This window comes from Microcebus murinus, chromosome 12 (assembly GCF_040939455.1).
Source record: "Microcebus murinus isolate Inina chromosome 12, M.murinus_Inina_mat1.0, whole genome shotgun sequence".
Taxonomy (NCBI): domain Eukaryota; kingdom Metazoa; phylum Chordata; class Mammalia; order Primates; family Cheirogaleidae; genus Microcebus; species Microcebus murinus.
Genome location: NC_134115.1, coordinates 41,804,963 through 41,926,858, shown reverse-complemented (window position 1 = coordinate 41,926,858; position 121,896 = coordinate 41,804,963). Strand labels below are relative to the sequence as shown.

The 121,896-nt window shown below is 35.4% G+C and overlaps 1 protein-coding gene across 1 annotated transcript; it reads left to right on the top strand.

Moving 5' to 3' along the window:
• Positions 1-530: 530 nt before the first annotated feature.
• On the top strand, positions 531-70,677 carry ZDHHC21 (zDHHC palmitoyltransferase 21). Its single transcript, XM_012769643.3, has 9 exons — positions 531-744; positions 8,338-8,478; positions 14,287-14,485; positions 15,764-15,862; positions 22,510-22,621; positions 26,032-26,170; positions 45,918-46,034; positions 61,979-62,022; positions 62,568-70,677. The coding sequence occupies exons 3-9, from the start codon at positions 14,332-14,334 to the stop codon at positions 62,698-62,700; spliced, it is 798 nt and encodes a 265-aa protein (XP_012625097.1). The 5' UTR covers positions 531-744; positions 8,338-8,478; positions 14,287-14,331; the 3' UTR covers positions 62,701-70,677.
• Positions 70,678-121,896: the final 51,219 nt, after the last annotated feature.

The following is a 121,896-nucleotide window of genomic DNA, read 5'->3' as shown; positions in this document are numbered from 1 at the left end:
GGGTATCCATCCCATTAGAGGGTCTGAAGTGGATGAGAGCATGCACTAGAGTGCAGTGTGTTTCAATGTTTAAGGTGCACCTGCAGGAATCACCTGGAGATCCTGTTAAACTGCAGAAACTGATTCAACAGGCCTGAGAGTGTGCATTTCTAACAAGTTCCCAGAGGATGCTGTTGCCGCAGACCGCACTTTGAAGCAAGGTACCATGGGACACCCAGACCGCCTCAGTGGGGAGAGAGGCCTGCTGGCGATACACCTAGCAGGAAGGAGGATGCATGCAATCTTTAAGGATAAGGCCCCTCTCCTTCCGCTCCGGAGAGGGGCGTGGAGAGAGAGCAGGGGCAACGAGAAGGGGGGCCGGGCAGAGCTGGGAAGGGGTGGTAGGGCAGGGCGGAGGCGCCGAGGTGCGCCAGGTGCGAGCGTTCTGGCGACCGTTGTCCCACCGGGCGCGCGGCTTGGGGGCCGCGGCGCGATTTCTGGTCTTTCGGCCCTAGGCGGCTCCCATCGCGGCTTCTGGGCGCGAGGCAGAGACGGCGACGGCGGCTGCCGATCCCTCCCCGCGCGGGCACGCGGGCTTGCGGACACCCACTCGGCCGGTCCAGGCGCTCAGGCTCCCGGAAGCGGAAAGGGAGCGCGGCCGGGCCTGGGCGGCGGCGGCGGCACCGAAGGAGGAGGAGGAGGAGGGGACGGAGCCGCTGGCGGCCGCGAGAGCAGCCACCGTGAGAGGCGAGCCCGCCGGCGCCGGTGAGTGTGTGCGCGCGCGGGGGCGAGCCGCCCGCCCGCCGGCCCCCGCCGGCCCCCCAGCCCCGCCTCGCCGGCTCCACCCGCGGCTCCTCGGGCCCGGCTGCTCTCACCTGTCCCGGCGCCCCCCGGGCCCCCCTTCCCTCCCCGCACCTGCCCCGCCGCGGCTGCACCCCGGCGCTGCTCAGCGCCCCCGCCCCGGCCTGGCCTCTCTCAGAGCATCTCCTGCCGGAGCTGAGCCACCTGCCACGTGCCCCTCCCGCGAGGGGTGGTGGGTGGGGTGCTGCTGTAGTCGAGATGATTTGGGGTAGTTAAAAAAACCCAAAAAACAAAAAAGAAAATCTGTGCCTCGAGTTTCTCCCTCTCCGCACCCCAGCCCGGAGACCTGCGCCCGGCTGCAGTGTTTCTCTGCGCTCTCCTTGCAGAGCCTCTCATTCATTCCCACCCCTCTGGTGTGAGGCGGCAGAGGACTAGCAGGAGGAGAAAGAGTTTGCTCCTGTATTGACCTTCTCTCTTCCCCTCCCCCAGATCCCAGGGTGGTTTGAGAAAATGGCTTATGGATGGCAGCAGTTTGCACTTGTTATCATTCACTGTAATAGGTCATAGGATTTTACCTGTAGCGACCATTTAATTAAGTTACGGTGTTTCTCAAGCCATATTTGGGTCACATTTTAAAATCCCTTCTGAGTCAGTAGAGGATGCCTGTATCTCCAGGGTTAAGAGGACCTGACCAATTATTACTTGAAAGTATTTCAATACAGCAGTCCATAACAGTACACAGGGGAAAAAAAAAAAAAAAAGATCAAGGTCATGGTGGGTGGGTCATAAATTATAGTGTAAAGTTACAGTCTAAAATGAAGAGGACTAAGGATAATTAAGTGCAAGTTAAAAAGATGTGTCAAATGGGTCTTTGGCCTACTGTGCTAATATGTGCACTTTAAAATATTCACTGCCTTTCTTGTGGTAAAAATAAGACTAATAATGATAGTTACCATTTGATTACTGTCTAGGATGCGCCATTCCTGGATTAAAAGGCTTTTGGTGTAATATCTCATTAAATTCTTCCAACTCTTTAAATTTTACTTATTTTTAAAGATAAAATTCAGAGAGATATTCTATTTTACCTTAGTTGTGTGCTTAGAAGTGAAAAGTTTTTGAAGAAGAGTTGGAGTGAGAAATCAATTGGAAAGAAAGAACCAAATGAGATTTGGTGTTGCGGAAAGGAAGACTAGATTCTAGTCCCGTTTGTGTCACTATTCAGCAGTAGGGTCATAGGTAGGTCAGTGGCCTATGTTGTTTTGTCATCTATACCACTATAGAGTCTGACTAAATTCTTTAAGGTATATTTTAGCTTTTCCATGCTTACTTGGCAAAAGCTATACTTGTAAGTAATTTAAGACCCCTTAACATATACATTTAGAACATTTATGTCATAAAGTATTAGTAAAATTGTATCAAAATGTAAGTAAAAATTTTATAATTGTATAACTGTTTTGGGGTAGTACTATTCTAGAATTCATTATTTTGGATTTAAACAATGGAATTATATTAGGTCTTGAGATTTCTGTTAAACCTAACATACCTGAGAAGCTGTAGTTGGAATAAATGAAATAGAGTGTATTTTAAAGAAAATGATGAGAACTGTGTCACATTACCTATCTCTGGGGTGCTTTGTTTAATAAAAGAAATGTAAGCATTTAGAAATGCACACACATAATCATTAGCTTAGGTAGGTTCTAAAACAAGAACTAATAATTAGTGAATCATAATTTTTTTTACTTGTTTGCCCACTGCCTCATTTCTTTAATTCATGGTGTCTGATTCAGAACCTATGGAAAAGCACATGAATAAAATAATGCCTTGGCCTACTGAAGAAACTGACTGAGAAGTTTAATAATGTCTCCTTGGAACTTTTTTCTGGAATTGTAATTCAGTGTGAGTCAATGAAAACTTTTTCAACATAGGAGGTTACATGGTGGCAGTATCAATACTATTATACTAGGCATAACAGGGAAGGCAGGGGAAAAGCAATTTTTATTGCCAAGAGGTCATTCCCTAAAATCAGTTTTATATCATATCTTTATATTAAGGAATGTATATATTTCATATCATTTTAGTAAAACATCAGGGCTCAGATTCAACTTTTCAAATGCACTGGATATAAAAGGCAATTTAGCATCTAGTAAAATAATCAGTGCATAAATATCTTTTATTAAAGGTGAAAATGTCTGACGTATTTTGAATCAATAAAAAATATAGGTGAAAGACAAGAATAAATAGAAAAATTCTTTTTGATTGTTATGACAGTGATTTGTTGGTTAAGAATCCCTGATAAATTGTTTAAAAAGTACATTTTCATAGACACGTGAAGCAGCACTGTGCTCATTGATTGCTACCTGACCAAAAACACCTTAGTGGGATGGTAGTTTATTTACTTTAGGTCTACTCTGGGCAAAAACGTGACATTTTCAAAGTTTATCTTCTGCGTTTCAGGCCTCCTTTTCCCCTGTGCTATTTCTCTCAGGGTAGATTAACCTTCTTCCCCATTTCAGAGACTGAGTAGGTGTCTACTCTCTTCACCTGTCTGTCGTCCCTCTCACAAAAGGGCAGGCTAGGTAAAAATTAGCATTTTACCATTCACTGATTAATTTTATTTTACTTCTAACTTAAAAAAAATTTGTGTGATTACAACACACAAATGTTGATTTTTATTTTAAGCCTTTTATTATCCATAATTATAGAATAAATAACTTTTTCATCTACTACAGGATTTAAGCTTCAGCAAGCAGTTGAGGAGAGATTTTTCTTATAGCCTTAGTATTCTTTAATCATGTCTTCTTGGGTGGGTGTGGAGGCATGCACCTGTACTCCCAGCTACTCAGGAGGCTGAGGCAGGAGGACTGCCTGAGTCTAGGAGTTTGAGCTTGCAGTGAGCTATGATGATGCCACTGTTCCCACTCTAGCCCTGAGTGACAGAGCGTGACCCTGTCTCAAAAAAAAAAAAAAAAATTCCTTCTGTGGGAAAGCCCAGTGTGAATATCTAATTTAGTATTCCTTATCCCATCCCTGATCTGTCTTTGTGCAGGGGTACTAGAAGGTAAGTAGCTGGCTTCCCTTCCCTCTTGGAAGAACATGCTTGATTCACATCCAGGAAAAGCCCAAGCCTCTTCATTTCTGGTTTTTACTACATCTGAAGGTTTTTACTCATGCTGTTTTTGGAGCAAAAGTTCTCTGTTGCTGCTTGTTCCTACCCTGCATTTAATCTTGCCTTTCCTCTTCCCCCTTTCCCACACTCCTACCTCCCTAATGAAAATTCCCACATAGGCATTTTGTACTGACTGAAACAATATTTCGTGGTCTTTAATTCATATTACTCATACCTTCCAAATTATTTCTACTTTTTGTTAGGAGATTCTGATGGTGTGTCACTGTAGTGTAGTATTGTTAATAGAGGTATTTATATTTGTTTTTCACTCATGAGGCAGATACACAGAGTTTATAATCAGGAGGAACAGCTTATGTTCAGTTTTGCCCAGAATGTAGTGATTTAAAGACTTGTTTTGTGGAGTGGGTTCTTGAGACCATCGATGGTTCAAGTATGTTATGCTTTGATACTTTGCCCACCCACATTTTCACAGCGTCTTCCTGGAGGACTCAGCAATTGATTCAGAATTCCCTGCTCTAACTATATAGACTTCATAGCTTCTGAAATCAAGTACTGTTTTTTCCACACTTCATTCCTTAGCTGCCTAGTCCTTCTGAAAGAGATTTAGTTTAGGGGCTTTAGTTCAGTCACTCTATTTTAGATCAAATCTCTATTTTTTTGTTTTCTGCTTTAAGAGATCTCAGGCCAACATGTGGAAATACAACTTCCTTAAATGCGTATAATACTATGATACTAGGTAAAAGGCTGTCAGAGGTTTTTCTCTGACAAGTAGTTCACGGACTTTAATGCTAGAGAAAGTAGAAAGAGAAAGTATCGTTAAATTGTTTCACTACTTTTAATGATGGGAACCCAGAAACACTGTTTCATTCTGGAGTTTGCTAAAGGAGAAGTAAAACTTATCTTTAAGTTTCCTTTCCTCTCCTCCACTACTCTGTAAAGTTACCATTTTGGAGGAACTGCTTCTTTGCCAGGCAAATTCTCATTAAAGCGTGACAGCAACCTTGTAAACTGTCATTTTATTCCCATTTTACAAGTGGTCAAACTGAAGCTGAAAAAAACCTAAAACTTGAGAAGTAAATAGGAGTCTGTGTTGACCGAGTGGGGTGGCTCATGCCCGTAATCCTAGCACTCTGAGAGGCCAAGGTTTGAGGATCATTTGAGCTCAAGAGTTTGAGACCAGTCTGAGCAAGAGTGAGACCCCGTCTCTACTAAAAATAGAAAATATTAGCTGGGCATGGTGTTATGCATCTGTAGTTCCAGTTACTTGGGAGGCTGAGGCAGGAGGATCGCTTGAGCCCAGGAGTTTGAGGGTGCAGCGAGCTATGATGATGCCACTGCACTCTAGCCTGGGTGACAGAGTGAGATTTTGTCTCAGAAAAAAAAAAGTCTTCATTTAAACATGGGCATGTATTTTTAACATCTGTACAAGATTAATTTTCTACTCTGTTGATAATAAACAAAATATCTATGTGACATTTAAAAAGTTGAATTACTTCACTAATTGTTAGAGTCAACTGGTGCCTGATATTTTAGATAGAATTATTTAACTGCCACACTTGACCAGTTTTCAGAATAGAATAAAATCAGAAGTCAGATAGCTTTATAAATTTCTTTAAAGGTATTATAGCCATAGCTCTGTGTTTTTTAAATTCATTTTTAGTTGTAATTAATACATTTTAAATTTCATATATTCATCTTATATATTAACCATTTTCTCTTGGCACTGTGGGAAAACTATTTCTGGTGCATTTGAAAGCTTTCACTATAAATTGTTGATTATACTCTTTGAGACATAGCAATATTAGAAATATTGAATGACATTTTATAGTTCCTAAACTTTGGAATATTTTTTGTTATTCCATTTATTTATTTATGGAATTTCAGGTCTAGCATTACTTTTATGCCATATCATGAGATTTGATTTTGCAGTGGTGGTGGTAGTGTTGATCTAGCACTGGAATGTTAATCTCATTTCAGATGCTGTGTCTGCAGTGTAGCTCTAATAACTGTAAATGTAAAGTAGATTTTTCTTTATTTTAACCCAGTGAATGACTGGGATCTGACTCACAGATGATCAGCATGTGCTGTTACCTAATAATGTTACTGACAGAAAGAAACTACTGCTTTGCTGAAACATTGGAAAGCCATCCTAGAATCTTAGCCTTAGCAGCATTATTGGCTTTGACCATGTTTCAAAACATTTTGTTGTACCACATTTAATTCTGTTTGAATTTTTTTCTGGAAGAACAATTCATTCATTTGCCATTGGGGTGGCAGCTCCTTAACTTTGTCATTCCATATTTTATGTATAAGAAGCAAAGTTGTAGCCAAGGAGACCACTTTAAATTAGTTTAAAAAGTTAAGAGTAGGAACGGATTACATTTGACAATCTATTAATAGCAATGATGAACCATAGAAAAATTGACCCTGGGAGAAGATGTAGGGTTTTTTTCCCATTCCCCTAAATATATAAGAGGAATGGAAATTTAATGATAATGGTTTTGATGTCTTTTTCACATCCTCATGTGTAATAGTTTGGTGTTGCTGTGGTAAGCAGCATGCTAGTAACCTTGTACTTTTCCTGCCTTGGAGAATGGTACCACTCTTCACAGTCTTTAAGCCAGAAACTTGGGAGCAATCCTAGAATTTGTTCTTTTCTCCAATTGATCACTAAGTCTTATCAGTTTTACTCGTTAAGTTCTTCTAGATCTGCCTTTTTTCAGCATGCCTCCTGTCTTAAGTATCACTTAAAACACACAAACACACACACACATACACACATACATATACACTTGCAATTCCCCATGTAAGTTACCATTTTGGGTGTGCTTACCCCAAATGCCCTCATTATTTCTCAACTGGGTAACAGCCAACCGGGTTGCCTATAGGCAGTCTCAGTGCTGTATCCATCTACTCAAATCCAACCTTCATATTGTTGCTATTCTTCCCAAAATGCAAATTGGATGATGGCATTTTACTGCCTAAAATTCTTAATGGTTTTCCACAGCATTCAGGGTGAAGTTCAAACTCATTGACATTGTTTAATAGTGTTTTCAATCTGAGGGTGGCTGTCTATCTGTGAGTCATGAAATCAGTTTAGTAGGCTGTGACCAGCATTATATATTTTTGTTAAGGTAAAATAAGCTAAATGTGGTAGTATGACATGTCTGTAGCCCCAGCTATTTGGGAGGCTGGGGATGAGGATCACTGGAGCCCAGGAGTGCAAGGCTGCAGTGTGCTGTGATCATGCCCGTGAATAGCCACTGCATTCAGCCTGGGCAACATAGTGAGACTCTATCTCTTAAAAAAAAAGTAAAATAAAATAGCAGTGTACCGTAATAAGGGTGAATATCATTTCATTAAACTTTTGTAGTTATTCATACATTTCTGTATGTACAGTAATGTTATATAATTAATTTCTTAGAATTATATGTGGTTAAAAGGTTGGACATCTTACCCTATTCTTCCATATGCAATGATCCTAGTTATTAATATTTTGGTTTACTTAGATTTTCTCTGCCTACTTTTATACCTTTACTTATTCTGCTCCTTTGGTCAGAAGAGCCTCCATTCTTCATCTAGCTAACTCACACGCTTCACTGTTTCCAGGAATCTTTTCCTGATGACAACTTACTATAAAATACATTTTACAGTGCAACTTGTGAACCAATACCTTTACTGTTAACATATGAAATGCATTCTTGCCCCCTTCCTGTGTATCTTAACTTGTCTTATATAGTATTGATCTTGTCTGTTTACTAGTCTGTCTCCATTGAGGATAGAATCTGTCTCTTTTTATATTTCTTCCTTGCATTCCCTCATCCCCTGCTCTCCCCACTCACCGTATCACCCAGGCTGGAGTAGAATGGCATGATCATAGTTCAGCCTTGAACTCCTAGGCTCAAGCGATCCTCCTGTCTTAGCCTCCCAAGTTAGCTGAGACTATGGGTGCACAGTACCGTGCTGGCTAATTTTTTAATTTTTTGGGTAGAGATGGGGTCACCATGTTGCCCAGGCTGGTCTGGAACTCCTGGGGTCAAGCAGTCCTCCTGTAATGGTTTTATTCTTAAAGCTTTTCAAACTAAAACTTGTATTTTAAACTCTTTATTCTCTGTTTATCAATTGTGATTAGATACTTCTAGCAGAATCTATTGTTATTTTGTGATTTGTGGTCAAGGAAGTCTGATGAAGCCCAAATGCCATTTATTTGATTTTATGGAAATTAAGTGGTTTCAAAAGAGAACTTTTATGTATAATGGTGATGAAATTCTGGGGAGATGGGTGGGATATGAAAGCACAGAATCAGATGTCAAAATATTTTTCCTATTTCTAAATTTAAAATGTTTGTAACTGGCATTTTCAGTTAGAATATTTAGCTGCTTACAATTTTTATCTTTGTGAGAGATTATTATTTGTTAAACCATTAATAGGTTCTCATGAAGAACTGGTATTAAAGAGAGATCCATTTAATGGGATGTAATTTAAAAAATAAAAAAAAGAATGAACCAAGAGAAAACCTGTAAATGCAAGTATCAGAAAAATTACAACACATCTCAGTGAATTTGCCAGTGGTAAGTTTGCATTTGATTTTACATGATAATATGTTTTTGAATTATGTGGTGTAATGTCCTTGGAGTCTTATGTTTAGATGCACTTCATTATTCATTAGCAAATGTAGTTGCTTTGTGTTTATTTAAAAGTTGTCATATTAAATTTTAACTAAGCATGTTTTCTTAAATAAGACTTTTTCCATAGAGAAAAATAATCTGTGAATAATACAAGTTTCAGAAACATCTTTCTGAATTACAAATCTTACATGGCTATGCAGCTGATCCTTTTATACTGCATTTTAAAAATACTAATTTTAAAAACATTTAATACAAGGATAATATGTCATGATAAAGACAGGCTTAAATTAAACATTTTGTTTGTAAGGTTGGTGTCCCTTAGGCTATCTCTATTTTTTAGTTGGTTGAAAAGAATCTAGAAGTACATGTTTGTCGATAAACTTAGAACACATAAATATATACATAAATGTGAAAGCCTTTTTTCCATGACTCTTTCCTCCCTCAGCTCATTGATAATCACTGTTAAAACCTCAGTTGGTATGTTTTCTTCCAGACGTTTTTTCTATACGTATGCAGAAATTACTTTTACACATATACATATATTTTCGAACAAAAAATGCTATACAAACTATTCTATAACTTGCTTCCCCCAACATTTAATTTTGAAAAATTTCAAACAGAAGTATTGAAAGAATTTTGTAGTGTAACATATGAATACCCATCACTTAGATTCTGTACCAGTATTTTACTGAACTTCATCACATACTCATCTATCCTGCTGTCCACTTATCAGTAAGTACTCTTTGCTATTTGTCTTTTGGATACATTTTAAAGTAGATTGCAGATATCAGTACACTTCTCCCATACATACGTCAGTGTGTGTGTGTGTGTGTGTGTGTGTGTGTGTGTATATATATACATACATGGATATATACACACATATATGTGTGTATGTATATATATATACATACACACATACATATATATATATATACACACATACACACACATCATAAACTAGAGTTTAATATTGGTTTACAGTGTTTTTTAAGGTAAATTTACATACCATGAAATGCACTTAAGTGTACATGTTAGTGTAATCCTAAAGGTACATTTGCTGGCTTTTGACAAATTCATATCCTTGTGTAACTCAAACTTCATATCAAGAGATCTTTATTAGCACCACAGAAAGTTCTCTCATGTCTCTTTCTAGTCTATCTTTATCCTCCCTCCCTCCAGAAAAAACACTATTAAAGTCTACCCTAAACTCCCATAGATTTAGCCAATGTAACTTGCTTTATTCATTCAACAATATGTTATGAATAGTCATATGCAGATCTAGATATGCCTCCCTTTTTCCTTGTTTTTTTTTTAATTGTAGTAGCTTGGAAATATTTTACACTATAGATATAATTTATTTGATCATTCTCATCGATCCACATGGACATTTAGGTTGTGCCACATTTTTGTGATTACAAAAAGCGCTGTATCCTTGTACCTCCTTGTACATCCTTGTATGCACTTTCATGTACTTGTACAGTCTCATGAGTACTTTTGTAGGTATTACTAAAAATAAAACTGCTGGGTAAAAGGGTTTTACATTTTGATACATACTGCCAAATTGCCCTCCCAAGATGATTATATCAGTTTACACACGCACTGGTAATGTATGAGAGTCATATTTTCTATGCCTTCTCAATATTGGGTAGCATCTGTTGTTCTTAAAGTTTTTCAATACAATGGATGAAAAATATACAAGTTATTATAGATTTTCCTAATCAGTAATGATTAGCCATTGGGTTTTTTCCCTTTTGTGAATTGCCTCTTTATATATTTACATTGTATAACTCTTACCAATCATGTGTTGTGATATATTTTCCAGGGATGCTTTGTCTTTTAACTTTGTTTTTGGTGTGCTTTGGGCTTTAGAAATGTTGTTTTTTATGTGGTCAGACATGGCTTATGGATCTTGGTTGTGAAGGCTTTCCTCATTCCAAGATTATAAAACCACTTGCTATTTTCTTCTAATAGTTTTCCTTTTAATAATATTTAGAAGAAAAAGAGAAATCACTGTGAAACTGAGATGCCAGGAAAATTTCCATATGGAGAGTGAGATTCAAATTGGCAATGAAGTGTGATAAATAGAGTAAGCAGTGTGGTAGGGACATTTCAGATGGGAGGAATGTGTGATGGAATATATTTTTTCATGTTCATGGAACAGTAATGAGACCACTTTGCCTAGGTGGAGAATCAGATAAAACTGCAAGTGTAGAGATAACTGTTTAGCTAGATTTCTTGTTAACTATTTTAGCTTAATCTTTATGATTTCCTAAAACTGCATGCTGATGTTACAGTTTTTTTGTCATATGGTAGCTTTCGGTTATTTTCTTTTTATAGTGACTTGAGTATTCTTCTTGAGGAAAATACGTGGTGCAATACAGTTGCCTGAAAAGGCAAAAAAACAAAAAAAATGGAAAGGTGGTATTCCATCGGAATAACTTGAACACTGTAAATATTTACTCTGTCAGGTTTATTAGAGTTGAATTATAACTTCTTTATAAAAGTTTGTGCTGTAGTAATTTACATCATTATGAAGTTAGTCACTGCACTCAAGTACCAGACAGCAATCTTAAAAAATGTTGCAGTACCAGTATAGCCACCTAGTTACACCAAAGTTTGAGTTATGAGCTCACCATTTAATATACAAATTAATATGTTGGAATCTCTAACTTTTTATAAATGCTAGACCGAGTAACAGCATTGTGTTTAGGTCGGTTGTTGCTCAGGATGTGTAATAGTTTCTCTTCTGCCCTAAGCCACGCCTGCTAGATATTAACTGAGTGGAGTGATCTTGCAACTCTACCAGTTACGCATTTGTAGTTGTAATCTTATTTGGAGCTCTTGAAAGACCACTGTTTTCTTCTCTGCAACCCAATTTTAAGGATTACATGGCATTAATTTTTACTAATCAGGTATTTCAAAAATATTCAATATCTTATTATTTTATTTTTCTATCCTATGCTCACTTTTCCTTGGGGATGCTTGTTCTTTTAGAGCTTGTAATCTATGTATGTTTACATCCAGGAGAAATGGACACATTTTAAATTATACTTTTCACTATGTAATATTTTCTGTTGTGAGAGATCTCTTCTAGTGATAAAGAAAAACTGGTTATTCTCTGGGAGGGGAGAATAAATATAAAATGCAAAAATGAATGAGTATTTGATAATTTTGCCACTTATTTTCTTGCTTGTTTGTTTTTCTCTTTCTAATGTTAATAAATTTAGAAATAAGTAATGAAATTACTCTGTCCTATTTAATTATTGGAATTCATATTCTGTTTTTTAGTCCTAAATAGAACTGAAACATTAAAAGAAAGGTACATGAAATTAATAATATTGAACATGTTGAGAGACAGAGCCTTCTGTCATTTCTTTTAGCACTTGATTGTTGGCAAGACTGTAAAAAATTAACATTCTTTTAAATGTTTCTTTTTTTAGCTATGTAGATGGCTTTCCATTTGTATTTAAGTTCTAATTTTTAAAATAATGATACCTCACAAATTAGATAGCTTGCTTTATCCTCTCTGACTTTCCTCACTTTAATGGTACTGATTAGTTTTTTAATTTTCTAATTAAAAGATAAGGAAGTTCAACTTTTACTTTTTGGGGCCTTTTTCTATTTTAGAGTTTGTATGTAAGAGCTAATTTGAACCATGTGTGATTTAAACTGTTGGGTGGGATTGTACTTGAGTTCTTTTTTTCCGCTGCCCCAATATTTGCGGGATCTAGAGGTGAGAGGATGGAGGTATTCGTTTAAAATTAAGTATTCCTTATTCTCTTTTTCTTTGTTTCAGTAATTTTATAGCTCTGAAGAACATTGACAAGATCCTCAGGGTACCATGATAAATTATTCTTAGAATGAAGTAGTCTGGAATATAAACTGAAAATATGGGGGTCATCCTTGACTCTTTCCTCTGTAATCCTTAATATCTAATCAATCAGAAAGACTCACTGGTTTAATTCTATTTCTTCAATTGGTCCTTTCTTCAAAATTAATTTTGGCTTGTGTCTTCTCTTCCCTAACTGATTTCTGTGTTTAATTTTATCCTCCACAACAGAGCATCAATAATTTATGTATTTAAAGTATAAATTTAATCATGTTAATCTCCTGCTTCAATAGCTTTCCAGTGCTTAAGAATGAAGTCTTAGCATTCTAACATGGCATCTTTATGGTGTTCATCATATAGTCCCATATTTCTCATTACTCACTCTCCATGGAAAGCTTTATGATTTGTGATGGCAATTTGTAATACTTCCCACAATTTTTACTCTTACATACCTCCTGCTCTTTCTTCTGTTTGCAGTATTGTTGTCAGTTTTCTTTGCTTGGATAACTTTTATCCATCTTTTAAGACTGAACTCAATTTTCATCTCTTACAGGAAGTCTTATTTGAACCCTAATCTAACTAGTCTGCATCTTATGTGCCCCTGCTAATATCTTGTCCACAAATCTGGAACTTATTATATTAAACCTTAAACCTTTTTATGATTCTTTATCCCATTAGACTGTTAGTTCTTTAACTAAGGACCATGTCTTATTCATTGTTGTCTCCATAGTGTCTAGCAAGTGACTGGTGTATAGTGGAGGCTCAGTGAATATTTGTTGAACTAAGGTCAACTCATTGCTGTAATGTTAAAGGCTTAGTGAAGTTCCATGGACCAGTGGTTCTTAGATGCCAGTTAGCTGTATCAGATACCTGGAGAGCATTTTAAAACATTTTATTGGTTTTTGAGCTTTATGAAGCTGAATAATGGTTCAGTAGATCTGGAATGGAGTCTGGGGATATGTCTTTTTAAAAAGCTCCCCAGGTGATTCTGGTTTTCTTACAGATTTGAGAACCATTGTCCTAGTTTATTATTATATTATACCATTATATTTTATGTAAAAGGTGCCCTCTAGACTTTATACAGTAATTTCTCATTTAAGCTTTATAAGTTATATTACTAAACTATGGATATATTTTGTCACTTTTTGGTATTGTAAGTATAGAAATAACTCTTTCAAGTATCTCATTGGGAGATCTGTTGCCAGATTACAAACACTCAACTGAGAAAAAGCCTCATTTAAACAGGAGTCTTCTTGAATTGGTAGCAATGAGATTGGTTGGGCATCATTCTATGAATTTTAATATTTTTAGCAATTTGTAATTACTTTTCTCTTTATTGTAATTTTTCAAAATGATTTTAAAAATTTTATCATGGTTTAAAATTAAAGTGCACAAATCTTAAGTGTATGGCTCAGTGAATGTTTATATATGTATATACACATAAAGTACCACCTTGGTCAAGAACATTTCTAGCCCCTCAAAGATTCTCTCATGTCCCTTTCCAGTTAATACATACCTCTCCCACCAGAAGATAACCACTGTTTTGACTTACGTGATCATAAGATTAAAGTCTTAAGATTAAAGCTACTACAATTTTTATACATATTTTAGTGGACATATGTACTCATTTCTTTTGGGCTTATACATGGAATTGCTGGGTTAAGGACAAACTTGTGTTTTAACTTCAGTAGATAATGCCAGTTTATATTCTTGACAGCAATTCATAATTAAAAAGTGAAATTAAATTATTTGAAACTTATGATGAAGTTTGAAAGTTCTCCAAAGTATTTATTGTTTTTAAAAAATCAAATATACAAAGAAAACCCAACAAATGTCATTTTATAGTTGCCAGAAATGCAGTTTTGCTTTGATCAAATAATTTTTTCTGTGTGAGTAATTTTTTCTTTTTCACTTGTCCTTAGGATCATCTTTGCTTGTGGGTTGGCAGGCAGTTCTAGGACTGCAGAATGGGTCTCCGGATTCACTTTGTTGTTGACCCACATGGTTGGTGCTGCATGGGTTTGATTGTCTTTGTCTGGTTATACAATATTGTTATAATTCCCAAAATTGTCCTCTTTCCTCACTATGAAGAAGGACACATTCCAGGCATATTAATAATAAGTAAGTTTCTAGATCCCTATTTTCTTGTATAATTAAAGATTTTTCCCATTGTGAATGTTTTTGGAATATAATGCCACTATGATAACCTTCCTTTTAACATATTTGATATTTTAGTAGTGCTATTAATATTCATTTATTTGAAAATTATGGAAGTTTTAAAAAAGAGGAGTGGTGTTTATATATATGCAGAGTTAGCTAAAAGTGATATGTCTATATTTATCTAATTGTACAAAACGTAAAGACCAGTTTGTTTTAAAAAAAGACACATGGTGATAACTTGTGTGTTTGTGTGTTTTTTAATGTTTCTCTTGTGTACTTAATAATAAATGTGGAAGTTTTTAGAATGGAATGATACTGAAAAATGAGAATTTCAAAATTATTGATTATGAATTTTTATGATAACACTTTGAACTTCTGGATAATTTGTGCTATTGTCAATTGGTGATGGCTTCCTTATAATTAAAATTCTTAGTGGACATGATATATTTTACATGTGCATGGCATTTAGGGTTTTCATGTATCTTACCTCATTTTGACCTCACAAGAGCTATAGGAAATATTAATATAATCTCTGTTATGTAAATGATAAAACTGACCAGTACCATGCAGTCAGACCTGGATTGAGCACTCAGACTGTTTCCTTTTACATTTGCAGTGTGTTGTTTTTTATTCCCCCAACAAAATGCTTATATTCTTATTAACTAAGTAAAAAATGTAGAATTATGGTGACTAAATTTGTTTCCCTTACAATTTTTTTCTGGCTATTAATTTTAAAATTCAAAAGTTTCCAATTCTGTGTTGTTAAATTAAGTATCTTAAGATCCATCAAAAGGGGCAATTGAATATCACTAATTCAGAGTAATTTTGAAGATAGCCAGTTAATGGAAAAGTTTAATTGTAGAAAAAAGTTTAAAATGGTATTTTGATCCTTTCAAATATAGTATATGTAATAATTGAAAGGGAGCTTATTTATTTATACCATAATAATGGTATAAATGGGGAATCACTGTTAGTAAACAGTCTGATTTATAATAAGTTTATCAGTTACTTTCATGCAAAATAATGTTTTAAATTAGTGTGTTTAAGATAGTCCTCTTGGCAATATTATTTGGTGAGTAAAATGAATTAGTGATTTAATTTTTCCATCTTATCTTTTGAAAATTATTCATCCTGATGATGTTGATTAAAATGTACATTTTAAACTTTAAATATGCTTATTGATAAACTGTTTTGAAGGATAAATGACTAATTTATTTATTTAATTTATTTATTTTAAAGTATTCTATGGCATTGCCATATTTTGTCTGGTTGCCTTAGTGAGGGCCTCAATAACTGATCCAGGAAGACTCCCTGAGAACCCTAAGATCCCACATGGAGGTATGGTACTCTTCTGATTTATCAGTTTTGTTGGTGCCAAAGTTGTTATCTTTATTAACATATTTTATTGCTGTAAATATATATTAATAGTTATATATGTCATCTAACACTACTTTTAAATCTTTGCTCTTGTGTTTCTTCTCTAGACTTCTCTATTTAAAATTGCAACCTCCCCTGACTTCCTGGCTCTCCTTTTCAGTTTACTTATTTGTTTGTCTCCATCCTCCCATTCTAGATTTATTGCATAAAAGATCTGTGAAGGTGTAGATTTTTTGTTTTGTTCATTTGTTCACTGCTGTATCCCTAGTGTCCAGAAGAATCTCTGTCACTTAGATGCACAGTAAATATTTGTGGAATGATATACAATATCTGAGAAATTATATTTTTACTTAACAAAGGAATTTTCTTAATGTTGCCACTTATCTCATTATATTGTAAATATAACATTGCTTGGAGTAAATATTTGTAATATTATGGATATTATTGCCTATATTTTTCCAACTTGTAACAATTCAATGAAAAATTTGAAAACCTTTTACTCTAGTGTCAGTTGAAGGTGATTTTTCACCCCCGTACTGCATAATAACCATTTAAACCATAAAAATGAATTGAAAATATGTTGCTTAGTTATTACATATTAGATCTAGTACAACCTCATGTGTTATTTTTCCTCTTTGAGTCTTACTTTTTGACTATTTGCCATATAAGCTTTAAGAACTCTGCATTTTCTTCTAGTAAGAAATTTGTATGCCTGTGAAGTACATTTTATTAATAGAACTACAATACTTTTGATAATAATTTAGTGGCTTCCAAACTTGCTACACATTAGAATCACCTGGGGAGTTTTCAAAAATCTCAATGTGCAGGTCCAAGGCACATCCCAAATTAATTAAATCAGAATGCCTGGGGGGTAGGAGCCAGGTATCAGTATTTTTGAAAGAACCCAGGTGATTCCATTGTGTAGCAAAGTTTGGGAACCAATGCAGTAATACCATATGAAATTAGATTAAGTGACAAGTCACTTATAGAACCTTTCTTAAATCCTGATTGTTGTGTTTCAAGACCCATCATTTAAGAGTCTTATTTGGCCCTGCAAATTTAGAGATTAAATGGTACTATTAAACTGATGTTTATGTAGCTATAGAAGTTTTTGAACACCTTATCGAATATTTGTTTTTTATTAACTAATAGAAACAGTAGCATTGTCACTTAGCAGTTTGTGTGTGCGTGCGTGCGTGTGTGTGTGTGTGTGTCTGTCTGTCTCTCTGTCTTGAGGCAGGGATAGAGTTGGAAAGGTTGGCACTCTGTGGTTTGTACAGAATCCCTCTTCTTCCCAATTGTCCTAGCCAAAAGCTCTCTAAAATATTGCATGCATGTATTATCTACTTGAACTATAAAATCCAGTGGCTTCAGAAAATCAAATCAAAGAAGCAGGTTTTTTTCTAACTCAGGACCCATTTCTGTTTAACTCTTTAATTTGCAGTGGTCAAGCACTCAAATGCCTGCATGCTGCAGACACTGCAAATCAGTGAGAGGGGCCAGGTTGGATTCTACTCAGTTGCAGTGAAGTTGTCATACCATTAGATTGTTAGATCTTAAACATTTTAAAGAGAAAACAGGGAATCCCAAAGTTTATGAGGGAGGAAGTTTATGATTTAAAAAAAAGTTGGCAACTAATTTAAAATATTAAAAACATTGTGAGTACCAAAGAAATTAAATCTCCAGGCCAAATTGAGTCCACAGAGTATTACTTTTAGTTTGTAAACTGTAGTGATGAGTACACCATGGCATCTTGCTGACTGGATGTCTGTATACTATCTTATCTCAGTTGATATGTGGCCTACTTTTTTTCACTGATTCCAAGAAACTTCCCTTTTGCCCAGTCGAAAAAAATACACTTATTTATCATATTTTAGTGTTTCTCCAAAGTCTTTTGGTATTTCATATCGTATGACCCTCATGTTTATTTTATGAGGTAGGTAGGCTGGGTTGTCAGGCACGTAGATTGTCCTTCCTGGATCTTACAGCTGGTTATTGTAGAGGTGGTGTGAGACCTAGAAAACCCAGATTCTTGTCTCCCTTGTCTCCCTCATCTTTTTACTGTGGATCTATACACAGATTATTATTATTATTATTGAGACTGAGTCTCGCTTTGTTGCCCAGGCTAGAGTGAGTGCCATGGCGTCAGCCTAGCTCACAGCAACGTCAAACTCCTGGGCTCAAGCAATCCTGCTGCCTCAGCCTCCCAAGTAGCTGGGACTACAGACACACGCCACCATGCCCGGCTAATTTTTTCTATATATATTAGTTGGCCAATTAATTTCTTTCTGTTTATAGTAGAGACGGGGGTCTTGCTCTTGCTCAGGCTGGTTTCGAACTCCTCACCTCGAACAACCCGCCTGCCTCAGCCTTCCAGAGTGCTAGGATTACAGACATGAGCCATTGTGCCCGGCCTTATATACAGATTATTAATTTCAGCTCTTTGTTCATCTTTTTTATGATTCTGGGGAAAATTTAAGCCTTCATGTATGTTTTGGTGTTGATTCTTTTGTAAATATGATTTTAACTTAGTAAAAAAAAATTTTAACAGTGAAAAATAATATAGCATAACTAAAGAATCAAAACTATAGAACAATACCATGTATTCAGAAATGTTTGAAGGTTGAACAGTTTCATATATTTGAATTCTTCAGAAAAGGAAACTTAAAGTCCTGTTATGTTTATGATTTTAACCATTTTTATTGAATTACTCTGAAATATTTTACATGCCTTTGTTTTTGTTTAACAGAATGACTTTAGTAGGTATGTTTCCCAACTAAATATGAGGCAATTTGAATATAAGAGAATATTCCATTTTACCATAAGAAGACCCCCAGAATTTAATTTTATAAACTTTTGGGCATGTAAATGAAATAGTCAAATGAAATCATTATTTGTTTATATTATTTGAATTATTCACATGCATATTTGAAATAACAAATACAAAATAATGCCTTAGTTAGAAATATTACTCTTTAATCAATTTTTACATTTTGTGAAATGATTTTATTCAAGCTCTTTTTAAAAAAACTGCTTTATTGAGTATAATTTATATGCCATATAATTTACCCATTTAAAGTACATAATTCAGTGGCTTTTACTATATTCACAGAGTTGTACAGCCATCACCACAATCAACTTCAGAACATTTTTTAATCAAGTTCCTGATCTGCATGTTTGGCATCAGGTTTTTTTGTCATTTCTAGAGCCGTTTTTTGACACAGTGTTAACAGAGCAAAGTCTTCCTTCTAATTCTTTAAAAAAATATAGCATGTTTTGATACTATCCTCAAAATTTTACCCTGAGCTATAATGATGTATGAGCTGTTAATGATCAGGGTAATTTATTCACTTATAGTTTTGCTTTTTCTTACCTTTTATATAGTTTTTCTAAGGGTGATCTGTAAAAGAGACATTGACATTTATATCCTACATTGGTAACTGATTAGGTCAGGGACCTCTATTAGGACCCAAACCTTGTATTGATTTTAGTAGTTTTGAGTAATAGTTTTCTCCCCAAAACATTACTTTGTGAATTAAAATATGTTAATTCAGAAAGGACCTCTGAAAATGTTAGTCTTTTAAAAGACTTAATAGAGGGTGATTCTTTCCTTTTTGAGGGTTATACAAAACCAACCCAAGCATTGCTTTATATACATTTAGACATTTACAGCATTAATAAAGATTCAAATTAAACAATGTGATACTATTTACTCACATTAAGGAGCCTGAATTGTTTATGGATTTGTCTTTTTATTTTGTTTTATGATTTGATTTTTCTATCCCTTAAAAATGTATGTGTTAGGCCTACCGCAGTGGCTCACGCCTGTAATCCTAGCACTCTGGGAGGCTGAGGCGGGAGGGTTGTTTGAGCTCAGGAGTTTGAGACCAGCCTGAGCAAGAGTGAGACCCTGTCACTACCAAAAATGGGAAAAATTAGCTGGGCATGGTGGTGCATGCCTGTAGTCCGTAATCGCAGCCACTCAGGAGGCTGAGGCAGGAAGATCGCTTGAGCCCAGGAGTTTGAGGTTGCTGTGAGCTAGGCTGACGCCACAGCACTCTAGCCTGGGCAACAGAGTGGGAATCTGTCTCAAAAAAAAAAAGTATGTGTTAGCTTTTAATTTTTCTATAGCTGTCATGCATTATCAGTTGAATTCTCTTTCCCATAGGCTTTTATTTTATTAGATGGCTAGTACAAAACTAGGTAGGTAATCATCAAACAACAGAATGTATCAGCCACCAAGATGCTATTTGGGTAAGAGTAAATCCTGAAGAAGAAAAGGGAAAAGACTAAAAAATACTTTATAGATATGTAGGATATGTAAAGAGGGATAGATTTTTCCTTGCTATCAAAAACAAAAACACATTGTAGATGATTAATTAAATTTATAGAATTTTACAATAGTGATTTTTTTCTTTGTGCCCTCAACACATAGGGACAGGTGTACTTGTACATGTATGTGAAACTGAGTTTTTTTTAGATATTTCTCATTTTTGATACTTATGTAGTATCTTCAGTTTAGCTAAAGGACTGGTTTAAGCTCTTTCTTTAAACAAATTTATGGTCCAGACCACAGACTGGCAAGCTCTTCTTTGCTGTAAAGGCCTGACAGTAAATATTTTCAGCTTTATGGGCCATACAGTCTCTGTTACAACTCCTCAACTCTACCATTGTAGCACAACAGCAGCCACAGACAATATGTAAATGAGTGGGCATAACAAATAGAACTTTGTTTATGGATACTGAAATCTGAATTTCATATGATCTTTGCATGTCACAAATTATTATTTTTTTCAATCACTTAAAATTGTAAAAATTATTCTTAGCTTACAGATCATACAGAAACAGGTGGTGGACTGGATTTGCCTGCAGACTATAGTTTGCCAATCTGTGGTCTAGACTACAGAATTATAGGCTTTCTCTGATTATAGCCAAATGCTGTCTTCTTTTCTGAGCATTCTTTTCTGAGCATTTTAGGTATGAAATGAATTTATTCTCTAGTATATAATGAATACGCTGTATATTTATATTTTAAGGGACTAATTTACAAACATAAAGTTTTTATATTGCCTTTGAGCAAAAATTGGCTCATTGTAGAGTCTTCTCCCTGTCTGTGTTCATGGAGATGTATTAATTCAAAGTTTTAATATTGGGATTTTGGGGAACATTGATATAAGTGGAAAAAAATGATATGCTTGTGACATCATAATATGCTACATGTTTTCATTTCAATTACAGTTAAATAACACTAGTTTAATTATATCTAAATTAAGCTAATATTGTTGCTTTCTTAGGAGTTTTCATTGAAATAAGAACTATAAGAAATAAAGAGGATTTTCTTTTAAAATGAGATTTCAAGTATAAAAGATAATTTCTCAACTTCCATATTATTAGAACAAACGATTAGTTTGATATAGGTTTCTTCAGAGAAATATAGAGCAGAATGCTTTTTTAACACTTTACTATATAAAATTCCAGTATGTTGATGTTACTCCTGGCAATTAAACTAAAATAATAGAATTTAAATAGGACATTTTTAGAAAATCGAGCACTACCTACCATTATCTTCTTTACGTTTATTTAGAATATTTCATTGATTTTATTTTAAACTTTTCCTAGTTCAGCAGTTAATGTTTATTAATGACATTATTATTAGTTCAGTTTATTAATGACCACCTTCTGTGTGCTACCATCCCATTCTGAATGTAGGAGTTAGATTAATCTTACTATGCCCATACTTTTAATGAGGTTAAGGGGTAGTTTAAACATAAGTGATAAAAATTTAAGAATTTTGTAAAAGTAAAATTCAATATCAACAAATATTAAAAAGATATATTTTGTATAATAAGGCAATTGTTTTATCTTGGAAGATAATGCATAGTTTTTCTGGATCTGGTTAGAGCAATTTATATAAAAAATACCTTTTCTCTTACACAACTTCATGTTATCAGCATGGAACTTAATTGTGTGCTTTTTTACTACAGTCTAGAGGGAATTGCTTCTGGTGGTAGTTTATAATTTTGTAAAGAACTCCTTTATTTCCAGTAAAGTTCTTATCACTTTCTTCACTACTGAAACTATTCTGATAACTCTTAAGCCCACGTACCACCCTTCTTCAACCTGCTTCTATACATGTTGCAAATGAATCTATTGATATTTTAAAAATTAAATGGTTTAGGAAAACCAGGATTCAGCATTATTTCTTCTTTAGAGCCTTTAGAAAATAAAATTTCTAGAAATTAATTGGTTTACATAAAATTATATTTTAATAAAATAATTTGGTTGGACTTTAGGGTTTTGTCATTAGATTTTACTTATATTCTAGAAATATATCCAAAACCCAAATACATTTTTTTTACCTCTTACTTTCACTATAAAAATAGTGTTTTATTTTTATAGTGTTTAAAATTACAAAAACACAAAATAAGACATACATAAAATAGAATAGCAACATTTATGCCAAACATGTTTACACAGGCTTAGAAGACAAAAAATCTCTTAAGAGATATATACTGAAGACTTCCTATAAAAATCCTCTAAACATTTGTTGCTACATTTTAGTGTTACTCTTTTGCCTTTATTAAATGGATTTTAATTTCCTTCTCTAGAAAGGGAGTTTTGGGAATTATGTAACAAGTGTAATTTGATGAGACCAAAGCGTTCCCATCACTGCAGCCGCTGTGGCCACTGTGTGAGGAGAATGGATCACCACTGTCCATGGTAAGAAACGAAAAAAAGAATTCACTTTTAGGAAATAAATAAATAAATAAATAAATAAAGTAGTAAAAGTGAATCTTAGGACTTAGCTGTAGACAAAAGTTATATTAAAGTTATACCGTTTAAAAAAATCTTAATAGGGATATCTTTATTTGATCATATAGTTCTATCAACTCCCAAAGTCTTTTTTCCACAGAATCCTATCTTTTGTAACAAAGAGAGATTTGAGCAGAAAACTTAACAATTAACATGCAACCAAATACACAAAAGACTAAGGTGTTTGTTTTAAATGAGGCCATGTATGTAAAGCATTTAGTACATTATCTGACAAGTAGGAAGAACTTAAATAGTACCTATTGCTAGTCATGATAAACCATATACATCCAAGTGTTTCTATCCCCTATTTGTTTAATTAATAACACATTTCAGATACCCTGAAAAGCCCCATGTTATCCCTTAAGCCTTTTAAAGTATTATGTATTAGATGTATGTATTAGCATTATACACATATTGGATGTGTATAAATGATAATTTGCTGATTCTGCTGAACTTTCAACATTTTTGGTCAATAGGGGGCTCTCTTGTAATATTAAAGAAAATGTTCAGTTGAGAAATAGAATTTTTGAAAACAAATGCTGTGAGAATTCTTTATTGTAATTCATTTCAAAGCTGTCACAAAAATCTGTGAAGAAGATATTGTATTTAATTCAGTTTTCTTAGCATTGGATCTCTGTATAAATATTTAAACTGGTATAGTATAGCACTTTATAAACAGATCTATGTACATATATGGAGTATTTGTACACACATGTATGCATATATGCAAAGTTAACTGCATAATAGGCTTTTTAACACATTGACTGCCACAATAGAAAAAAAGTTTTTTTCCCTTGGGGCCACCAGTGTTTTATTACAAAAATAGAATAAAAACTTTGAAAACAAAATGATTCTTTCCAATTTAATGAATTTTTTAAATTTTCTCTGCATGACTTATATGCAGTTAAATCAATTAAATTGTCAATATTAATTGTAACAATAAGGATGTCAACAAGTAAGATTTTCACAAACCAATTGCAGGGTTTTGCCCAGGGGGCCAGCTATCACGTAACAGGTATGCTACAGCATGGCAGTGTGAGTTCCCTGCGTACCACACGGCTCCTAAGGTAAAGAGAACATGTCAGTTACATATGTCTCATGAGGCCCCAGGCTCAAAATTCATGTGAGTTAAATACAACTCTCATGGCAGTTAATGCTTTAGATTTATAACTGCATTTATCTAAAGTTGACTCAAGAGTAGAATTTAGCTTTGTCTTCTAATGCTAATCAATTTAGAGTTTCCCTTATTTTTGACAACTTATTTTGATAGACAGCTAATTATTAAACTTTTAGTAGAAATTTGGTTTTGACTATAAACTGATGATTTAAATATAAGGTAATTTCCTGAGATTAGGAAAAAATAAGAGCACCTTAGATAAAAGCACTTTGTTACTATATAAAAATTTTAAAAACTGTCTAAGACTGTCAACAAGATAGCATAGTATATGACATAGAGTTGGTGTTCAAAAAATGTGCCTTGCATTTAAACAGATTAATTCCCAAGTAATTTTCTAAAGCTCAGTGATCTATTTGCCATCACAATAGTAATACAGTTTAAAAAGCTAGATAAAACATGTATTCAGATGAGTGGTAATCACACTGAAAAACTTAATTTTAAGCACTTCTTATAGTAGTGTTTCTGATTTAAAATATAAATGTTCATGGTATAGTTAGATATTTATGCCTCCTTTCAATAGTTTAAAATTATAAAAAGTCAACTAGGAAATGTTTTTGTAGAAATTAGTGATATTTGTTTATTTTTAAGGGATACAGACTAACTTGTTGGTGACCAAAGAAAGTGCTATTTAACCTAAATTCTAACATGGGAGCGATTTATCTGTTTCTAGGCTTTCACAATTTTAGTCAACTTTTCAGAATATTGGTAGGAGGGAAGGGAAAGTGGGAAAGATTGGATTATCATCAGAAAGGAGAGTAGACAAGGGACCTAAATAGATTTAGAAATTTTCATGAATGAATTTCCTAATAGAGCACTTCTGAGATGTTCAGAGAGTAAGGGAGATGTACAGTGTAAATTGTAAGCAAGGAGAATTTTTGATGTTTCGAGGAACTGCATTATCTTAACTGCCTAACAGCTTTAGATTTAGAGATTAATTCTCAGATTGCCTCCAGTTTTCTATTTTTCTTGCTCTGATCATTCTTTCTAAGTAGTTTAAATGTTACAAAAAGTACTCTTACAGATAGATTGAGTACCTTTGTGCTTTTTAAAGCTCTCGGGTTAAGAAGAATGCTGTGATCAGAGAATTGTTCCTCAAACTTTTGGGGGACAGGAAGGATGGGACAAGGATAAGCCATCTTTCATGCTACAGCTGTTAAAGAACATTTTTGAGTGCATATGTAAGCACACTTCTCTTATAGGCCTGCTTGCAGATAACAAAACACAGTAAAATTTTCTTGTTTACAAAGCACGTGCTCTTAAGTATAAGAAATGCCTCCACAAAGTTTTTCATTTAAGTTCTACGTTTCACTTTGATGACACACCTTAAAAAGAACAATTTTTAAGTTAGAACTGGAACGTGTTATATCTTTTTGTGTGTGTGTGACGGTATAATGCTGTTTTGAAATGAAAATATTTGTGCGAGGTAATTTGTAGTTTTGAGCTAGGATTTTCTGCTGGAATTTAAAATACTATGAAAATTTGGATACAACAAATTAGAACAATAAAATATTCTGCTTATATTAGCCTTAAAAATTTTTGGATTATAGCATTAATGCTTTTCCCTGGAGTTTACTGTTGTATTGGTGAAAGTATGGCTCTAAATGCTTTTGAATACATTTTTATTTTCAGGAATCAGGGATTTTTGTAATAAAAAAAATTGCAAAGGCTTAGCAGTTATGTTAGAGTGACAAGTTTAAGCTATTTTACTTTAGAGCATTCAAATTGGTCACCCTAGCTCGGATGCTGTAATGGAAGAGTAATATACAGGAAAAGAGGATTCTTGCTCTCTTGGACCCATCTTTGCTGTGTGTTCTCTGGCTAGTGGCTTACCTCCTTTGTTTCTATTTCCATATCAATGAGACAAGGAGACTACCATCTGCTCTTCCTGCCTAACTGAGTTGAGGTTGAGTTGAAGGGGGATCATATACATGGACTTCCTTTGTAAAGTCATGCTTTACAAATGTAAGATGGTACATTTATATCTTTGCACAGTTTTCTTTTAGGTTTGAGTGGCTTTAGCATATTTCCATGAAGTTAAGCATATGTGAAGTTATTTGTATTTATTTTTTGTCTTATGGATCCTGAAATGAACATCTTATTAACATTTAAAATATTATTTCTTTTTCATTTTTTTCTTCAGGATTAACAATTGTGTTGGTGAAGATAATCATTGGCTTTTTCTGCAGTTGTGTTTCTACACTGAACTTCTTACTTCCTACGCACTGATGTTTTCTTTCTGCCACTATTATTATTTTCTTCCACTAAAAAAGCGTAATTTGGTAAGAAATGTTTATATGCACTAATGTTAGAGCAGCTGTAGCAATAGTTATTAACATGTGATTCTTTTAAGTGCAGAAGATTAAAAACAAAATCAACAGAAATATACCCCCAAATTGGTGAATTTTAAAATATTGGAATTGAGAAAATAGACCCTAGTCTGACATTCCCTTTTAACCAAATCCATTTGTGATTATTTATTAGTGGATTTCTTTAGAAATCAACATGTTCAATCTTTCAATATATGTGTCTTGGTTTAAAAATATCTGAAATAAGGAAAACAAAGGTAAAATGTTAACTTCTTATTTTTCTGGGATAAAAACATATAATTAGTTTAATTTTTAAAGGCTGTCAAAGGAACAGTTATGTTCTTGAGAAAGAGCACTTTTTCCCTTTTGGCTTTTAAAAATAATGATAAGATGAATTTTCAGGGTGCTTTAAAAAGTTATCCTTACATATATGCTATTTGAGGCAGTGTTTTTCCATTTTGTAGAAGAACTGCAGTAGATTTGTTAAGACTTGCCCCAAACGGTGATGGTGGGGGTGATAATAATAGCATCAAATAGAATTTTTGATTCCTTGACTATATGTCAACGCTGTGCTATGGGCATCTCATTTTCAGTCTCACTTTAATGCCCACAGCAACCTCGTGAGGCAGGTATGATTCTCCCCTCCACCTCATTTTTATAAATGGGAAAACGGAGACTAATAGAAGTTAAGTAAAGTACTGAAGGCACAAAGCTAGGAAGTGATTATTCAACTGGTTTTAATTGTAGAGCTGGGATTTCAAGCTGATTCTGTATGTGTTTTGATAATTATTTTTTCCACTCTATTTGGAATTGGATTGTGTCTTCTAAAATACTGTGTGTGTGTGTATGTGTGTGTGTGAGAGAGAGAGAGAGCGAGAGAGCAAGAGGGAGCGAGTGAGTGTGTGAGCGAGAGAGAGAGAGAGAGAGAGAGAGAGAGAGAGAGAGAGAGAGAGAGAGAGAGAGAGCGAGCGAGCAAGCGAGCGAGAGAGCAAGAGGGAGCGAGCGAGTGCATGAGAGAGAGAGAGAGAGAGAGAGAGCGCGCGCGAGCGAGAGAGCAAGAGGGAGCGAGCGAGTGCATGAGAGAGAGAGAGAGAGAGAGAGAGAGAGAATGTGCAAGTATCCATGCGAGGATGCAAGGTAGGGGGTGGGGGAGGGAGAAAGAATAATACTCTTGATGTGGAAGAGAATTTTTCTTTCCTATTGATACCAGTTTATACTGTTTAAATATTTTATGTTTTAAAAAATAAATTCAGTGGTGGTACATACAGCTAAATTTTGGGATGAGAGAGAGTGAAAAAAGTCTTTAAGTTCTATCTATGTATTTAGATATTTTTAGTATACATGATCATTTTGATTAATTGAAAGAGGATATTTGCTGTTGCTTTGCTAAATATATTAGTGGGACCTTGTAGTGATTATGTTTACTGAGCAAGTAAAATTAGATACTAATAACTGAAAAAAGTTCCAAAGGGAGAATTTTATTAATAAATATAGGTATTTAACATTTTCATGCTGAAAATATAGTACATGCTAGTACTATAGTTTTAGAAATATTTTATCTTATTTATAGATTTCATTGGTATTATAGTTAGAACATGTAAAAGATTATACATATTTCCCAGAGTAACCTGTTTCAAATAATTGAGCCTAGTAAGAAAAGCATGAAAATAAAATTGCTTGGTAGGACTAAGGTCATATTTTTTAAAAAAGTGAGAGAGAAAGAAAATTTAGTGATCTTAATGAAAAACTAACAGAGGCTGTCTAAGGGAATGCATTGTAGTATAGTGCAAGGATTGGCAAACTATGGGCCTTGGGTTAAATTTAGCCCTCTACCTGTTTTTGTTAATAAAGTTTTACTGGAAAACAGCTGCTCTCATTTGTTTCTGTATTTTCTATGGCTGCTTTTGTGCTACAACAGCAGAGTTGAGTAGTTGTGACAGAGACTATATATGGTTTGCAAAGACTAAAATATTAACCGTCTTGCTCTTTACATTAAGTTGCCAACGTCTGGTAGTGGAAAGATCTTGGCTTTGTAAACAGACACACCTAGGAGCAAAGCCCAGCTTTTCTTATTACATGTATAACCTTTGGCACATTGTTTAATCTCTCTCAGTTGTAATTTCTTCTCCTAAAATGTGATTAGAATGAGATCAAATGAGATAATATACGTAAAAGTATCTGGTATATGGTAGACATTAAACTTGTCTTTGATTTTAGTGAAAGCTCTCAGAAGAAGGGAGCAATTTTCTTTGGCCTATTAATTTTTATGAAAAATTTACAGACCATTTTAGAGTAACTGTAATACTTAACTGAAGGATTAAGACATTTGAAATTACAAACTGATTTGCCTCTCCAAATGAATGGAGATATTAATGACAGAGAAAGAATCACTTTTTTTATGGAGAAGCTGATTATAGGTTATTTTGAATATATATACTCTCTAAATATACTATTGTGTGTGTGTATGTACATATATATAGTATACTGAATGTTGAAAGAAGATGAGCAGCATAGAAAAAGTTTATTAAGTGGTTAAAAATTAGACTAGGAAGAAAATATGCTAAAAGTGAGTACAAGTTGGATTTTGAAAAGTCAAACGAGTTTCTGTAGAGCAATCAGTTGTAGAAGTAATGCAGGTGATTTTCTTGTAATCTTCATAGTATGTTAGTCAATAATATTACCAAATGAAAAATAATTAGTTCACATTTATTATAATAAAGCTACTTTAGTAAATTATAACAGTTCTAGGAATCTGACAGTTATTTATGTCTAGTAGTGCTGAACAGTAATTGTTCTTTTAGCCTGTTAAACCTTATAGTATCTTTGTTGTATTAAGTGGGGTGCTTTTATAATTACCATCATATTAGGGGTGATGAATGGGGAATTCAAAGAGATTGTGTTGTGATATTTCCAAAATCATTTTGCATCCTATTGAGGAATCCAGTATATTTAATCTTGTTTAAAATATATTCTCTGAATGAATGAAGTGATTTATATACATTATCAAGTCAGGTATATGGAGAAGAGGGCTTTACCATAATGTTTCCCAATATAAGAAAAGACAATTTCGTTATGCAAATTTAAATACATAAAAACAAGTTTATTAGTGTTTTTCTTAAGTTTACTGGAATAAAGCTAAATCTAGAACTAGAACATAACTAAAATTGTAGAAAGTATTTTATAATTTATATAGCCCCAGGTATTACAGGGATCTGAAGCAAATGAATGTTCAGCTCTCAATATACATTAAAATGAATTCTAGTCATTTTATTGATTTAGATATTGAGAATTTGCAGCTGTATTACTGAGTGCATACAAACTTAGAATAGTTATATCTTTATGGTAGATTGATATTTGTAATATTATCAAATACACCTCTTTATTCATAATAGTGATTTTTGCCTTACAATAGTTTTTTTCCCCCCATTATTAGTTTAGCTGTATTAGCTGTCTTTTGGTTAGTGTTTTCATGGTATATCGTTTTCTATTGTTTTCCTTTCAACCTTTCTTGATTCTGATATCTGAACGTGTCTTGTAGACAGCAGATGTTGTATTGTTTTTTCCCCAACGAATCTAATAGTCTTTGTTTTTTAATTTGAAATATTTAGTCTTTTTTATTTAGTATAACTGGCCTTTTTTTTTTTTTTTTTGAGACAGAGTCTCACTTTGTTGCCCAGGCTAGAGTGAGTGCCGTGGCATCAGCCTATCTCACAGCAACCTCAGACTCCTGAGCTCAAGCAATCCTGCTGCCTCAGCCTTCCAAGTAACTGGGACTACAGGCATGCACCACCATGCTCGGCTAATTTTTTCTATATATATTAGTTGGCCAATTAATTTCTTTCTATTTATAGTAGAGACGGGGTCTTGCTCTTACTCAGGCTGGTTTCGAACTCCTGACCTTGAGCAATCTGCCCGCCTAGGCCTCCCAAACTGGTATTAATTCTCTTGTCTTTTTACTTATTTTCTATTTAACCATTCTGTTCTTTGCTCCCATTTTTCACTTTTTGTTGCCTGTTTTGGAATTTTCAATTTAAAAAGATTCCAGTTTTTCCCTTCTTATGGCTTTTTCTTTTACTCTTCTTTTATAGCTTTCCCAGAAATGAAAATATTCTCAATTGTTTTTCTAGTCTAATATAAGTTAGTACTTTGATCATTGTCCATGTAGTGAATTCAGTGGCCTTAAAATACGCCCCACCATCATCATGTTTGGTATTGTGGGGTATAAAATAGATGCAGAACTAAATCACATGACAAGAAGACATTATTGTTGCTTGTGCATTATTTGTTGTAATATTATATATGTTATTTGTTGTATATATGGTCAATATTCATTTTAAGTTATCCATATATAATTGCTTTTCCCAGTCCTTTATGTCTTCATAAATTTTTAAGCCTTCCCTGGGCTTACTTTTTTCTGCCTTTTAGTACAAGTCTGTTGAACAAATTCTCCAATTTTGATTCACCTGAAAATGTTTTTTATTAATATTTCCTGATTTTTGAAGGATTTCTTGCATAGCACAGAATTATAGGTTGGCAGTTACTCTTTCAGTTTAGAAAAGATGTTATTCCATTGTCTTATGGTTACCATCATTTCTGTTATAAAGTCAGTTGTAGGTCTTATTGTTACACCATTGAAATGTGTGGTTTTCTCTGGTTGCATTTACAGTTTTTTGTTTATTTGTTCATTTTTTTGGTCTTTGTATTTTAGCAGTTATTCTGTGATGTGATTTGGTGGCATTTTCTTTGATGGAGAATTTCTGTAACATCTTGAATCTGTGACCTAATGCCATTCTTAAATTATGGAAATTTCTTGGCCTGTGTCACTTCAAATATTACTTCTGCCCAACTTTTTATCTTGCAGTTCTGAGATTCTAATTATGTGTACATGAGATCTCATTGCACTGCATATGTTTTGCGTTCTTTTCTTCATTTTCTTTTTTTCCTTTTTTTCTTTTTTCCCCTCTATGCGTCAGTCTGGATATTTTCTATTGACATATCTTCTTGTTGACTAATCAGCTCCTGTGCTTGAATCTACTGTTAAACTCTTTTATTGAATTCTTAATTCAGTTATTTTATTTTTCACTTTTAGAATTTCCATTTGATTTTTTGTTTTCATAGTTCACTTCTCTGATGAAATTCTCCATTTTGTTATCTATTTTCATGAACATTTTAGTCTAAGTTACGTTAATGTCTACATCTGATAACTTCAATTTTGAGATCTCATTGTGGGTCTTTTTCTGTTCATTTTTTTCTCTCTCTCAGTTTCTAAATATTTTACTCTGTCTTCTGACATGCCTGATAAATTTTTATTGCATACTGGCCATTTTATATGACAAATTATAGAAAATCTGGTTGATATGTTTGTTTTCTCTCCATGTGTGATTTACTCTTATTTTTTTTGAGGGGGGCAATACATGAGAAGGCTCATCTTGATTCAACCAAGGGTTTGTATAACAAGTATTTCTAATGCTAAATGACAGAAGATTGGTCTTAATATAGGAGTTCTTTTGGACAATTTATCACATTTATAGATATTTTGTAAGGATTTATGGTTCCCAGATTTGTCTTGGTGAAGGACAAGTTTCAGTTTGCCTTTTCTCCTACAGTGTGGTCCTTCAAGGGTCTCAACTGAAAAACTGAGGTGTTAAATGTGGATTGTACCCTCCAGTTACTGTTTCCCTGCCCCTGTGAGATTGCAGGATGCTGTGAGCATCCAGTTCTACTTGGCCTTTCATCCAGTACTGCTTATGAATTGGCAAGTACCTTAAGGTAAAAAGCAATGCAGAATGTAGGGCTCACCTTAATGCGTTTCTGCTCTCTGAGATCTTGGCTTTTTAAGTTCTGGATAGTTTGGCTCCTTTCCAGTATTTTCAAATAGCTGTTTACTTATTAATTAATTGGATTTTATCTGGCTTTTGATAGTGTTCTTGGTGAGAGGGTTGATCTCATACAAACTATTCCCTCATAAGTGTCAATGGCAATAGCATTTTGTTTAAAAATTTCTTCCCAGGTGGTTCTAGTCATTGCTGCCTAATTGCATAATTCCGGAAGGCAAGACTCACATCATAGTCTATGCAGATGGCATTCTGTGGAGTTGTGCAGTACAAAGCTTCTGTGGCCATCAGGTTTGAGAACTGCTGTGATATAGGGAATGAGGCTTATGGTGGACTTTATAGGTTAGGTAGAGATTAACCAAATGAAGACATGAAGGAAGTCATTGCTGGGTAAGAAAACAATGAAAGACTTGAGGCACTAATTGAAATAATTGGTTTTAAGGTCAAATCTATTATAAAATTCCAACTGTAGAGCAGATATTTCTAAGAATAAGTAGTAAAACATTGTTCTTACTATAGCAGTTCTTTTGAAGGTGGCATTTGTTGTGTTTTTCTATATAAAGATAGAAAAATTTAGCAATAATTTCAGTACAAAAGTCACCATTATTAGCATGGACATTTAAAAAATGTTTTACATGTTTTACAGTGGAATATTCTTCAAACAATCCTGCCTCAATCAATGTTTTTTTTAAATAAGTCCTTCCGTGAGTTTCTTTCATTTTTCTCTAAAACATAAAAAAGTATATCCAACTCTAGATTATGTGTATGAAGTTGGCTAGATGGTATCAGAAACCTCGTTCATTAACTTTATTATCCTTTCTATTATTTAGGATATGGGATAAGATCCCCAAAAGTCCCTAAGTATCTTTGGGGATAATATTAATGTTTACTGTGCATCGTTCTTGTGGAAATAATGACGCAGTTAAAGAATGACATGGTCTTTTGACCTTGTGTTCTGTCAGCCACACTGAAGTAAAAGCTTTTTAGTCTGCATTTTCTTTATACCCTTTCAGGTAGATAGATGGCAGCATAGTATCTTTTCTAGCCCATCTTTAAATTCCAGAGCTGAGTGCTCATTCTCTGGGTCTGAAAAGAAAGTGTTAACCTTCTTGTTTTTCTTTTTTTGACTTTTAAAATGAAAGTGTTTATTCATTAAACAAAAGAAAAAAACAGGCTGCCCTTTGACCATTGCTGTAATGGCACTTAACTTAAATTCAGTAGAAAACCAGTATGTTATGGTTATGCTTATGGGAAAGAGAGAGTTGAGAGAAAGCAGGTTGTTCCCAAATTCTGGGAAATGAACAGATTGGGAGCCTGATTTTCTTCCATTTCACTTTTCTCCTTCCCTTCTGCTTTCAGGAGAATTTTTTTCTGGGTTGGATTATTTTAATTTCTTTGCAATTGCCCCATTGTTTTAATGCCTTTTGATTTCTTCTTAATCTTTACTTTTAAAATATCCATTTATCATGGATGTTCAAAGATTTATATTTTTACTATGTGAAGTTTTGAGGAAATATTTGACTATATCCTTTTTTGAGGGAAGGAAGAACTATGAAGAGTAAGAGATAAGGAATTTATAGTTTATCATGAATCAGTGCCCAAATTTAGGATTTATTTTTTAAGCTGTAGATATTGATTTATATTCTAAGTCTTATACTAAAAAAGGTCTACCAACCTAAAAGGGATTAGTATTTACTATCTTATTTGAAAATAGTAACTTAAAAATCCCCAAATTCTCAATTAGTGTAAAAGAAAATGTATATCTAGAAAAATTACAGAAACTTGAGTGATAGGTTTCTTTCTAATTAAATGGGGATAAATTAAATGTTTTTTATTATAATCATGAAATAATGATTATAAACTTTGAGATATTTGGAGAAATTTTCCAAATGTTAGACATTAAATTAGCATGACCATCATTTGCATTTATCATGATGGTATATTACACTAAAATTTAAAATTTACTTAAAATTTCCTCTGGAAATTGATATCTTACTTTAAGTAGTTATTGGGATGAAAATCATTATAGTGATTTAAAAACTTGTAGATTGGAGAATGATTTGACATTTTAAATGAATGAAAATAGATGGCTATTAAAGAAAATGAGCTTTCATCTTTGACCAAGGTCCATATTTGACTATTTCACATAGTTATTTTATATGTTTATAAGCAAATGCCTTATCATGTTGGTATATTATTAAATTATAATAATATATTTCATTTTATTGCATACTGGTTGTTTCCCAGAACCAGTGCTAGAAAATTATAGCTTTTTAATTAAATACAAAGGATGGTATCACTATATTTAAAGAGTATGCCTTCTTAAATTTATTATATGTTGATCCATGAATATTTTATACTCATATATTTTCATGATTTTTATATTATTCTGGATTTGTATATTATTTGAATTAGTGGAAAATGTGTATTCATTGGAAATATTCCTGAGAGGATAAATAGTATAATTTCTATTGCATAGATATGGTGACTGAGATTCAGAGAGGTTCAATAACTTGTCCACTCACAGAATAACCACTTGGCAGAGGTGTGATTTGGGACCATTTCTGTCTGTTGCTAAGTCATGTTATTGCTATTACTATATTGTATTCAAGACTACTTTTTGCATTTTTCGCTCAAACTTTTTTTAGCAATATTATTCTAGCATTGTTTTGTTTTTATTTTAAATACAGATTTAAAAAAATACTAAAGCATCATAAAATCTGATTTTCAGATAAAGCTCAGTGAGCCTCCTGATTGGTAGATTCATACTTTGCTATTTTCAGTTTTCATTAACACAACCCATTTTTAGTAGTTAGTCTAATATAAAGAATGTCAAATATATCTAACATATGTACTATAGTAGGTTAAAAATACTTTAAAAATATATGTGCCTGCTGGAAATCAGATACTGTAGGCAATGCTTACTGTTTCTCTACATGAGAAAATACAGGGTTTTTAAAAAAAATAAATAATTGTGGCTATCAGTGTCAGAGATCATGCAGCTAATTATTGTGGCATACCACTTTAGTTCTAAAGTTACACCTTTTAATTGGTTTCTAGACGAGGTAGATTTAGATAATTTCTAATTATTTTATACTTATTTTTATGTGAAGGGCAAAAACTAACATACTAACTGCATTTAAGGCTATGAGAGAAGAGTATAACATACGGGGAAGAGAGGGGAGAGAATTTCAATAAAGGATATGCTGCCAATATTCAGAAGAGGAAAATAAATAATGTTTAGCAGCCCAGCCAACTCTTCTCTAGGAAGATACATTATTATTATTCCAATTGGCTGATATCTAATAGTGTTGCTAGGGATTTGATGTCAGAACTGTGCCACAGAATTATTCGCTTAGCCTTTTGGCTAACAAAGAATAGAAATAGCTAGAAGCTTTGGTTATAGATAGCTTTGAATATTGGTAAATCTCTTCATAATTTATTTTAATCTCTTCATATAATCAGTTTTAAACTAGCCTGGATACTTCTGCTATTTAAAAATATTTGAGGCTTTACTTAATAACCATTGTTTTATTTATATTTAGAAGGTCATTTATTTATTGTGTTCACTGAAGAATGGATAAAATTGCTGAAATACATAGCTATTTGGATTTGGGGAAGGAGTAGTCAAGAATAGCCAAGAGTATTATGGAATTTAGATTGATATGAGATGAACATTATTTTTAATTCTAGTATGAACTATGAATTCTAGTATGTGAACATGTATCCTGGAATGGTAGTAGAGATATCATTCTTTAGTAACATTTTTCTTTTTGCTTGAAAGGAATAATGTCAGATAGATAGTTTATATTTGTAAAGAAATAAGAATAGCCTATTATTCTACCAATTGTCTATTTGTCAATATATCACTATGCTTTTAGTGACAGATGGAACATAGAAAACTTATAATAAATCTTGACCTTGCCCTGAAATACCAGGTTTTCTGAATATGTGTTCTTAAATGTGTTTATATAGTCAAATAGTTTTAAATATTATAGGATTTAGCATGGAAGATTTAGCAGTTTTTATTTCTTTATAAGGTTGTTTCAGTCACTGTAAATTTAAATGGTTAAAGCCTGGTAGCAATTTTATTGTCTCACTCTTACTTTTAGCAAACATTGTTGCCACTACATTAAAGGGTAAATGTAGCAAGAAAATATGTTTCTTGTTTTCTTATTGAATTGATTTAACTTTTCTAGCATTTTTAGTGCTAAAATATGGTAAGGCAGACAAAATAATTTTTATGAAATATTTTACTCTCAGCTATGAACCTGGCAGTTAGGTGCTAGTGAAATTTGCTGTATAAGACAAATTGCATACATATTTATACTAAAATTGAATGCATAATTCTGAATACTCAATGATAGCCATTACAGAGATATAAATAGTGATTTTTTCCCCTTTAGATATTAATTTCTATTAGAATGTAATAAGACTGAAATAGTGCATTTTAGCTGAGGGTTGTAGGGGGGTAATATACTAATAAATCTATAATTTCTTAGTCTGTATTTTAGAATATAGTAAACTTGAGCTAAGGCCCATTCTAAAAAGTGCTGATAATCATACAGATATAATAGGATTTCATTTTAGGATTAAATTTAAATTATTTATTTTAATGCAAGAGTAATTGCCATATGAGCCTACCCTCAGTACGTAAAGTTGGTTCTGTAGTCATTTTGAAAATTCAAATTGGTATACTTTAGACATTTCAGATGTGATCTAAGCTATTTCCATTCTTGAGCAACAAAGAAAAGCCAAATCCTTTACCACCTCTGGGGACATTTGGTAATAATGTCTGGAGACATTTTTGTTTGTCACGACTGGGGGAGTACTACTGGCATCTAGTGGGCAGAGGCCAGGGATGCTGCTAAATACCCTACAAGGCATAAGACAGTCCCCTACAACAAAGTATTATCTAGCCTAAAGTCTCAGTGCTGAAGTTGAGAAACTCTTCAAGTAAGAAGATCACAAATATATCACATATTGTTATTTTTCAGACTAGTCTTATAAAAATACAAAAAACTACTTATAAATAATATGCTTTATAATGATTGATAAAAAAACTATTATTTTATATGTAATATTTTATTTGTAAAACAGTTGTTAATTTTAAAAAATTGTGAAGACCATTTATTCAGTCATTCAGTAAATATTATTCAGTGCCTAATTGTGCACTGGCTCCTCAGCTAGGCTCTGAGGATGCAGCAGTGAACAAAACAAAGTTCCTGCATTCAAGGAGCTTACATTCTAATTGGAGGAGACAAGCAATAAATAAATAGATGGTAAACAAGATAAGTATTATGAAGAATAATATATAGCAGGATACAGGGATGGAGAGTGATAATTGAAAATATAGTCAGGGAAGATCTTTCTCCTAGTGACACTTGAGCAGAGACCTGGAAGTCAAGCAAGTGACTGTTATGGAAAGGAAGAGCATTCTAGGAGAGGAAAGAACCAGTGCCAAGACACTGAGGTGGGAGCATGCTTGAAATTTTCAAGGAATAGTAAGGGAAGACCACTTGTCTTGAATGGAGTGAGTTGGGCAGTTACAGGAGATGTTTGAGAGCATTAAGGGATGTGATTGGAGATGAAGACTTTGTTTTGTCAAGATGTTTAGTGGTTGGGACTTTGGAATCTGTTGGAGGGTTTTTAGGCATTATACAATCTCATTTATATTTTAGAAAGAAAACTGTAATTTCTTTGAAGAATAAACTGAGGACGGAGATGGCAGCAGGAAGATCAGTTACTAGGCTATTAAAATATAGTCCAAGCATGAGATGATTATGGTAGTAGTGGAAATGTTGAGAAGTGGTTCATCATAGTTTGAGAGCTAACTGGATTTGGTGATGATTCGGATGTGGGAGATGAAATAGAAATTGAAAAGTCAAGGATAATTCCCAGGTTTCATGGCCTGAACAACTAGAATAATGGAAATACTACTTACTGAGACAGGGTAGTCTGAGAGAAGAGCAGGTTTTAGGAAGAAGTTAAACATTTTGGTTTTACACAGCAATTTGACATCACATCAGGAAGAGATGTTACTTAACTAAGCAGTTAGATGTAGGAATCTGGATTTCAGTGGAATTATATGAGCTAGATATATAAATTTGGGAGTTTTCAACAAAAGAATAGTATTTAAAGACATGGAAACTGATTGCAGATTTCCTAGAGAGTAAGTGTGAATAGAGAAGAAAAGAGGTATGAAGACCAAAATATATGCACTGTTAAATTTTAGAAGTCAGAAAGATGAGGAGGAACAAGAAAGGTGATGAAGGAGCAGCCAGTGAAGTAAAAGGAAAGCAGTGGTGAGAGAGAAGGTCAAGAAAGTTGATGGTTTGAAGGAGAAGTTATAACAATGGACCATGGAATATAACCAAGTAGGGAGTTGAATGTGTAAGGGAAGTCAATGACATGGTAGTTGAGTCAACAAATTGGAGGTCCCATTTAGGGTGAGAATTTGTTAGCAGTGATGGTCTACAAGGGAGTTAGCTCAGAAGGTAGGAGGTGGTATTCAGAAGGTGACATGCTTGAACTTGCAGTTATGTTGTGGGTACAGTTATTAGAAATGATAAGGTATAGGATATAATCTTAGAACTTAAATTGAGATTAGGATAGGAGGTAAGATTATAAGAAGAAATGAGCTCAAGGAATTCACAGACTAGGTATTGGAAAAGTTGTTTGATACATCATAAGTAACCAAATCTGACTCTTGGCTTATTTTCATTTAGCTTATATCAAGAGGTGGTGCCCCCATTACTGCCTAGTTTTTTTTTTGTTGTTTTTTTTTTGAGACAGAGTCTCGCTTGTTGCCCAGGCTAGAGTGAGTGCCGTGGCGTCAGCCTAGCTCACAGCAACCTCAAACTCCTGGGCTCAATCAATCCTGCTGCCTCAGCCTCCCGAGTAGCTGGGACTACAGGCATGCGCCACCATGCCCGGCTAATTTTATATATATATTAGTTGGCCAATTAATTTCTTTCTATTTATAGTAGAGACGGGGTCTCGCTCTTGGTCAGGCTGGTTTCGAACTCCTGACCTCGAGCAATCCGCCCGCCTCAGCCTCCCAGAGTGCTAGGATTACAGGCGTGAGCCACCGCGCCCGGCTTACTGCCTAGTTTTGTATCTTTTTTTTTTTTTTCTTTCAAAATTTAAATGGTATAAAAGATTACCAGATAGGAATATAGGAATATAATCTCAGGTAAGTGGCCATCTCCTCTGCTGGTTTGTGTGTGAGGACATAACTATGTTTTTGTACATTTTGCTTATGTGTTTCTTTTTCTGTGTTTATTTCTGACAGTCTTTATAGATATTAATATTCTCTGTATCTTCACAAGTTGGGGGGGGGGAAGAGACTCTGTTCTTTTGTCTAACTTTCTTCTTCATTTTCATTCATTCATTCAATAAATACTGAGCACCTGTGGTGAGCAAGAACCCATACTAGGCTCCAGGGATGACTCACTGAATAAGACAGGCAAAAGTCCCCATCTTCAAGAAACTTACAGAGACAAACAATAACTAAAGAAATAAATATATACCAGATGGAGATAAGTACTATGGAAAAATAAAATAGGACAAGGAGATAGGGAATACTGGGATTTTCTGTACTTAGGTCAAGAAAAAAAATCTCTAAAAAGGTGACATTTAAGCAGAAATTTGAAGAAAGTGAGGGAGGAAGCATATGGATAGGAGGGGAAAGAGTTCTCAGAGATGAACAAATGCAGCAGCCCTGATGTGGTGAGTTTGCTAGATATACTTGAGAAATAGCAATGAAGCCAATGTGGTTGGATCAAAGTAAGTCAGGAAGAAAGGAATAAATGTGGTCAGAGAGATGATCTGATTCTTATTTTTGCTTTTCCCCTCTCTTTTCTGTATCATATTTGATATATTTTTCTCTATCCTTTCATAGGCCATCTATTATATGACAATTTTATTTTGTGTTTTATGTGTATTTTAGAAGAGTTCAGTTTTATTCTAAAATTATAAGGGTTTTTTATATTCTATACTTCCCTAATACAACTTTTTATACACTTTATATTATAAAATGTAACACATACAAATGAGTGTATAAAAATAAAAACAATTCAGTGAATTATCCAACTGCCTCTTTTGAGCAACATTTGTGAGATTTATTTATCCTTTTAGACATATTAGATATAGTTAATTTTCATTATTGTGAATATTACTATACATATTCATAGTATTCATTTAATATAAAACAGTTTATCCATTCTGTTGATGGACATTTACATTGTTTCTAGTTTTTAGTGGTTACAAATAATGTTACCATAAGCAACTTTGTTCGTGTCTCTTGCTGTACGTGTGTATGTGCTTCATTTGGATGTATAGCTAGAAGTGCTGGTGATCAAAGGTTGTATGTATGTTGCTTTAGATACTGTTAAACTTTTCCAAAATGGTTGCACCAATTTAAAGTCCTCTACCAGTACAGTATATACTTAGGTTGCTTCACAGCCACACTAATACTTGTTTAAGTATTTTAATGTTAGCCATTTTGGTGCATGTGAACAGTACTTCACTGTGTTTTAATTTGCATTTTTCTGATGACTAATGGTGTTGAACTGCTTTTTATATATTTACTGGCCACATGAATAAACTGGTGGTGTCCCCGTTGAAGCATTTTGCCCATATGACTTTTTCTTGGTGCCTGTAGGATATTTCAGATTAGAGCCCTTTTTTGATTATATGTGTTGTAAATGTCTTTCACTCTGTGGTTTACCTTTTGACTCTCTTAATGGTATTTTATGATAAACAGAAGTTTTTAATTTTAATGCACTCCACTTATCAATTTTTTCTTTTTGAGTAGTGTTTTTGAATTCAATTATGATTGCCATTTTAGGCATTTTTCTCCTTTCACTGTGCCCCCCACTCCAAGGTTAAATACTAAGGAATAAGATTTTGTCAGATAAGATTGATTTGTATAGGGCCACAAACAATTGTAATAGCTATAATTTTTTTTTTCCTTCTAAGAATCAATTTTCTCCCTCAGGGGCAAAACTGGCCCTGTTGAGAATGTATGCAGTAGAACAGACCCTCCTACCTTGTTCTTTTCATATAAGAGTGTTATGCTATTTTTTTGTTTTTTCCTATGACATATGGAAACAGCTTATCACTTTCTACAAAACAAAACAAAATAAAAAACTCCCACCAGTAGAGTATGTACTCTATTGGTAGAAGGTCTTTTATTAGGATTGTATCAATTCCATAGGTCAGTTTGGATAGTTGGCATCTTTGTTTTATTGAGTTTCCTGATCTTCAAACATAGTATAGCTTCAAGAGGAAAATTGCTTTAAGAAGAAATTAGTAACATGAGTAGTCCTATAATCATTAGTGAGTAGTTACAACTTTCCTGCAAAGAATATTCACAGATTTATTAGTGTGTTCTAGCTCTGTCAGACACAAAATGAAACAATAATTTCAGCTTTACACAAAACCTTTCAAAGAATAGAAAAAAGAGGGAACTCTCCTATATACATTTTATGTGTATAGCATATCTTAGATACATAAACTATCAAGGATAATGAAAAAAGAAATTATGGACTAGTTTGATCATGAACATAGATGAAATACTCCTCAACAAAATATCAGCAAACTGAATCTGGTTAAATATAACCAGCCTGACCAAGTTGAGTTTATTCTAGGAATGAAGATTGTTTTTGCATTAAAAAATTAGTCAATATGTTTGATCACATTAACAGATTAGAAAAAAAAATCAAATGAGCATCTCAATTTATGAAGACAAAGATAAAATTCAGCATTCATTCATGTTATAAACTCTTAACAAACTAGAACTAGAGGAGAACTTTCTTAATCAGACAAACGTGCCTCCCCAAATAAAAAAAACCAGAAAACCAACTAGCTATATAGCATGCTAAGATGAAATGTTGACTTCTTTCTCTCTAAGTTGGGGGACAGTGCACACATCAATGCCCATTGTCACCATTGTTATTAAACATAGTGCTAGAAGTTTTAGCCAATGCAGTAAGCTAAGAGAAAGAAAAGGTACAACTGCTGAAAGAAAGAAAACTATCATTACTCATAGGTGATATAATTGTGTAAATAATTTATTCATAGATGCTTTTGGATTTTTAAGAAAGTTTAAAAGCATGACTATAAAACAATATTTTAAAATCAATTCTATTTTTATATAATAAACCTTTAGACAATGAAATTAATAGCACATGCCATTTATAATAGAATCAAAACCCAATAAATGTCTGAATGAAATCTGACCAAAAAAAGTATGATTTCTATGGGAAAACTTACAAAACTTAATGAAGAGAATATGTTACGTGGAAATGTATACCTCAGTGTGTGTTGTAACTTGAAAATATAACTTTAAAATTTTTATGGAAATACAAATTATCTAGAATAAAAAAGACATTCTTGCAAAAGAACAAGATGGGATAACTTAGCCTACCAGGTATTGATACTTATTACAAAACCACAGTAACTAAGATGTGTGTCGCTGGTGCAGAGATAAACAGATATCCCAAGGGAACAGAATAGAGAGCCAAATCTGATTCATGCCTGTATGGATACTTGAGCTCTACCCACTGAGGAAAGGACAGCTTTTCAAATAAATCATTCTGGGATGGTTGAATATCCATATTGTAAAAATAAATTCTGATCCCTGTCTTTCACTGTGTACAAAAAAATAAACATCAAATCTAGGTGGATTAGTGACCTAAATGTGAAAGGCAAAACATATAAAACTTTTAGAGGCTTTAGAAGATAATACAGGAGAATGTCATTATTACTTTAGGGTTAGGAAAGATTTCCCAAACAGGATATGAAAAGCACTAAAGGAAATGATTGATAAACTGGGCTACATTAAAATTAAGAACTTAAGTTTATCAAAAGATGGCATAAGTAGAGTGAACAGGTAGTCTCAGAGGGGGAGAATATATTTGCAATATGCAGCCAAAACATAGTAGTATCCAAAATGTATGAAGAATGAATTAATAACTTTTACCTTAAGGATAGAAGCGAGGGAGAGATTGTGATGGTGAAGGAATACACAGGAGGCTGTGCTTGGTTTCAAATGTTCTAATTCTTGAGAAGGTAGTGTTACTTTTCTTTAAACTGAACATTTGTTATGCACTTATCTGAATATAAGTATATTTCTTAACAAAAAGTGGGAAGAAATGAAAACAATAAAGAAATATGGTTGTTGATTATATTAGTTTGCTAGGGCTGCCATAACAAAATACTGGTGGCTTAAACAACAGAAATTCATTTTCTTATAGTTCTAAGGCTAGAAGTCCAAGAGCAGGATGTCAACAGTCTTGGTTTCTCCTGAGGCCTCTCTCTTTGGCTTGCAGACAGCCACCTTCTCACTGTCTGCTCATGGTCTTTCCTCTGTGGGAGCATCCCTGGTGTCTCTTTGTGTGTCTGAATTTCCTCCCTTTATAAGGACACCAAACAGATCAGATTATTGCCCACTTTAAGACCCTCATTTAAACTTAATCACTACTTTAAAGGTCCTCTGTCCAAATACAATCACATTCCGAGGTATGGGAGTTAGGACTTCAATATGTGAACTTTGGCAGGATGGGGGGACACAATTCAGCCCATATACTGATTATGTAGTAAAGATCTGGAATAGCAAATGGGTTCTTGTGATTTGGATAAAATTTCCTAAGCCAATTTTTGGATTCAAAAAGTGCTAAATCTAAAAAAAAAATCTAAGACAGAAGTAAAGATGTACTCTAGAGAACAGTGTTAAGTGACTCAAAATATGGATTTAGTGCTGATGATGTTAATTATGCATGTGTGAACTTGGAATACAGTTGTTTTTTGAAAATGTAAAAGTGATAAAAAGCAATTTCTAGATTAAAGTTTTTTACTACTGTATTTTACATAAATACTTTAACTATAAATGTATAACCCAATGAATAAATGTAATATTATAAGTAGATCTTTTAGTCTCATTTCCATCCCTGACATTTATAAATTGTAGTTGGCCAAAAAGTTTTAACAAATCGTTTCACTGGGAGAAGAGAGGATGGATTTTAGTTGGTCATAGATGGTAATTTTAGTACAGTAAGCTCTGCTATAATGCAATATGTGCATTCCTAAAAATCACTTCATGGTGTAAAACCATGGAATAAAAGTACAGAGCTTATGGGCAAATGGGGGCACAGCATTCAAAAACTTTATTAGTGACACTTAAAAGGGTAGGAACCTATTAAAAACAGTAGCACATTTTTATACACGTTAAATGGTTAAGAAACACATAAACACTACAATAGACATGGCACGTCACCTTGAAAGAGACCTGAAAGTTTTCTTGTGGAAGAGAGTATCAGAAGAGTTGCAGAATGTGAGTTACTTTGAAGTGATGGAAGGAGGGTCTCTGAAATTGGAGGGAACATTGTAATACCAGATGTAGATGGGTGTGGCTCATAACACATATTATAAACTGAGGTGACCAGTAGATGTTTGAGGGGTGTGTGTTTTGTGTATTCCTACATGTCTTAGTTCAGCTGGGTGCAATTTTCTGTGTTCATCAAGGATTTTTCACAGACAGAATCATGCATAAGAAACACAAAAGTAGTGCTATGCTGAAATTGTTGCTTAATAATATATCAATTATGTTGGAACAAATTTGTGTTTTCAAACAGCATTATAGCAGAACTTAATTTTTTATATCATTCACAGACCTACTTTTTGATTTTTATATGTTTTGTAAGGATGCTGAATTAATTATCATAGGGCCTCCCTGTTTTTGGTATTCCTATCAGGATACTTTTAATCCTTAATGTGAATCAGCATAAAAGAAAGCATGTGGGTGGTTGTGTTTTGGAGGTCCTTTCCATTTGCTTGTTGCTTTTATCCACTGTGGCTGGTTTATTCCAAAGCTTAGCAACAATAGATTTCCAGTAGAAGTCATAGTTCTTTGACTCTCTCCCTCCTCTGATCTATTTGGTAACAGTATGGGTGAATGAAATGCTTCTTGTCTTCTTGTCCTTCTACCGCGGTATCTTAGTTCACTTTCAGGACCCTCATTTTCAATCTCTGAGCCAGAAAGTCAGTTTTCACTCATAGCATTTCTATTTCTTCCTCCTGTCTCTGTGTTTCTTTATGCTTATTATAGTACTCTGTGCATACCTCCCTGTTATAGCATATTAGCACATTGTTTTGGAGTTTTGCAAAGTTGGGCTCTCTCTATAATTTGCACACTTCTTGGGGGCATGGACCATATCTTTATCATTTTTACCTTTCTATTATGTAGTACAGTGCTTGGCAGTGGTGGTTGGGTGATTGGATGGATGAATGAATGAAAAGAGCTGTCCTTAGGATCCTATTATATATGTTTTCACCTCATTTTGACTAAGTTACATGATTTCTAGGTATTTTGATCTCTTGAACTTTAATAATATAAGTCATGCTTGTGCATTCAAACATTTTAGTAGTACAATAATAAAATTTCTTTGATAGATCAAAGATTGTACACTGTAAGTGTTTTGTTTTGTCTTGGGTTTTTTGTTTAGTTTTCTTATTTTGTTTTATTTTGTTTTGCCCAACAAAGGTTCAAAAACAAACAAGGTTAACTTGCAACCTTGGCATTGAGATTTTTTTGATACAGAGAGTAGTAAAATCATATATTTTAGCTTGCTATTATAAATTAAAAACAGTAATTTTTAAAATTTTCAAATATTTATATATTGATTAAATAAAAATAAGCTTAAAACAGGGGAGAGTAATTCTTTTAAGATAATGAGGAAGATGTGTGATAGCTCAATTCTTTATTATTTTTTTCTGTCTTCTTTTACCTTGAGCCAGAAGTAACATCAATTCTTGATTATTATTGCAACTATAAGCAACTCTTGAAATAGTTTCTAAGACTTTCTTTTTCTTTTTCTTTATAGGACCTCTTTCTTGTTAGACATGAATTGGCCATAATGAGACTAGCTGCCTTTATGGGCATTACTATGTTAGTTGGAATAACTGGACTCTTTTATACTCAACTGATTGGCATCATCACAGTAAGTATATTTTTAATGTAAAGTAACATTTATGAATATATTACCTAATTATGAACTTCATTCTAAAAAGTTACAGAAAGCTTAGAACTTGAAGGAGAAAATTACTCATTTTTAATATTTTTTTTACTTTCATGTGCCTTTGAAATTTTAAAGTAGTTATAATCAGGTACAGAGTATTCATATAATCTTGTGTCCTGCTTTTAAACGTTAACAGTATTTTTTTAGTGCTAAAGACATGTTGATAGCTTTTAATACTTGCATGTTCTCTATTTAGTGAGTATACCATACTTTAATTAATCATTTTCTAATTGATTGACATCTAATGTATTATTGTTTCTTTTTATATTACAAACAACATAACTGTAAACATCTCCTTTTCCTCTTTAAATTATTAATTTAGGGGAAATTCCCAGAAATAGAGTTGCTGGTAGAGCATTTTATTAGTAATTAAATCTTACTTTTGTTTGAATGTATTTATTGATGTGTAAACTAACTTAACAAGTGATTGCCATTGTTTATCTAGGATGCCTGAAAGTCTGATGACAGCTTCTCATTTTATAGTGTTGGATATGTAAAAATCTTGAAATAATGTCAAATCTATTTTTTACATTTTTACATAAGAATATATTTATAGTATTTACCTATTTATTTCCCTTTTTTATCATTACCTACATAGGAATAAGTAGTTTTTTCAGACCATCTAATTGAAACAATTGCATTAAACACATAAAAGTATCATATTAAGTAATAGTACCCTCATAGGTGCCTCTATTTCATGAGTTTCTCATAGGTTAGTTGGAGGCTAGAGAAGTAATTAGATATAAGATTGAAATATACATTACAGTACCAGTCTTTCTTCATAATTAGCCAAATTGAGTCCTTTTGTTATAACAGAAAAGATTTTAAAAATGAGAAAAATTATATTAAGTAAGGGTTAAAAATATAATACACTGCAAAAGATGTAGAGCAAATAGACTTTAGAGCAAATAGACTTCTCTTACATAAATTGGTATAACATTTTCAGGGAATAAATTGTCAATGTCTGTAAAAATTTAAAATGAAGAGCCCTTTTGACCAACCTCTACAAATTTATTTTGTAAGGCTATATATTTGCATGTGTGTAAACATGTATGTTAAAAAGTCTCCAGTATTTTATTATAAACAGACATTTCTCCGATATATTGCAGATTCTGTTCCAGACCACTACAATAAAGCAGCTATCACAACAAAGCAAGTCATGTGAATTTTTTGGTTTCCTAGTGCATATAAAAGTTATGGTTATACAAAAATTTAAAAAATATGCAGAAATATACTTAACTGAGAAAGTGAAACATCTCTACAAGGAGAACTACAAAATACTGATTAAATAAATTGTAGATGACACAAACAAATGGAAAACATCCCATGTTCATGAATTGGAAGAATCAATATTATTAAAATGACCATACTGTCCAAAGCAATATAGAGATTCAGTACAATTACTATCAATATACCAACATCACTTTTCAAAGAATAATCCTAAAATTCATATGGAACCAAAAAAGAGCCCAGATAGCCAAAGCAATCCTAAGCAAAACGAACAAATCTGGAGACTGCCTTTACATTACCTCTCTTCAAATTATACTACAAACCTATAGTAACAAAACAGCATAGTACTGGTATAAAAGTAGACATATAGATCAATGGAACAGAATAGAGAACCCAAAAATAAAGCCATATACCTACAACGAACCGATCTTCAACATAACAGACAAAAATGTACTCTAGGGAAAGGATATCCTATTAAATGGAGCTAGGAAAATTGGATAGCTGTATATAGAATAATGAAGCTGGATCCCTATCTCTCACCATATACAAATATTAACTCAGGATGGATTAAAAACTTACATGTAAGACCTGAAACCATAAAAATTCTAGAATAAAACCTAGGAAAAACTTTTCTGAACTTTGGCCTAGGCAAAGAATTTATGACTAAGACCCCAAAGCAAATACATCAAAAACAAACATAAATATATGGGACTTAATTAAAGTAAAAAATTTCTACACAGCAAAATAAATAATCAATAGAGTAAATAGACAACCTACAGAATGGGAGAAAATATTCACAAAGTATGCATCTGACAAAGGACTGATATCCAGAATCTACAAGGAACTCAAACAAATCAATGAGAAGAAAACAACCCCATTAAAAAGTGGACAAAGACATGAAGATTTTTCAAAAGAAGATATACAAATGCCCCAAAAACATATGAAAAATGTTCAACATCACTAATCGTGAGGTAAAAATGCAAATTAAAACCATGTAAGATATCACCTTACCCCTGTCAGAATGGCTGTTATTAAAAAGTCAAAAAACAATAGATGTTGGCACAGATGTGGTGAAAAGAGAACACTTGAACAATGTTGGTAGAAATGTAAAATAATACAACCTCTATGGAAAACAGCATGGGGATCCTCAAAGAACTAAAAGTAGACCTACCATTTAATCCATCCTTCCCACCACTGGTTATCTGCCCAAAGGAAAAGAAGTTGTTATGTTAGGAAAACACCTGCACTCACTTGTATGTTTATTCGCAGTACAATTCACAATTGCAAAGGTATGGAATCAGTGTAAGTGCCCATCAACCGATGAGTAGATAAAGAAAATGTGGTGTACGTATACCATAGAATACTACTCAGCTACAAAATAAGAATGAAATATTGTCTTTTGCAGCTACTTGGATGGAACTTGGATGGAAGTCATTATCCTAAGTGAAGTAACCCAGGAATGGAAAACCATTAAGTGAGAAAATAGCACATGTTCTTATTTAAAAGAAGGATCTAAGCTATGGCTACTTATGGTTATAAGAGAGGGGTATAAATGACATTGGAAACTCAGAACAGAGAAGGAGAAAGGGAGGAGAGTGAGGGATGAAAAAATTATATGTAGACTACAATGTATACTTTTCAGGTGGTGGGTATACTAAAAGGCCATTCACCACTATATAATACACATATATAACATAAACCACTTGTACCCTCTAAATCTATTGAAATTTTAAAAAAGGAAAAAAAGTTATGTTTATACTATACTGTAGTCCATTAAGTATTAAATAGCATTATGTCTAAAAAACATGTACATACTTTAACAGTATTTTATTGCTAAAAAAATGCTAACCATCAACAGCATGTGCTCACTTCATGTTTTTGTGCCATGTTTTCCTAATTCTCATAATATTTCAAACTTTTAAAATTATTATTACATCTGTGATGGTGATCTAGGATCCGTGATCTTTGATGTTCCCATTGTAATCATTTTGGGGTACCCTGAGCCATGTCTATTTAAAATGGTGGACTTACTCAGTAAATGGTGTGTGTTTTCTGACTGCTACTCCCCCATCTCTCTTCCTTTCCTCAGGCCTCTCTATTCTATGAAACACAACAATATTGAAATTAAGCCAATTATTATAATAACCCTACAGTGGCCTCTAAGTGTTCAAGTGAAATGAAAAGTCACACACCTCTCACTTTTAAATCAAAAGCCAGAAATGATCAAGCTAGTGAGAAAGGCTGTCAAAAGCTGAGATAAGCCAAAATCTAGGTCTCTTGCACCAAACATTTAGCCAAGTTGTATATACAAAGGGAAAGTTCTTGAAGGAAATTAAAAATGCTACTCTGTTGAACACATGAATGGTAAGACACTGAAGCAGTCTTAAGTGCTGATACGGAGAAAGTTACAGTGGTCTGGATAGAAGATCCTACCAGCCACAACATTGCCTTAAGCCAAAGCCTGATTCAGAGCAAGGCCCTAACTCTCAATTCTCTGAAGGCTAAGAGAGGTAAGGAAGCTGCAGAAGAAGAGTTTGAAACTAGCAGAGGTTGGTTCATGATGTTTAAGGTTAAAAGACATCTCCATAACCTGAAAGTGCAAAGTGAAGCTGCAAGCACTTCTGTAGAAGCTGCAAGTTATTCAGAAGATCTGGCTAAGATAACTGATGAAGCTGACTACACTAAACAACATGTAGACGAAACAGCTTTTTAGTGGAAGAAGATGCTATCTAAGATTTTCATGGCTATAGAGGAAAAGTCAATGCTTGGCTTCAGATCTTCAAAGGACAAACTGACTTTCTTGTTAGGGTCTAATGCAGCTGGTGAATAAGTTGAAGCTGTGCTTATTTGCCATTCTGAAAATCCCAGGCCCATTAAGAATTATGCTAAGTCTACTCTGACTGTAGCCTATAAATGGAACAGCAAAGCCTAGATGACAGCACATTGGTTTACAGAATTGTTTGCTGAATATTTTAAGCCCACTGTTGAGACCTACTGCTTAGAAAAAAAGATTCCTTTCAAAATATTATTGCTTTTAACAATGCACCTAGTTACTCAAGAGCTCTAATGGTGATCTACAAGGAGATTAATCTTGTTTTCAAGCCTGCTAACACAACATCCATTCTGCAGCCCATGGATAAAGGAGTCATTTTGATTTTCAAGTCTTATTATTTAAAAAATGCATTTTATAAGACTATAGCTGTCATAGTGATTCCTCTCACGGATTCTTTTTCTGTGTCTGTGGTTTGTTTATAGATCTTTGGAACACTGAGGTTGCCTAAGAATAAACTCAGACAATAGTCCACATAGGTTTTCACAAATATCTGTGTGTCACACAGAGCCTTCAGGAAATTCCCAGTAGAGGCCCTTGGCAAAAAAGCGTTTAGTGAAGTAATTCTAAAAGAAGTACTCTCTTAAAATATATTTATCATCCTATATTTGGCTAACATTTCAAATGCGTCAAAATCTAGGAACGACACCCAAGCCAGTTAATTGGCTAAGTAACTTGAAAACTGGAAAAAATCCACCATTCTAGATGCCATTAAGATTATTCGTGATTCATAGGAGGGGGTCAAAATAGCAACATTGACAGGAGTTTGGAAGAAGTTGAGACCAGTTCTCCTGATTGACTTTGAGGGCCTCAGGCTTCAGTGGAGGAAGTCACTGCAGATGTGGTGGAAATAGCAAGAGAACTAGAATTAAAAGAGTAGCCTGAAGATGTGACTGAATTGCTGCAGTCTTTGCAACAATTGAACAGATGAGGAGTTGCTTCTTATGGATGAGTAGAGAAAGTGTTTTTTGAGATGGAATCTGCTCCTGGTGAAGATGCTGTGAACATTGTTGAAATAATGATAGGGGATTCAAAATATTACATAAACTGAGTTGATAAAGCAGCAGCAGGGTTTGAGGGGACTGACTCTAATTTTGAAAGAAGTTCTTCTGTGGGCAAAATGCTATCAAATAGCATAGCATGCTACAGAGAACTCTTCCGTGAAAGGAAGAGTCAATCAATGAGGCAGCCTTCATTGTTGTCTTTAAGACATTGCCACAGCCCTCCCAGCCTTCAGCAGCCACCACCCTGATCAGTCTGCAACCATCAACATTGAGGCAAAACTCTCCACCTGCAAAAAGATTAAGCTCATTGAAGGTTCACATGATTGTTAGCATTTTTTTAGTGTTAAAGTACTGTTAAATTAAGGTATGTACATTGTTTTTTTTAAGACAATGCTATTTCATACTTCATAGACTATAGTATAAGAATAAGTTTTGTATGGACTGGGAAACCAAAAAATTTGTGTAACTCATTTTGTTGCAATACTTGCTTTATTGTAATGGTCTGGAACCAAACCTGCAATATCTCTGAGGTATGCCTGTAAGTTATGTATTGTTTCTGTTGGTTTTTAAAGGATGAATATGAGGTTCCATTCTGACTCTATTCTCTTCTACCAACATATTACTATAATATTCTCAAATTGCAGAGATTTTTTTTTTGCTGTAATATTGAATAATCTTATATTGTATTAGCATAGGGAGGTTAAGTTCTGATGTGATATTTCTAAAACTGAGTAGTAATCACATTTGTTAAACAATGCTCTCTCTAAAGGTTTCATTTCTTTCTGCATATGTATAGTACCCTCTCAGAACACTGTATTAGATAGGGCTGATGTCTATAGAAATTATATGTCTGTGAAATATTAAAAAAGAATGCAAGTATTAAGGGATGGAAAACAAAAGAGAGAACATATTCTATTTGTTAGTCCAATCTTTAGTCATTTTACTTAATCTTAGATATGAATTCTTCTTAAAATTATGTTAAATTTTAATTCTGTATACCTTGGATTTAATAACAAATCTCAAGCACTATTCTTTTGGATTAAAAAATAATAAAAAGGGTTTCCAGAATATTCCTCTTTACATTGATTTAAGGTTCTTTAACTCTTAATTATTTAAAGTTGTTATGCATTCAGTGTTTAACTTTAAATCTAATGAATTATTAGCATTTAAATAAAATAGTATTTAATATTTTAATTAAAGTTAAAATATAGATTATGCTTACTTTCTTTATAAAATGCATTTGCTGTTTTGTTCTATGATAAAATTAAGATTATCTTCAGAATATTTCACATCTGGACATGTTTTTGTCATAATCTGAATCCATGAATGTCTCTTTATGTTGTAAAAGAAAAGATGAATTTGTCGGGTGGCATGAGAAAGGAAACGAGAGAAAGAATCACAGTGAATTTAATTTTCCATTGAAGTCTTCCTTTTCCCCCACCCTTGTACCCTAAAGATCGTAGAACATTTTGGAAAACCACCAAAGGGGTGTTATATCATTATATAAACTACATAATCGCATAGTTTGGACCTAGACCTATTATACAACAAACAAGCAAAACAAATGCTACCTCTTTTTAGGTTTAGCTTGAGGTTTTGGAGATGCAGCATATCAATTTTTGGTAATTTTTTCCCTTTATTCATTCTTATAATAAAAAAATCATTTCCCCTATATGTAAGAGGAAAAATCACATCTTCCTATTGATAATAGAGGGTAACAGGATAATCATTGCAATGATAATCTGATGTCATTTTAGACCTAGCAAGAGTAGATTATCTGTGACCCAGATAAAATAATTAGAAATTACTTTAACTTAAAAATAGTGGATTTCTAATCTCATTTTCAAGGTTAAAAGATCTCAACAGGACCAGATGTTTCTGTTAAATAGACTCATCCAAAGCCCAGTTCTAAAAGATTACCTTTGATTATTTTTAGATTTAAACAGGATTTAAATACACCTGTTTGTGCATTTTTATTAAAATTAATATTGAAGTTAAAATGTTTTCACAACAATCTCTACTTTTAGGCATTCTTTTTTATTTAGGGGAACAGGTTATTCTAATTATTTTTTAGACTGTTTGACATTTTTTTCTTTTGCTGTTTCCAAATGAAATAGATAGTGATGTTGTTATTCATGTAATTGATGTTGTCAGAATTATTGAGCAGTAGTTCACACATAACCAAGAATAATGTCCACTCTGATGAGCACCAGTACTATGCTGGGCAACTGTATTAGTCATGTTTTCAGTCACTGGGCTTGGAGAGAGTTAATCAAGAAGTGCTGTAACAGCTGGTACAGCACATTCTGGTGAGGTTCTGACAGTGAGCTATTGTGTATCATGACACTGCTTTGACAGTTTATCTAAATTTTATATACAAGCATTTTTGTTTTCTGGGCACTGTGGAGTTTATTTAATAGGGTAAGCTTTTGATGGTGTCTCTGGAGCTTACTGCTTTTCTCAGTTGTGAGGTTGGGGGTAGAGTGAGGAAGATGCATTCAGTTATAATTTTGTAAAAGGCTTAAAATCTCAAAGAAAAAATTAGTGATTTTTGCCTTTGGTCTCATAGGTACTATTGTTGGATTCTATTTGAATTACTAAAAATAGCTTAAAACAAAGCCTTTCAAATTAAAAGGAGAAAATATGTTCTCCCATAAATACTGGGTCATGTTTAACTTGCAAAGTTAATGTTTACCTAAATAAATACAAAAAGAATCACAAATGCAGGAGTGACAATTTTAACTTGGCTATCTTACACAATTAAAAGTATCATAAATGTTCAAAATGTTTAATTAGTTTAAAGGAGATTATCCATTAAGTAGCATTTCACTAATCAATTAGTGGATTTACTTGCTCTTTAATATGTACCCAGAAATGTAGTACTGAGATTATTAATCCTTATAATTAAATTTTGCCTAGTATCCTTCTGAATCAGTGTGGTGTATTAGCAGCATTCAGTACAATATCTATACAAACTGTGTTTGGGCTCTTCAACTCCAAATCAGTGTTGCAGATACAGAAATCATTGCTGATTATGCTGAACCCAGCTCACTTATACTTCTATGAAGAGAGCTCTCTATAGTGTATTTTGTTTTCCTTTCTGAATAACATTTTTGTTTAATAAAAAAAGTATTTCTAATATAGTATTTCTAATTATAATATTATGTGAAATATTGTCTTAGTAGCTTTTAAAACCATGAAAAATCATTAAAACTTGAAGTGTCACTTCTTTTTTATATGCTTTTGATGTCATATACTAATATAGGACATGACGTTTTTAAAATTTTGGATACACTATAGAAATTTATAGTAACTAGGTTCCCCCTAGTCAAGGCATTAGTTTAAATACCAAGTTACATTTCATAGTAATATAAAAATATTCTTTTTATAAAAGAATTATCACAATTATTGCTATCATCAAAATTACGTGTAGAATTGGATTGCTCTTTAGTATAAACCATGTTTCTTGGCAAAAGTGTATTTATATTATATAATTTCTCATTGTTCAGTGTAATAAACAGCTTGGAAGTATTTCTGATAAAATTAAAAGTAATTAAAAACAATTTATATCTGTTTGCATAATTTCTTTCAGTAGAATAGTACATTTTAATTATCTTAAAGCATGACTAAGTGCTTGAGTGATTAAATAGAGGCTTTTTAATTTTTTTTTTCAGTAAGGAAGCTAAACATTTAGGAGTTTTCCTTGTATTTGCAATTTTCCCCAGACGTTCATTTTATTATCTCATGATCTGAGTCCACATGAATATTTAATCTGACTTTAAAACATTGTGGAATTGAGCAAAGCAGTGAATCTTATAGTTCAATTGTGATTGTTGCCACAATGATTCATATACTTCTTTCTGTCATGTTCTATTGATATATTATTAGTCCCTAAATCCCAACCAAAGGGGCACATTAAATGCCCATTTTACTTCTACCAATAACCAAAAATCTTATCAAAAGTATAATTTTGGTGTTAAAAATGTAAGAGTGGTTGAATTTGAGTGTTGATTGTAAACATAATTTTTCAGCTATTTCAAATATTCTAGTTAGTGTAAGATTTATTTATTCAATACATTATTGTGTATAATTATCCTCTTTGGCTTCCTCTATGTATTCCTATGTAGTTATTTCTTGTATACTTAAGTACTTTTACTAGACTGAAAACTCTTTGATGCTAAGGACTGTGTCATAGTAGATACTTAGGAAATTTTTGATGGATGGATAACTGAGTAAATGAATCATGGTTTATGTATTTAGGAATTGTTTTTTCAACTGGATTATAAGCTCCTAGAGGGCATAGGATTTTATATGTGTAGTCACACATAGTCACTATCATTTTATCTTTCATTATAAGAACTACTTTTTGTTTGTTTAAACAAAATTTTGAAGTTACATTCTGATGTAATCAAGATGTTATATATCTTCAAGACCTCTTAGAAAGTGTTTAGTATGTAATATCAATTAAAAGCTAGCATTATCATTTCTTGAAGAGTTATTAGGGGATTTAACATATATTAGCTCAATTAATAAAGGTTAACAAAATCCTATTAGGTAAGCATTATTATTTGGAAATTGAGGTGTAGAGTTTTAAATTTTTCTTTAAGTTATACAGTGAGAAAGTGGCTTGATAAAGAGAAGTGTGGGAATTATTTTGGAAAGAGATTTTCGGTGGCTGCAAGTGTAAGATCTGCTGCTCTCTCTCTTTGGTTCCATGGTTGATTAAATATTTCTGTGAACTTAGGTCACTAATAAAAGAGCTTGCTGGTCTTCTGATGGAAATGATAGTTAAAGAACCATTCATTTCAAATGTGGAAAAGTATGAGTTCTGACTTCAAAGGAGAGAGTGCTAAGATTAAGAGGATACTTTTCTCTTTGGATTGCAAAAAAAACCCAAAAACACCTGGAAATAAGGAATCATGCTGTTCCTGTCCATGCCAAATTAGTGCTGCTAGGTGCTATGGAAAAATTTAAATTCAGAGTTAAGTGAGCTGCTGTTCATATATGGGTGAGAGGTGCTAAGAAGTCAAATGAAACTCTTTCTTAGAATTAGTAGAAATTAATAATGGATAAAACAGGTATATAATCTCTAATTGTGAAAAACTTTCTTGAATAGTGTATTATAAATTATTTTTTACCTCTAATTGACACACAATAATTGTCCATACCTTTGGGGTACAATGTGATATTTCAATACATGTATACATTGTGTAATGATCAAATCAGGGTAATTAGCATATTCATTACTTCAACCATTTATCCTTTCTTTGTGGTAGAAACATTCAGAATGTTCTCTTCTAGCTATTTTGAGATATACAATACCTTATTGTTGACTATAGTCACCCTGCTGTGCAATAGGACACCACAACTTATTCTTCCTTTCTAATTGTAACTTTGTACCCATTGACCAACCTCTTCCCATCCTCCACTCTTCATTACCCTCCCCAGTCTCTGGTATCCACTACTTTTATGAGATCAGTTTTTTTTTAGATTCCACATAGAAGTAAGAACATTTGATATTTGTCTTTCTGTTTCTGGCTTATTTCATATAATATAATGTCCTCCAGGTTCATCTGTGTTATTGTAAATGACAGGATTTCATTCTTTTTTATGATTGAATTGTATTCCATTGTGTGTCTATACCACATTTTCTTTATCCATCTGTTGTTGGACACTTAGGTTGTCTGTTGTGAATAGTGCTGCAATAAACATGGGAGTACTACATACTGATTTCATTTCCTTTAGATATATAGTTGTCCTTCAGTATCCACAGAGAATTGATTTTTGGACCCTCTGCAGATACCAAAATACACTGATGCTCATGTCTCTTACATTAAATGGCATAGTATTTGCATATAACCTATATACAACCTCCTCCACACTTTAAATCACCTATAGAATATTTGTAATAACTAATATAATATAAATGTTATATAATCAGTTTCTATACTATATTTTGTATAATTTTAATTAAAAAAAATTTTTTTTCCTGAATATTTCCTATCCATAGTTGGTTGAATCTATGGATGTAGAACCCATGGATATGGAGTGTCAACCATATATGCAGTACTTGGATTGCTGGATCATATAGTAGTTCTATTTTAATTTTTTGAGGAACCTCCATACTGTTTTCCATAATGGCTATGCTAATTTACATTTCCACCAACAGTAAGGGTTTCCTTTTCTCCACATGCTTACCAATGCTTATCTTTTGTCTTTTTGATAATAGCCATTCTAACTGGAGTGAGGTGATATCTCATTGTGGTTTTGATTTGCATTTCTTTGTTGATGAATGATGTTGAGTATTTTTTTATATATACCTGTTGGCCATTTGTAGGTCTTCTTTGAAGAAAATGTCTATGTCTATTAAGGTCTTTATTCATTTTTTTAAATCAGATTATTTGTTCTCTTGCTATTAAGTTGTTTGAGTTCCTTATATATTCTGGATGTTAACCCTTTGTTAGATATATAATTTGCAAATATTTTCTCCCATTTCTATAGGTTGTCTCTTTACTCTGCTGATTGTTTCATTTGCTGTGCAGAAGATTTTTAGTTTGATATAATTCCATTTACCTATTTTTTGCTTTTGTTGCCTTTGCTTTTGATGTCTTATCCAAAAAATCCTTGCGTGGTCCAATGTTATGAAGCATTTTCTTTTGTTTTCTTCTAGTAGTTTTATAGGTTAAGGTCTTACATTTAAGTCTTTCATCCATTTTGAGTAGATTTTTGTACTGAATAGTGTTTTAAACTGTAGATTAAATTAACATAGAGTCATTGAATTAGGTAGCTATGTTCAGCAGAGTTAGAAGCATCGAAAGGACCTGTAATAAGACTAAAAACTGCAATCATTGAAGTTAGATTGAACTGTCTTTGAGGAGTCTAGTGGAATATTCCTTTATCAGGTCTTCAGTTTGGCAGGTCTAGTAACTCCATTTGAAATTGTTTCTAGGGTTTATCAGGCCCAGAAGCAAATGGATCTTACTTCCAGACTCAAAAGAGATAGTTGTAACAGATTGATTGTTTATTCCCTTATGCATGATTGTCAGGTGTGCCAAAGGACTCTTGAGCACATTCTTTCTCCTCTATGACAACATATGTGGCAAAGAGTGTTGCTTGGTAAAAATGAGCTCAAAGCAGAATGAGTTAGTTAGATGGATTGTATCATCAAGCTATTGCTGCCAAGAAGACTGGGTTCTCAGGTCTGTTAACAGGAAACCTCTGGTGATAAATTCTTGCTTTTTATTCTCCCACCCTTTTTTCTTTTTAGATATCAGCCAATAAATACTCCTCTCTCCCTTTCTGTTAAGAACTTCCCCATGCCCATTCCATCAAAATCTTTTTTTTTTTTTTTTTTTTTTTTTTTTTTGAGACAGAGTCTCACTTTGTTGCCCAGGCTAGAGTGAGTGCCGTGGCGTCAGCCTGGCTCACAGCAACCTCAATCTCCTGGGCTCAGCGATCCTACTGGCTCAGCCTCCCGAGTAGCTGGGACTACAGGCACGCGCCACCATGCCCAGCTAATTTTTTGTATATATATTTTTAGTTGGTCAATTAATTTATTTCTATTTTTGGTAGAGACGGGGTCTCGCTCAGGCTGGTTTCGAACTCCTGACCTTGAGCAATCCGCCCGCCTCAGCCTCCCAAAGTGCTAGGATTACAGGCGTGAGCCACCACGCCCGGCTCAAAATCTTATTATTAGAATACAGTTTATTTTTTAAATAGTTGAACATTGTTTAGATTGAGCCTGAAAGATAATTTCTTAGGGTAAGATCAGCCATCAGGAGAAAAGAAAGTATTAGCTGATAAAATAGGTAGGGCTTATACTTCTATAAGTCATGCTGTTTTTAATTTATACTTAAACTTCTAGTTTTTAAAATAGTGAAGCATTCTCATATATCTTACAGTTATGCAGACTGATGAAAGTCTTAGATATGTATTTTGATCATTTGACTATAATGAAGATATAGATATTTCTCTAGCAATAAGATATCTTAATTATAGACAACCTACAGTAAAAACTTGTTATGATTCCTGGAAAAGTATATTTTTCTGAAGAGCTAAGTTTTACATATAACTAAGAACTTATAAATTATATTTATACTCCTTGAGGGTAGCAGTTGGTCCTTTCTTGATGAGCATTAAAAGTTTTCATTTTTTTGTAGTGAATGAAATTATCTGCACCAAAATATTTTAATTATTTTTAGAGTATTCTGTAAAAAAAATCCATATTTTATGCTTTTTAAAACAAAACAAAGTAGGTATATTGAACTTAATTTGGCACTTGGGAATAGCTTGTGGTTTTCAGTATTCCTGGCAGTAGTGACCTCTTTCTTCTTCTAGTATGTCGTTTTTTGTCCTGCTTGTGAATGTGATTAACATGATAACTTGTGTTGTGCTGAGTTTGTTGTATAAGTGCCAATGCAAAAATTGAATAACATGTTTGACCACTCAAATACAAATTGTACTTTTTTCTTATGTCAGTATTCTGGATAGCTGAGTTTCAGAGAGATGAACGTTTGCCATTTCTAGAGAAAAAAATAGTCTATTTTGGCCAGCCTCACAAATTCTGTTCAGAAATGATAGTAAACATCACTTCCTTTAACTACTTTGGTTCCAGCGTTGACTATAGTCAATAGCCACAGATGAACGCGCACAGCGACTTTAGTCGACAGCCGTGAAATGAAGGTGCACAGCCGACCCTCGACTTTAGCTGACAGCCATGATATGACTTTTCTAATTTTTCATTTATCAAAATAAAATTGTGAACATTTAAAAATAATGCAATGAAAACATATATGTATACGTTACCTATTCTGATTTACATTACAAGTAAAGCTACCTGTAAAGTAAAACAAGCTTTCAAGCTTTCCTCATCACACAAGAACAAAACAGATTCGTCGTCAATGCACAGCACAAACTATTGTGCGGACCATGAGTGCCAGCTATGGGCAAGGTTTTGCGGCCGGTGAGTGCCATACCGAAGTGGTTAAAAGAATATCCATCTGCTTATGGTCATTTAATAGGTAGTACTCTAGGTATTTCCTAAATCCGATTCTAGAACAGTGTCAAAAACCTTGAAAATAAAAGCTTTTTCCATGCTAAATATAAATCTGAAATCTTTAAAGTTGATTCTTTTAATACCACAAATAAATTTCTCAAGGTTATAAACAAGTTATAAATTTCTACAGAGTAAAAGTTTCCCTTAATATTATCTAGTGGTAATAGTCTGACTTTGCAATTGCCTTTCTTATCCTAAATAGGTTTAAGTTTTTAAGTGTCATCCATGACTGTGATTTTAGGCAATTCAATACTTTTCCTAATAGCACATCTTGACTTCTATTCCATCTTTTTTTGTTTGTTTGTTTTTTGTACTTTTGCACAAGCTGTTCTAATTGCTTTGGAACAACCTGTCACTATCAGACTGTAAGAAACTGTTAAAAGTGACTTCATTCACTTCATTTACAGATGTGGAACTACAGGCTCAAGTTTCCTCTAAGTCTCTAATCAATATTCTCATGTGTTTGTAGACTGTTTTCATAAACTAAAACATTGTTTTGAGGAAATTATGCAACAGAGCTGAGAAATGTTAATTATAAATAGAATTGTCATTGGATACCATGAATTTCACAGCATGCTAGGAAAACTAATGTAAATAGAACATGTAACTAATCTATAATTTCTTTACAAATTCCTGGAAAATCTATAAATGAAACTCTGTTATTGGTTGCTAGTCATCTAAAAAATAGATGTGTTTTCCCTTATGTGGGCTAGCTATAGTTATTCAGCTATTCATAATGAGCATTTAATATGAGCTATTCATATAACATCTCTAAATAGAGTTTTTAAAAGTAAAGGTGCTGTTTATTAGCATCACTGGAAAAACCTACAGACAAGTAAGTTCTTGGGGTTTGAATTGCAGCCACAAGTATTTGCATGAATAGTAATGCTAATGCTTAATAATAGCATAGTATACCTTCTATCATTTGTGAGCAAGCTATTAAGGTGAAGTGAAGGGATAGGAAGAAGAAAACTTCTCTTTTGTATATTTGATAGAATATATTCTTTTGTACTGCTTGAAAGTATATTTAAAAATATAAATGTATATCTAAAAATAAGATTGTATTATTTGTGTTTTGAATTTTTGGATATTACTTATTATAACAGTTTGTCAATCTAAATCAGTATTTCTAGAAGCTATCTTCTGTTTATTGAATTGTTTTTCTTATAGAAAACATACAGTTAAGAAATTGTAGTATTATGAAAAGAATGATTTCTTTTATTGAAAAAAGAACAATAATCATTTAACTTTAGTTTTCAGAGCAATAGAGGTTATAATATGGCAAATGTATAGATTGCCTTGTTGAATTTTGTTGTTCATAGAAATCCAGAACCAGTAGCATTCTCTCAGCAGTTTTCTATTCATTAGCATCTTTCATGCCATTTTTGTATTTATTTTTTAATGCATATTCACTGACAGTTGAATTGAAAATAGATACTAGACTTTAAAAGAATTGCTGAGAAATCATGTGTAATAAAAGGTTATATTTGAATGAAGTGATACTTTCAAACTTTTTGTTATGTTTTGTATTTGAATAATTTTGAGGGGCATAATGTAATGTCAATTCTTTTTTCCAAGGGAATTCTAGCAATTTATGTAGATAATTTACAATTCTTAATACTCATATATAAACTGTTAAATCTTCAAAATATTCTTTGCATAGGATTTAAAACATCATAAAATAGATATAAAATAAAGACTTGATAACTTTGTTACATCTGAGTATGATTTTTTTTATTTTTAATAGGATACAACATCTATTGAAAAGATGTCAAACTGTTGTGAAGAAATGTAAGTATAAAAGTGAAGTGCATAGTATTATTTAAAAATGGAAACAACTGGACATTATTTCAGAAATATGTGCATGTAGTGGAAATATAAAATAATGATGACTTTTTCTTGGCTCCTTATCTGAAGCCTGAGCTAAACAAGCATACCCCAGTCTTACAGTAGGGGTCTTCCAGCCATGGTAGTTTTCGAACAAAATAAGTACTGATCATTCTTATTCCTTGTCTAACTAAAGTAAGTTAAATTATTTGTCCTGAAAGTACATCAAAAGAGATTTGCTACTGTGTTGTTGACACACATTCTGTTAATCCTGAGATTCTCCTCTGCTTCAAAAGTTGCCCTAGGTTGATTGACGACACAGATACAATATCTGCTATCCAGAGTTAAAACTCAGCTGCATGCCATAATGAAAGAAAAGCTGTATTTGTGATGCTGGGACACAATTCATCAGAGTCCAGTAATGGATCCCCAGCCAACCTGTATTGTTTTAGCTGACTGAAGTGCACCATGGGAGTGCTGTCTTTCACTAATAATGCTGTCTTCTGTAGATCGAGGCCCCGAAAGCCATGGCAGCAGACCTTCTCAGAAGTTTTTGGCACTCGTTGGAAGATCCTGTGGTTCATTCCTTTCAGGCAGAGGCAACCACTGCGAGTTCCCTACCACTTTGCCAATCACGTCTAAACAGATGGATGGTGGGCACAGATGGGTCCTCCATGCTGGAAATGCGTTACAGGTTTTATGATAATAGAACTATGACAGTCTTCAAGTCAATTAAAATCCACCCACCAATCTTAGGCATCATAATGTGCCCCAGGCTTTATTTTAATAGTGATCTTGATCCTGTTGTGGGACTCATACAAGATGTATATTTAAGTTTTAAAGCATGTTTACTTTCAAATTAGCTTTCCACAGGGATTTCTTTAAATGCTTTTGTAATTAAACTCAAAAGGCAGTGATTGGGATGAAATAATTGTACATAATTTCTTTTAGTACTGACAATGTTACAGATTTTAATTTGTGGGAAATTTCAGATGTTTATTTAAAATTTTCACTTTTAAGCAGTACTAACCAAGTCTGAATTTAATTCTTCAAGTTTTACAAAAATTGATACACCTTCTTATATATATGTAAATTTTACTTTTCAAATACATTTTAAAATACTTAATATTTCCTTTTATTATATGTGCTGCAAGATTTTTAAAAATGCAGCAGCATAGGAGTGAACAACAATAAAAGGGCACTGTTTTCTTAGGAGTAGCTTTCTGATGTTTTCTTCTTTTCTCTTCACCAAAACCAGAATTAAAACACTGCTAAAATAAAACACCAACTACCTACTTTCTTATAAAAGAAACATTAAAAATTTTTTCCACATTAATTTTCCCATTTTTTTCTCTTTACTGTTATAATTATTGATTGTTATTAGAATATTTGTTCCTAGGAGAATTTGTGACTGGTGGGCATGTATTTCTATTTTACCCTAAGATGTTAATGAGCAAAATGGGTAGAGAATTTGCAATAATTCCACAGTTACTTTTTCTAGTGAAGTTGTATTAGAATGCCTATGTTTTTAAAATGCTAGTATAACTAGATAATATATAATGTACAGTATAAAGAGGAATACTGTGCTTTTGAAAAAAATATATACTTTTTACTTTTATTTATCTACTAGTAGATCTAAAATTATACACTAAAGGTTTATATATAATAGATATTGGCCAACTCATAGTGAAATTTTATTTATAAGCAGCTCCTACTAAAAATAAGTCACTAATTTTTATGTACTTGTAATCACCCAAATTGAAATTAAATTTTAATTGGCCAGCTATAATTTGCATCAAGAGACCTTTTTATTAGTAGCTAATGTTAGAAAATGACCTTAAAATAAGAAAATATAATGATCTATATTTATCATTAGCCTTATACAAATTTAAATTGTTAATAGTGATATTCTCCTGGAAAGCATAGACCATTTGTATGAAAAGACATTTAGTATGCTTTGAAAAAAGTCAGCTTTTAATTTTTTTCCATTAGAAAACTGCAAAACCCATATATACTTTTAAAACATTTATGTGCTCACATTCCTTCCCTTGAAGAGAAGATGGAAAGAGTCTACTGTTCTTGAACCATATTAATGTTTTCCTTTTAGTTAGTTTTGAAAGTGAGGAATCATACCTGGAAAATAATAAAGCAGAAGGTTACCATTGTCAGCCAATTGGCTACAGTGTGGTTAGTTATTTCAAAAATTGTAAATATCTTATAGAATATGCTGAAGTAATAGAATAAGCTCTTCTCAGAGATGTTAATATCATGTTTTTCATATTCTAATTATAATTCTAATATTTATTACTTAAAAACTTAGAAGTGGCAGATGAACATATTTATTGGTACTGAAAGAGACATAGTAAATTTAATATAAGAAATATATTTATAAAGCTTAATGAAACACAAAATTAGTATGTTCATGTCAGGCAAATGGGTTGGATTTTGTGCAAGCTAATTGACCAAATTTGGCCTGGTGACAGACTATTATAACAAAGTAATGGATAGATAATGTGGGTAGATAGATATCAGTTGAATGCCTTATGTTGTGTACATTCCTTTCAAATAAAGACCTTGAAAAAAGAGCAGAGCCAAGTGAAGACCCCCTAAAGAGCTTTGTGGCCATATATACACATCATGTGGTGGCAGTAGCTATGCTGAAAGGTATTAGGAGGTCTCATTCCCACTTTGAAGATTAGTGTTTTTGTTTTTCTTGGATTTACCACCACTAGGGCACATTCTCTTCCCTTCTTTCTCTTTACCCTCCTGGTCCTGATTCCTCTGTACCTAATTCCTCTAAGTTATTGGACTACAAACTAATACACTGGAAAAGCATATGCTTATTTTGTTTAAATGGCAGAAATGCTACATATCAATATATTTATATAAGAATCTATATTAAAGTATATCTATATATACTTATGTGGTAAGTTTCAGTATTCCCAAGTTAGCAAACCTAACCCTACTGTGGGTTTTGTACTTCCTGTTAGATTACTAGAGAGAAACCAACTGGCAGTTTCCTAGGGATTGCGAAAACTCTGGTGTTCTTTCTGCGCCCTCTTTTGGCTAATTGACGTAATTATACTGACTCTACAAATGTACTAGCCCTTAAGTAAATACTATAGCCAAATTCTGAACATGTCAGAGGTATAAACTTAGGGGAAATATATGTAAAAAAATGTAAAATTTTATGAAAATGAACATGTCACTGTTTATGGTATTTCTAGTTCATAATAATGTGCTATTTCATTTATGAATTTTCTCATATTTTTTGCTATCAATCACTAATTTATATCAGATCAAGATAAACTACTATAAGCCATTTCAGGTATTTTATTTTAAACTTTATTTTGACAAATCAGTTCCTTAGAATTAGAAAAACTGTTACTTTAGAATTATCAATTTATTACAAAACACAGAAATTTACTGTTGCAATGGCAACCAAGTATCTTATGTGTTTTAATGAATATCTAAAAAAAATGTGTTTAGCTTTTTTATCTCAGTTTGGAATGATTTTTTAAATTGGCTCTATTGCCTTAAAAGAACAAATAATTCTTTCTGTACCTTTCCTTTTCTTTGTTCTTTTTTAACTTTTTGACCAGAGTTATATCTGTAGCTTTAGTAACCAATTTATTGTATACTCTGGATAACCATTTAAGTAACTAAATTACTGATGTAATCTATATGTTGGACTGAAGCATTTCTTTATAAATGTTCCACTTAATTTTAATCAAAATGTTAAGAAAACTAAAGGATATTTTTTATCAGTGAAGTCATTTATTTGGCTTCTGCAAATGTAAGGTTTTTACCTAAGTACCATAAATTACGATTCCTGAACAATCGTATTTGTTGTTGTTTTCCACAAACAAAAATGTATATGGGCTTAGTATAGACTCAAGATTGTAGGCAAAAAGACTGAGTTCATAATATCCCAAACAGTAGGCATTCAGTTAAAGAGCTGTTGGTACTTTATAACCCAGACTTACAGTTTACAAATATTAAGTTAGCTGATGTTCCATTATAATAAAAATACCATTTTGCTGAAGAGTTGTATTAAAAATATTTGTGGTTAACCTAAAAGATGGCTATTAAAATCGTAGTTAACATATTATTAACCTCTTTTTCAGAAGAAAGCAGTTTATTTTTAATAGTAATGAAGTAGACAACATAAGATACATAAAGTTTAATGTAAAAACTGAGTTAAAACTTCCGTCAGAATTAAGATTAAAATTGGTGCATTTTTGCTAATGTATACAAGTATTTTTCTCTAAGGGTGGTGGCTAATTATAACTATTCTTTATCCGGCTTTCAAGTGACTTCCATGCAAGTTACTAGTTGGAGATATGTTTAGCTCAAAAGGGCATATTAATTTTGAATGCTAATCATGAAAACTTAAGCTAGGATAACACTTTCAACCAGGAAGTATAAACTAATTTAGATTATGGCCACAAAATTTTCTGTGTGCTAGATCATGAGGCAGTTTGTTCTTACATGTATTGCTATAAAATTACTATGTGTCCAGCTCTGGTTTACTATGGCATTATATTCATTAACAGAGCTGCTAGCCTCTTGCTGGACTTTTCTCTAGTCTCTGACTACTTCTCTTATACTTCATGTATCAATAGATTACCTAGCTCAAGTTTATTAACATGTAATTAACTTCATTAAATAAGCTTTTGACATGACCTCTAATATACATAGATATACCTAGAATCTAATTGATAAAGTTTACATGTACAAACATTAAGTAGTTTACTAATAGGTACAAGTATTAGATTTTTCACCTAGTTCTACTACTATTGCTTTAAAAAATATAAGTATTGGCAAGTGTAGTTAATAAGTCATGTATGTTTAGTAGGTTCTACTTGCTAGTATTATTAACCGTATAATTAACTAATGAATGAGTGTATTATTTAGTACCCACATTTGTTACCTTCTATTCTAGAAATAATCCTCAAAATTTATAAATTACAGTTTCATTATATTCTCTATTTAGCCATTCTCAATTGAATTCTAGAATATTCCATAGTAGAATGTGAGAAGGTATTAGAATCAACTTGCTTAAAGTATTTTGAACCAATGTTGTTATTCTATATATCAATTAATATTTAGCATTTCTGCTAACTTTGGGATGATGATGGTTTAATTTCAGGAAAGTCTCTTTTCCCTGACTTCTTTCATTATCATTGTGCAGTTTTTAACAACAAAACTTATTACATTTTTGTCTGTTCTTCAGATGTTTTGATTCTAATTTGAAACGGAAATAACAATGGTATTTAAAATTTTTAAGTCAATGATGTTACTCATATTTTCCATTATCATTATATTTTTTTCTCTTTTTTTTTCTTTTTTTTTTTTATTTTTTTGTTAACCAGAACATGTGGACATTATCATTATATTTTTATTATTATGTTATTTCCCCTTTGTCCACCAAAGAGGACAGGTACAAATGAGTAGTGAGTAGCCAAAAACTTACTAAAGTGGAGAGAAGGCTAGATGGCACATGAATAATCAGCATCTCAGCAACAGAGCTGACTGAATACAGTTTCTATGATGTCAGAAAATCTCATTGCTATAATCATTTTAGCTTTATCTCTTTTGATACCATTTTACCAGAAGAGTTGTTAATGCATGCAAGTGTTTAGTTTGAGTTAATTAATCTAAAGAATTTATATTGGTATTTCTCTTTAGCCAGTCATATGCCTTTCAGAAATTATTTAAAATTTTAAATATCATAATTGTGTAGTATATGTTAACATCAAGTATTAAGAATAATGTGAAAAATGCAGCTATTTAATGTGAGAGGAGAAAAGAATAGGTTGCCAAAAGTTTGAAAAAACTGGGACCTTTTCTGGAAGTCTGTTATTGGAAGAAAGGATACTAAGTGTTAATAGAAAAATGTGTCACCAGAGGAAAAAATCAACAACTTTTATATAAGAGTGGCTATCATTTAACTTTTAGGATATTTTGGAGTTCTTGGTATCTTGAAGGTCTTCATTTTTATTGGCATTTTGAATACCTGTAATGTAATGTAGTGCTTACCACAGTTTAACACTCTTACCTTTTTGGTATTGATAGCTTTATACATAAACAAAGATGTGGACAAAATAGCAGCAACAAAAGTTGTGAGTTTTTTTGTCACTTTGCTTGCCTGTTGACTAAATGCCGGATTTAATTATTTGTTAACTAATAATTAACTAAAGAGAAAGCTTGTCTTCATATTGCAAGCTCTGTGTTCTTGCCACTGTGCATTGGATGATATTTTAACCTACTGGTGCCTGAAGTTAGTGTTTTACAACCTCAACAACTAAAACATCCTGGTGCTATTTACTTTAGAGTGACATTTTTAATTCCTGTACCAAAGAGTTAATTTTCTTTTTGGTTGACTGAGAGTTTTCTTCTCACATCTTTGTGTTTATAAAGTTGAATCTAATGTTATGAAGAACAGTTTGATTAACAGATCTTAGTTTTGCATGCTGCTGCCTCACCTTAATGGGTTTTAAATGTCTCTCATTTGGGACTTTTTTTTAGTTAGGTTAGTATGAATTTTAATTTTGTATTTTAATATAGCTTGGCTACTTTTAAAGGTAGTTTAATAGGCTTAAGTTACAAAAGATAATTCAAGTACTTTTTGCAAGTTTTTTGTTTTTTTATTTCTGCAACAATGAATAAAAAATGATAACTAAGAAGTCTACCTTTATTTCTATAAATGAACTATATACCTTATTGGGCACTTTTAATGAATATTGAAACAGAATGCTTAAATGAAGGGTTATGTGTCCATTCTGATTTCCAATCAAGAATTCAGCATGTGTGTGTGTGTGTGTATGTGTATGTGTGTGTGTGTATAATCCTTAGTGGCTTTACAGAATGGTACTGCTATTTGTCTATTTTGCAAATAAAAAGTAAAATGAAAGAACACTTATTAAATATGTGTGTTCTTTAAATGTATACATACACACATACACACACACACACATACATATATGTATACATACACTTTCCCAAGAGGAAATGCATATATACCTTGACTTAAGCAAAACTGCTAATAGAATATTGAACTTTACAAAAAAAAGTCTGGATATTGTTACTCACTTTACATAAAAAGTCAGAATAAGATTATTTTAAAAACTAATTTTGCTTAGTGGTTCATTTTACAAAAATGGAGAAAAGCATCCTTTAAATGTACTTGTAATTTAAAACACTCTTTAAATATAATATCTAAATGTAATACTGCTATGTATACTATTCTAGTTCTCTATTTTTTCCCTCTAAGCTCTAAAAACACTCATTTAGTGTCTTTAAAACTGCAGCTGAAATGGTTAATCATTCTGGCAAGAAGGTAGCAGTGTGTATGTATTGGAAAAGTAGACAATCACATTTGAAAATGTTTTGCATTATTTTCAATCAGCTAAAATCAGTCTTTTGCTGAATGTAGATACGATATATGGTTTTGCAGTGAATTCTGAATGGAAAAAAAGAATCAAGTCTGCAACTTGATATGGCTTCAGATGATTGGAATGATATTTAGAAATCCAGATGAACATATTAGAGGTGAAAGCAAAATTTGTTTGAAAGCAAAATGGAATGGGATGAAGCAACATTATGTCTCTCCCTAATCTGTCAACAATTATTCCCTAGACTGTGTTGCCACTGTATTGATTCTGAGTAATTTGGCTTGTTTATGCATGATTCAAATTAATGTGGCTAAATGCTGTAATTTTTCAAGTTATTGGGTAGTAGAGAATTCACCACTATTTGCTGTCTCCCAGATATGAATATTAAAAAGAAAAAACACTTTAGCATACATAAGAATAAAGCAACTAAATGATGCAAAAGGAAAAATTTCTGCCACAGTCAGAGATATTCAGACAAGTGAGTTGCAATTCTAACATAGTGGGACAAAGATAGGCTCTTGGGAGGACAGAGCGCACATGGATCATGCAGTATGAGCTCGTTATATGTCTGGAATTAGTCTTTTTTTTTTTTTTATCTGACTGGCAAGTTTAATGAACAAGAAAAATCTGTGTTATTTTGAGGCTCCTAAAATTTTGTCAACCTCAAATTATGTCTAGCATTAGATCCCTAAAATAAAAGACTTAATAGTGGTATGTTCCAAGTTCCATAGGAAGATCCTGTTTTTAAATTTGTCAGGCATTTTTTCGTTCAGTGCATATCATGTGTAAATGTAAGTGCTATTTTCCTGTATTGTCTACTAGCTTACCTTGTCTGTTCTCTGAAGAGAAATGTAAAGAAAATCTTCACTTACATTTCTAGTGCTAATGATAATAAGGAAAATAATAGTTGAGAGAAGTAAGAATAGGTTGAGAAGAGGGAGTAAAATGTGTGAAAATGACTGGTGGGAACCATGTAGCTGAGATATACTTGTTTAAATGAAAAGTCTACACTAGTTCTTAAAACAAAAAACAAACCATGTATCTACCTTAAGAATGATGTTGTTATTTTTAATTTATTTTAGTGATTTAGTTTTATCCATGTAATATTTCTGTTTTCTTTGCAGATTGTTTTTAATTTAAATTGTGGATTTTTACTTCTCTTGAAATGTATTATGTACTGTATTTTTAGAAATCTTATTTTTAAATAAATATTTTTCAAAAACATGGGACTGCTTTTCTCCCCCTACCTCTCTATTTGTTAAAATCAACCCAAATTCTAGATCTTAGCATACCATTGTGATAGGCCACTCTTTTTAGTTTTATACAATTTGGATGATTATTCATAAATAGTAGTAGCCTTAGGATATTATTCTACCATAATTACTAAATTAATTAAGTATTCAAGAAGAATTAGGTATAAATGCTAGAGTTGAAATTGACATTCTTAGTTAAACATTTATCTTAGATATAACCCAGATGACTAGATTCAATTGCCCAATTTATTTAACATTTATAGTGCATTGAGAAATAATTTACAGACAGTAAAATGCAGAGACTTTAAGTTTACATTAAGGCACTATTTTAGATCTAGGAATATTGACTTCATGCCTTTACTTTTATGAAGTTACATTCTAAGATTATTTAGTAGCTTTTTGTTGACAAGTGCTAAGTGCTAAACTAAGTGCTTTCCTTGTATATATAAGAAGTCACAAAGGAGAAGTGTAAAAATTGGTGAGTATGATGAATTGGTGAAAATATTGTCAGTTCTGAAACGACAAATCAACAAGTAGGCCTTAGAAACAGTGAAGGAGTAGAAACTGATCTGAGATTGAAAGATAGGAGCATAACTTTATTTTTAAAATTCTTTATTTTTTATTACCATGAAAGTAATTTTGATAAATATTCTAGATTAACAGATAAATGATCTGGTAGATTTGCAAATACAGCTATAAATTTTGCTGCATTTGGTAAATCAAAGCAAGTTATTACCTTCTGACATTTCCAAGGATTGTACAATTTTAATCTTGTTTCCTTTGCAGCTTTTTGTGTGTGTGTGATTTTAAGCAGCATTTACAATAACTGTGCTTTCTTAGTGATGATATAACAATTCTCAAATTTTTTGGTCTCAGGACTCCTTTACACTCATAAAAATTATCGTAGGCCCCAAAGAATTTTTGCTTACGTTAAGTTATGTTCATCCATATTTACTGTATTAGAAATTAAAACTGAAAAAAATTTAAATGATTATTTGTTTATTTAAACACATGCTCATTACATGTTAACATAAATAATGTATTTTTGTTTAGAGATCCACGATTTTACATTTCTGCAAAGCTCTTTCAATCTGTTTTCATAGAAGAAAGTTGAATCTTATACTGCTTCTGTAGTAAATCAGTTGAATTTTTATTCAATTGAAGTGTCTGGAGAAATCTAGTCTTATGCAAATAATGTAGTTGGAAAAGGAAGGAGTATTTTAATAGTCTTTTCACGTAATTGTGGATATTCTTTGATACTACACAGAAACTCAACAAGTGATGGTTTCTTAAAGTTTAGTTGTAATGTGGAATCAGACACAATACTAAAAAACTTTCATATTCTTACATTAAAACCTGTTGGTCTCTTTTTCACTGTGGGAAGTTCTCTTAGTCATACAAAATAAAATAAAATTAGAAAATAAATAAAGTTCATTAATATCACAACTGATCTTGTCAGAAAAGTAAGTATTGTAAAACGGTTAAGTTCAGGGTGACATTACATTTTTCTGAATCTAATTTTCACTTGAAAGCTTAAATTTTATCATTGGCAACCACATACTGTCAGTGGTCTTCATTGAAGTGGACAGGTTACCTTCACTCATTTTTGATAAGATGTTTGCCAAATACTCAATTCCAAAAAACCATGGTACATCAGTCATTCTTTTAATGTATAAAATGTTCCATAAAAGAGTGGCTAGTTCAGCTTGCAACTCAAACAATTGACACAAGTGCTTTTTCCTCAATAAAAAAAATCATACTTTGGGATTCACTTGAAGTATTTTACATGTACTTCCCATTTTGTCAAACAGAATATTAAAAATGTGCCCAAGAACAAGATTTAATAAAATTAATAATTTTTACTGCTTTATAAACAGGGGCATTATTAAGTCAAACTGCTTGTCACTCTTTTTTTAGCTAACATTTGTTTGAATCCAGTTATTTTGGCTCTGTTTGGGGAGGAAAGCATTAAAGGAAGGTAGGGCACAGCAATGTGCGTTTGAGACTCTCATTTATTCTATATTTAATATGTGAGAGAAACATTAGCTGCTTGAAAATTTATATCTCTATAGGCCAGCTTTTGAACATGTAAAATATAGCATCCTTACAGATTCACTTCTACTTAGCCATGTTATAAACAGACAAAACCTAAAAATACACAATAGTATTATAAGACTGCAAAATCATTTGAGAAGCTGCCAGATACTGTAGGTGAACAAATGCATACAAATGCTGCTCTAGGCTGACCAATTACCCACATGAGCAGCAATTATATTAGTGTGCAAGGGCAATTGGAGGGAAAATTGGACCCTGTGGACATCCAGCTGAGCAAACAGGACTGAAGAAGGATAGAGGATATGTGTTAGTTTGAAAAAAATACATCTATGATTACTTAAAAAAATATTTTTATCAGTCACAGCACATTTTTTGTATGTCCTCTGGATGCCTAGTATTTTTCAAATTAGCCTTTTTCTCCAAATGAAAAAGGGCCTCAGCTTAAAGATCAAACACCCAAATAGCAATGCATTTTGCATGTAAAAAAGCCAGAGTATTCAGGAAATAGAGAACTTACAATATACTACGCTAAACACTCAGATGCTACTGTAGACATGCATTTGAGTGTATCTTTAGTAGTCAGTTTAATTGTGTTATGGTGTGGTTGGTATTTATCCTTCTTAATACTGAAATTTAGCAGCACAATTCACAATTGCAAAGTTGTGGAAACAACCCAAGTGCCCATCAATTCATGAGTGGATTAATAAAATGTGGCATATGTATACCATGGAGTACTATTCAGCTTTAAGAAACAATGGTGATAGAGCACCTCTTGTATTTTCCTGGATAGAGCTGGAACCCATTCTACAAAGTGAAGTATCTCAAGAATGGAAAAACAAGCACCACATGTACTCACCAGCAAATTGGTATTAACGGATCAACACCTAAGTGGACATATAGGAATAACATTTATTGGGTGTTGGGCAGGTGGGAGGGGGGAGGCAGGGATAGGTATATACAAACACAATGAATGAGATGTGCAACGTTTGGGGGATGGTCACGCTTGAGGCTCTGACTCAAGGGGGGAGAGGGGCATGGGCAATATACGTAACCTTAACACTCGTACCCCCATAATACGCTAAAATAAAATAAATAAATAAAATTAGTAGTGCTCCCTGGATCTAACTTGTGATGATTCCTGGCAAAAACTAAATGCTCGAGGACCTAATAAGATGTGAGGGTTTTATTTGTTTTTAAGAGTTTATCTTTTTTTTAAATTTCAATAGATTTAGGGAGTACAAGTGGTTTTTTTGTCACGTGGATGAATTGTATAATGGTGAAGTCAGGGCTTTTAGTGTGCCGGTCACCCAAATAGTATCCATTGCACCCGATAAATAATTTTTGATCCCTCATTCCCCTCCCACCCTGCCCCATTCTGAGTCTCTGAAGTCCAATTTATCACTCTGTATGACCATGTATACCCATCATTTAGTTCCCACTTATAAGCAAGTACATCCAATATTTGTTTTTCTGTCTCTAAGATACTTCATTTAGGATAATGGTCTCCATTTCCATCCAAGTTGCCGCAAAAGACATTATTTCATTCTTTCTTTTTTTATAGCTGAGTTGTAGTCCATGGTATATATACCACATTTTCTTTATCCACTTATCAATTGATGGGCACCTAAATTGATTCCATATCTTTGCAATTGTGAATTGTGCTGCGTTAAACATACAACTGCAGGTGTCTCTTTGATATAATGACTTATTTTCCTTTGGGTAGATACCCAGTAGTGGGATTGGTGGATCGAATGGTAGGTTTACTTTTAGTTCTCTGAGGAATCTCTATGCTGTTTTCCATAAAGGTTGTATTAGTTTACATTCCCACGAACATTGTATAAGTGTTCCCTTTTCACCACATATGTGCAAACATCTATTGTTTTTTGACTTTTTAATAATGGTCATTCTGACTGGGGTAGGGTGATATCTCATGGTGGTTTTAACTTGTATTTCCCTAATGATTAATGATGTTGAGCATTTTTTTCATATGTTTATTGGCTGCTTGTATGTCTTCTTTTGAAAAACGTCTGTGTGCTTTGCCCACTCTTTACTGGGGTTATTTTGTTGTTGTTGTTGTTGTTGTTGATTTTGTTTGAGTTCCTCATAGATTCTGGATATTAGTCCTTTATTGTTGTACAGTTTTCAAATACTTTCTCCCATTATGTAGGTTGTCTATTTACTCTGTTGATTATTTCTTTTGCTGTGCAGAAACTTTTTAGTTTAAGTATGTATGTATATATGCAGGTATGTATGTATTTATTTATTTACATTGTATTTGCTTTTGGAATCTTAGTCATAAATTCTTTGCCTAGGTCAGTGTCCAAAACAAGTTTTCCTAAGTTTTCTTCTAGAATTTTATGGTGTCAGGTCTTACATATAAATCTATAATAATAATCTATCTTGAGTTAATTTTTGTGTATGGTGAGAGAGAAGGATCCAGCTTCAATCTTCTGCATATGGCTATCCAATTTTCCTACCCCATTTATTGATTAGGGTGCCATTTCCCCAGGGTATATTTTTGTCTGCTTTGTCAAAGATCAGTTGGTTGTAGGTATATGATTTTATTTCTGGGTTCTCTATTCTGTTACATTGATCAGTGTGTCTACTTTTATACTAGTTTCATGCTGTTTTGGTTACTATAGCCTTGTAGTATGAATTGGAGTCAGATAATGTGATGCCTCCAGATTTGTTCTTTTTGCTTTGAATTGCTTTGGCTATTTGGGCTCTTTTTTAATTCCATATGAAATTTAAGATTTTATAACAAATTTGCTTGAAAAATTATGTGGGTGTTTTGATGGGAATTGCACTGAATCTATAAATCACTTTGGGCAGTGTGAACATTTTAACAATATTGATCATAGTTCCATGTTGAAACTATGGATGGGTAATCCTTGATGAATAAGTAATAACCATCAAGTTAATGAAATTTGTTTTATAAATTACATAAGCTCTGTACCTGTAGGCCACATACCCTCATCCCATTGAACAGGTTCATATTTTAATGCCATCTACATGTAACCAATATCATAGCTTTTTGAGTGGTCTATACTTGTAATTTGTTGTCTAACTTAGAAGTTCTTGAATGCTCAAAAGTATGTCAAATACTCTGAACATGGAAAAGTACTGGTAACAAGATGGAAATTCATTCAGTACCACAGTGCTGTACTGTAAAGTGCTTTAATTTTTGCCATGTATTTTCCATGTGCATTTTTCAAATATGAAAGTCCCCAGTAATTTGGCTGGTCACTGTGGCAGGCAGCCTCTAACATGATCCTCAGTGATCCCTACCTCCTGGTGTTTAGACCCTTGTACAATCTTCTCTTTTTTCCTTCCCATAGGTAAATACAATTCTAAATATGGTATTACTCTGATATGTTTTATACTTTATGTAAATATAAAAATATTTTATCAGTCAATCAATTTTTTAAATTTGCATAAACCTGCCCACAGCAGTCCTAACCTCTCTTCCCTGCTATTCTTTTTCTCCCTTGCATTTGTCATCATCTATCACAATCCCCATTCCCACTCTCCTCCCAAAGGTAGCCACGGGCCATAATTTGATGTGTATGATTCTGCTCTTCTTTCTTCATATATCACACACACACACACACATGTATATAGTCACATTCATGGTTATTCTGTCTTTATAAAGGAACCCTTCTAACTTTTCTATGATTTGCATTTTTAACTTAATAGTATATCTTGGCAATTATTCATATTAACATATAATAATCTCAGTTTCTATAGATTTCATTATATCAATAACCTATAATTTATTTAACCATTCCTCTGTAATGGACGTCACATAGATTCCTTTTTTTTTTTTTTTTGCTATTAGTAACAATGCTACAGTGAACATTCATACACAGAAATCTTGGTGCCTGTTTGCTGATATTTCTCTAGGTAGATTCCTAGAAGTGAAATTATAAGTCAAATGATGTACATTTTTTGGAAATATCAAAACATCTTCCAAAATTCTTTAATTTACAGACATTCTCATATGATACTATTAATCTTTAAAATTTGTATCAATTTAATAGAAGTGAGCATCTGTTTTTATATTACATATTCCATGGTTATGGTTTTTGATTGGGTTGCTTACTTCTCCTTGTTGAATATTAGTAACTCTTATATGTTATGGATTTTGAAAAATCTATTCAATACATTTATAAATTTTAGCCCAGTCTCTTGGTTTTCTATATGGTGATTGTTCCAGTTACTATTTCTGTGTAACAACCCCAAACTTAGTGGCATAAAGCAACCATTTTGTAATGGTCACAGATGCTATGGGTCAGAAGTTCAGAAAGAGCACAGCAGCTTTTGTCTGTGCCACAGTATCTGAGGTCTTAGTTAGAAAGCCTCAAAGACCATGGAAGATTCTATGGCTGGAAACTGTGATCAAAAGAAGCCACAGTTACTCACTCTCTGATGATTGATGCTGTCAGCTGGGACCTCACCTGGGGTGATCATCCAGAACACCTTCATGGACCTTTCCCTGTGTCTGCTTGGGCTTCCTCACAGCATGGTGGCTGGGTTCCAGGAGCAAGTGGCCCAAGACAACGAGTAAGAAGCTATGTCACCTTTTATGACTTAGCCTCAGAAGTCACAAGCCTTTACATAGTCAGTGGGAGACATAGACTCAACCTGTGAAAAGAGTGTCATAGTCACATGTCACAGGAAAAGTATGTGGGATCAGCAATATTGTTGAGGACATCTTTGCAAAATTAAATTTTCCACAATCATTATGTTGTAAGGAAGAAATTACCTTGAATTAAATTACCTTGAAATTTAATAAATTTTGTTATGACTTCTGGGTTTTATTAGGTCTTGTTTAAAAATGCCTTTCCTAAATCAATGTTATATACTTCTTTTTATTTTTTTCTAAAACCTTTGATAGTTTTGCTCTTTTATATTATGCTCATGAATCCATTTGGTGTTTATTTTTATAACTCCAATGTAACTTTATTTTTGTAAACCTCAATGTTTGTGTATATTTTTGTAAACTTTGATTATTATAATAGTGGATAGTGGGAAACTAAGTTTTTTTCAGATGGACAAAATACTACCAATGCATAAGACCTGAAACTATAAAACTCCTAAAAGAAACATAGAGGGAAACTTTCATAATATTGGTCTTGGCAATGATTTCTTAGAGATGACACCAAAAGCACAAGCAACAAAAGCAAATATAGATAAGTGGAACTGCATAAAATGTAAAAGCTTCTGCACAGCCAAAGAAACAGTCAAAAGAGGAAAAAGGGCCGGGCGCTGTGGCTCACGCCTGTAATCCTAGCTCTTGGGAGGCCGAGGTGGGCGGATTGCTCAAGGTCAGGAGTTCAAAACCAGCCTGAGCAAGAGCGAGACCCCGTCTCTACTATCTACTATAAATAGAAAGAAATTAATTGGCCAACTGATATATATATATATAAAATTAGCCGGGCATAGTGGCGCATGCCTGTAGTCCCAGCTACTCGGGAGGCTGAGGCAGAAGGATCACTCGAGCCCAGGAGTTTGAGGTTGCTGTGAGCTAGGCTGACGCCACGGCACTCACTCTAGCCTGGACAACAAAGCGAGACTCTGTCTCAAAAAAAAAAAAAAAAAAGAGGAAAAAGGCAAACTACAGAATGGGAGAAAATATTTTTAAGCCATATATCTGCTAAGGGATTAATAATCAAAATATACAAGAAACTCCTATAATTCAATAGCAAAAAGAAATAAAAGGAAAAACCAAACCAAAACAAACAAACAAATAAAAACCCCACTTGATTAAATAATGGGCAAAGGACTCAAATAGACATTTCTCCAAAGAAGATGTACAAATAGCCAACAGGTATATGAAGAGATAGATGCTCAACATCACTAATCATCAGGGAAATGCAAATCAAACTCTGATCAGGTATTGTCTCATACCTGCTGAAGTGGCCATTATCAATAAAAGAAAAAATAACTGTTGGTGAAAATGGGGAGAAATTGAAACCCTTATGAACTGGTAGTGGAATTATAAAATGGTGCTGCCACTGTGGAAAACAGTATGGAGGTTCCTTAACAAAATTAAAAATATTGATATCATATGATCCAGCAGTTCCATTTCTGGAATTTTTTCCCAAAAAAACATTGAATTGAAGATCTTGAAGAAATATTTGCACTCCCATGTTCATTGTAACATTATTCACAATAGCCAAAAGATAGAAACAACCTGAATGCCCATTGATAGATGAATGAATTAAGAAAATGTGATATATGCATAAATGGAATATATTCAGCCATACAAAAGGAAGGAAATCCTGTTAGATACTATTACATGAACCTTGAGGACATTATGGTAAGTGAAATAAGCCAATAACAAAAGGACAAATACTGCCTGATTTCACTGATACAAGGTACCTAAAGTAGTTAAACACACAGAAAGTAGAATAGTGGTTGCTTGGGGGAGGGGGAAATATGGGGACTTGCTGTTCAATGGGTATAGAGTTTCAGTTATGCAAGTTGAAAAAGTTCTGGAGATCTGAACAACATTGTGTTTATAACTGTACTACAGCTAACATTTAACAATACTGTACTGTACACTGAAAAATTTGTTGAGAGAGTTCAGCATTTCTGGCCTGGAATCACCATGGTGACCTATAATTGGGGTCTTGGGTGAATGAATGGAGATAACCTGGGTTCAAATCCCTGCTGGGCAAGTTCCTAACGGTGTGGCCTGAGTGACAGGATTTGTGGATCCTTGCTGCCTTACTGCATTTGGGTGATGGAGAAACTGAGGGCCCAGGTCCAATCTTCTCTCCCCACACCCACAAGCTCTGAGATACATCCTGGCTATGACTTAGAGCAGGCATCCTCAAACTACAGCCTGTGGGCCACATGCGGGTATTTTTGCCCATCTGTTTTTTTACTTCAAAATAAGATATGTGCAGTGTGCATAGGAATTTGTTCATAGGTTTTTTTAAACTATAGTCTGGCCCTCCAACAGTCTGAGGGATAGTGAACTGGCCCCCTGTTTAAAAAGTTTGAGGACCCCTGACTTAGAGGGTCATCCAAGGGTTAGGACATGAATAAATGCCTCAAAATATTAAAACTCATCTCATAATGCCATGAGTGAATGTGTCCCACTTTCCAACCATGTGTAGTGGCATCTCATTTTTATTTTAATTTGAAGTTCCCTGATGATAAATGAGCATCTTTTCATATGCTTATTTTCTATCTGTCTATTTTTTTTTAATGAGATGTCTGTTCAGATTTGGTTCCTTTTTTAACTGGTTTGCTTTCTTATTGTTGAGTCTTAAGAGTTCTTTGTTATTTTGAACACTAATCCTGTATCAGATCCGTATTTTGCGAAGATTTTTCTGTAGCTTGTCATTTCACTCTCTGGACAGTGTCTTTAACAAAGCACAAGTTTTTAAGCTTATCAATTTTTTCTCTCATGGATTTTTTTTTTTTTTTTTTTTTTTTGAGACAGAGTCTCGCTTTGTTGCCTAGGCTAGAGTGAGTGCCGTGGCGTCAGCCTAGCTCACAGCAACCTCAAACTCCTGGGCTCAAGTGATCCTTCTGTCTCAGCCTCCCAAGTAGCTGGAACTACAGGCATGAGCCACCATGCCCGGCTAATTTTTTCTATATATATTAGTTGGCCAATTAGTTTCTTTCTATTTATAGTAGAGACGGGGTCTCGCTCTTGCTCAGGCTGGTTTCGAACTCCCGACCTCGAGCAATCCGCCCGCCTCGGCCTCCCAGAGAGCTAGGATTACAGGCGTGAGCCACCGCGCCCGGCCATTTTTTTTTTTTTTTTTTTTTTTTGAGACACAGTCTTGCTCTGTCACCTGGGCTAGAGTTACATGGTGTCAAGCTCACTGTAACCTCAAACTCCTGGGCTCAAGAGATTCTACTACTTGAGCCTCCCGAGTAGCTGGGACTACAGGCATAAAATTTTCTATTTTCTGTAGAGTCAGGTCTCACTCTTGCTCAGGCTAGTCTTGAACCCCTGGCCTCAAGTGATCCTCTGACCTCGATATAATGCCTTTGATGTTATATCTTAAAAAAAAAAGGTCATCACTAAAACCAAGTCACTTAGATTTTTCCTATGTTATCTTCTAGGATTTTTATAGTTTTTCATTTTCCTTTAGGTCTGTGATCCATTTTGAGTTAACTTTTGTGACAGGTGGAAAATCTGTGTCTAGATTCTTTTCCTCCTTTTCCTCTTTCTCTGCTACCTCCTCCTCCTCCTTTTTCTTTCTTTTTTTTAATTTTGCATACCAATGGAAAATAATCCAATAAATAATCCAATGAAATATGCTTAATAGAAGAATTAAAGTGATAAACTAAAAACATATGCTTAAAACAAAAGGCAGGAAGGGAAGGACAGAGAAAAAAATGTAAGACACAAAAACCAAATAGTAAAATGGCACACACAAATCAAATCCAACCATATCAATAATTAATGTAAATGGAGTAAAACTCCAATAAAAAGACAAAAATTTTCAGACTGGATAAAAAGCAAGATCCAACTTTATCCTGTTTGTAAGAGACCCCAAAATTTATATTCAAAGACATGCATAGGTTGAAAGTAAAAAAAGGATTTTAAAAGATGTATCATGCAAGCAGCAATCATAACAGCTGGAATAGCTACCTTAAGGTCAAATAAAATAGGTTTTATGGTAAGAAATAAGCAGAGGCAGATTTATAATGATAAAAGGTATGCAAAAGGGTCACAATTTACTATCAATTAGTTTTACTGCTTCATGAAGGTTTTTCTTAAGTGAAATTCACTTTTTTCTTGCAGTTCTCATGATGATCAATACAATGATTACTAGTACAGATTGATGGTGTGTTTTGATTATGCAAAGGGGCCACAGACCACAGTTTCAGAAATGCCAGTTTAGGCCATTTACATTTAATGTAATTATCGTTACAGTTATGTTTGAATCTATCATCTTTATTTCTGTTGTTGTTTACTATTTGTCCCAAATCTTAATCCATTTCTGCTGGTATCACACAATACCTTAGATTGGGTAATTTATAAAGAATAGACATTTATTTCTCACCATTCCAGATGCTAAGAAGTCCATGATTGAGGCTCTGACAGGTTCATTGTTTGGTGGGGACCTTCTTGTGTCCTCAATGGCAGAAGGGGCAAATGCTGTGCTCTGACATGGCAGAAGGGAGAGAAAAATCAAAAAGGGCCTGAATTGACTCCTTCATGCCCCTAATAAGGCACTAATTTATTCATAAGGGCAGAACCCTCATGGCCTAATCAGCACATAAATATTCCACTTCTTAATACTGTTGCACTGGGGATCAAACTTCAACATGAATTTTTGACAAAAACACTCAAACCATAGCATTCCATCTGTTTTCTGTTCTGTTTTCCTGCCTCTTTTTGGATTAATTTGGTATTTTATTTAATTTTATTCCCACTATTGGTTTATTGGCTATATCTCTTTAAATTGTTCAATAGTTTCTCTCAGGATTACAATATGCTGTATCACAGTCTACCTTTGAATATTATTATGCTACTTCAAATATAATGTAAAAATAATATAACATTTTGCTTCCATTTCCCTTTCTGTCCTTTTGCGTATTATTGTCATATATTTTACTGATGTGTGTGTTATAAACCTCACAATACATTTTGATTACTTTTAACAGTCAATTATCTTTTGAAAAATCGAAAAGTAGAAAAAATATCTTTTAAATTTGCACATATGTTAATCATTTCTGGTGCTCTTCATTTCTTTTGTAGATCCTAGTTTCCATGTAATATCTTTATCCTTCTGAGAATTTCATTTTACATTTCTTGTGATTGAGGCATGGTGACGATAAATTTATCATCTGTCTGTCTGAAAAAGGTTTCTCTCACCTTCATTTCTAAAGGACATTTTTGCTAAATATAGAATGGTAGGTTGGTGGGGCTTCCCCCTCCCCACATTCAGCCCCTTCCATTCCATTATTTTCTGGTGTGCATATTTTCTGGTGAGAAGTCTGTTAATATGGTTTTTCTTACTCAATGTGTCATTTTTCTCTGTTTTAAAAATAGTCCCTTTATCTCTGGTTTTCAGCAGTTTAACTATGGATGTGCCTTGGTGTGATTTTCTTTGTGTTATCCTGCTTGGGTTTAAGTCTATTGTTTTTATTAGATTTGGAAAACTTTGACCATTATATCTTCAAATATTTTGTCCACCTCCTCACTTTCAAACACATATTATACCACTTAATGTTGTCCTGCAGATTACTGAGGCTCTTTTCAGGGTTTTTTTGTTTGTTTGTTTTCTCTCTCTCTCTCTCTTTCTGCTCGAATAATTCCTGTGTTTCGAGTTCACTAGTTTTTCTTCTGTAGTGCCTAATCTGCTGCTAATCCCATACAGTGATTTTTTTCATTTTAGATATTGTATTTCTGTCTCTAGAAATTATATTTAGTTCTTCTTTGTATCATTCATCTTTTAATTATATACATATTTTCCTTTAATTACTTAAACATGCTTATAACAACTGTGTTTTAAGCCCCTTGTCTGTTAATTCCCTCATGCCAGTTTTCCATCTATTTTTATTGACTCATCTTCCTCCTTATTATGGGTCACATGTCCTTGCATCTTCTCATGTATAGTGCAGCTTAGTTGGATGCTGGATTTTTTGAATTTAACATTTTGGAGTAATAGATTTTGTTGCCTTCCTTTAAAAGTGTCGGACTTTGTTCTGACAGTTAAGTTACTTGCAAATCAGTTTGATCATTCTGAGGCTTATTTTTAACTTTTGTTAAAAAGGCTAGTTTAATCCTAGTAATAAGGCATGTGTTCAACTTGAATATCTCCAATCCTGTGCGAGCTCTGAAAATTGTTCAGCTCACAATTTCCAAGTAATTTTTTTGTTTGGCCTTGCAGTCTCATCCTACACAAGTGTGGTTCAGTATTCAGCAACCGTCTCAGAGATCTCATGAAGATTTCTGAAGCTTTTGCTCTGCATGATACCTTCCTTTGTGGTATTGTGTCTTGCAAATTCTAGCCTCTTCAATTCAAATTCCAGTCTCTTCAATTCAGTAAAACTACTATACTTTGCTTGGAATTCCCTTTCTAAAACAGCCATCTACAAGGTGACTGCAAGCAGAAATCCAAGGAAATTTTAGAACTCAGTTCATTTGTTTTCCTTTTCTCAGGGATCGTGGTACCATACTGCCTGCCAGAGAATGGTTGTTTCATGCACGAGAATGGTAAAATCTGAGAATGGTTATTTTATACATGTTGTCCAATTGTTTAGTTGTTACAGGAGACTACATTACTTTTAATACAGTCATGTAGTTGCTGTTGTGTCTGCTTTTCCTCACTATTTATATATATGGCATTCTGAGCCAGGAGAGGGCATGGAGACATACAATGATTAGAGTGCATGGCTGTCGAGGCTCATGCATTTACCCTCCCAGCCCCAGTGCTTTGTGAATATGGATTGCAGATGTCAGACAGCATCACAGCTTGCCCTCTAATTTCTGAGCCAGGATTTTTTTTTTTTTTTTTGTATTTCATTTGCATTACCTGGTTGTTTGCAAGAAGATGATGAGGAAGACTACTACAGGAAAAAAAATTGTTATTATAGAGTGTTTCCAAATGGATCAAGAGGGATAATAGCTCAGTTTCCTGGTTAATACAGGCTTGATCATCTGAGTCAGTGGGCTTATGGTGAAAATATCTGGAACCCTTTATGCCTTTTCTCTGGATGCTTCCGTTTCATGAAAAAAAAATGAGAGTAGATTGTGAATTGAAGCCTATATAGATGTATCTTTTTTAATCTTGCTCCATTAGCCTTGTAACTAATCTCATCATCATCATCACCAGCATCATCATCTATACTTTATTGAGGAATCTCAACCCATTGGAGCAAAACCAAAACTTTTCTTCTAGATAATCATGCCCTCTTATCTCCCATTCACACCACTGGGTGGTGGCTCTCCTGATGACATTTTGCCCAGATTCTGTAATGTTTCCACTCACTTTTGGTTATTAAAACAAATGTATTCTGGTGTTTAAGCCTTGTGCATGCTTAGTTTAAAATTTGAATTTTACGTACATTTCAAAGCTCCTTCAATCCCCACCCCTACTCCCGAATCAGGCTAGAGTTGAGATTCTAGAGCTGCTTCCCCTTTCAGAGATTCATGTATGAAGGAAGGAGAGGCCAAAGGACAAAAGGCAGGTTCTTTCCTTGTTGGTCGTTCCTGCTTCTCTGGCTGGCATCAGCTAGCTGTTGATATCTTCTGTGTGGCCAGTTCTCTCTTGCTGGCTTTCTTGTGGTCTCTTTGGAGAACGCTGGGAGAGACTAAGGACACTTCCCTTTGCAGACCCCTGGGTTTGAGGCTTCAGCTTGACCACTCTCTTCTACTTTGACTCTAGTGAAAGGCAGTCTACCTGGCTGCTTCTTGTAGCTGGGATGCTTTTGCATGGTAGGTGAGGCTCTTTGTTGAGGTGTAGGTGAAATGAAAAAAGTCCAGCCACTTTTACATGGTATCCACCCAACTCGTAGAAAATTTTTGTGTCGTTGATATGAAAACAATGGAAATTTAAGCAGTTTCTCAGCCACCTTCTACCTCAGATCCACCATCTCTTTTTAAAGGAATAAACCAAATACTTAATTGGCCTGGTAACTTAACCAGCTTTCAGAGGAAAGAAGATCATTAATTTCTTGTTTAATGAAAAAGTGTGCATTGGGAAGTCCCAAACTTAGGTATTATAGAATATTTTTTAGGATCTCTGTCCCTTAGCTTCAGAGGGAAGAAGTGTCAGCTATCCTCCTGGGGAAGGGAAGGTTATAGCCTTTTGCTGAATACTCACCGAGAGGCAACACTTTGCTGGTTCTCTGTTTATATAATACTAATTGGATGGCTGGGGTTGGAGGTGGGAAGGTGGAAACCAGCACCTTTCAGTAAACTTGGAACATTTTGTGCCATCACTTTATGCATTTGCTACAATTCCGGGACAATGGGGGAAAATCCCATTTTGTAATAGCAACAATAATAACCATGCAACTATCCTACCAATAGCTAACACCAAGTACTTGTATGCCATGCATGGTGCTTCACAGGCATTAACCTCTCTAATCCTCAGAACAAGCCTATGAAATTGACCCTATTACATCTGTTATGCAGGTGAGAAAATTAAGGTCATTCAGCTATCATTCAGAACTAGAATCTGCATTTTTAACCACTTATGCTGTTTTTTTCCCAGATTGTGCATGTGAGAAGTGGATGCTGTTGAGAGTTTCCATCTTAAGGTGCATCTTCACAGGTATCAGTTGGAGAAATTGGAAGGAATGCACTGGTGGTGTTAGACAGAAGCCACTCTCAGCCAGAAGTCTTGTTTTGTCATTATAGTCTCTTACATTAGGACTTTGTGATTCTGCCATAAATAATAAATATGGCTTAGTAGAGGTTAATGAAATGCTCATTGAATTACCGCCAACCTTACTCTGGGTCTTCGTTTCTTTGGTTGTTCTCTTAGGGACTAACTGCCTCTCTGGGAATTAATTTCCCCGTGTGGATTTGAATTAATTCCCTCAGGCCAGAGAATGGTAATCTGGAAGAGTTCATTCAGCAAATGGCACCTAGCTTTTCTCACTTGAGTTTGCCAAAGACACTGTGAGGCTTTGTTTGAACACAGGCAACAGTACTGGACAGCAGATGTTTGCAAATACCATTTGTTTAATTGCTCAGGCACTTTATAATATATTTTTCTCCTAAGCTGTGGAAAACACATCCTTCATCGGCTTTAAAACAGAGTGTAACTTTGGAGGGCCATTCTGGCTGTCTTTTTTCCTTGTGCATCGGTCCAGACAGATGGAGTGAACAAAAAGAAGAGAAAGGGGAAGCTGTTGGCAGTTACCCTCAACTTGGCCTCTTTGTAGCAGCAGCAGCAATATAGGAATGAGCACCCTTTCCCATTTTGCTTCCCACCCACGAAGGAAAAAAACAACCACCACCAACAGAAAAGCACTCACAGCCATCAAGCTGAAGAGACAGTCAGGAGGAGGGTAACATGCGGCAGACGCCCATAGCAGTACATCTTACGGTATCTGTAGTCAGTCGGTGTCTGAATTCTGTGGATTTCATGGGGACCTGGTAGGGACTTTGTGGGTGGCACAAGCAAGCGCTAACATGGGCACACTGTTTACATGGGCACACTAAGAGTGCCCACCATGGCTTTCACTCTGTGCACAGTGACTTCAGTCTCTTATATGTGCTGCAGAGCCCCTGACGGTTGCACCTTGAGAGAACATGGGTGTGTGGTTAAGACGGTCTAGGTTTCAGAGGCATTGCTGTTTCCAGGTGAAGCCCACAATAGGAAGTGAGACTCTCTAGAACCGCCTTCAGTGACATAGGATAGCCACAGACTCTTATCCTGAGTCAGCATGCCAAGCCCGAGAACCACTCTGCTCCACCCTTTAAAGACTTTCAGTGATGCCTCTAAAAATACAACACAGCCAGACCTGACCTGCAAAACTTGATTCAGTAGGTCTTGATGGAACAGGAATTTGCATCCATATGTCAATCTATAGGTGACATTCACCTGTGCCGCTAGGGTCACTAGCCACTACTTTGGTGCTTTCTAAAAAGTATCACTGAATGTATCTTGTGTATGTGACAGTTACAAGAAAGTTCTCTAGAGCCAAGATTCCAATCCTGGCTCAGCCACTTATTAGCTCTGTGACCTTGCACAATCCATGTAACCTCTCTGTGCTTTATTTTCATAATCTTTGATATGGGGATGGCAATATTACCTGCCTCATGGGGCATTAGAGGGATTAGATGAATTCTCACATGTAAAACATGTGGAATGTAGCAATCCCTCAATAAACTATTACAATTTGTAAGTGTGAACTTATTTAGAGGAAAGAAAAAAATGGCCATACATTTGCTTTAAGGTTTGTTTTATTGGAATCATGCAGGAAAACAGAAACTTGCCTTGCTCTACATCTGTGTGGCCACTATATAGCAAGAGCCTTTGGAGCTTCCCTGGAGTGCCAGTAGATTTTTCCTTTCATTCTTTCTTTGATTTATATCACTCTTAAAAATTAACTTTCTTATAGATCCCAGCTTTCACGGAAAGTTAATTTTATTTTTAAAATCTCTAAAGGGGTTACTTTGGCTTTTCCAGAAGTCAGTCTGCTATCAGACAAGGTGCCAATCCTCCTGTGGCCAATATACATATTCTAGCAAATACTCTTAGTGTTTTTTAAAGTTCAATTAGCTTCAACAAATAAATGCCAGGTGTGAGGCACTTTTGGGAGAGGGAGGGGAAATAGGGAAAGGACTCAAACATTTATTGAGCAGCTACTTTCTGCCAACTACTGTAGTAAGCACTTCTTAATCATGCTATTTAATACCTGTGATTCATATAGTTAGCTATATTTTAGAGATAAAAAACCCGAGTCTCATAGAGTTCATTGCCCCAGTGTTTCATAAAACCCAAGGCTCTTCTTTTTCCACTATGCCATGCCACCTCAGAAGATTCAATGATAAAGATAGAACAGAGTCTGACCTAATGATGATATCTTCTATTTATATATTAATAGTATATTATGGTTTATAACAACACACACATATACACCCTGCATTTTGACTGGAATGTAGATCCCAGAGCTGCTGCTCTATCCTATATTCTGTATTACTTCTACAGAGCTGATGATAACCTTCGTTTGTAGGTGCCTTAGTGCTAAGGGAGTACTTTTGTCTTATCTCCCATGTTAATCACAGCACTCTTATGAACAATCATAGTGATGAGTAATATTTAGTAAGCATTCATCATGTGCTGAGCAGTATGCTAAGAATTTTCCACGTTATCCCATCCAATCCTTAAAATAGCTGGTATGTTCTATTTACATAGAGGGCCACATTTTAACTGATACTTCAGTGCTAGAGTCAAAACTCACATCCAAGTCTGTCTGCCTCCAGATTCCAATGACTGTTAGCCACTGCTACACTATATCATTATCTGCATTTATGAATGAGGAAACCAAAGCTCAAGGGGATTGGGCTTTCCCTTGGTATCACAGCTAGACTGGGCATCAAGCCCCCACCCTCTAATGACACACTTCTGATCAATCTGATAAATAAGATTAAACAAGCATACAAACAGCAACGCTGAAAGGCAGAATAGGAAAGTAAATAGGAAAAATAAGATGTGTGGTCTGGTGGGATTGAGAAAAACTTAAAAAGGAAGTGAGATGGGTCTAATAGGATGAATAAAATGTATAGAAACAGAAATGACCAGGAAGGATATTTCAGATGAATGGAAGAGAATGAGCAAAAGTAGAAGATACAGAGAGTTCAGAAAGTAACAAATACACTGATATTAATTCACCATAGTAGGAGGTACATACACATAGGGAGTATTTGGAGACTAGGCTAGAAAGCTATGTGTGCTTGCATACAAGTCTGTAGGATTTGCTCCTACATTGTTGAACAATGAGGAGTCATTGAATGTTTTACACAAGGAATATGTCATGGTTAAAACCATACTTAAAAAATTTGTATTGATGTGCAATAATTATACATATTTACGGGGTTACATGTGATATTTTGCTATGGCATACAATACATAATGATCAAATAAGGGTATTTAGGATATCCATCACCTCAAATATTTATCATTTTTTTGTGTTGGGGACATTTCAACTCTTCTAGCTATTTTGAGATGTGTAATAAATTATTGCCAATTATAGTCATCCTACTGTGCTATAAAACACCAAATCTAATTCCTTTTATCTAAGTGTATTTTTGCACCCATTAACTAACCTCTCTTTATTCCTCCTATCCCTTACTGCCTCTGGTAACCATTGTTCTACTCTACCTCCATGAAATCAACTTTTTAATATCCTACATATGAGTGAGAAGATGTGATGTTCGTCTTTCTGTGCCTGACTTATTTTACTTAACATAATGACCTCCAGTTCCATCCATGCTGCTGAAAATGACAGGATTTCATTCTTTTTTATGGCTGAATAGTATTTATTCCATTGTGTATATATGTCACATTTTCTTTATCCATTCATCCATTGATGGACAATTAGGTTGATTCCATATCTTGGTTATTGTGGACAATGATTCAATAAACCTGGGGAGGTGTAGCTATCCCTTTGATATACTGATTTTCTTTGCTTAGGAAAAGTACCCTGCAATGGTATTGCTGGAGAATATGGTAGTTCTATTTTTAGTTTCTTGGGACACCGCCATACTGTTTTCCATAATGGCTGCACTCAGTTACAGTCCCACCAATAGTGTATAAGAGTTCCCTTTGCTCCACATGTTCACCATCATTTGTTATTTTTTGTCTTTTTTATAATAGCCATTGTATCCATGATGAGATGGTGCCTCACTGTGGTTTTGATTTGCATTTCTCTGATAATTAGTGATGTTAGCATTTTTTTTCATAAACCTTTTTGTTTGTATTCTTTTGAGAAATGTCTATTTAGATTCTTTTATTTCTTTTCTTCAATTTTGGGTTTGGTTTGTTCTTTCTTGTCTAGTTCCTTGAAGTGCATTGCTAGGTTGTTTATTTGAAATCTTTCTACTTTTTTGATGTAGGTGTTTTTTTGAGGTAGGTGTTTATTGATATAAACTTTTGATATAGGTGTTTATTGATATAAACTTCCCTCTCAGTACTGCTTTTGTAGTATTCCAAGATACCACAAAAGCAGTGCTAAGAGGGAGATTTTGGTATGTTGCATTTCCATTTTTATTTATTTCAAGAAATTTTTAAATTTCCATCTTCATTTCTTCTTTGACCCAATAGTCACTCAAGAACATGTCATCTAATTTCCATGTATTTGTATAGTTTCTGAAGTTCCTCATCATTGATTTCTAGTTTTATTCCACTGTGGTCTGAGAAGATACTTAATATGATTTCAATTTTTAAAAATTTGCTGTGACTTGTTTTGTGGCCTAACATATGGTCTATCCTGGAGAATGTGTAATGTGCTAATGAGAATAATGTGTATTCAGCAGCCATGAAATGAAATGTTTTGTAAATATCTGTTAGGTCCAGTTAGTCTAAAGTACAGCTCAAATCCACTGTTTCTTTTTGATTTTCTTTCTAGATGATAGGTGTAATTCTAAGAGTGAAGTGTTGAAGTACCCAATATTATTACAATGGAGTCTATATCTCTTTCTCTTCAGATCTCATAATATTTGCTTTATATATCTGCATGTTTTGGTGTTGGGTGAATATATATTTAGAATTGTTATATCCATCTCTTTATCATTATATAATACCTTCTTTATCTCTTTTTACAGTTATTGACTTAAATTTTCTTTAGTGTCACAGAAGTATAGTTACTCCTGCTCACTATTGGGTGCCCATTTGTGTGGAATATCTTTTTCTATCCCTTCACTTTCAGTCAATATGTGTCTTTCCAAATGAAGTGAGTTTCTTGTAGATGGCATATAGTTGTGTCATGGTTTTTTTTTCTTTCTTTTTTTTTTTAAATCCATTCAACCAGTGGATTGAAATGGATTTAAAGCCATTCAATCTCTTCAATGCATAATTTAATCCATTTTCATTCAAGGTTATTATTGATAAGCGAAGACTTGTTCTTGTCATTTTGTTAATTTTTTGTTGTTGTTTTGTATATCCCTTCTTCCTATCTTCCTCTCTTATTGTTTATTATTGTGCTTTGGTGGTTATCTATAGTAGTAATGTTTAACTCCTTTTTCTTCCTTATTTTTGTATCTGCTCTACTAGGGAGTTTTATATTTTCACATGTTTTTGTGATGATAGATATTGTCCTTTGGTTCCCATATGCAGGAATCTCTTAAGCATTTCTTGTAGAGCCAGTCTAGTGGTCATGAATTCCTTCAATTTTTGCTTGTTGAAGAAATATATTATTTCTCCTTCATTTTTGAATGATAGTTATACTGGATATAGTATTCTTTTTTTTTTTTTTTGAGACAGAGTCTCACTTTGTTGCCTAGGCTAGAGTGAGTGCCGTGGCGTCAGCCTAGCTCACAGCAACCTCAGACTCCTGGGCTCAAGCGATCCTTCTGTCTCAGCCTCCCAAGTAGCTGGGACTACAGGCATGCGCCACCATGCCCGGCTAATTTTTTCTATATATATTAGTTGGCCAATTAGTTTCTTTCTATTTATAGTAGAGACGGGGTCTCGCTCTTGCTCAGGCTGGTTTTGAACTCCCGACCTCGAGCAATCCGCCCGCCTTGGCCTCCCAGAGAGCTAGGATTACAGGCGTGAGCCACCGCGCCCGGCCTGGATATAGTATTCTTGACTGACAGGTTTTATTTTTCCCCCAGTACTTTGAATATATCATTCCGTTTTCCCCTGGCCTATAAAGTTCCTGCTGAGAAAAATGCTCTTAGTTTGTTGGGGATTATGTTGTCTGTGACTTAATGCTTTTCTCTTGCTGATTTTAGAATTCTCTTTTTGTCTTTGACTTTTGAGTTTGACCATAAGGTGCCTTGGAGAAGAATTTTTGGGGTTGTATCTGTTTGGGGATCTTTGAGCTTCCTCTGTCTGATATCTATATATCTCTTGCAAGACTTGTGGAAGTTTCCAGCTATTATTTCATTAAATAGGTTTTCTATGCTTTTGCCCATCTCTTCTCTTTCTAGAACTCTCAAAATTAAATTTTTTTTTGCCTTAAGGTATCCCATATGTCACATAGGTTTTTTTCATTATTTTTTATTTTTCTTTGGTCTGACTGAGTTATTTCCAAAGACCTGTCTTCTAGTTCAGAAATTCTTTCATCTGCTTAATCTAGTCTTTGCTGAAGCCTTGAATTGTATTGTTTTAATTTCATTCATTGAATTCTTCAGTTCCAGGATTTCTGTTTGGTTCTTTTTTATGATGTTTATCCCTTTGGTGAATTTCTCATTCACATCATAATTTTTTTCTGATGTATTTACATAATTTGTCTGTGTTCTCTTATATCTCACAGAATTTCCTTAATATCATTATTTTGAATCCTTTTTTGGCATTTAATAAATCTCTTTTTTTTTTTGTAGACTCTCTTGATGGAGAATTATTGTGTTCCTTTGGAGATGTTTTCTTGTTTTTTCATGTTTCTTGTATTCTTACATTGATATCTGTACATCTGGTGTAACAGTCACTTCTTCCTAGTTTATGGATTGGCTTTCATAGGGAAAGAGTTTTTCCCATAGATATATCTATAGTGTTGGCTGAGTATCATGGTTTGGCTTTTATTCTGGGTGAGCACAGTAGTGTAGTTTCTGTATGATTTCTTCAGCTATAATCAGCATCACTGGTGTCTGTGAATTCCTCATTGGTTGTTACTGAAAGTGTGGTAAGACTTTGCTGTAGATGAGGATGCCAGAAGGGCTGGTCCTCAGGCACCAGTGTTGGTAGTGTTGGTAGTGTTGGTAGTGATAGGCAAAGTAAACCTGTCCTCAGGACTCTACATTGTGTATAAAGGCACTGGTGGTGTCAGGTTGGATGAATCAATCCTCAGACCCCTGGAAAGCACACTCAGATGCTGGCAGCAGTAGAAGGCATGGGCCTCTCCTTAGGTTCCTAGATGCTGTGCACAGGTGCTGGCATCAATGGGGAGAGTGGATTGATCCCCAGGACTCCAGACAATGTGCACAGGTGCTGCTGACAGTAGTGGGTGGAGCAGACACGTACTCATGTCTGGGTGGATTGTGTTGATCCTCAGGCTTCCAGATGACTTACACAGGAGCTGGTGGCAGTGGCTTCGGGTGGGACAGGTCCATCCTCAGTCTCCCTGGTGGTGCAAACAGATGCCACATGCAGTGGATGGAGTGATCTGATCTCCAGGCCACTGGACATTGTGCTTCAGCACAGGCAGTGGTAGCAGCAGGCAGAGCAGGCCTGTCCTCATACCCCAGATGACATAATGGACACTGGCAATGACAGTGGTGGGTGAGGCAGGCCTGACAGTGGCAGACAGAGTGGGTTGAGTCCCATGCCCTGGACAACATGCACACCAGCACACAGCCACACTTTAAGGAAGATGACTGTGGCAGACAACACGGAGGCTGGAATTAGGTCACTTCAGTGGTCCTTGCAATGGAAATAGGATCTGAACCAGTGTTAAAAATGTGGAAGGGGAGAATTTACAACATATTGCAATGCAAAGTTAGCAGTACCTCACAACTGTCTAGATGTTGGAGGCCAAAGAGAGTGAGATATCAAATGTAGTTCTATGTTTGAGCCTAGCTGCCTAAATGAATTATGTTGTTATAAGTGAAAATAGGAAATTAATAAAGATGAGTTAAATTAGGAGGGGAGATAATGACCTCATTTTGGAAAAGGACAACTCTGAAGTGCAGGTAGTTTATTAAAATTGAAGTACATCAACCTGAGTGGAGAGTGATACAACCAAATATGCAGTCTGGGGAGGCATTCAGAGGAAAGTGATAGTGAAGCAGGCTATCCAGGAAGCAAGCATGAAAAGCAAAGAAACAAGACACAACCTCTGGGCATTCCTATGTTTAGAGGCAGGCAGGTGATGAGAAGCTCTTAAAGGAGGTAAAGAAGTAAAAAAGGAATGACTAACATTAGGAAATGTGACAGGTAGTCAAGGAAGTTGAAATCGGATTAAAGATCTTAAGGGCAAATTTGATTTCAGAGTGGCTGTGAGTAGGGAGGGGTTGGTCATAGAAAGCCAAGAAAGCAAGGGGTTCTGAGGGGAGTGAGCTGGATCAGGTAGAATAAATGGGCAGCTAACTCTTTTGAGAAGCCTATCAGTAAAAATCTTGTCAAGAGACAAGACCTATTCAATCTTATTTGGCAATGTCGAATGGCATACCACATGCAAGTCAAAGGGGGTTATAAACCCTTTAAACCATACAAATCTTTATTTTCAAGAGATTTTGAGGAAATAAAAACAAAAAGTATTAGGAATCAACATGAGGGAGATTTCTAAGGCAAGTTGAAAGAGAATGGATGGAAAATACAATGCCACGGGAAGGAAATGAATTTGCAACTTAAAAAAAGATCACAATTTTGGCTTTGATACAACATTCCACTAGTAATTAGAAAAGAGAAAACTATAGCCTCTAGGAGAAAAAGTACTCAAGTCGTTTCCAATCCAGACACTAAGTTTCTGAAAATAGCTAGGAATGCACCTGCCTACACATAGCCCTTATCATATAGATAAACAAGACAGTTTCTTCTTAGTGACATAGTACTTAGAGTTTCTTTATGAAATGCTTCATTTCAAAGCATTTGTCTCATCCCTTCCAATGGATTCCAATGAAAGGACAACAGTCTTTTGTTTTTTTCTTATTATTATTGCTATAATAATTATTATTACTATAATAATAATTATTGTTGTAATAATAATTATTATTGCTGTAATAATAATAATTATTTTTTTTACAAGTGGCTATCTTACATGTTACAGTGTTGGTCAGATTAAAATGGGTCCTTTCAAAACAGTCAATACTTGAGTATTTGAATAGGATGCACAAGCTTTCAGTTCATCAGCTGCATGAATGTGGTAACTCTATGCCATCCTTCTGGCATAAAACCAGGTTATGCAAAAAATAGACTCTGATACCAAATCAGCTATACTTTCCTGTATTTCAACACACACACACACACACACACACACACACACACACACACACGAAAGCTAACATAGTACAGTTAGAGAATCCATCCTTGATTCTAAGGATTAATTGGAGGTTGAGGTATGAAGAACAACTCTTCGTAAGGAATAAGGAAGTCTCAAGTTTTTGTTATTTTGACATGTGGCTACCTTTAGATAAGTTTTCTTTCTTCCTGTACATAGTCAAGAATCAGGAAATCAACAAAATGCTATGTGCTTACTTGCCTCATCTTTCTGCTTTAGACCCTCACAAATTGAGAGACTCCTGTTCGCTCTATTCTAAAGGGCTCTCTTTATTTAGAAAACTATAGAATGTGAAACAATTACCTCATTAATCTTTAATGTTACTTTTGATAAAACTACATTACAGAAAATACAAAAAACAATGAAAGACAATTACCCAAAACTTATTATTAAGAGAGATCATAATCTTTATTTTTGTGTATGTCCAGCCAGTCTTTTGCTATGCACATTTATTACATAATTGTACTCACAGTCAATACAACTTTGCATTCTTTTTCGCTTAAGTTTATGTCTGAAGCTTACATTCACTCTTTATACCTCATCTTGGGGACTGCCACAAAGATTTCCTATCTTGTCGAGGAGGCTGATGGGAGACAGGTAGCTAACAAATCTCTCTTGAGGGAAACACACCTGTTGTTGGGATCTTAATCCAGCTGTAGCCTGTTTACATTTCTTCTAGCTCCTTAAAACAAAGACACTGTGTCACCACTGAAAAGGCCTACTTACCTGTCCTTCAGCAACATGATAGTTCTTTCATTTTCAGGAAATCCAAGAAGTATGTTCTCACTTTTCTACACCTGCTTACTAGGCATATCATCCCGCACTTGCAAAAAACAGGGTTGCAGCTGAGCTGATCACTCAGTTCGGCGATAGCCCAGAACTATGCCATGGGTCGCATGGTTTGTACTGAGGATGGCACATCAGGTGTGACTGCCTATTTCTCATCGATTGGTGGTGATTGTATTCAATAGAAATCTGAGATGTGTTTCATTTCAGTAGGAAAAAGTCATTATCATTGGGCGATGTCTGTCTCAGACACAGGGAGAAATTTACAATATACCTGCCTAAGATTCGCATCTCTTGAGAGAAAGACTTATTCAAAGCATACTATAGTCCATGCACTCTGAATACGTTATACGATCTATTCCTCATAGCAATACTAGGAAACAGATCTCCTTTTCCCATGTGAACAGTACAGGAGAGCAAAGGTGAGGTGCCCACCTAAACTCAGAAATTAGGGAAATCAAATTACCTCAGAGAGTTAAGCTGTGAAATCAACAGATAATGAAAATCAGAGTAGAGACTTACAACTTTGTGCTAAAGGAACTCAGAATTTATCAGAACGGCTCCCAGGATAGCAAAATTTGCCAATAACCATATTTAATGTATAGGCGTATTTCAAAGAAAGATTGTCAAACAGAAGAAGATATGATTGATGATGGAAGCTTAGAAAAGAGGTTGTCATTGAATGAAATGTTGGCTGCACATTCCCAGACAGGGCCATTCAGCTCATTATAACCAGCATACATTTATTGAACGGCTACTCTTGGTCATGCAGTGCACTGGGCGCCAGGCATGTGACCTAGGTTCAAATACTTCCTTCAACCTTTTTCCTTCAGTCTCTTCTTTTTCTCTCAGATATGTTTTCTCCTTCAATCTGTATATTCTCCTCATCTTATTTTAAAACTGTAATCACTCACTCTGGGAGGCCAAGGTGGGAGGATAACTTGAGCTCAGGAGTTCGAGAACAGCCTGAACAAGAGCAAGACTCCGTCTCTACAAAAAATAAGAAAGTTGGCTGGGCATGTGTCTGTGGTTCCAATTACTTGGGAGGCTGAGGCAGGAAGATCACTTGAGCCCAGGAGTTTGAGTTTGCAGTGAGCTATGATGATGCCACTGCACACTAGCCCAGGAGGCAGAGCAAGACTTTGTCCAAACAAACAAACAAACAAACAAACAACAAACAAAAAACTGTAATCATGAATGTTCTGGGACCAGGATGCAAAAGGAAAGAGGGAAAGATGTGATCTATGGGAATTTTCCATTTTCCTTCTTCTCAGTTCCTGAGAACACTTCAAATTCTCATTCTAACACTCTGGAGTTTGATTCCCAAACTTGTAAAGCACACAGGATTTTATATACAAATGCAATTGACGAATTTAATTCTGTTAAATACAAATTCAAGATTAAAGGAGTCACAGGTCAGTCTTGCATTTTAATTTTCTGAACCTAAAATCTGGAAAGAGAGCAGGATTTTTTTGAAGTTAAATGAACTAAAAAACTGGCAACTTTGTAACATGTATTTTTATGGTAGACCCCAGCATCACTCATGCTCATTATGAAATTTTTTCATCTCTTCAATTAGAATAATTTCTAACTCAGCTTTAGAATTGGCTGAAGTTAAACTTCTGGTTTGGGGATGAACTGGTTTCCCTAGTTTAGAATGCTGTTTATTTAAATGATAAACTGAATATGATTGGCATTATCTCAGGCATAAACAAAGCAAATGATGCTTGTATCTAATTATCCAGGGATTCAGAGCAACAAATGGATGGGCAGAAGGAATCATGAGTGAAAAATCTACAGATTCAATTCTATTTTTAAAATGAAAAATTTCTATATTAAAAACATCAAAACCTTCCTCCCTCCTTCCTTCTTCCTTCTTCCTTCCCTCCTTTTTCTCTCTCATTTTAAATAATGTGCTAGTGTGACTTTGTTTTTAAATAGGTTTCCATTTACCCTGAAGAAATTAGGGTTCTTCACTATTTCTTATAAATTTTGATATCCTCTATAAGGCAACTTACATAGTTGTTAGCAACAAGGCTATTAATATATTAAGTAGAATAAAAAGACACTAAATAAAGGGAGAGAAATATGCCTTATGAATTGGCTGTCATTTAATCCCCACTCCCCCGCCCCCCACACACCTCACACATATGTAGGAAATATCTTCCAAATGCCCAGCAGTAAATTAATATTTAGTGCTGACTTCAAAGAACTTAAAGCCTAGCAGGAAAGATAGACAATGAAACAAATAAAATGTAGCTAAGTTGTAGTTGAAGGTTATAGAATAAATGTTTTTTCATCAATGCATTAACTTCTGAATGTTTCCATGAGCTAATCCTATGGACACAAGTGTGTGAAAATATACAGAGGAGAACCATGGACTTGGCTTGCTGGGGAGATGGAGACATCTTTAACAAAGAGAGAAAATTTAAGTGGTTTTTATTTATTTTTTTTTTTAAAGTTACTCTGGCAAAGTAATGCCAGGACAGAGTTTTGTATGTCTAATAGTTTCACAAGGTTTTTCATAAAATCAGCCAACCCCTCTCCTCCCTAGAATCCCACTCCTTAGAGACAATGATTTCCACACTTTTACGGTTCAGTTCTGCTATTAATATATTTCTAAATAATAGCCTATAATGCTGTTGCTTGATCTTTTCAAAGGTAAGTATCGTGTATTGGCTTATTTCTATAGAAAACATGGACTTTGCTTTCCTATTACTGGCCCTCCACCACCCACATGCCTTTTCTTTTATTGGATGGTTGGTTTTGTTGTTGTCATAGTAGAGGCTTTGTTCAAAGGTCCTCTGTCCCTGGGCAGATTCTTTTTGTATAAAGCTGCCTGGAAACTATATGGAAGGGCTGGGCCTAGCCCGTTGGCTGCAGGCTTCATTGCAGGGGAATATCAGGCAAATATCCTGGTAGTTGACTTGCCATCTCAAAAATACCAATATTCTTAGGTCATTTCTCCTAGGCTGGTCAACTTTTCTAAAGAAGAACCTACAGTCCCTTACTTGGGAGCCATACTCTGGTGGCCAGCTTTCACAGAGCCAAGCCAGCCATGTGGGTGGGAGTTTCCAGTGTGTAGACGTTTCCTTAATCTTGCCCTGAGCTACACACACTCTTCCCTAGCCCAGAGTTCCTCAGGGTCAACCTCTCCCCGAATAAACCTCTGGGCTTCTGGGTGGAGAAGGGTATTCATCTGACTGTGTGGGAAGGGTGAGCGGACCCAAGGGTCAACCGCTTCTTGTGCACTCAACAGATCCTTCTGTTTTCACGCCCCGACTCCTGCTCCGGTACCCCTCGTTCCTGAATCCTCTACGTTCTGCAATGAGACTCACCTTGTTGCTCAGCTCCCCACACCTGCAAGCACTGAGCCTTTTCTGCTCTGCTAAGCTGGATACCTTTATCTGCTTTTCGCATCCCAAAGTTTTGTTGAAAGACTTCGTTGTCATCTTCTCTTCTCTTTGCCCATGTGGGTTTATGCATCTTGATAAAGAATCCTTTTTATATCCTTTTACTAAGTTTTCGTGAGGGAGAAGAATGCAATTTGCCCCTTTGAACGTGGAGTCATAGGTTACATTTTAAAAGATGATTTAAGGGTGAAGGCAAGGAAGGATGAAAAGGGTGTTTTAGTTCAAGGAAGTCCAAAAAAAGGAGATTTCTGAAAGGATCTGGCAGTATGTTTAGGAAATAGGCATTGCCGTTTGGCTAGAGTATAGGGTATAATGGACAGGGGGCATCTATCATAGACAAAGCTCCTGTGGATAGATTGGTTGCAAAAATGGCCCAAATTATTTCCTTCCCTCCATGCATACTCCTTGGAATGTGATATTTGCAGCTAACTCCATCAAGAGGAAGAGTCCATTCCCCAACCCCTGGAACCTGGGCTGGCCCTGTGATAGCCATGGCCAACGGAATGTGGCAGTGTGATGCCGTACATTTCTGACTAGGCCACAAGGAGCCCTGCCTCTTCCACAAGCTCAGCCAGGCTGCTGGGGAGGAGAGGCATGTGACCCAGGCACCTCCACTACCCTGGCTGTGGGCCAGGCCGTCCCCAGAAGTAGTCACTTGGCTGACTTGTAGTCGACCACACATATGTGGGAGCCCAGTTGAGACCAGAAAAAACACCCAGCTGAATTGCTAACCCACATAATTATGAGCTAAATATGTGGTGGTTAAGTGACTAAATTTTGGGGTGGTTTGTTACTCAACTAAATGCTAACCTATCTAGCCCCCAAACAGAAATTCAAAGAGGCATTGTGGAGCCAAGGAAAGAACACTGGTTAAAATGGCAAGATGGGATTTTAGTTCTTCCTTTGCTACCAACCAGTTGTGTGGCCTTGGGTAGCGCTTCATCTCAGCCCCACCATCTGTAAATTAAAGGCATTGGAAGGTGACCAGATAAGTAGTTTTCAAGCTTCTTTGCACATGTGAACCACCTACAGGCTTGTTAAAAATAATCATTCTGTCTCTGATCCTATAAAATTGAAAAATCTATAATTTCCTTTAGTTCCCTGGTGATTCAATAGGCATTCCAGAAACCAGTGGTTAAGAACCACTATGCCATAGATCTTTCAAGGTCCCTTCTGGGTCAAAAATTCTGTGAGCTGAAGTCTCTTTACTGGGTTTTGCTGTGGCTTTAGATGTTTTTTCCTGCCTCCACCACAATGCGTAGTTTTCTCCTCAAAATGTCCCTTCTCCCTTCAGGCCTGTCTCTCACCACTGGGGCAGGATCACTTTTCACCTCCCTGCCCCCTCAGCCCACCCCAGGCCCCCAGGCTCAGGCAGTTGCATAAAGCACAGTCTTCACCCAACAGGGACTCTGCTGCCAGGCATGTAACTTACTGATAGTTCTGTTTTTTATACTTACGTCGACATCCACTCCTCACCTTTCCAAGAACCCTTTGGATTATTAAAGAAAAGGGCCATTCTTTCTATATATATTTCTATATGTATTTCTCAGTCTTAAGGAGAAACCAATTCAGCTTTCTTACTTTCTTCAAATCACTGATTCCACAGGCCTTTGGATTCCCTGATAAACAAGTGCAGGTTTCCAGTGATCTTCGATCTGGAATGTTCTCCCTGTAGGCCCAGGTTTCTCAAACTAGAGTTTCTCCCCAGTGACAGCTTAACCATGAATACCAGTAGTTCCTTCTCTCAAATTAGATAATAAGCCTTAGTTGCAGCCCTACTCTCTATTCTCAAACCACATTTGTGTGTGTGTGTGTGTGTGTGTGTGTGTGTGTGTGTGTGTGGCGAGGCAGGGGGTGAGAAGATGGAAGACTTTCCATAAACTGCATCCATATTGTATATCCCCTCCTCGTCCCAGAAAAAAAAAAAAAAAAAACTATCTTGGGACATCAGACAAAAGCTGTAAGGCAGATGGCAAAACCTAACTAGTTCCCAGCCTTAGGACAGTGGGTGGGGCTGGCGAGAGGCAGGCCTCCTAGGAGCGGGGGAGTGCCAGGCTCAGGGAGATGAAAGAGACACCCTTTGTTGTTGCTGGGTGACCTGAAAGTCTGACCCCGTCTGGCGCTAAACACGCCGTCTCTTTGGATTCCCCTCTGCACTGGGGGGGTCAGCTCCTCCCAGCCACAGTAATTAGCAAATCTGGACAATTTGCAGATAGGTTTTAAGTCCCATGTAGGATTTTAAAAACAGTGGGGGTCAATAAAGTTAATTTAACTTGTTTTGTTGTGATGCGAGGGCGGTTTATGAGATAATGCACATCAAGCATAAGGCATAATGTCTTTGGGAGCCTGCAGCTACTTACTGTGTGCTCGGCCAGCATCGACAAAATAAATAACCTGTTAACAATTTCCTTCCGTTTAAACACAGCATTATCTCCATAAAATTAGCCTTTTTTCATACATACAAAACAAAACAAACTCAAGCTTTTCATTGTCTGTTCATGAGTGAAGGCTACTTCTCTGTCGTTGGAGAGATCCTTGCTAGCAATGTGCAGATAAGCCAGCCTAGTTGCAGACCAGATTGTCACTTTTCAGGGGGCCCCACATTCCTCTCGTTAGGACCCTGGGACGCTGTCTCCCTCACACTGTCACAAGCGCAGCAGGTGGGTCCCATCTGGTCCCTCGGGATGAGCATGCTCTTCACTGGAAGGGCTGAGTTCTTCTACACAGCGATGGGCAGCCACTGGCTGAGTGACCCAAGACAATTCTTTCAACCTCCCTGGCTCTCATGTGTCCTATTCACATATAAGGATGCAGCACAATGGTCCCTAGAACTCCTTTAGAAGTAATTCCACTTCTGATCTTTGCTCCCGTCCTTCTGCAGCCAGTGAGGTGTGCAGACTCTAGGAGAAATCATCCACAGAGTTCCTGACTGTCTTTTAGAGATGGGGTTGGTTCTCTTGCCCTCCAACAAGCCCTGAGCAGCATTTTTTTTTAAATTTTTACTTCAGAGAGAAACATTGGGACCTTTTTGTTTGTTTTTTTTTTTTTTAATTCAAAGACTCTTAATACTAAATAACACTAATTTGTTCATATTCCAAAAGCCAGCATGCACTTTGGAATACATGCTCTCATTTGGTGCTCACCCTAATTGGAAATCAGGGCAGAGATGGCATTTTTGTTTGACAAAAAAGAAAAATAAGATCTGGCGGCTCTATGTCACCTGTGCAGAGTCATGTGGAAATTGCACTAGAATTGTAGGGCTTTGAGCCCCTAACCAGAGGCCCTTTGCACCATATATACTATTAATATCACTTTTAAAAGGAAGCCATTGCTGAGAGACATGACACCCCTGTCCTACCTGTGTTTTCAGTCTTTCTCAAACAATTCCCAGAACTGGGTGTTGCGGTACTTTCGAGCTATCGTAATTGCCTGTTCATTTTCCAATTTCTTTCCCCATGAACTGGGAGTAGAGTAAGAGGTAGAGAACTACAGGACATTCCCTTTAAAATGAGCACAGTCTTTCACCCATCCAGCGACATCTATTCCTTGAACAAATGCAAGGGCCTCACGGTGCCAGGAACACGCTGTAAGTCAGACACCAGGGCTTGCCAGCCAGGAAGGGAGTTAGTTGCAGGACTCCATACTGTCCCCAATGCGGGGTAGGACTAGCTACCTCAGGTCAATAGCCCCAGGCTTTAGGACCATAAATGCATTCATTACTAAGATTTTTTCCCTCAGTCTTCATCTTTCATTTATCCAAACACCAAAAAGAAAACGAGTTGAGAATGTCAGAGCTATTCTAACTGTGTTCTCCAAAGTAGCACAGTTCAGAGGAAATATAATGGAAGCCACATATGTAATTAAAAATTTTCTAGCAGTCACATGTTTAGAAAGCAAAAAGCAGGAGTAAACTTGGTAATATATTTTATTTAGCCCGATGCATCCAAAATGTTATCATTTCAACATGCAACCACGCAAAAACTATTAATAAGACATTTTAACATTTTTTTTTGTGTGTGTGTGTATGTGCTCAGTCTTTGAAATCATTTGCCTTTGAATCTTTCAACACACCTCAGTTCAGACCAGCCACATTCCAAGTCCTGGTTAGCCGCCTTTGGTTAGTGCCGCCATATTGAACATGGCGCTGGACTGGGTTTGCCTCTGAGAACAGGCTGTTGAGCAATGGGGCCAGTTTCTTACCACCTGTGCCTCCCTGTAGGGCACCGGGCCCAACTGTACAGGGGCCTCCTGGGCTTCTGCTCGGATTATGTTTTCAGGGAGAGGCTGCACCATCCCGCCTGTGGCTGGCTGGTCAGCAACAGGGAGAACCTTAGCCTCCCGCAGGTCCCAGCTTCCAGCAGGCCTCCTTTCCTTACGTGAAACATGACCGCTGGTCCCGCCCGGCCCGCAGGCACACCCGGGAGCAAACCCCCTGTTCGCAGCCCTCATGAATTGCTCTTTCTTTGCCACAGAGCACAAAAACCATTTCCCTGACTCCTTTTACTCCCCTCACAGCATCACAACGGCCAGCAGAGGGAAGGTACACAAAGCTCCCTTTGTTTCTTGGCTTGCAGTTGTACAATGTACCTGCTTTAGATAAAAGTCTTACCCTGCAAAGCCACATTTTTGTCCTTTTTCTTCCTTTCCCATTTTTACAGAGCCAACAGTCAAATCTTCACTTTCAACATTTAACCTTATAAAATATGAGCGGGTTTCGGTTTGCAAAGTGGATTTGAGAGCTTCCCAGCTCCCTGCCCAGGGGTTCGGCTTTCTGAGAGGAAGGCTAAGAATGGGGCATTGGTTCTGAAGGCTCCAGAAATCCCTTCATGATGCCCCTTGATAATCGGGTGACCTTATGTTGTCCTCCATTTCTCACTAAAACCATTTCTAGACTTCAGGGGGAGGTGCCATTTAAAGAAATGAGTTTGATAAAAACTAGTGGGCAGGTACCGGTAGGTAGTCCCTGAAGGGATCAAGCATAAGTAGATGGAGGGAAATGCCATCTCCGAGGATGGTCACTTCCAGTGTTGGTACCTTAGCAAATGGAGCCACCTGTCTCACCTCAGGTAACCTGCTTCTGCGAGAATGTGTATACTGTGGCCCTTCCAGTAACAGGTGACTTTGTTCTCTTATTTTACACCTGGAAACCTCACATTGGCAGCAGAGCAGGACAGCTGGAAATTCAATCAAAAGATTTTCTAGCATCATCTTAGGTGTACCTTAAGAAAGCAACACCGAAAACAAAGCAGCTCTGTGGAGGGTACAGACACAATGGCTTTTCAGAGGCTTGTGACAGGGTCTCAGGGCCTAGGCTACTTTTCACGTAGGCAGTTGGAACTTTTATTTTAGGGAGAGCCTTGGTGTTATGGAAGCCAGTTTTCTTTCCTCCGAAGGAAAGAAATGTTTGTTACCCCTTTCCTTCCCTTCCTCTCCATTTGATTTGCTTCAGGCTCAACATTCTCTAAAAGTGTGCTATAGAGAGACTACAGTTCAAGCTAGTAGATATGTATGGAGCACCTATGATTTACCACCCACAAGACCAAGTAAGTCCTAGAGATGGAGAGAGAGGCCCAAGAACTGCCCCGCTTTCAGAGCACTCCCAGGCTTAGAGGGGGTGAAATTGGTATTTTTACTTTTTGATAAACATTATCCCCTGAATCTCTCTAGATCAGGGTTTGGCAAACTATAGACTGAGGGCCAAGTTTGGCCAGTGGCCTGTTTTGTTTTGTTTTATTGTAAATTATGTTAAAAATACACATAACATAAATGTATCATCTTAACCATTTTTAAGTGTATAGTTCAATAACCTGAAGTATATTCACATTGTTGTGCAACCAATCCAGAGCTCTTTTTGTCTTGTAAAACTGAAACTCCATATCCATTAAACAACAACTCATCCTACCCTCCAGCCCCTGGCAATCACTGTTCTACTTTCTGCTCCTATGATTTTGATTATTCTAGGTACCTCATATAAGTAGAATCATACGTCATTTGTCTTTTTGTGACTGGCTTATTTCACTTAGCATAGTGTCCTCAAAGTCTCATCCATGTTGTAGCATGTGCCAGAATTTCCTTCCTTTTTAAGGTGCCACAATGGCAGAGACAATGGCTTACAAAGTCTAACGTATTTACTATTCAGTCCTTTATGGAAAAAGTTTGCCAACCCTTGCTTTAGGCAATCAAGAATTGGTTATGTAAATGCCCTTTATTTTGTTTAAAATAAATAGACCCTATGCATAAAAACAGCTCACATATAATTTCACAAATAGTAACTTTCACAAACATTAATGCACTGTGCCAAGGAGGGTATTTACAGATGAGGAGACTGAGGCTTGGGTCCTGTTCCTAGCCGGCTCCCAATGTCATGGCTCATGGCAGTGGTTGGAAGCCACTTCTACTTTCTTCAGACTTGCTTACCTTAAAACCTTCTCCCTTTGCCTCCCACTCACAGGGGAAAAAACTGTAGAATGGGGCTGAGTTTCTTCTAGCACCTTCCCCACTAAATTAACTGCTTCTGTCATTGGTTTCTTTCTCAGGGAGACTCTCTCTACCTGGGCCCCCAATCCCATCTCATCCCACTTCCCCTGGAAGCACTTTCAGCCATCCTCTCCCCTTGTATGTTCAGCCTTTCCATTTTCAGAGTCGTTTCTCTGTGCTACCAAACTCTGCTACTTCTCTGAATGTATCTATAGGTATCTATACATATAAGTAGTTAGATACAAATATATCAATATATCAATGCACATCTGTAGTTCTATCTCTTGATTGAGCTATCCACCATCTATTAATATCTGTCTCCCCGACCTTCCTCTATTAGGACTTGTTTTTTTATTTTTTTGGTAGTAAGTGACAGAAAAAGGAACCCAAATGAGTTTGAGCAAAAGAGCGCTTGATAGGAAGGACCCCAGTGTGGCTCAGAGACGCGAATGGGAAGCCACAGCAGCCTCGGTTGCTCCTGTTCCCAGAGGGGCTCTAGGGGACTCCCTCTCTGTATTGCTCGGCTCTGCTTTTCTCCGTGTGGCTTCTGTCACTCAGACTGTATTTCTCATCAAGCTGGTAGCATGGCTGTGGGCATCTCCCAGAGTCGTATCTTTTCAGCGTTGCCACCAGAAAGGAAGGACCAACTTATCTTAGCTGCAATCGACTCATCCTCAGAGCGGACTCCAATCACCCTTTCCTGGGCCCCGCGCCACCCTGCGGTGGGTACGGTGATTGCAACGTTCTCTGAACCCTGCGCTGAGTGGGGGCGGAGCAGTTCTCCAAAAGAGCGCAGGTTTGCTGTAACCTGCAGAAAGGAGGGCCATGGGAAGCAAAAATAAATGGCTTTTCAACTATGTGCCCTACTTTCCTACTTCCCCTTTCTACTGAATGTATTGAAGGCACTTCCGTGCTTTCTGTACCTACGTCATCAATTTTTGTTCAGTGAATCAATTCACTCAGCTTTCTGTCCCTTTCCTTCCATCTCTACTGATGTCTTGCTAAGGGCACCGATGTCCTCACTGTCCATCCTTGACTTCTCTTCAGGGCTTTGGACATGGACACACCCTCCTTCCTCCATCCACCGGGACTTCGGTGATGCCACACTTTCCGTTGACATTTCACTGCCTTTATTGGCCTTTGCCCTACTGAGTATTTCTTTAAAATGTGTATTCCCCAGGCCACGTCTTTGCCCTGACGCGTGCCATGCACTTCACTTGGGCATCAGGATGGCCTCCTGAGGCTCTGATCACCACCTATAAACCAGGAGCTCCCAAATCTCTATATTCCAGCTGTTTCTCCATCCTGGTCTCCTCGTGGGTGTTTGCTAGTTCTTCTTCTGGGTGCCCCTCAGGCACCTCTGCTGTGGGCAGAAACAGATGCACCACTTCTTCCTCTGTGGCCTGTCCTCTTGGAACCTGCCTCTTCTTCTGAATTTCTGCTTCCACACCTCCATCCTCCCAGTCTGCTAAGCCAGTGACCAGGAGGTCTTCACATTGCTTTCACTCCCTGTGTAGACAAGACTAGCCCAGCTTGTACCTATAAGTAAGGCCTGTGTTCTTCTTTTAGCGCCCACATCCACTGCTTTGGTCCTGAAAGTCATCATTTCCTGCCAGGACTATTTGCAAAATTTGTACACTGGCTTCCCTGCTTTTAAACTCTTCCTAATCCTTGCAGGGTTATTATATATATATGAAATATAAATTTTTCCAGAGTATAATCATCTGACCATGTCAATCCTTTCTTAATAACTTGCATCTTCTCCTTGCCTTTTGGAAGCCCTACACAGTAAGCTTGACCAGAATTCCCTGGCTTCATACTGGATTCTCCTCTCTGTACAGACCTTGACTCAAATGCTTCAAACTCTCATGTTTATTTATGTATTTAATGTTTATTCCTATCAAATTCATACATGTGCATAGTTTTTATAGTGAAAAAATTCTGTCTTACAAGGTTTATCGTGAAAACCAGTAACCTTCGTCTGTGGTCCTTCCAGAAGTAACCACATTCAGCTCTTTTAGCTGTTTTTTTGTGTTTGCCTCCATATTTCTAAATAACATGTTCAAATGTTCTCTTTTGAGTTATTGGATTTAGCTTTCTTACACTTATTTTTGTTCTCTCCTGCCTGCCTGACTCACACATACACACTTTCCCTTCCACATCCTCTCATTATAATTATAGAGTAAGTTTTGGTAGAAACATTCAGATTCAACATTGACATAACTAGGTGAATATTTCTTACAACTGAGTCATGTCATACGTTATGACTACATTTCCTTTCTTGAATAAACTTTTATTTTTCTATGTGTTAATAATTGCCATGACTTTAAATTGTTTACTTTTCTCTATATTAATGCTAATCAGTGATTCAGTCCTAAGCTTGTTCCCAGACGTTAAAATCTTCTCTTAATGTATTCACACATCAGATAATCCATCCATTTAATGTTTTGGGGCTTCATCTCCTGAATCTCTGTCTCTCCACATGATTTTTAAATGTGTGTGTGAGGGGATGAAGATGAGATTAGGAGAAGGCACTCACTCAGAAACAAAACACTATACACAGCACTCTAACATTTGGAGGGAAGAGAAAGCACTTTACCCCAAATGTCGACCCCACTTACTTTATTATAAAAAATCATCAAGTCAGTTTATACCCTATGTCAAGGGAAATGGCTACAGATTTTTTTTCCTCTGAGATTGCTGAAAAAAGAACAGCCATCATTGCATAATCAGGACACAGTATACTAGTTCTGGAAAAGCCAGTAACAGTTCAAGAACAAGGATAACTTTAAATTGTAATAATAACACTTGCTATTTAAGTGCCTACTATGTGCCAGGTGTTCTGTGTGTCTTCTTGAGCTACATGGCCTGGAGTTTGCTCTCTAACTAGTTCATTTCCACTTACATACTTGAAAGTGCTTATAAAATGTAGCCTCTTCCATCAAAATATGGTGGGACGATGACAATCCTGGTGAAGATAATGCACACACATCCCCAAATTGTATCTATTTTGATCTCGCCAAGGACATAGAGCAGTCGCAGAACCAGAGCAATTGGCAGTGGTGGCTCTTTTTCTCATGAAGCTCTGGGACGCCACGTGGTTCCTCAGTGGAGCCAGACACGGCTAATGGGGCTGTGCAAATAGCTTACATTTCTTTAGTGCTTGCAACTTGCCAGGCACTGTGCCTAGTGCTGAACCTGTTTCACTTAATCTACATGACAGCCCTGAGAGATTAAACTGTTCGTACTCCCATTCCAGAGGACGAAACTGCAGGAGCTTGCCCGAAGTCACTCAACCAGTATTTATGGGATTCAGGAGTTGAGCCCAGGAAGTCTGACTTGAGAGCCCACGCCTTCCTCTGTGCTGTACCGCTCTTGACCTTAGAAACGATATGCGAATGTGGTACCAATTGACAGAGTAACAAATGACTGAAGAAGACAACACCAAAGGAGTGCTGAAGAAAGATGCCAACTGCATTGGGAGCATCGAACCATTGGGAAAATTTTGTGTTCAACTCTGTGTCCGAGGCATTGGTCTGGGTCTATTCTGTGAATTTAATTGAGTAGAACCATCACTTCCTCAAACACGTATGTTCTCTCTATGAAGAAGAGAGAAAAGACTCAGATATTTAGCAGTACTTACAAGGTTCTGCAAAATCAGAGCCACTATTCTCTCAGATCTCACATCTAGACCCAACTCGGGACACCCTGTATTCCAGCATATTAAACTTCAGTTGTCATTCCTTCACTCTGTCTTGTCTTCTTCTGTGCTTTTGCAGATGTTTTTCCACTGCCATGCAATCCCTTCCTCCCCATCTCCTCCTGGAAAACTCTTATTCACCCCCAGGACAGTTGAGAAATCACCTCCTTGAGGAACCCTTTTCCATGATTTTTCCCAGAGAATTTCCTTCTTTGTGTTCTGTAAGGACACAATTTATCCTGCCTCCACTACAGCATGTCTCAGTGCTCTCCATACAAGTATCTAATGCTGAAAGTATTTAGGAAAAGTTAGTTTAATTAATGCACAAATAAATCAATGGAGGGATGGATGAATATTCTTATGTAAACTTTCTCCTTGGACCAAGAACTTTGAAATTCTCCAGAACCACTTTCCCTGAATAAAAAAATTTCCCCAAACTGTTCCCTCCATAATTTACCTTCTCCTATCATTTTTTGTTATTTATTTTTAAAATATTGCATAATGGAAAGTGGCTGACTCTTAATTTCTAACTGACTTTTTATTATACCCAACTGAGTGCAAATATTCCTTTCCACTACTTTGTTATTCTTTTCAATATTCAACATGCATATTACTCATAAAAATGTGACTTCCTGATTCAGTTCCAGGGTAACACATGAGAGTTCCATAAAATCTACCAGAGAAAATGAAATGTAGCACAGACAGAAGATTTTATCTATCCGTGTGGCTCCCCACTGTCGTCTCGTATCATGTAATTCTACTTAGCACTTCTGGGCCCATTTCCTTCAAAGCACTTTCCAAGCATTACCTAAGTGATGTTGTACAGGTGAGGGGTGGGACGCCAGGAACTTGAGCCGTAAATGCACAACTATTCAACACAGTGCTGAGGAAATTAGATTTTCGAGTTGGAAAAGAAATATGGTCCTGACACTAACACCCTGTCTCACTTTAAATGACCCAAACCTCCACCTCTCCTCTGACATCTCCTCCATGAGGACAAGGAGGATATTATATTAACTGGAAAAGAGACTGAGAAGTGGTTTTCCAAAGATTGCGAAAAGCTATAATCCCCAATGGGCAGCCACATCAAAGGACAAGGTTTTTATTTTTTCAAGATTGTCGGAAAAGGAGCTGCCATCACTTCATAATCAAGACACAGTATACCAGTTAGTCCTGGAAAAACCAGTAACAGTTCAAGAACAAGCATAACTTTAAACCATAATATCAGCACTGGCTATTTAAGCGCCTACTGTGTGTCGGATGTTTTGCATGCAGTATCTTTTTTTTAAATTTCAGAATATTATGGGGTACACACACCTTTTGGTTACATAATTTGCTTTTGCACAGTTTGAGTCAAAGTTACAAGTATGCCCTTCACCTAGAGAGTGTGCACTGTACCCATTAGGTGTGAGTTTACCCAGCCCCTCCTTCCCCTCACCTGCTTGATTTCCGATGAATGTTACTTCCATATGTGCACATAAGTGTTGATCGATTAGTTCTAATTTAGTGTTGAGCACATGTGATGTTTGTTTTTCCATTCTTGCAATACTTCACTTAGAAGAATGGGCTCCAGCTCCATCCAGGTTGTTACAAAAGGCACTAAATCACCATTTTTTATGGCTGAGAAGTACTCCATGGTATACATATACTACCTTTTATTAATTCTCTCACATGTGGATGGGCACTTGCGTTGTTTCCATATCTTTGTGATTGTGAATTGTGCTGCTATAAACATTCAAAAGACACTTGCATGCAGTGTCTTTAACCTTTTCACAAGTCTCAGAACCAGGTAACAAATCTTTAAAAGTAAAGCATTTTGCCCAGTTCAGTCTCTATGACCCCTTTGAGCTTCAACCTAAGAGGATTTACTCACATCAGGATACCTTTTAGAAAGGCCATGCATGGGTGGAGAAAAAGGCCAGAGGCTAAATAAAGAATTGTGCTCACTGAACTTTTTCAGAATTAGTCTTTCATTCTCATGTAAAGGTCTGAAAGTTTCAAGTTCACACAGCGGTGACTGCCAGGGAGTGGGTCTAGGGGTAGCCTTCAGTATGACTTGCATTAAAAAAAAAAAAAAGGCCCGGCGCGGTGGCTCACTCCTGTAATCCTAGCATTCTGAGAGGCGGAGGCAGATGGATTGCTCGACGTCAGGAGTTCGAAACCAGCCTGAGCAAGAGCAAGACCCCGTCTCTACTATAAATAGAAAGAAATTAATTGGCCAACTAATATATATAGAAAAAATTAGCCGGGCATGGTGGCACATGCCTGTAGTTCCAGCTACATGGGAGGCTGAGGCAGGAGGATTGCTCGAGCCCAGGAGTCTGAGGTTGCTGTGAGCTATGCTGACACCATGGCACTCACTCTAACCTGGGCAACAAAGCGAGACTCTGTCTCAAAAAAAAAAAAATAGCATGTGGTGGTTTTGGAATTTCAAAATATTATAATGAAGATAAAAGCATAAAGATCCTTTATAATCCAGATCCTGTTTCACATGCTGCATCTCCCTCCTCTCAACACCATGTTGCAGTCTGGTATTGTGTGCAAATTGGAGCAGCCATCCTTCAGATCTTCCTACGTGAAAGGCTGCGAGCTCTGTTCATCAATGGTTCTATGGCATTTAGCAACAACCTGGTGCCTAGGAAGAGTGCTCGTCATTATTTGTTGAATGAGTTCTCTACAGGAATTTCCAATTTTCTGTTTCCTTTTTAATGATGCTATAAAAAGTGAAACATTCTAGTCATCTTGAGACTGACCTGACATTTTAGTGCATTTGTTTGCATTGGTGTTTAAGATTGTGCTCGCGACAAATGGTATAGGCTAATGAGAAAAGAAAACTTAGCAACTTAGTGTATAAATGATGTGTATGTGCTAAGCTAAGGCCAGGGACATGTGTCAGGCTGAGGAATGATACCTGCACAGGTGTCACCAGGCCCTTCACAGTATAGCCATGTGGAGCTCAAGGCACATGCCCCATTGAGGCCAGAACTCCATGGGTGTTAATCCAGTGATTTCACGTCAGCTAGAGAACATCGCCTGTCACATTAATGTTACTAATTTGACATTTATGGGGTTTGCATTCTATTTATAAATTGTATATCTGTAATTGTATAAAAACCACAAGCAATATTTAATCTTTTGTGTGCCAATATTCATGTAATATTACAATAAAAATAATCAAAATCAAACACTGGGAGTCTTGCAAGATTTTATTTTAAAGGAATCACATTGGAGGACCACAATCTCAAATTGTGACTGAAAATATTAAAGAGGAAAAAAACCAAGGGCAGAGCCCCATGACATGTACCTTGAACTATTAATCCACAGTTTGGATATTTTTGGTCAATTAGGTAAAAATATACATAATAGTACTATTACCCAAGCTGTGCATTTTATCCATAGGATGTAATCACAGGCTTTATCTACTATTCATCAAAATCAAGGTCCACAATGTCTTTGGCCTTCTCCTCACTTATCAGCCTACTGGCCCCGTTAGCTGGTCATTTGACAGATATTTCCAGAGAGCCCATGAGGTACCAGACACTGTTCTAGGGAATTGGGATCTCAGACTTGGAGCCCTTTAGCACACAGTCCTCCAGGATGTCTCAGACCTTCACCAGGTATAGCTCTACCACTGACACTGCTTACTAAATCGCATACAGTTTTTATCATTATACATTAATTCATAACCAGGCAACCAGAGAGGAGACATATGTAGTTTCTGCCTTTCTGGAGATGAATCCCCTCAGCTGAACTGCCACTGTGTTCTTGACCTCACTCCTCAGGCCAGGGTCCCAGCTCACGGCTTCTCTCCCTGCTTGGTTTCTTCTTCATAGGTTCTAGAAAACCTGCGTGATTAGGCCTGAATCTACGCATTTGTTTTATTTCTACATATCTCCTCTGCCAATTCAATAGATCTGTCTTATGAGTAACACAGACCCCTCAGCATAAGATATCTGACTTATGTAGATAAGTGAAAATGTGTCTTAACTGATATCAAGTTGAAAGAGTAGAAAGTTAATGATATAAATCCTGATCACAGCTATGTGTAATATATGCATCCATTCTAAAAAGGTTTGAGAGGGAAATTATTATATTCTTCTATATTATTATAAATATATTAACAGATCAATGTTTATTATATTTTTCCATTGAACTTGAAAATAATTAAAATTTAATAAAATAACTGAATTTAGTTGACATGACATGTTTTTGCTGAACATATAATTGTTCCAAGTTTTCACAGCTTTTTAAAAGTACCTACAAGGTGATTATGATCAGCTTTAAACTGACAACAGAATCTCCTTTAAAGTTATCTTTTTCCTCTTTTTTTGTTTTTGTTGTTGTTGATGGGGCATATACTTTTCCCAGTGTTCTAGAACCTTAACTATTTCCATGATTTCACAAAAAGACAAAAAATTGCTGACAGTGATTTTGATTTCATATTCTATATTTCTCTTAGTGCCTTTGAAACAATGTTCATTTGGGCTGGAATACTTACCCTGAGCTTCAGTTTCCTCTTTATAATGATTGTCCTATCTTTGGAAATCAGTATTTTCATCTTACAAAAAAGAGAGTTAGACAAGATTATCTCTAATTTAGCTCTGGATCTAAAAGATTACATTAAGAACAACTGTGTATTAGATACAGATATGAAGAGGTCTACCAGATATAAAGGAAGTATAAAAAAATTGAGCTGGGAATGATAAATACATATAAATTTAACAAGAAGTGGTATAATACAGTGGTTATTTTATTTTGGTTATAAAATAAAAATTATTTAACTCCTAAAACAATGAACACTTGATAATATAAAAAATTAAGAAATCATGAATGTTAATATTATCTGCAGAATTTTTTATTCCCAATATCCTTGTGTTCCATTAAGAGAAAATATATTAGCTAGTCACAAATGACAAACATTGTATGATTTCACTTATATGAAGTGCTTAGAGTGGTCAAATTCATAGACAGAAAGAATGGCAATTGCCAAAGACTGGGGCAAGGGAGGAATGGAAAATTACTGTTTAATGGGTACAGAGTTTAATTTTGCAAGATGAAAAGAGTTTTGTGCATGGATGGTGGTGGTGGTAGCACAGCAGTGTGAGTGTACTTAATTCCACTGAATTGCACACTAAAAAATGGTTAAGATGGTAAATCTAATGTGTATTATACCACAATTTTCAAAGGAGACAATGTATTAATAATACATATTATTCAAATGCAGAGAAGTCTATTTTACTTCCATATATTTAAGTTGGAAACATCTTTCTTGTCTAATTATAAAAGTCGGACATAAAAATTGGAAATGTAAAGGCAAATTCTTTCTTTACAGATGGCATAACGAGAGTTCTATGAAGTACCTGGTAAGAGAATTGATTTTAAAAATATAGAGCATTCTTGTAAGTAAATGTTATTCAGAAAATGTGATGAAATACCAATCTTATATATAACTTTCAAAATAAAATACTTAGCAATAAAATTAACAAGAACTTATAGAATCTGAATGAAGGAAGGCTTAAAACTTTACACAAGACATAAAATAAATTTGAATAATTGGAGAGACATGTGTAGTTCTAAATATGAAGACTCAAAGTGTAAAACTGTGGTCTCAAAATCTATAAATTTAATGTATTCCTTTTACAAAAGTAGATAAATTGATTCCAAAGTGTGTATTAAAGATAAGAAAGTCTTTAACAAAATAAAAAAGAGTAATTAAAGTGGATTGGTACTTCTAGTACTAAAATACATTATAAAAATTAAAGTAATTTTAAATGGCTGGTGCTGTTACAGGAACAGACAGATGAATGGAATGAAATGCAATTCAAAAATACAGCCAAATACATACATAAATTTTCTATGTGATAAAAGTCTATTCCAAATCATTGGGGGAATAGATGTACTATTTTTTTAAAAAATTATATGAGGACATTGGCTAGTCCTTTGGAAAAAAATCAAAAATAAAACTTTGCTTCTCATGCCAAAATAAGTTCCTGAGGGCTCAACAATTTAAACTTAAAATAAGTTAGTAACTAAATAAAAGTACCCAATGAAAACATAAGAAATAATTTTTTATAAGAGCAAAGTGGAAAGCCCTTTGGAATGAAACTCAAGGACCAGGAACAATAAAGAAATATTAAGTAAATAGGACCATATCAAAATGAAACACTTCTTCAGAGAAGTACTGTGAATAACATCAATAGAAAATGTTAAGGAGCTCCTAGAATTTTTTTAGTGTATTATGGTTACGTATATTGCAAGTGTTAAGGTTACAAGTGTTAAGGTTACGTATATTGCCCGTGCCCCCCACCCTGGAGTCAGAGCTTCAAGCATGTCCATCCCCCAAACGTTGCTCATCTTACTCGTTGTATTTCTATATTCCCATCCCCTCCTCCCCCCTCCCAGCTGCCCAACACCTGATAAATGTTATTCCTATATGTCCACTTAGGGGTTGATCTGTTAATACCAATTTGCTGGTAAGTACATACAGTGCTTGTTTTTCCATTCTTGAGATACTTCACTTAGTAGAATGGGTTCCAGGAGCTCCTGGAATTAATAAGGAAAAGACCAACAACCCAACAAAAAGAGAGCAACGAATTTGAATCAGTTCACCATAAAAAGAAATTTAGCTTACAAACTTAAAAAAATAGAAGTTTATCATAATCCAAATAGAAATACAATTAAAACTTTTTTTTTTTTTTTTTTGAGACAGGGTCTAACCTTGTCACCCAGGCTGGGCTCAAGCAATCCTCCTGCCTCAGCCTGCCAAGTACCTGGGACTACAGGTGCAAGCCACTGCATGCAGCTAAAGGAATACAAATTTTAAAAAGTGATTTATCATTTTACACATCAAATAAGATCTCATATGGTATTAAGTAAGAGTTTAGAGAAGCAAGCACATTTATCTTCTAGAAAAAATGGGACTTGCTACAGCTTTTTTGAAAGGCACTTATTCAATAAATGTCAATATTTTAAAATGAACATACTATTTTACCCTGTGATTCTCATCTAGGGATTTATCCCAAAGATGATACCTTCACTTGAAAGCAAAGACATATGTGTAAATGATGCTCATTTCATCTTTGTTTTAATATCTAAGGACTAGAAACAATACATCTATCTACAAATAAAAGATCAGCTAAGTAAATCATGGTACTTCCATGCAAGGGAGTATTATATAGTCATGAAAAGAATAACTTAGGTATGATACTATTAAGAGCCAATAGCTTAGGAATAGACAAAATAACAATGGAACAAAATAGAGAGCCCAGAAATAGATCCAGCTATATATGCTCAATTCATATTCTTTAAAGAAGAATACCAAATAGCCATTAAACAGAACAACTATTAGTAATTTTAAAAGTCTGAATTAAAATAAGATTCTATTTTTGCCTTTCAATGGGCAAATATTTTAAATAATAGTAACATCAGTATTGGTCAGGCTGTCAATTTATTCATCTTTTTGTTGATTTGTTTAGTTTTATTTATTCATTCATTTAATTAATATTTATTATATAATCTGCTATACATTGTGCCAGGCACTGAATTCTTATTATTGAAAATCTAGTTAATGAGAGCCATAAATTCCAACTGTGGCAGTATGCATCTACAGCTTAAAATGTTCATTCCTTTTACTGGACAATTTATCTTCTAGAAATTTGTCTCACATAAATAATCAGTTAAGTAGTGGTTGAAAGGATATTTAGCATAGCATTTGGGAAGGATGGCAAAATGGCCCCAAATTCCTCCATCCTTATACATACGCCTCTTATGATGTGGCACTGCAGATTCTCCCACCAAGAGAGACACCCCTTGAATCTGGGTTAGGCATGTGACTTGGGCTGGACAAAGAAACATTAGTGACTGTATTGGAAGCAGAGGCTTGACAAGCACTTGCACACTGTCTGAGGGGCCTGCTGTCTGAGACCCTGAGACCACCGTGTGTTGGAGCCCAGGCTAGCCCCCTGGTGGAGGAAGAGACCACACGGAGAGAGGCCTCAGCCATGTCAGCTGTGCTGGCTCTCCCAGTTTCTTCACAGAATCATAAGCTTAAAAAACAAATACTTCTTTTAAGTTGTGAAATTTTAGGGTAGTATATTACACAGCGAAAGCTAATTGATAAGGCATTATTTGTGATTGCCAAAAACGATCCACCTAGATGTCCACCAGAAGGACACATAGGTTTGTTAAATGAAATATCATTCATTCATAGGGTGGAATATGAGATTGCTGTTAAGGATAATGATGTGGATACATATTTACTGACATGGGAAGGTATTCTTTAAGTGCTGTTAGGTGAACAAACACAATTATAAAACAGTATGTAGAATATAATCCCATCTTGTGTTTTTTAAAAAAAAAAGCTCAAAAACAAATTATGAATATGTCTGGCAGATGATACTCAAATGGAAATAACAGTGTTTTTTTCTAATTTCTTTTAAATTTTAGAAATACATTTTTTGTTTATCTCCATTGTCTCATTTGTCTACTTGGCTTAAAGAAATAATAAAAGAGGTTTTTTTGTTTTGTTTTGTTTTTTTCATGGAAGAGATACTGAATCCAGTCTGGGTTCTATAAGAAATATTCTAACTTTTTAAAAAGCCGTTGTCTGTAGGTGTGTCCTGCTCTCCAACACTGTCCCTTTTCCATTTCTCTCCTCACCTCTGCTTTGTGCAAGTTCTTTCGCATCCTGGGGCTCCCCTTCTATGTCTCTCCTTGTCAGCTCTCCTCTCTGTGGTTGTTGGCCTCCATGAAACATTCATTATGATTTTATTCTTTGCCTCTGTCACAGACCCTTTCTATCTCTACTCAGGTTCCCATGAAGGATCTGTGCTTGTGAATGAGATCTGAGAGCACTTGGCTACAGATGCACTTTTGTCTTCTCAGTAAGCAAAGTAACATGAGAAGACTCGGATGGAATGAATGTTACCCAGCGCCCAGGGATGGTATTGATACGGGTGGTGGGAGATGGCAAAATTAGTGCATGAGGGAGAATGCTTTCAGGCTCAGTACAAAAAAAAAAAGAATGTGATGATAACACATTGCACTTCCCATTCTCCCAAATACTTGCTTAGGATTTTTCTTATGACTTTTACTAAGGAGCTCAATATCTTTTCTAGAATGTTTTTAAAATTCTGACTGATCTTTAGGTGAACAGACAGCCCCTTTTTACTGATGGAAAAACAAAATGACTGCGATATGTCTTAGGGTGGAGGAACCTTTAGGTTTAAACTCTGCCATCTGATCACTACCACTGACAAAATAAGTACTTTAAAACTTCCACAAATAGAAACTCTGAAAGGCATAGTGTGGCAACATTGCTGGGTCTTTCCACTAGTAAAATGTCATCATTCTATTGAAAATTTAAAATTTAAAACCAGTGAATGAAAAAGTAACAACTAATAAACTTAGATTAGGAAAACAATAGTATTTGTCTCTACTTTTCTGACCCCCTCCCTACGTCTGTATTTATTCATCTTTCCCTTCATACATGATGTGGGAACACATGTTTTTGGGTGAGTTTACGTAGGTGAAGTTGCCATGTTTATGAGGCATTTAAGGGCATTTGTGAGCCTCTGTATCAAGTTTGCCAAACACTCAATCAAAATGCTAAGTGATACAGTATAATTATGTGGTTTTGTGAGCTTCAGGATAGTTTTTATATTTTTAATTGGTTCAGCCCCATGTTTTCCCTAACGGTTACAAATGATTAGAGGCTTGGAGCTATGAAATCTGCTTAGTGGGAAGTAATCCTGCCCTGGTAGTCATTCACTGTGCCTGAGAAAAAAAAAGTAGTGTTTAATGTATTATCAGTATAAATGGTTGCACTGATGCTAAACGGCGGCAACTATTAACTGTGGGTGTATGTTAATCCATAATTACAGTTGAACCACTTTCTTGGAGTCACCAAAGATTTATCTTGGGTTCTTTAATACCATGCAGTGTGTGTGGAAATAAATTCCTCAAAGCTATGTATAATCAGACTAAAGCACATTTCTCTTCAATGTGCTCTCCAAAATGTGCACACAACTCTTTATCTTTTATTAGAAATCCATATCTTCCTGGGATATGCATTTTTCTGGTTGTTTTTCTTTATAGCTAATCACTTTTAAGTCTAAATATATTGAAGGAGCAAATAGTTATGACAGCAAAACTTAATTAAGTAATTAAGTAATGTGGTTGGAGCTCTTTTTTAATCACGTAGAAATTGTCTCAGAGCTTGGTGACTACTACTCCTTGCTCACCCCTCCTCATGTGAGATATTTAGAGGCTGAGTCACCAGCACTGTGGGGACAGGGGGTGGCAATACTGACACTCAAAGAGAGAATGGTGCACCAGTTTACTGAGTCAAGTTAGTGCTTTCAGATAGGATGGGCAGAAACTCTATGCTTATTAATCAAATCTTTATTACCCATTACATGCCAAGAATTGTGCCGGGTACTCTGGACACATATCCCAGGTCCCGTCTTCAACAAGATGTGCCTGGGGTCTAACTGGAGACACGGCCAGACGGGCGTATCTGCACTGAGTGTGAAAGCATGGAGGAGAGTGTGCGTTAGGATCATTGGCCAACTTAGGTGGGAGAAGGCCAGAGGGGTCTCCAGAGAAAAAATGGTGATTGTAGACACAGAGGTTTCCAACGTGGGCACTGGAGCAGACCCGGATGTAAATCGCACTTCTACAGAGCACTCATTCCTCATCCACACTCAGCTTCAGTTTCCTCACCAGTAAAAACGTGATGAATAATGCCAGTGAGGCAACGCATGTGAAAAGCTTAGTGCAGTCCCTGGTATGTGGTGAATACTCATTAAAGGACAGTTGTCATCATTACTGTACTGCCCACCTCCGTCACGTTACAGATGAGGAGACGGGACTGAGGCCTGGGGGTTAATCTGTTATCTCAATGCACGCAGCTGTGTGAGCGAGGCAGGGTTTCCACACTTCCCACCCGTGTGTCTTCCATTACACAGTGACACCAGGAAAGCTGAGACACTGCGAAACCAGCCTCCTCCTGGCATCTTTTAGGCTTTGTTCGGTTGTGCCCCTCCATGAAACAACAAACAAACACATTCCATTTGTTGTGTGGAAATGGCATTTCTCTGGTAGGGTGGGAGGTTACTATTCTTTCTCTGTGAATTTGGTCTCAGATGGGCAAAGTAGGAAAATTAGAGGAGGAAATGGAGAAAGGAGGGTGGATGGCAGAAGGATGGCAGGATGAGAAAAAGGGCCCTTTATCTCAAGCCATAGACATTAAAAACTCTGCAAAACTGGCCTGTTGTCTCCAGAACACTTAAAACAAAGCAGTATCAGGTCATCTTTCTACTCCACTGTCTCCTTGCACTGGGGTGAGGACGGGGAGAAGAAGCGGGTCCCTCCTGGAACACCAACCACAGCAGTTAGTGGGGGAGGGGCTCTGTTTAGAGCAAGGAGGACCAGACAGGCTTTATCCATGGATTTGGCCTGGGCAGGGGACAGTGAGAAGGGGAAAAGAAGGAGTTTGGGGTTTTTCCCCCCAAGTGTTGTTTCATTTGCAGAATTTATGGTAAAAGGCACTAATGAATAACAAAATGGGCCGCTGTTGGCCCAAATGTCTGTGGAATTCTTCGATAAGAGCCCCTTGCACCTGTCTGAGGCTCCAGAGACCCCTGGGAGGCAGCAAGAATGGGGCAGGGGTTGGTGGTGGTTGGCAATGAATTTTTTGGTGATGCCAGAAGATAGGAGCTAAGGACAGAGGCACCTACCACACCATGTTGGAACTTCGAGAGATGAACTGCAGCCTGTCAGAGATGGGGCTATGCTGACCTTGTCCAAACACCATCCTCCTGGGAAATCGCTTACATTTGTGCAGCATGCCACAGCTTCCTCATCTGGACCTCACAATGGTTCCATGCAGCAGGAACAGGTGCAAATTAGTATCATTCTTCTACAGGTGAAGACACTGAGGTTTAGAGATGTTGAATGCTATATGCAGTTGACAAAGCTAGTAAGTGGCAGGCAGAGCCAGGACTTGAGTTTAGGTTATTCTGATTCTAAGCTCAGTTTCTTTTCCCCCTGTAGTCAGTCCTGCTGTCATGAGTGTTTCTGTAAATGAGTTAGCCCATGCACAGTTGGTCAAAGAGAAATGATGTTGGTATAATGAAGAAGTTGTGTCGGTTCATACATGATTT

Excerpts from the sequence above, each read along its gene's own strand:
- ZDHHC21 (XM_012769643.3), top strand. The coding sequence starts at position 14,332 with ATGGGTCTCCGGATTCACTTTGTTGTTGACCCACATGGTTGGTGCTGC. Across the intron at positions 14,486-15,763 it reads TCCAGGCATATTAATAATAA|TATTCTATGGCATTGCCATA; the intron begins GTAAGTTTCTAG and ends TTTATTTTAAAG. Across the intron at positions 15,863-22,509 it reads CCCTAAGATCCCACATGGAG|AAAGGGAGTTTTGGGAATTA; the intron begins GTATGGTACTCT and ends TTCCTTCTCTAG.